This window comes from Lytechinus pictus, chromosome 9 (assembly GCF_037042905.1).
Source record: "Lytechinus pictus isolate F3 Inbred chromosome 9, Lp3.0, whole genome shotgun sequence".
Classification (NCBI taxonomy): Eukaryota; Metazoa; Echinodermata; class Echinoidea; order Temnopleuroida; family Toxopneustidae; genus Lytechinus; species Lytechinus pictus.
Window position 1 is genome coordinate 7,232,302 of NC_087253.1, and position 144,179 is coordinate 7,376,480.

Below are 144,179 nucleotides of genomic sequence, written 5' to 3' on the forward strand. Positions count from 1 at the left end.
TCTAAGTCCTTACTTATGGTTTACAGGGCAATTATCAGATCAATTTTCGATTATGGTTGTCAAGCTTATGATAGTGCTCCAGTAACTACAAAAAAGTTGTTAAACTCGGTGCAATATCAAGCACTCAGAATATGTGCTGGTGGGCTACCATTGACATCGCTAGTTTCACTGCAGGTGGAAATGGGAGAACCCCCTTTAGATTTAAGAAGGCAAATGTTATCAAGCAAGTATAGACAAAATATAGAAAGACATAGTAATCACCCATTAATAACACATATCAAACCATGCTGGCAGTTCGATTATCTTAAAGGTAAGAACGTTAGTAAACCGTTTGGTTATAGGCTTCAATCCAAGATAGGAAAATAAATTAGTATTGAAAATATTATTTCTTCAGCCTTTCCCCCTTGGTTATTTTGTCCACCAGTTATATCTACTGAATTAAGTTCACAAATTAAGAAATCGTACCATCCGATACAATTGCAACAACTGAGTTTGGAATTGATACATACAAAATGGTCACACCAACTCCATATATACACTGATGGATCCAAAGCTCCTGAAAAGGGGATTAGTTCAGCCGCTTTCTATGTACCTTATTTTTCTTTTTACCAAGGAAAAAGGTTATCTAATTTTACCTCCTCCTATAGGGCGGAATTAATTGCGATTATTCTTGCACTGAAATGGATAGAATATTTAGATATATATACAGGTGTTGTTATTTTCAGTGACTCATTAAGTGCACTTTTATCTTTACAGAATCGGAAAGACGATCCTATTATCACAGAAATTCTGACTATTACTACAAGACTCAAATACAAAGGTTTAGATATATACCTAGAGTGGATCCCTGGTCACTGTGGAATAATAGGAAATGAAATAGCAGACTCCTGCGCAAAAAAAGCTTTATCAAACAAAATTGAAATTCATAATCAAATAACATTATCAGAAATTATGCAACTTATTTCAAAAAGTTGTAAGATAGTTTGGCAAGAAAGATGGAATAAAACTAACTCAGCACTGAAAGAATTGCAACCATCAGTGTTATCCACATATAAATGTAATCTAGGGAGACAGGAAACTGTACTCCATCGTCTCCGTTTTGGAGTCGCTGGTCCAAGATCTACTAAGATTAGGGATCCATCAAACAGGTTTTTGTGATAGATGTCCTGAGGTAGAAACTGTCAGACATTATCTTTTACATTGTCCAAAATATATAATTGAAAGATCAATGCTCCTTGTAGAATTGAATGAATCACAGCCAGGACAAATAATGGAGTATTTAAAAAAAGATGACCCAGGGATACAGAAAGCATTTTTACGTTTCGTTTCAAGAACGAAACGTTTTAGTAAGGAGTGATGACCTACTATTCTTATATTGTATTGTCTATAAGAAATATGAAAGGATATGCTTGTACAAGTCTAATGTGAAAAGAAAAAAAAATATATATAATGTATGATATAATATACAAAATGATATGTTCTGCACATATAACTAACAAAGCCCACAAGTGTTTTCGCCTTGTTGTTGTTGTTGTTTAAAAAAAAAGAAACAAATTATTTTAATGTTTAACCCATCTGTAAGCACAGGTACACTAGCGCCCCCTCGTCTATGCATGGGTGACCTAGGCATTTATGTCCGAAAAATCGGCACAATGTCCGTGCTGACCGGTATGATTGCATCTTTGAAAGGGCAGGGCAAGCGCAACTAGTTGGAACTGAGCTGAAGATAGCGGTTTGTTTTTGGTGAAGATTTGTTTATATGCCATTTTGACAAGAGTTACGACAAACTTTTGTACATACCATAATTATCCTTTTTCATATTAGAAGGATACACAAGAATAATATTTCATATATGTATATAGTCACGTATTGTATTACCGGACACTATTGTGATTCCGGACGCGCATGTAAATGCGTTCGAAAACAATTTCGTACCGTAAGACTTCCGCAATTCATTTTCACAGAAGTATAGAACAAGATTGCAAAAACATGTAAGGCGAAAAAATCAAACTTTTACCTTATTTATCTCTAAAATGACAGAAAATGCTTAAAATATCATATAACATATTTTTGCATTAACAATTTATATATTTTCTAACGGAAATATGGGCCTGATTTGCCGAATTTCAATCTCGTCGGCTCCTTCGATCGAATGATGAGGTGCGGTGTATTGTGGGTGATCGTCGACGGCTAGTTCTCAAGGTACCGTGCGCGAGGTTTACCGTGAGTAGAGCCGTCGACGATATCGCGATCGGCAGCGCATCGATGAGCGTCACGATACGAATGAGCACTGGAAAGTGACATGAAACATGCAGCTAACCAAAAAATATAAAATAAATTAAGTTATCAAACACGAATTTATCACCAACATCTGCTCAGATTCGATATAAAAAAAAGCAAGCAAAAAGTTAAAATTTATTTATGATATGATATAAGAAGAAAAAATCACAGAAACTTGTTCTTACATCATTATAATCAAGGATATCTTTACCCGTCCGGCGCGCGTCCGGAATTATGATGTAATTTGTCGCGCACGAAAATAATTGTTTTTCGTGGAGGGGTATGCGGCAAGTGTGATGCAAAGAAAATGGTTGGTAAAAATAAAATAATTTTATCATATTAATTATTTTCATAATATTTGGAATAGCAAGTGCGATTTTTTCTTGATTGTATTTCCTCTAGTTGTCATTTTTAAAGCACTGAAATAAAGGTGTCCGGCAATAGGATACACTGCCATACATCATATTGGTAATAATATCATTATGTGAGAAGTGAGATTTTTTATTAATAGAGTCAATGGCGACAATAGTCAAATATGACTAATCGCCACTCAAACGGTACCCACTCAAACCAACATAAGAAGAAGAAGAAGTACATGCATGCGATATCGTATGCAACATTAACATAGCATGTTAACATGGTTAACAACAGTCACTGGTGCCGGTAAATCAACGCTCGTTGTAAGTTGAATGTGGTAGTCTAACTTTGTTATAGGCTTTGTTCCAATATTTAAGTTAAATTCTAGGCCATTCTAAGCTGTAAATTATACGGTTAGGTAAAGGTACCAACCGGTACCGCAGGTAGAACCGTATTTCAAAAACACTGACTGAAAGTAACTGAAAATGAAACTGTGTGAATGGTCCCATGTGCTTATGTTCATGTCGTTCTCTGTTGGCGTCAATGTCCCACTCAGACAGTCACACTTGTTACTGTTAGTATAGCCATGGACCCAGGCGCGGATCCATGGGGGGGGGGGGCCGAGGGGGCCTCCCCCCCCCTTCGGCAAAAAAAAAAAGGAGAGAGGGAAAGAAAAAGAAAAAAGAGGGGAAAGAAAAGAAGAAAGGAAGAGGGGGAAGAAGGGAAGAAAAAAGAGAGAGGAAAAGGGGTAGGACCTAGGCTAAAGGAAAGGAGAGAGGGAGAGGGGGAAAGGAAAAGGAGAAAAAAAGAGAGAGGAAGAAGGAGGAAAGAAGAGAAGAGAGAGAAAGGGGAAAAGAGAGGAAGAAGAGAAGAGAGAGGAAGAGGGGAAGGACTAGCCAGGTGGCTTCTAGAGAGTAAAAATCATTTACTAACGTAAGGTCACTCTCATACGAAGCCAGGGCTTCCGTCATATACTTTTGCGTGTACCACCAAAAAACCTGAAACTTTCGCCCCCGAAATTTCAACTTTCTTTCTAAAAGATCTAGGCCTAGCCCTAAATCATGTACATGAGATAAACTTCATTTCCAACAATAACATTTCTACGCTCTCGTTGTTATTTTTGAACAAGAATTCATCAAAAAAATGAGAGAAATATTGTGTAAAGACGGAAGAGACTTGCCCAATGTTTACGCCGCCATCTTGTTTCCTATTGTTCTTCGCCAACGTTACAGACGCGTGCGTCGGGTAACGTTGGGGAAGAACAATAGAAAACAAGATGGCGGCGTAAACATCGGGCGAGTCTCTTCCGTCTTTACACAATATTTCTCTCATTTTTTTGATGAATTCTTGTTAAAAAATAACAACGAGAGCGTAGAAATGTCGGAAATGAAGTTTTATCCCATGTACATGATTTAGGGCTAGATCTTTTAGAAAGAAAGTAGAAATCTCGGGGGTGAAAGTTTCAGGTTTTGGCTTCCATTGTGTGGGTCTATGGGATAGAAGGCCTGGCTTCATGAGAGTGACCTTACGTTAGTAAATGATTTTTACTCTTTAGAAGCCGCCTGGCTAGGAAGGACATGAAGGACAAGAAGAAAAAAAGAGGAAGAGGAGGAAAGAAAATGATGTTCGAACCAAAAGGGCGCCGAAATGATGTTCGAAGGAATGTCAAAATGATGTTCGAACTGGGGGCCAAATTGATGTTCGAACAGGGGGGGGGGGGGGGTGAATTGATATTCGACGTAGGGGCGCCAAATTGATGTTCGAACTAGGGGGCGCCAAATTGATGTTGGACCTATAGCCTAGGCCTAGGGGGGGCGAATCGATGTTCGAGCTAGGGGTGCGCCAAACTGATACTCAAACTAGGGGGACGCCGAATTGATGTTTGAACTAGGGGGCGCCGAATTGATATTCGAACTAGGGGCGCCAATTTGATGTTCCAACTGGGGGCGCCAAATTGATGTTCGACCTAGGGAGGCCAAATAGATGTTCGACGTAGGGGGGGGGGGGTGGTTGCGCCGAATTGATGTTCGACGTAGGGGCGCAAAATTTATGTTCGACATCGGGGGGCGCCGATTGAATGTTCGAACTAGGGGGCGTCGAATTGCTATTTGAACTTGGGGCGCCAAATTGATGTTCGAACTATGGGGCGCCGAATTGATGTTTGAACAAGGCGAATTAATTTTCGAACTAGATGGGGGTGCCAAATTGATGTTTGAACTGGGAGGGGCGCCAAATTGATGTTCGAACTAGGGGAGCGCTAATTTGATGTTTGACCATAAGGCGACGAATACATCTTTCAGAAGGGGAGGGCAAAGTGATATTTCACATGGCGCCAAATTCATGTTCAACCGAGGGCGCCAAACTGACCTTGAACTTAGGGGGCTCCATGCAAATTCATGTTCGACCGGGGGCGCAACATTGCTCGTATTCCCGGGGGGGCCACTTACATTGACGAGTGGATACCATGCGCGACCAAAAAAACACGTAAAAAGGATGTCCTTTTCACGATAGGGCACGTTACGTACGTAACGTGATAAGGGTGTCAAAAACACAAAAATAATGAAAAAAGGGTGTCTATTTCGCCAGGAAAATTACGTGTTTAGGGTCGAATTTGCGGGAATGATAAAACAAAATATAAAATATTTTATAAAGGATGTCCATTTTGCCCCAACACTTCGTGTTTAGAGTCCGATTTGCGCGAGGTGTAGAAGGTGGGGTCGTACTAAACCAAATAAGGTAAAGCCGACGACCGAAGGACCCGTAACAATAAAACATTCCTGTACTTGTTTAGGGGTTCATTTCAGGGAATATTTGCCAAGAGTGTCGTTTTGTTTCCAATACTTGTTAAGGGTAGGGTTTCACACGCCAATACTTGTTAAGGGGTGCATTTTCAGAATATGGAAATTACGTGTTTAGGGTGCTTTTCGAGACCCCATGGTCGCGCATGGTATCCATTCGTGAAAGGGAGTGGCCCCCCCGGGCTCGTATTGCCTGTTTATAGTGAAATTTATTTCCTGCCCAAAAAGGTTAAATTAATGCGGCTGAATTAAAATATCCCGTTTTTACGATAATAGACAAAAATCAATGTGCTCGAGTTTGAAGTTTGTTTGGCGAGATAGGTATCCTGTTCAGGGTCAGAAAAGGGGTTAATATCAAATTCAGCTGGCGCTACGCGCTCACAATATTTGATTAGTGAGGTGTGTATCCTCTCCATCGATCACACGTACATAAGTCCTTAAAATGTTAGTGTTTTTCAAGTCAATATACATAGGCCGATCCAGGGGGCAAAGTTTTTGCCCCCCCCCCCATGGTGGGAAAAAAAAGGAAAGAAAAAAAAAAAAACGAAGATAAAAAGGAAAAACTTTTAGAATAGGAATTATACCTTAAAAGAGTCCTTCTTAAGTCAGTATGTAAAAAAAATTGAGCTCGCGCTTCGCGTTCACATCACTGTTAAGTTATATACGCATCCCGACCTCACAGTTTTTTTATGCGAACGAGAAGCACAAGCTGAAAATATTTTATATTCTAATCTAACAACTGAAAAAGTCCTTTTCATTTCTTCATTAAAAAAGTTTTCAGCTAGCGCTTCGCACTCGCTTCATTTCTTAAAGGACAAGTCCACCCCCCCAAAAAATGTTGATTTGAATAAATAGAGAAAAATCAAACAAGCATTATGCTGAAAATTTCATCAAAATCGGATGTAAAATAAGAAAATTATGACATTTTAAGAATTTGCTTATTTTTCACAAAACAGTGATATGCACAACTCGGTGACATGCAAATGAGATAGTCGATGATCTCCCTCACTCACTAATTTCTTTGTTTTTCATTGTTAGAATTATACAATATTTCATTTTTACAGTTTTAACAATATGGACCAACTTGATTGAACCATTTAGTATTAAACAATGCTAATTGCTCATGTTCAGGGAGGAATTAATCGTTGTTTCACACGACAACGGAGAAAAATTGAATATTTCATATTTCATAAACTAAAAAAAAAAAAAAAAAAAACGGGGAAAAGGAAAAAAAGAGGGAGAAAGGAAGAGAAATGTAATGGGGAAAGAAGAAATTATTGTTTATTATAATGTTATATTATATCATAATTATGTTACATAAGAAGCATTTCTTTTCATGACTTTATGAAACAGTTTGCCCAGGGCCTATGTCTTCATTGTTCCTGGTGCTCGCATAGACTGTTTAACAAGATGTATAATCATGTTGTACTAAAACATCCCGTTTTCAAATCAATATACACCAAATATATTTCCTCGCAATTCGAGTTATTATTGTTTTATGTAGTGACATTTGCTTCTTTTTCATGACTACTTAAAGTGATTGCCCAATTCTAAGGTCTTAATATAAAACATTTCCTGTCCGTGCTAACGTGCTTCATATGTTTAGATGTAATTCTAAAAAAATCTTAATGGAACCTAAAATATAGTCCTTAAAATGTTCCTGTTTGGGGTCAATATATACAAAAATTTCAGCTCGCGCTTCGCGCTCGCATTGTTTGTTTAGCCAGACAGGTACGTATCACGATTACAAAAAATTTGCTTATAATGTCCCTTTTAGGTCTGAATATCAAAAATTTTCAGCTCGCGCTTCGCGCTCGCATTATTTAATCAGTGAGATACTTATCTGTTTAATGGCATTGCATGTCCTTAAAATTTCTCTATTAGGTCAGTATACCTGGCAACTGAGCGCGCTCCCTAAGTGACACCAAATTTGTGGTGGTGCCCCCCCCCCCCAATGCCGTGACCCGCGGTACGCCACTGTACCTATATATTCTATAACAAACTACTTGAATTCCCCACATTTAAAAATTTCGGATCGCGATTTGCGCTCGCATTATTTGCTATAAATTTATCAACCCATGAATCCTGTTTATGATTACAAAAAATATAAAATATCCAGTTTTTCAGGCATCATTCACTGTCAACAAATTTCACGCACTCATTAGGTTTATTAGATTAATAAATATGAAATTAATTTTTTTATGAATTCATAACTAAATTGTCCCTTTTTCAGAAAAAAAATATCGACAAGTTTTAGGAAGAGGAATAGAAGATAGACATCATTTTATATGACAAAATGTCCTTAGGCCTAAAATGTCTCGATCCTAGTTTAAAATAATAAAATATCAGCTCGCGCATCGCGCTCGCATCATTTATTAAGTGCTTTCCACATCCACTTCACAATTCCCCTATATACACAGTTAAACAGATATATATTATAAGAAAGATAGATAAACAGATGGATAGATAGATCGATATAGAGATATATAAACAGATAAATAGGGTATTCATGGTATTTAGTAACCCATGATTAGTAACCATCTGGAATAAAATTATTGGAAATGGTTTTTTGACTGATTTGAGTAGGTATGGGTGTCAACATTTACCAAAAAAAAGTAAGGAGGAATATGGGTCGGGGAAAGTGTTTGTTTTCAAGGTCAAAGGTCAATGACCTTTTTAGATACTGTATCATGGTATCTCCCAGATGAAATATTACAGGTTGGTGATCATGGTGTAAAAATGCACAGATTCTTACAAGAAGATCAAATAAAATCAAATCAAGTACCGATGAAATTAAAGGTCAAAGCCTTTCAAAGGTCAATGACCTTTGTTTACATTATATACCATACGGTATAATGGTGTCTCTGAGATGAAAAGGCGCAGGTTGGTGATCTTGGTGTTAAAATGCAAAGGTTCTTTAAGGAAGATCAATTAAAATAAAATTCAGTACCCAGAATGCACATTAAACAATAACATTCAAAGTCAAAGCCTTCCAAAGCTCAATGACCTTTTTTTCATTATGTATCATACTGTAATACTGAATATAATAATAGTATCTCTGAGATGAACCGGCACTGGTTGGTGATCGTTGTGTCAAAATACACAGATTCTTACAGGAAGGTCAAATAAGATAGATTTAATCACCTAGAAATGCATATTAATCCATAAAGTTCAATGTCATAGGTCAATGACCTTTTTACATAGGCTATTTATCTTATAATGGTATATCTGAGATAAAACGCTGCATGATCTGATTTGAGTGTCAAAAAGCAATTTTTGCAAGAAGATAAAAAGGCACAAAATAATCATAAAGAATAATCTTTCACCTTTGATATCAAAAGTCAAAGGTCAAAAGTTAATAAATATTTATCTATCCCTGCATGATTCCCCCCCAAAAAAAATTAATCCATCATATTTACATTTTATTTGTGAATAATAGAAAGATAAACTAAATAATGAAAACTTGATTGTTTAATAATTTCACTCTGAAATAAGGATTAATAATGGCCATGAAAAAATATATTTAGGGGTTAGAGGTCAATCAACTATGTCAATAACGTCAGGGATTTAAGTAAATAGGTCGATAACCTGATTGAGGCATGTAGGTATAGTGATTCTGATGGGATAAAGACTGGCCTGTGTGGAAAATGAACACAAATGTAATAGTTGAATCCTTGACCAATGATGATGTCAAAATACAAGTTCGAGGTGAAATTGAGATCAAATACCACTTTTTATAATATTGTATTGCTTTGCCAAAAGTGTAAAAAACTCATGTATGATATAATTTGAAAGTAGCAGCATTTAGATATGCATTTTATAAATCTACCGGTAAATGAAGGTACTAATATCTCTGTAGCAATAGGTCACTAACCTCAAATGCTACAATCAATACTATAAACTATAACTTAATCTGTAAATGGAAAGGATAGGCCTAACTCTCATGGCAAGCATCATCCAAGAACATTTTCATACAGCTTGGGACAATGATGAAGAATTAAAGTAAGGCAATCATTAGAGCTGCAGCTTTTGTCATAGTAAATGAAGTTTTAAGTGTCTCAACTTCAGCAAAGAGTAATTAAACTCTTGAAAACCTTTTGACATTTTTAGGACATTGATCTGTCCCATTCAATGAAAGCCTAACGTATGAAACTAGCATGAATCCCATGAAGCCTTTCGATTTTGAGGTCAAAGGTCAAGGTCACACTGACATGTTTTCATCTTACCCTTCTGAAGTCCTTGTAAACGCGATAACTTCCGTTTAACCTAACCTAGGCTCATATAAGTTTGTGTAGTATGATACTAGCATGGATCCCATGAAGCCTATTGATTTTGAGGTAGAAAAGGTCAAGGTTACAGACTGACATGTTTTCATCTTACCCTTCTGAAGTCCTTTTAAATGCGATAACTATACTTTAACTCGCATACATTCGTAATTCCGAAGCTTCGTTATTCCGAAGGTTCCGATATTCCGAAGGTTCGTTATTCCGAAGGTTCGTATTTCCGAAGGTTCGTAATTCCGAAGGTTCGTTAGTCCGAAAACGAAATGAGGTTCGTAATTCTGAAAGTTCGTTAGTCCGAAAACGAAGTGAGGTTCGTAATTCCGAAGATTCGTTAATCCGAAAACGAAATGAGGTTTGTAATTGCGAAGGTTCGTTAGTCCGAAAACTAATGATTAACGAACCTTATTTCATTTTCGGACCCACGAACCTTCGGAACAACGAACCTTCGGAATTACGAAGTGTAACCCTTTAACTTAACCTAGGCTCATATAATTTGGTGTATATAATACTAGCATAGATCCCAGCAATTCTATTGATTTTGAGGTTAGGAGGTCAAAGGTGAAGTCGCCACCTTCCACTTTTCTTGTTTGACCAATAACTCCCATTTTCTGCATTACAGGTGGGCGTATTATGTGCTCGCCTGATCGACACTCTTGTTAAAATAAGTTGAAATTTTAAAATCATGGGGAAAATTGTGTACGTTCTCTATCCATGGGGACAAAATTTCCCATCTATGTAACATGTCAATTTCTTTGATTTTGGTCTGTAATAAGAGGGTTTTAAAACTTGTCTGTGATACTTGAGTCTTTTGTTGTGACTTATATCACACTGAGTTACAAGTTGTCAAATGAAATACTTTCAGAGAATTCTCAACTTTTTTTCTGCGTCCCATATGTAACAGCACACGTTTTCTCTCTAAAAGTCAAGGTCGGTCATATGTTAGAATTTTTTACATGATTATTCTTTGAGATATCAACCGGTGTCATGACAGTACTATATCTAATCCAAGTCCCTAAATACCATTTTTCAGGTCATTACAACCTCTGGAATTTCCCATATGTAGAATGTGTGAGCTCTTGGACTTGCCCTTAAGCAGAAATAGCAAAAGACATTTAACTAGTGAGAGATTAAATAGTTACGGCTATACATACATGTATAAGTAAGTAATAAGCATTATACCAAGATGGGACAAAACAAGTACTTAGACCTATAGATGCAAATCAGGAATCAAATACAATATAAAATTAGTGAATCTGAGGTTTTATGATACATCATTTTTCTACCAGATTTGTCGAGTATATTCAGAGTTAAATCAGCAGTGTTTTTTTGTTTTCATTTTTGTGAGATACATTGTACAGTCTCAAGAAACAGTCCTGCATGTACCAGGGTTGATATTAGGCCTGGTGCCAACCTCCTTTCCAACAATCATATTTGTTGCAAAAAAATGTTTGACCATCGATACTATTTTTCCCTTTTTTCCTAGACAGCCACTCATTGTAGCAGGACTGAAGAGGGCAGGAGATGCATCCTTGACCTTGAAAGAAGAGTTTTTGAAGATGGGATAGATATCCTCAGCGGATCCACTAAAAGCAAGATGAAAGAATCTTTAGTGTCCGAAAAGTCAGGCCAGAATGGAACACAGCTTCTTCAATGTTTTTTCTGCGATGCCTCTTTTTATGAAGAGCAAGACCTCAGCAAACATCTCCAACATCATCTACAAGGAAACGGCGTCGAAGAACTTGGCCTGATTCATTTCCATCGTGAGAAGCTGTCCAATCCTGAGGAAGTGAAACAGGATAGGAGCGCATGTGAGACGCCTTCCATGTGCCAAGATTCTGATGGTACGAGAGTATATCCTTCCCACGTTGATCATGAAGGCCACAGAAGTAACTGTACAGTGGAGACCATTGGGATACAGAACGATGGAATTGATATTTCTTTGGCATCCCAGCCACAGAAAGAACAGGTTGTACAGATGGCAACATCTGAAGATCAAGGAGAAACTCATTACCTTGTCCAGTTAGGGGAAATGGAGAATATTCAAACTGGTAAATTCAGAGATCAAGCTGATTTTTCTTGTCATCCTCAGGTAGATAAAGAACAAAGAGAGACCTTCAATCAAGTAGATGTTTCATGTCATCCCTTGTCAGAGAAAAGTGGGAGCGCTGAAACAGGAGAAACCTTCCATCAAACAAATATTTCTTGCCAATCCCGATCCGTCCAAGTACGAAATTCTGTAAGACACCATTTCCAGTGCGAGAACTGTGAGGAAGCTTTTGAAACACAGGCGAAACTAATCTTCCATGTTACGCAAATGTCGGCTGAAAAGTCCTATTCATGCTCCAAGTGTGGTAGCGAATTTTCATGGAAATGCCTGCTGCTAGTTCACAGTGCATCACACTGTGAATTGAAACCAGACAAGTGCAATCCTCTGCGGGATCGGTCTAAGTCAATAAGTAAGAAGGAGGAACACATGGATGGGCAAGAATGGTGCTGCAAAAGTGAATCAGAGCAGCCCAGACAGATCTGTGGAAAATCACTCGGGTATTCCCAGTCCACACTGAAATCTGAGACTTCTCATACTGGAACAAAACCTCAGGGCTCAGAGTCTGGAAAGGGAGTTGTCACCGAAGGTAATTTGAAAAAGCACACGGCGAAGAAAAATATACGAACACGCGAGAAGACCAAGAGAATTCAGGCACATACAGGATTCCATCAGTGCTCGTATTGTTCAAAGGAATTCAAAAGGAAATGTCACTTAGCTGAGCACATTTTGATCCATACAGGGGAAAGGCCTTTTGTGTGTTCACTATGTGGGAAGGGGTCCAGGACTAAAAGCAATCTCAACAGGCATGTGAAGATAATGCACCCTGCCAGTTCAATCTCTAATGAGTGCCCATCCTGTTTCAAGATATTTCCTTCTGGGGCTCAATTACAACGTCATCTTTATCTGAAACATAACGAGGAAAAACCATTTCAGTGTTCTGAGTGTGGAAGAGGCTTCATTAAGAAAGGTTTTTTGGATAAGCATACATGCATGAAAAGTAATACAAAATCTTCTGGTTGGTCTCAAAATTGTTCATATTGTTCCAAGAAATTCCATTGTAAATCCCGTTTTGATGACCATGTTATGAATCATACAGGGGAAAGGCGCTTCCAGTGTGCAAATTGTGGGAAGGCTTTCATCAAAAAGGCTAAATTTGAAAAGCATACATGCAGAAATACACAAGTAGGAAACAAGGATCAGAAACTTCACGAATGCTCTTACTGTTCCAAGAAATTCCTTAGGAAGTGTCATTTAAGTAGGCATGTTGAGATACATTTAGAGAATAGCCCTTTCCATTGTTTGAAATGCGGATTAAAGTTTGTTACTGAGATTGATCTTGATTTCCATCAATGTGGGATTGCTGTGAAACCACCTCTAGTTCATGAGAAAGTCCATGAATGCTCATATTGTCACAAGAAATTCTTTCGTAAAGCTCACTTACAGGAGCACGTAAAGACACACACAGGAGAAAGGCCTTTCAAGTGTGCACATTGTGGGAAAGGTTTTATTACCAAGTGTAATTTTAAAACGCATACATGCAGGAATCCAGAAAAGGGACAGATTTCTCAAAAGTATAATAAATGCTCTTATTGTCCCAAGAAATTCTCCCGTAAAGCTCATTTACAGGAGCATGTCATGATACACACGGGAGAAAGGCCTTTCAAGTGTGCACATTGTGGGAAAGGTTTTATTACCAAGTGTAATTTTAAAACGCATTCATGCAGGAATCCAGTAAAGGGACATATTCCTCAAAGATATTACAGGTGTGAAGGCTCGTTTAAGAAATACGTTCAGAAGCCTGTCTCTATACCTTCAGAGAATAGTGCTTGCCAGTGTTTGAAATGCGGGTTGGAGTTCCTTACCAACAATGATCTTGATAAACATCCATGCAGTACATCTGGGAAATCAATACCTCCAGTTCGTGAGAAAGTCCATGAGTGCTCTTATTGTCACAAGAAATTCTTTCGTAAGGCTCACTTACAGGAGCATGTCATGATACACACGGGAGAAAGGCTCTATCTTTGTGACAAATGTGGGAAGGGTTTTAGTACCAGGGGTAATTTTAGAAGGCATACATGCAGGATTCCAGAAAAAAAACAGATTCCTCAAAGATATTACAGGTATGAAGACTCGTTTAAAAAATTACTTAAGAAGCCTGTCTCTATACATTCAGAGAATAGTGCTTTCCAGTGTTTGAAATGCGGGTTGGAGTTCCTTACCAATAATGATCTGGATAAACATTCATGCAGTACATCTGGGAAATCAATACCTCCAGTTCGTGAGAGGGTCCATGAGTGCTCTTATTGTCACAAGAAATTCTTTTGTAAGGCTCACGTACAGGAGCACATCATGATACACACGGGAGAACGGCCTTTCAAGTGCGCATATTGTGGGAAAGGTTTTATTACCAAGTGTAATTTTAAAAGGCATACATGCAAGAATCCAGAAACGGGACAGATTTCTCAAATGTATTATAAATGCTCTTCTTGTCCCATGAAATTCTCCCGTAAAGCTCATTTACAGGAGCATGTCATGATGCACACAGGAAATAGGCTCTATCTTTGTGACAAATGTGGGAAGGGTTTTAGTACCAAGTGTAATTTTAAAAAGCATATATGCAGGATTCCAGAAAAAGAACAGATTTCTCAAAGATATTACATATATGAAGGCTCGTTTAAGAAATTTCTTAAGAAGCATGTCTCTGCACATTCAGAGAATAGCGTTTTCCAGTGTTTGAAATGCGGGTTGGAGTTCCATACCAACAATGATCTTGATAAACATTCATGCAGTACATCTGGGAAATCGATACCTCCAGTTCTTGAGAAAGTCCATGAGTGCTCTTATTGTCACAAGAAATTCTATCGTAAAGCTCACCTACAAGAGCACGTCATGACACACACGGGAGAAAGGCCTTTCAAGTGTGCACATTGTGGGAAAGGTTTCATTACCAAGAGTAACTTTAAAAAGCATACATGCAGGGGTCCTGAGGAAGAACAAATTTCTCCAAACAAGGGAGGGTTCCAGGACATTTGCTTTGGCGACGATTGCTGCTTTCGAAATTCCACACACTAATTAACCAACTTCACCCAGGGTTTAACACTATACCCTACCCTAATCCAAACATAAACCATAATGGTTAGTTGCGGTCATGGTCGCTCATATGGTTTACGTAGCAGGCGATGCAGCCTGCCAGTTTCGCAGACCGTATTGCAAATCAAAATCGATTCCGGACTCGATACTAAATATTTACCCTCTCAAAATGTAGCTATATTATAAATATCAGTAGACAAAGGTGTATGGTACAAGAACATTGTTACTTTCAACATCAAATGTGTTGGTTAATTTTGTTTGGATTGTATTAATTAACCCTAATTCTCCCGGGGGGGGGCCATAATGGCCCCCCCCCTCGACAATTTTCGTGATATATCTGCTGCGCAAAATTTTTTGACCTCGCCGCTTACCGACTTTTTACTTTCAAGTCTCGCGCAAATTTTGAGACCAAATTTGTGACACCCGGGTACACGGTTACGACATTACGCAACATTATGTAAGTGCATGTCAGACCCAAAATTGCTCATAAACGTGATTTCATGTACAAATCCAATGCAAATTGTGTATTTAGCCAAAATTCATAAATGTATCATTATTTCTACTTTTACTGATTAAACTTAATTAATTTTGCCTTGTTTATGGTCAGAATTAAGTCTGGAACGATTTCCATTGAAAAAACAATAAAAGACAAAAAGTAAAAAAACAAAGAAATACATAAGAAATTCATAAAACAATAAAATACATAAGAAATTGATTTCCAAACCGAAGTTTTTTTCATTGCGATTGTTAAGAATGCTACAAAGAATATTTTTACCAAAAATTAGCATTCTAGGAGCTTTATTTAGTGAATTAGAGCAAAAAGTATGATTTATGCATAAATTAGCATAATTAATTCATATAAAATAAAATCTCATTATTTTGGAAAATTTTACCATACAGCCTTGTAGATTACATCGCAAACTACCAGCGTGCAAATTTTTGCGTCGCTCGCTCGATCGGCGGCCGAGATCTTAGGGGGGGCCATAATGGCCCCCCCCCCGGGAATGACAAGAATCAAAATACCCCGGGAGAGTGAGGGTTAAATGAAAATAGTCTAGGAACGGAACTATCACACGTTAGTCATGCGATGTTGTACACATAAATATGCCATGTTCTGCCTGCTCGATCTCAAAGTTTGGGAGAAAAATGAGATGTAACCATTATACCAGTCATGAAGTATTAATACGTCAACATGTAGGTAATCTATTTAGCATTGAGATGATGATCAATCTCGACCTTTTTACCCTCAGGGATATTTCAGTGGGAAAACAAAGATGCCAGTGTCTCGGATATATGGGTGATTTCGGACAGTTTGCCATAGCAAGAGTTGTGAACATGGACAATTTCAAATGAACAACGAGACGTAGATAGTGAATTAATTGTAATAAAATGTTCACACTATTATCAATCTGGTGTGAGATTATTAATAGTTATAAAGATATACCCGGATTTTTACAATATTACGCTCGTGAAAACGACTTCCCTGTGTTGAAGCTGTGTGTGTGGACTTCAAATGCATGCGACTAACCATTATGCCTATTTTACAACTCCCAAGAATGTTCTGTATTCTGTTTGGTCCAAATCTGATCACATGGTATTCAGTGAATTGCACTATGGCATCCAAAATGCACTATCCTGCACTCTGACGTCAGAGTGCATCCAGAATTTAGAGCAATTATAGCATTCCGGGTAACTCGGTAATAGCAAGGGGGGGGGGGGGTGTATAAAACAAACAATCCACGCTTTCTTGTGCATAGAGGACCTAAATGATTAACTATTTGCTCAACTCACCAAATGGATATACCGCACTCGGCCCTGTTGACCTTGGTGTGGTATATCCATTGGCTCTTCTTGCACATCGTTCATTATTTGGACCTGCATGCACGCGCTTACGTGCATTATTTGTATATTGCGTCCCTAACCTTACATCTTGGATAAATTAAGCCCAGGGCAATTGTCGCAGGAGCAAATGTCGTGCCACCCCAGGGACGATTATCATTTCAAGATTTTTTTAAAGATTTGACTGCCAGATTTGAAAATAAAGTTATCTAATTCTAGACATGGATGACTTATTTGGCTCCCCATAGTTAAACCACATTTTTAAACCAGGGGTCCGTTGCAGAAAGAGTTGCGTTTAAACGCAAGTCAAAAAATCAATCGCAAGTCCCAAATGCGCGCTGTTGATTGGTTGAAAATCAAGTTGCGCATGATTTTTAGAGTTGCGATTGATTGCAACTCTTTCTGCATCGGGCCCCAGGTGAATTAAAGCTGACTTTGGAATACGGCCCACTTGCCAATGTGGGCCCTGTTCATGGCAGCTTCAAAATTCATGCTTGATGCCACCTGTATGAAAAGCGAAGCTGGGCGAAAAATATATGCGCTAATTGGGAGAATATATGCAGACGCATTCAGGGGCCGCGGAAGCGTGGGGGGGGGGGGCCGCCCCACTTTTTTTCAAAACCGTGTACAAAAACGTTAAAATGACTATAAGATTGTGATTTTTTGCATGGTCAGCCCCCCACTTTGAAAACCGTTCCGCGTCCCCTGGCATTGAATTTGCAAGTATAGCAGAGCATTCATCGGTGTGAACTATTTATTGTCCATCTTAGCTTTCCATAGAGATGGTGTCCAGCTGTATCATACATTCATGAAACGGTTTCCTGATAATAGCCATCATCGCGAACTAGAACAGGTCATGATAAATAAACATTGTGATAAACACAACACAGGTATGAGATATTTTCTCTGTCCTTTAATACTGCGTGAGGGTTTTATTTTCTACGAGTAATCTAACCAGTGGTTGTGAAAAGTGGGCCCAGATAAGAAACTGCATTCATATCTATGTTCACATTGGCTTTAGAAATCTCATATAAAATCTAAATTGGATCAGTAAATCAGTATGTTGATATCTACTTGAGACAGAAAAGGGATTCTCAAGACAGACTCTTTAACTCATTTGCTGTGGCACAATTAATGCAGGATGATAACTTTCCTCTGTGCAAAATAGACCCCCTTCCCCAAAGAAGAAAAATCTCATTGCATACATAAGACAGTAGCGTAGGCAGGGGGGGAGGTGACAGGGGTTCAACTGTGATCACCTCCCCCTCAATCTTTTTTGAAAACATTTGTTTTGCTTGTCATTTTTTGGGTACGAGTTGACCTAAACTTTTTGATGAACACTTTTCTCTCTTTTTGCTTGTCAATTTTTCTTGGTACGAAACGACCTCAACTGTTTAGTGAATTCTTTTTTTTCTTCTTTTTTATTTATTTTTTATAGCTTATCAGCTTTTCATTCACCTCGAGTACCCCCCCCCCCTTTCAAAAATCCTGCATATACGCTACTGGCACAATAGATGGGGAAATCTCAAATAAAAAGCTGTTGAAAGGACACAGTATCTCACAGTGTATCGATAGTGCCTTGGCACACAACGTATATTATCAAACATCTTCTCACTTACTCGCACTGTATGCGCCCTCCCCCCTTTTTCGTACCGACAATTGGGGTGCCCCCCTTCCACCCTACTGGATGCACCTACGATTCAGCAGATCGAGTTATCAAATTTGTAACCTCTTGATGGATAACTAAATAATGTATGTAACAAGCCATTATTTCATTATGAGTAATAAAATGGATGACGCAAGAAGAAAATGAGAAGCCTGTATATTCACTTTTTATTTTTGTATGTTTTAGATGTATTGTGTCTGTGTGTGGATAGTTCACAATTGAGTGCTTTTCAGGCGAAATTGTGAACTGTGGCTCGAAGTTGCATTTATAAGTAAGGTGCTTTAACCCTATAAAAGAGCCGAGTTATTTAGACCCATCTCACAGCCGGGGGGAGGGGAAATCCCCCCCCCCCCCTGAGATCTCGGCCTTCGATCGCGCGAGCGCCGCAAAAATGTGCACAGTGGTAGTGTGCGATATAATCTACATGGCTTTATGTTTTTTTTTTAATAATACAATTTTCCACTTAATTGATTATGCTAATTTATTCATGAAATAAAACATTTTCTCTAATCAACTACAGTATATCATACTGCCCCAAAACTGCTCATGTTTATTCACAGACTCTTTCCAGGATCCCGATCATATGTAATTCAAAAGAAAATTTGGTATTGCAATTTTTTTCTGAAGTACATTAATTTTTTTATAATTCTTATGTATTTCTTTGTTTTCGACTTTGGTTTTATTTATTTTTTCGTTGGAAATCAGTGTTGCAGACTTAATTCTAATCATAAACAAGACAAAATCAATTAAGTTTAATCAGTAAAAGTAGAAATAATCATACATTTATGAATTTTGGCTAAATACACAATTTGCATTGGATTTGTAGGATACATGAATTCATGTTTTTGAGCAGTTTTGAGTCACTGTGACATGCACTTACATAATGTTGCGTAATTTCGTAAATGCGTACCCGGGCATCGCAAATTTGGTCTCAAAAGTTGCGTGAGATCAGCGAGTGGCGTGGTTAAAATAAATCGATCGGCGGATTTATCATGAAAAATATAGAGGGGGGGGGGGGGTGGAATCCGCCCTGTGCCTTTTAGGGTTAATACTGCTGGAAGCAATGTGAGCATGTTTTAAATTCCCGACATTATGTTTACATGTGGGACCAGACCAGTATCTCCACAGCAAAAAAAATTATCCTGAATTTGAATGTGATATATAGAATGGTTTTCAGCTATTTTTTTCAGTTCAATTCATTTTTGCAATATAAAAACAAAGTACAATATGTAAGAATGAAAATGACATGTATTAAAGAAAAAAACAAAACATGGAAACTACTGAAAAGCTAACAACTTGTAAGTTGTAACTCCCATTTAATCAAGGTAAAATAAATAACAAAAGATGCATATACGCGCTGCATCGTTCAGCAATCCCTACATATAATTCAAGGGGGGGGGGGCGATAAACTGAAGTAATATAGGATTTGGTATCAGCAAAAATACTTTGACTTTTCACTTTTTACACATTTTTTTTTCTTCCGAGAACAAAAAAAGGGGGGAAATGGATTGACAACTGATTGTATTTTCATTCCTACATCTTATTTCATTAAAAGGGAGACAATGACACAATTTCATTGTAATATCGTAACTTCGTAAGACAAAGCCAAAGGAAATGGGAAATGTGACATCAGCCCACTCAAATTTTTTGGCTCATTACGGCACAGGGCCCTATACGTCATTATTTTTGTGTATAGAAGAGAAGTATAACATCTTAACTCTTAAGGGACACTGGACAACTTCTGTAAAATTTCGATATATTTTGTATAATTCTAGGAAGTTTCATATTGAAAAGTGAATTGAAGCACCGCTAACGGCCCTCTACGTTCACTATTGAACCAATCATGTTATCGACATTGCAATTGGGATTGATTTTCACATATGCTCGCCGCGCTCCGATCAGGTTCCAAGTCTTTCTCGATCGATCCCACTTTGTCTATGAATTTCAGGTAAGCTGTAGCCTAATTATGTCACAAGAACAATTTAAAACTGTTACGCTAGACAAGCACTGCATGCACTCAGACTCTAAGCTAGGCCACCGGCATGACCGGGGCATATGGCCCTGGCATTTATTTTAATTGAGCTCTTAATATAAGCCCTGCACCGGGCTGTGGACGCCGCCGCGCTCCGCGGCCCTGTTCGGCTCGGGCCTCGGCCCCTGGCTAGAGAGCTAGAGCTAATGCGGGCCTTCAGCTGGCAGCCGTCTGCAGCCGGAACTCAAATTGGTCGCACGCAGGTCAACCTGCGTGCGACCCTCGTGCAGGGTTGCCAGATCGTCGCTAGTCTTCACGGCCAAACTCAACAGATTTTGCGGCCAAATTCGGCCAAACAATTTTTTTTCACGGCCTAATTTCACGGCCAAATTTTATCTAGGCCTACTTTAGGAAAAAAATTAGGAGTACCTTTAGAATCCAATGTCATGTTATAATCGATTATGAGAGCAATTACCTACTAATTGCTGCTAGTGCTGCCGGTGTGGTGGTGCGATATCAGTTTTGTCGCCCTCTACGTTCGTGAGTGAATTAAGAGTCCCCGGCGACAAGCAGGAATCGGATCGGGAGATGGATAAAGGATGGGGGGAGGGGGCAGATGGGGGAGGGAGTACACGACTTGTCCAATGTGGTGGATGTAGTAGGAGAGAGTGAAGTAATGGCAGGTGATATAATAATCAGAGGACTTAAAAAGGGATGATATATATGAAGGGATCAAAGAGGGGGCGCGTGATCGAGGACACGTGCAATGGTATATAATTATGTTGATGATGTTGTTTAAGGAATGATATACGTTGATATCTATATATGGATACAGAATACTTGGATACTATTATATTAAAACATGTATGGATATGAATACATGGATACGTGGATACTTGGATACTATTGGATACTTGGATACTTCGATACGTGGATACGTGGATACGCGGATACGTGGATACTATTGGATACTTGGATACTTGGATACTTGGATACGTGGATACTTGGATACTGTTGGATACTTGGATACGTGGATACGTGGATACGCGGATACGCGGATACTTGGATACTTGGATACTTGGATACTTGGATACGTGGATACGCGGATACGTGGATACGTGGATACTTGGATACTATTGGATACTTGGATACTTGGATACGTGGATACGTGGATACGTGGATACGTGGATACGTGGATACGCGGATACGTGGATACGTGGATACTTGGATACTATTGGATACTTGGATACTTGGATACGTGGATACGTGGATACGTGGATACGCGGATACGTGGATACTTGGATACTGTTGGATACTTGGATACGTGGATACGCGGAAACGTGGATACGTGGATACTTGGACACTATTGGATTAAGAATATATTCCTCTACAAATCTAGAGAGTATGATGAAAATGACATGGATTTTGAATGTTAGGGAGCAAAACTACGGAACCATTTGCATTTTAGAGGGTATAGACTTCTGCACGTTTTCGGCGCATTTTAGGTGCATTTCAATATTTTCAAGCCAACTCGCAACAATTTGGACACTGATAGTTTAAAACCGAGCACATAGACCCCATATTTTTGATATTTTAATGTCTTCAGAATATATTCTTCTACAAATCTAGAGAGTATGATGAAAATGACATGGATTTTGAGTGTTTGGGAGCAAAACTACGGAACCATTCGCATTTTAGACGATATTATTAGACTTTTGCACGTTTTGGGCGCATTTTCGGCGATTTCGATGCCAACTCGCATCACTATGGACACTCATAGTTAAAAAACGAGCACATGGACCCCATATTTTTAACTTCCCTACACCTTCGATATGCATTCCTCTACAAATTAGCAGAATTTGATGAAAATGACATGGATTTTGAAAAAAGTGCAGCTTACAAAATACTTTTTAAATTTTTGAGTAGATTCACGTCTTTGAAGATTTGCTTTTTCCGAGTTTTTGCACCATTCTTGCCAAATGAGGGCGCTGCTGACTCCAGATAGATATAGTTTTACCAATTAAAAGGCTTTCTCTTACTTTGGTATACACTTTGTTATATATCTTGAAAATTTGATGAAGTTTGATGCGATATCCGCTGAGTGAAGATGATTTAAACTCATTTGGTGAATTCGTGAGGTCTAAGAGAGGCAAAATTCTCTTAAATTGCGCAAGATTGCATATCATTCACGACTTTGACTTTGAAGACCCGTAGAAAAAAAATAAGCACATGAACCTATATTATTTTTTGCATTTTCATAATGCATAAATACCAGAGTAACTCTCTGCAAAATTTGGTGAAAATGACATGGACTTCATTTTAACTGTGGAACGTCCTTAAAGGTCAAGTCTACCCAAAAAGTTATTGATTTGAATCAATAGAGAAATAAGAAACAAGCCAATTTCATCAAAAAACGTATGTAAAATAAGAAATTTATGACATTTTGAAGTTTTTCGCTTATATTTCGCAAAACAATTACAATCATGTACAACTCAGTGATAAGTAATAAGACACGAGCAACAGAGAACAACAAAATAGTTAAGTAAGGGGATAATAAGAACGATAATTTCAAGCAGTGTTTTAAACATATTACGCGAGCGCGGAGCTGATTTTTTTTTTTTTTTTTTTTTTTTTTTGGGGGGGGGGGGGGTTACAGACTTGAAGGAGGAATATTTCAAGCATTTTCTACTGATCCGAAAAGTGGACTTTTCAAGTATTTATGCAATAGTCAAGCTGGCAATGATGCGAGCAGATTATTTTGTTCTGTACTGAACATAAAAAGACGTTTCATGCAATGCTTGATTATGAACAAGCGTATTTTAATGTACTCGACTGAAAAAAAGGACCGTATAGGCAGCGCTTGACTTTACGAGTAGGACAAATATCATAACAAAATTAATAATACAGGTAAAGATTTCAAACAGAAATTCAAGTTTATATTCCTAATGCATTTTAAGCACTTTGTTTGATCGTGAATGAGATTTTATTAATAAGAAATAATAATAAATGATAGCATGTTTATAAATATCGCTTTTCTCAGAACGGCTCAAAACGATTTACAGCATATTATTATCCCATGATTCATTTCAATTCCGCATGAAAAGTGCACAATTTCCACATCTTGGGAAGCATTCCTTGCATTCATCGCAGCCTCGAAATGGCGCTTGCAAATTCAAGCATACAATAACTTTCGCATCCAACCGGGTACCCATTTAGCACCTGGGTCGAGAGTGGCAAGGTGTGCCGGCAATACGTCTTACCAAAGGACGGTATATAGACCGCGGTGGGAATCGAACACACGACTCTCCGTTTACAAGGCGGGAGTCAGAACCACTACGCCACGACTCTTAAAAAAAAAGGCCTTCCTGAAAAAGTCGTGCACAGAACATGTTTCTCATAAACATAAAATATGAGCGCGAACTTCTTTCAAACATCAAGGACGAAAAAGAAAAGACGAAAAGACCTAAGTATTTTTCGTAAAAATGAATAGCGTGCAATTCCTATTTCTTTTGTGCTGTTTGTATATCTCTTTAATACTGGGAGGGATAAGCCAGCAGCAGGGAGAGGAGGGCCGTATTAGCACGACATCCCCCCTTTGTTTTTCTTTTCCACCATATAATTTTTTAAGTTTCCCTTTCCATTTTACTTATATTTCTTCTGTTTGTACTTTTTTTAAAGGGGTAAGCAAGACCACCTCGCCCCTTGGTCTGCATGTGCCTGTCGAATGTAATTTGCATCCTAACTTCCCGTTTTCTTCCTCTTTTGTAATATATGTATTAATTTGTGGAAAAAACTATTAGAAAGTAATTAATGTTATAAAGGGAGCCTCGACTTTGCTATTAACATATGCAGTCTTTTTAAAGTTACCTTAGATCCGAGATAATTTATTGTCATGTATAAAATGCACAAAATCTGCTTTCAAAAAGTGAATACTATTACACCGACAAACACAATTGTTTTTAGCCTACATATTTCAACAATCAAATAATGTGAGCGCAAAGCGCGAGCTGAATATTTCTTACATTCCCAGCTATATACAGGGCATTCTAAGCACCTTTTAAAATCACGAACAGGATAGGGGTATGACTATACACTTGATGTGAGCGCGAAGCGCGAGCCGAAACGAAATTCGACATCTCACGTTTTGTAAATCATGAAAAGGATGGATAAGTGGATAAATGGATAACATTCCTACATTAATAATTTGATCTGAAACTGGAACAAGATTCGTATCTAAATAAATATGCGTGCGTGTGTTTAGATTCAAACCTAGAATCTGGACATTCTAATTACATTCTTTATCATAATATCAATAATAAGAGCGCGATCCGCGAGCTATAGATATTTGATTTTCCGATCCCAAAAAAAAAGTTAATTTAAGCGCAATTACGAATTGGATATGGATCGTGCTTAATAAATGATGCGAGTCAAAGCGCAAGTTGATATTTTTATCAATACATATATTTTCAGTTGCGACCGGGAAATTTTAAGGACATTTTTGTTTTTGTCGAGAGATGAAACTTGTCGATATTCCGTTCTGAAAAAAAAAACCGGACAATGATTATTAGGAAATAATGAAAATATTATTATCTTACTTATTAATCTAATAAGCCCAATGAGGTCGCGAAATTAATATCAAGGTAAAAAAACTGGATATTTGTAATCATGAAAAGGATGCATGGGTTAATATACTTTAAAGAATACTTTCAAAATAATGCGAGCGCAAATTGCAAGCTGAAAATTTTGATAAACTGTCAAGAAAGAGGAATTTAAAATAATTTGTTACAATTGATATAGGTATACATTACTCCCCAATCAAAATGCAAGTGCGCAGCTTTAGCTGATACTATTCAGAATCAGATAAGCCTAAAAAGGGATATTTTTCAAAAAAATATGGAATACACGAAGAGAATAGTTACTTGACGAATTAAATAATGCTAGTGCGCAGCGCGAGCGGAAAATGTCGTTATTTAGACCATACAATATAGTCATTTTACAGAAAACTATAAAATATATTTGTAAATCAAAAAAAAAAAAAAATTAATTGAAAACTCAGTGTCCGAGAAATATTTCATATATTTACTTCAAAACTTGATATTTTAAGCTCAATATAAGCCTATTGAGCAAGTTATGTATATCATAGATTAGGCAATGTGAGCACAAAGCGAGCGAAAATTTAAAATAGTGACATGAAATCCCCCCCCCTCATCTTATTTTATTCACTCGTCTTACTCCTCTTATTTTCCCTCTTCATTTTCTATTCTCTTTTCTCTTCTTTTTCCTCTCTTTCCATTTTTTCTTGTTTGCTCGTTCCAAAAAGTGGGGGGGGGGGGCATTTGATATCAAATTCCAAAAAGTGAGGGGAAGCGTCTCCCTGTCCCCCAGGGATTTCCACCAATGTATGCTATTTGATTTGAAATAAAAGAAAACCCTACATCGTCTTTGTAGTCGATTATTTTTTTTAATAGCGTACTTTCATGACGAATTACTTCATTCTCGCCTGCTCCTAAATCGGATTTAATAAGAAAATCAATGTTTCTTTAAAAAAAACCGCACCCCAAACCCCAAATAACACCCCTAAATTCATTAAAAAAAAATATATGAACGAGAATTTTCTTGGAGTATTCGCAATTTGTCCGAAAATTATTCTTATTGTCCTCGTCCTTAAATTTACCACTCGTGACGTTGTTCTAAATGCCTCCGGTTCTGTCCTAATACGATCTGCATGCTGTCCGCGCCGAACGCCGACAAATTGATTTAGATAATCTTGTCCCAGGAAAGTCCCAGGAATGTCCTACGACAATACGCAGACAGTCCTGGTCGTGTCCTAGGACAAGATCATTTGCATAATCTTTTACGGAATTTGGTTGCGGACAGCATGCCGAAATGACAAAAGTAGCTTCCGCAACCCTTCCTGGTCTTGTCTGCGCCCTAGTGGAAAACCGCCTTAAAAAACAAGCTGTGTGTCTCAAACAATTAAATGTGAGCGCGAAGCATGAGCTTAATTTTTTGTATATTGACATGATAAAGGAGCATTTTGACAAATTTTGGAAAGAATTTCCAAAGAGGATAGGTATCTCACAAATCAAACAATGCGAGTGCGCAGCGCGAGGTGGAAACTTTTATATAACAATTTGTGTAAATCAAACAAAATAATGAAAGCTTGAGGTGCGAGCTAAAACATTGTGTGCAAATTGATTTCAGAACTGGATATATGAAATGTCATTTAATTCTCTTGAATAGGAATCATTACAAAGGCAATGCGAGCGCGAGCCACTTCCATTCACGAGTGGATACCATGCGCGACCATGGGGTCTCGAAAAGCACCCTAAACACGTAATTTCCATATTCTGAAAATGCGCCCCTTAACAAGTATTGGCGCGTGAAACCCTACCCTTAACAAGAATTGGTAACAAAACGATACTCTTGGCAAATGTTCCCTTAAATGAACCCCTAAACAAGTACAGGAATGTTTTATTGTTACGGGTCCTTCGGTCGTCGGCTTTGAAAATCACAAGAATTTGATTTTAAAAAAAATAGGTAGGCCTGTACAATTTTTTTTTAATTAAAAAAGAAACAAAAATAGAATGGACAAGAAAGGAAGAATATAAAAGAGAAAAGAAAAATATATTTAAAAAAAAAGAAGAAAAGAAAGGAGAAAAACAACGTAAAGGAATTAAAACAAGTACAGGAATGTTTTATTGTTACGGGTCCTTCGGTCGTCGGCTTTACCTTATTTGGTTTAGTACGACCCCACCTTCTACACCTCGCGCAAATCGTGACTCTAAATACGAAGTGTTGGGGCAAAAAGGACATCCTTTATAAAACATTTTAATTTTGTTTTATCATCCCCGCGAATTCGACCCTAAACACGTAATTTTCCTAGCGAAATAGATACCCTTTTTTCATTATTTTTGTGTTTTTGACACCCTTATCACGTTACGTACATAACGTGCCCTATCGCGAAAAAGACATCCTTTTTACGTGGTTTTTTTTTTGGTCGCGCATGGTATCCACTCGTCAATGTAAGTGCCCCCCCCCCCCCCCCGCGGGGTTCAAACAAGGACAGAAAATGAGCTATGCCTATATTATACGAATCGCTTCATATTTATCCTCCTAAACATTCAGAATCCATGTCATATTCATCATAATCTCTAGATTTATAGAGAAAAAACAGCAAAAATATTGCTCTACAATTCTAAAAGAAGGGTATATACATGTATAATTATTTTAATTATACGAACCAAAAGTCCAGTTTTCTGTCTTATAATTTACTGTGAAAATCACAAGAATTTGATTTTAAAAAAATAATTTTTTTAATTAAAAAAGAAACAAAAATAGAATGGACAAGAAAGGAAGAATATAAAAGAGAAAAGAAAAATATATTTAAAAAAAAAGAAGAAAAGAAAGGAGAAAAACAACGTAAAGGAAAAGTGTTTAAACAAGGACAAAAAAATTTAGCTATATGCCTGTATTGTCTTGAAAATGATTTTTTTTAAAATAAGATGACTGAGACACGTACTGTACTGGGCCATGTTAATCCAAGAAAATAATATAAACCAACAAAATTCTACTTTTAGTTAACGACAGATCGACCGACTGAAATGTGGATGAAAATATTTTCTGATTCTCCCTTCTTTTCCCCCTTTTCGCGAAAGGTGCATGGATCCTCCCCTGTATAACATACCCCCACGACTCTCCCTCCTTCCACCCCCCCCCCCTTTTGCGAGAGCTGGATACTCCCCTGTACCCCCTCCCCCGTATCCACAAACATTATCCCAGCTGCCCGTATCCTCGTATCCACGTATCCGCGTATCCACGTATCTTCGTATCCGTGTATCCAGTTATCAGTACGGTAGTAGTATCCACGTATCCGCGTATCCACGTATCCTCGTATCCATGTATCCAGTTATCAGTACGGTAGTAGTATCCACGTATCCGCGTATCCACGTATCTTCGTATCCATGTATCCAGTTATCAGTACGGTAGTAGTATCCACGTATCCCAGTATCCACGTATCCTCGTATCCATGTGTATCCACGTATCTTAGTATCCATGTATCTCAAAAACGTAATTTCTAAAAAAGTTAACAAGTACCGGTACGTCGTATCCGTTGTTTTCTCGTTTTAAAATCTAGAGATTTTTGTAATCGATTCATGACATTGGTTTCTAAAGGTAAGCCAAAAATTAGACATACCCCTATACTCAATTAATGATGCTATGTGCTTCCCTAATAGAGCCTGCATTCTTTAAAAAAAGTTAGGCCTAGATCTCATGTAAACCGTGCGGAACGGGTGCTGAAGCGGAGAATAGTTCGCAAAGTCAGTACATTGGTGACTATCGACTCGAGGAAAACGGCCGATGAAAGCACCATGCATTTCGATCTAGTTCATCAGTAGACAGGAATAACCGTCGTTTCTGGGGATTTATTCAACAATTTCTGACATTTTACTGTAATCCCCATTTACCGACGGTAGGGTGTACGTGTGGGCTCGCATGTGTTCTCATTCCCTCCCTTTTGTCAATTCACAGTCCAAAGTTTGATGTAATTTTACACATCGAATTTACAATCTAAGGATGTATAAACAACAAACTTTTAAAACTTGATGTTTTAACATTTAAATACTTTAAACGATATAGATGAAAAAGGCATGAAAAATATACTTTACCGATGTTTAATTGGGTTGAACACGATAAAAATGGTCAAAATGGCAGCCAAACTATAAAATATTTACAAACGAACGTCAACAATCACGAATGTGATATCGATATTGCTTTCGATATTATACGATCTGCTCCATATGCGAACGAAACCGAAGATAAACGATACTAGTTATACAAGTACTAGTACTAGTTGTAATCGCGATATATCGATTCGAGACATTAAGTTAATACGATAATGACGTCATTCAAGATGGCAACTTGCAAGAAAAACCGTCAGGTCAGGTGAAAATGTCTTAGATGACAGATTTCTCAATCATCCAGAGGATTTTTTTCAATAACTCCGGCCCAAGGTATGCAATTACTTAAGTTATTTATATTTTCCTGATAATGGAAACCATGAAACTTTCAATTTTGCTTAAAAAACAGTTTTAAATCGCGATCTATAAAACGCTAGTTCACTAGTCTATACGTTGGCTGTAGGTACGGGGCCCCATCCCCTTCAGTCTATGTATGGTGAGTGGAGCCAACGTAGTTCAGCGGAACAACCAAAATACAGAGACTGAAGCTTTTGGTCTAGTTCATCAGTTACTACCCATGCAGCTATATTGGAGGAGCATTTAAAAGATTGAGCTTTTTTGTTTTGTTTTGTTTTGCCAATAATCATATGCCAAGCTTCATGGGGGATTTTCAAACTCACGACAAAAAAATTACAAGAGAGAGAGAGAAAAAAAATTAGTTGAGGAAGTATTGAGAAAGAAGAAAACAGAAAAAAAAAAGAAAACGTAATATGTAAAGGTTGGGCTGCTTTTGATTACTTTTAATCACATTATATAGCCAAACACTGTTTATTTTGCAATTACATCTTTATATGGTCATGACTAACCAAACATGTACAGCCTTCAGATAAGCTGGACCCGCCCCTGTTGGAGCTGTGATTTTCCTCATTTCTTTCTCTGTCATCCTACTTGCATACTAGTAGGCATATTTTTATCACATATTTTTAGTAAAAGCCCTGATTTTAAATTGTGAGACACACCTACTCGATTTTAAATCCTAGTAGATATCCTATAAAAAAAAGAAGAGAGAAAAAAAGACGTAGAAAAGAAAAAGAAAAAATAAAAAGGAAAAAGAACTAAATATTTGAATTTTACTTTATTCAATTACTTTTTTTAAGAAAACAAACGTTAATAATATAATATATATGATGGCGAAAATATGATGTTGGTGACTGGTTGCCAAATAAAAATAAGAATCCCCTCCATCACACGCAACTAATCGCGCGTTTTGAGAACGCATGCTGTGATTGCGGTCATGCGTAGACAGACATGCAATGCATGTATGCACTAATAAGTTAGTGTATGCCCATAGAGATGTATACTAATTACGCTATCTCTATGTATATGCCGTAGACCTGACTGCATTTGTTTATACATAGACCAATTTAAAGTGATTTTCTGATCAAATTTTCAATCTGATTATGAAAAAGGCCAGAAATGAAAACTCACGGCCAAGATTTCTGTTTTACGGCCAGAATACGGCCAAAGAAAATTTCTTTGGCCGTGAAATTTTTTTTTTTCACGGCCAAGCTACTTTTTTTACGGCCAGATTTCGGGAATCTGGCCGGAAAAAAGGCCAGTTGGCAACCCTCATGCACATACGATGTTTTGAAATTGGCAGCGAACAATACGTGTGAGGAACTCGATGCAGGACGGTTTGATCTGCGACCCTCTGCCTCACGCATGCAATGTTTTGAAATCAGTAGCGAATAAGTGTGACTGTGAGGAACTTGATGCTTTCTTATTCTACATCCGTTGTTATTGTCAGTGTTATGCTACTCATTGCAAGTTTGATTTTCCTCTATTTATCCAATCAACAATTTTCTGGGGTAGTCTTGAGATGGTTCGTTCAAGTTGGTCCATATCCCGGGGGGGGGGGGGGGGGGGCACTTCCATTGACGTGTGGTCTGGATACCATGCGCGACCATGGGATCTCGAAAAGTGCCCTAAACATGTATTTTCCATAACATTTGGCATGTGAAACCCTACCCTTAACAACAACTTTTGTAAACAAAACGATACTATTGCCTATTTATTGGCAAGTATTCCCTGAATTGAACCCTAAACAAGTACAGCGATATTTCAATTGTTATGTTACGGACGTCGGTCGTCGGTTTTACCTTTACTTACTACTATGGGTTAAAGGGGAATCCAGCCTTGGCCATTAAATGTTGTGTTGGGAAGGAGAAAATTAAATTAAACAGAATGGTGAAAGTTTGAAAGAAATCGGACAAGTAATAAGAAAGTTATAGCTGCTTTAAAATTGAGATCACCAATACTATGTAGGTTTCAAATTGGCAACTGGGTAAGTAAATGATGACAAGGGACAAGGACAACTTTCCCATAGGCCATGTACTTTATTATCAGGGATTTGTGGTTTTCTCCTAAGTACCCATTCCCCTGGGGCAGTAATCTAAATATAACCCAGGTAGTATATTGTTTTATGTCCTCATGAAAGAAAAATATAATTTTGAAATAAAACTTTTGGGAAAAATGACATTTTAGCCATAATATGTATTGGAGTACATGGAAGAGTAGTCCTTGCCTTACATCACTATGACATCCCATATGCGGCCAATTTGAAGTCTCCATGGGTATAGTGTTTACCAATATTTACAACTTTTGAAAATTCATAACTTTCTTGTTGTTTGTCCAATATTGTTCAAACTTTCACCGATCAACTTGTCTGATTTTTCTTTTCTTTATAAAATCAAGTTTTTATTTGGGTTGGATTTCCCTTTAAATACAGCCCCACCTCCTACACCTCGCGCAAATTGTACTCTAAACATGTAGTGTTGACTCTGGACTAAAGTACATCCTTTATGAAACATTTTAGTCTTAATTTTTTATACCCTCGCAAATTTGACCCTAAACACGTAGCTTTCGTAGCGAAAAAAGATACCCTTTTTCATTATTTTAGCGTTTTTGACACTGTTGTTACGTTACGTACATAACATGCCCTATCTTGAAAAAGACATCCTCTTTACGTGTTTTTTTTGTCACGCATGGTATCCACTCTTCAATCTACATGTAAGTGCCCCCCCCCCCCCGGTCCATATCACTCGTCCAAGAACGAGGTTATATAGGGTAATTATTGTCAAATCTGTAAAAAATGAAATTTTGTATTTCAAGCATATATAACAAAAGAAATAGTGAGGGACATTATCGCATGTCTCATAATTTCCATGTCACTGAGTTGTGCATATTGATCAGTACTGTTTTTCGAAAAAAATATGCGGAACTTTTAAATGTCATAACTCATTTTACATCCAATTTTGATGAATCTTTAGCGTAATGCTAATTTGATTTGTCTTTATTTATTCAAATCTTCTGGGGTGAGCTAGACCTTTAAATTTAGATCCTAAGTTTTAGCAAATAATTACATGTAGATCTACAGCCCAAAATTAATTATAACGCAATTAAAGATTTTCAGAGATGGAGAACACCATTTTTGGAAAACAGGAAATCAATGTTTTTTATTTTTTTTATTTTAAGATTGCATTCATGGAATCCAAGGATTCATCATCATCAATCCCCGGGGATTCCCTTTTGCAACCTTTGACCTCAGAAGATGCACCAATCAGGAACCCTTCTCCTCCACCGGAGGACATCCTAACGGGAGAAGATAAGACCTTACTGGAGGCCGACACCATTCAAAACACCACGTTTAGCAAGCATTGGGTGTTTTCAATCCTTATGAAATTACTGCAGGTATACTTGAGACCCATCATTCAAAACACTTTTCAATTCTTATGAAATTACTTCTGGGCCGTGTCTTACAGTTACCAATGATCCAATCAATCGTAACTCTATGGAAATCCATCAGTGTCATAATTTTTTTTCTACAGGATATTTGCACAATGTCCTTTGTCCTATGGAAATCCATCAGTGTCATAACCTTTTGTACAGGTCTACAGGATATTTGCACAATGTCCTTTGTAAACAAAGAGAAGCATAGTGAATTCAAGAAAACAATGAATGCATGAATATGCATCTTAGTTAGAAAATATTTTGAACAAACATGCGTAACAGATGTTGACCTTGCTCGCCGTCCATAGTTGCGATTGTTGGGCCCCGTCTTACAAAGAGTTACAATTTATCCAATCAATCGTAACTCTATTGAAATCCATCAGTGTCATAATTTTTTCTACAGGAAATGTGCAAAATGTCCTTTGTAAACAAAGGAGAACACACCGAACTGTCACAAAATCAATGAATTTATGGATATACATTCGTATCTAAAATAAATTTTGAGTAAACATGCATTGTATATGTTGACTTTGCTGGCCGCTTTCCATAGTCGCAATTGATCGGATCAAACGTAACTTTTTGTAAGATGGGGGCCCTGGTATACTTGAGACCTACCATTCAGAACAATTTTTTATTCTTATGAAATTACTTCAGTATACTTGAAACCCACCATTCGAAACACTTAAATTCTTATGAAATGACTTCAGGTATACATGTACTTGAGACCCACCATTCAAAACACCACGTTTAGCAAGCTTTGGCCTTTGGTTTTTTTTAATCCTTACAAAATTACTTTCAGGTGGCCATTTCATAAAGCTGTTTGTAAGTTAATTATGACTTTAAGAGTGACTGGTGATCCTTTCTTACGTGCTAACCCATCGCCAATGAACATTTTGGCGTATACTTTTTACCACAAGAAAGGATCACCAGTCGTTCTTAAAGTCGCTCTTAACTTTAATACGAACAGCTTTATGAAACGCCCACCTTGTATATTCCAGACCCAGCATTCAACACACCATACTTATTTAGCAAGCATTGGGTGTTTTTTATCCTTATGAAGTTACTACACTTGAATCCCACAGTGGCACCGTCCATGTTAAGCAAGTTTTGGGTGTTTTCAATCCTCCTTGGAGTACTTCAGGTATACTTGAGACCTGTTGAGGCTGTTCGGATTCTATTGTGCTCAGTCCTGTTACTTTGTGTGGTACAGCTTGAGTTTAGATGAATCGTGTAATGAACTCAATCTGTATTCATTATTTTCTCAGTGAATCAGATTTTTCTTACCTAGCAGAAAATTTAGACTCTCTTTGGAATATATTTTACCTTGTTTTTTTTCAGTAAAGTTGTGATTGGGCCCATTTATTAGTGCTCGTGTTACCAAAGCAAAATTATTGTTGATATGCCACTTGTTACTAATATGAAACAAGTTTTGATGGTTTTGATTATTCTCTACTGTGGCTCAGTCTCTTTTATTTCACCATTTTTCTTGTTGATTCTTTTATCCTTGTTTTTAAATTCCTGCAGCAAGTTGAGAAAGAGCAGCATTCACAGACAGAAGCTGATGCTGCCGAATTGCATGATGGGATTGATATTGACGAAGAGCTGGAGAATGAACTGTGTCGTTTGTGGGATATGACTGCGAATGTGGTATGTGACAAAGCTTTGCACACACCACATGGTGTGTCACCCGAAAGTAGATTGTATTTGCTTCTGATATGAGAATACAAACCTGTACAAATCTTAAGCCAAAATTTCTTAATTAAAGATAAATGTCAGTTGTAACGATTTCAAAATGAGTTCGTACAGAATCCAATGAAATGACCACCAAAGTGTCTGTTTGTATATTAATAAATTAAAATTTAAAATAAAAAATATGCCGAAGGATTCTGGAAGAAATTGTGTAATTGCTGAGAAATTAGCAAATAAGCACGGGATTCGGGTCAAGCGTCGGGCCGACATTCAAAGCAATAATAATACACTGTCCCACGTGCGCTTATCTGTGTTGGTGATCTTCAGTGTGAACATTTTTCAGCGTAGATTTCAAGATTTCACAAAGTTCAGTTTATGTAACTGTACCAGGTCTAGATCCTCGATGATATAATGACAATTAAGCCTGGTTTTACAGACTTTCTCGTGAAATCAGTGTTTACTGCAACTACTTTCATTTATCTTTAATATCAGTGGTTGTATGAATACCAAAATAAGAATTCCAGGGTTATTTGGAGCCTCCCCTCAGGAAAAAAAGTGAATTTAATTCCAAGTCATGATATCAATCTTGCCATGGGTTGCAATTTGAATCTGGTTTGGGTTTTATTCCCAGACGGATAAAAAAAAGCTTGCAGTAAAGCAGAATTTGGAGTTCAGTATTCCTAGCATCAAATGTGATCATTGTTCCATTTTCAATTTATCATAAACAATGCAAATGTGTCAGATTTTATAGTTTGCAGCAGACTGGAGACTTGAGTGTAGGTTTTGACATTAGGGATGTAGGATATACCAATGATAATGATTTTTTTTTTGAAAGGGTAAATTATACTTTTTAAGTCTTCTCTTTGTCTTTTCCTTCAGGAAGTGGCCAAATTCTTACAAGAGTGGAAGTCTCCAGACATTTTCCTTAGCGTCATTTCTAAGACAAACGCTCCAAGAATAACAGTAAGCTATCAAAGTAACTTGTACGATTATTTGTACTATAGAGCAGCAGGCAAAATTTTGATTATTTTTTTTTCTTGGGGCTATTTTCCACAACTTATTGCCTGCAACATTGGATAAGCTTTGATATTGGAATGAATGGGAATTTCCATAACTCTCTTCTTATTTTAGTTTACATTGCTCATTTGAGCATTTCGGGGGCTAAATTGCCCCCAGCCCCTGTGCAATTTTTTCTCTGTAGGGCAGTGGCTTAGGGCAATTCCATCAATTTTAAGTATGTTGGATGACCTGAGGGGCGCATTTGGCAGTGATATGCGCTATATAGTATGTTGGTATTATTATTCCAAAGTGATTGTTTTCTGTTTTTCTAGTGTGAAAGGTTGTGCTCTCAAATTTTACCAAGGCTTGAGCAGTTAGCATGTTGGTTATTTTACGGAATTCCTCTTTGGTCTAGTGGTTATTACTGTTGGCTTTCAATCAGAGGGACGTTGGTTTGTGTCCCAGCCATAGCGTATTTTCCCTCGGCTAGAAATTTATCCACATTCCCTGCACAGGTGTGGCAGGATTAATTCCCTAAATGCACCAAGCGACTTTCGCAGCTGGAGGAATTGCATGGGTAATTTGTGACCTGCCACCCTAAAACCAACACCAAAATGAATATTGAGATTTTTATTGAGCTTGAAAATTCATTTCCTAAGCTTTAAAATGATTTATAATATGTTAAAATTGACCAACAATAAACATTACAAGTACTTGATTGAATGCAGAGGGAATTCAGCAAGAGCTTAAAAAAATAAGGAGAAAACAAAGTTTGAAGTTTGGGGTTCAATCAAGCATGAGATGTGTATACTGTGCAATCTCAGTGAGACTTCCAAGCAATCAGAAATAAGTAGTGCCCAAGAAACTCTTGTATGTTTTCTTTTCTTCAGCTTTACGATTTCAAATTTTCACAGTATGGAGAAGAATTGCTCATTCACATAAGCTATTTTTAAAATTTTAGTTTTTGGAGATTAAATTACTATTTTGGCTAGTTACAGAGAACCTTACCTGGCGACTTATTTTTGGTTTTAGGGTGGTAGGTCACATTTAGAGTGTGCCTTTGAATAGGCAACTAGATAATTGGCGCCTCGAATCTATTGCTTAGCGGAAAATGTTGTTCTCCACCAATATTATTTAGTTTTTTGGGGGTTAAATAAAGTATGCCCAATAGAATAGTGCATGAATGAGTAATAAATGGAAGTAAGTTTGTTCCAATGTTTCAGCTTCATCTTGATTTAAAAGCATTGTGCTTACATTGTTTTGATGTAAAACTAGGGGGTGTTTAACAAAGAATTTGTTTGACTTAGAATCGCCCTTAAATTTCTAGTTGCATGCGGTATAAAAGACATTACCTCATTGGTCAGATCCTGGGCGTGGGATGCGCACTACTGCGTTTTAATCAATAAGATTGCGCATTACCAATCATGTACGCATCAGCATTTAAATGCGACTCTTTAAGTCACACTTTTCGCTTTTTTAAATACCCCTACATTAGGTCTTTGGAATTGGTCAAATACACCTCAAAACTTTTATACCATTGTTGGATATGTTATCGCTCTTTTGTAGGAGATATGCATGGGTGTCCTTGGAAACATGGCCTGCAGTTCTGAAATAAGGAGAGAATTTAGCAAGAATCAGCAACTTATGTAAGTGCACATGTATTTTGATGTTTGATATTCCACATGTTATAGAAATTTGTTACTATTATTATCAATTTTTTTTCTTCATATTATTCACAAAATGTCATTATTAAAGGTCTTGTTTAAATTTGTGAGCAGCCGATTTAAAAAATTCTCAAACCAAGATGAAACATGTGTACAAGTGCATGTATTAGAACTAATAAACCCTGAAAACAACCATTATTGAGAATGAAAAGCTAAAACTGCAAGGCAAACCCCGAGTTTGTAAATAGGCGTCTTACCCTTGTAAAAAAAAACCATGGTTTGATGTTAAGGTAAAACCATGGTTTTGCATTGGATCCATCGTACAGTAATTTCATAGTTTAACCATAGTAAGATATGGTTTAATTATGGTGAAATCATGGTGCACTAGTGTTTAACCATAGTTAAACTATAGCTTTAGCATGGGTAAACCATGGTAACCATGGTTAAATGGTGTTAAATTGGAACGCACTTACCATGACATTACTATGGCATAACCATGGTCACAACTGTGTTTTTACCATATTTTAACAATGGTTAAGAAATTATAAAACCATGGTAAAGAGAAGGTGAAACCATGGTTAGAAAAAGGTGAAACCATTGTTTTACAGCTGCCAAACCACATAATTACAACCCGAATCACGGTAAAACCATAATCAATTGTATGGTAGACCCACCTTTTGACCATAGTGCAATATTGTATGATGATGGTTAAACCATGTCAAAGTACTGTCTAGCCATGGTTTAACCATGGTTTACCACGGTTAAACTATAGGTTTAGCATGGGTAAACCATGGTAACCATGGTTAAAAGGTGTTAAATTGGAACGCACTTACCATGACATTACTATGGCATAACCATGGTCACAATTATGTTTTTACCATAGTTTAACCATGGTTAAGAAAGTATAAAACCATGGTAAAGAGAAGGTGAAACCATGGTTAGAAAAAGGTGAAACCATTGTTTTACAGCTGCCAAACCACATAATTACAACCCAAATCACGGTAAAACCATAATCAATTGTATGGTAAACCCACCTTTTAACCATAGTGCAATATTGTATGATGATGGTTGAACCATGTCAAAGTACTGTCTAGCCATGGTTTAACTATGGTGTACCACGGTTAAACTATAGGTTTAGCATGGGTAAACCATGGTAACCATGGTTAAAAGGTGTTAAATTGGAACGCACTTACCATGACATTACCATGGCATAACCATGGTCACAACTGTGTTTTTACCGTACTATAACCACGGTTAAGAAAAGGTGAAACTATGGTTAAGAAAGTATAAAACCATGGTAAAGGGTAGGTAAAACCATGGTAAAGCGAAGGTGAAACCATGGTTAGAAAACGGTGAAACCATTGTTTTACAGCAGCCAAACCACATAATTACAACCCAAATCACGGTAAAACCATGATCAATCATATGGTAAAACCACCTTTTAACCATTAGTGCAATATTGTATGATGATGGTTAAACCATGTCAAAGTACTGTCTAACCATGGTTTAACCATTGTATACCACGGTTTAACCATTATGTGCCACAGTTAATCGATGGTTTCATTGTAGATAAACCATGGCTACCATGGTTTAACCGTGGTTACAACCTTGTTTTTATTGTGGTAAATCCATCGTTTCAAAGTGTCTTTACTATGGTTAAGAAAAGGTGAAACAATGATTAAAAAACAGAAACAGCGATAACAAAAGGACCTTGGACCAGCAAATTTGACTGTTATATTGGGAATCTCTGTATATTGAGTTTCTAGTGTATCAGCGAAAGAAAAGAGTCAATTAAAATACAGTTACAATGTACACATTCGGCTACATCATCAAAGAGCCACATTGGTGATGGTATAATAAGAAATTACATTTAAAATTGTAGGTCAGTCAGACAGATAATATGACAGAGGTCATATTCCACACTACACATCGCCACTTATTGTATCAATCAGTGAGTGATCACACAATGACCTAAAAAGGGACAAAATGCAAATCAGTGTTAAGAACAACGCAATGAAAACTTTTAATAAAAATAAAGTCAAACACATCTAATACAGTACTACATGTACAGCTCTGGAAACATTACCCAAGTTAGCTGACAAAAGAGGCAAGTCTTTATACATGGCAGGTTTGAATACATATCTATAAAAGAACCCACATAAATTTTAATACATTCTTTATAAATTTTGTACTTTTCACACAAACAGTTAGCACAGATATGGCAAGCTAAACTAAGTAAGGAATGTATACATGTACTCCTGAAAACTGTTTTATTACTGCTGATTTCATATAACTGATTTGGCCAAGAAGACATGTTAGAAAGACTTTATACAAAAAACAAAAGAAAATAACTAGATGGATTCTCGACTGCACACAGTCGAAATTTATGCCTCCGCCATTGCCACTAGATCAGAAATATGTTGCACAGGTAATTTCCCATAAATCTTCAAATTTGTTCTATTCTTTTTATATTAAATAATTTATGCCTTATCCCAACATAAATAAACACTGAATGTTCAGTGCATGTTTGAGCTGCTAAGAAAAAATTTTACAGGCCGGCTCGGGTAGGAATCGAACCCACGACCTTCTGGTTATCAGACAGGCGTCATACCACTTGACCACCGAGAAGCCCGATGGCTGGTAGCTGGTTTGATTCACATAATAGCAGCAGGTACAGTACTGTGTTGATATATCACATAATAGCAGCCAATAGCCATCGGGCTTAATTCCTGGTGGTCTAGTTGTATGACGCCTGTCTAGTAACCAGGAGATCGTGAGTTCGATTCCTACCATAGCTGGCCTGAACATTTGGTGTTCACTTATATTTTGGATAAGGCAAAAATTATTCAATAAAATTAAATCTACCCAATGGAAAACCTTGATTGATATTTTCTATTATCATATTGATCACTCTCATATATGCATCCAAGAACCATTAATATTGAATCTACAAGCAATTGTGACAAGAGACATGAACTCTTAGACCTTTGAACTTCTCAAGTCAATGTCATAATGGTTGCATTGTCCATATTTGAAATTGATCTATCGAAGTCTTTGGTTTATCACAAGAACAATTTCATGCATACACTGACCTACAATCAAACTTGATATATGAAAATAATTTTTAGTATTCATAAAACACAAGAAAATTACTAAATGGATAAAAAAGTTGTAAGTATATGACCTTTATGACCTTTGAACTTGGCCCTGCAACCCCCCCAAATTACCCCCCCCTATATCAAGCATATATGTACCAAGTTTGGAGTTACTTCCTCTAACATTCCTTTAGTTACACAAGAACAAGATATATTAAGGCATACTGACCTCTGTGACCTTTGACCATGTGACCCCAAAATCCAATCAGATCATTCTCCCTCTAGTATGTATATAAAGAATGTACCAAGTTTGAAGTTATTAGCTCCAATGGTTAAGTTATCACAAGAACAGGACATTTTAAGGTATATAACGACCTCTGTGACCTTTCACCCGTGACCATAAAATCAAAACAAAGTATTATCCCCCCAGGATATACCCTCATACCAAGTTTGATGTAAAACCACTCCACGGTTCTTGAGATTTCGACAAAACAAAACGGGACGGACGTACGGACGACCCGAAAACGTAATGCCTCCGGCCACTTCGTTGGCGGAGGCATAAAAAATCATAAATATTCTAAATAAATTAAGAGTTAGCACAGATATGTCAAGCTTAATTAAGTATGGAATGCAGAATGATGTCATATACTCCTGAAAACTGTTTTTTTTTTGCTGTTGATCTTATAAGATTTGGTTTGACTGAGAAGACAAGGTAGAAAGACTATATGTATATACAAAAAAAAAATCCCTGAATAAACTAAATAAATTAATGTACTTTTCACACACAGAGGTAGCACAGATATGGCAAGATTAAAGGACAAGTCCACCCCCCCCCCCAAAAAAAAAAAAAAAAAAAAAACCTTGATTTGAATAAAAAGAGAAAAATTCAACAAGCATAACACTGAAAATTTCATCAAAATCGGATGTAAAAAAAGAAAGTTATGACATTTTAAAGTTTTGCTTCATTTCACAAAACGCTTATATGCACACCTCAGTCGGTATGCAAATGAGGGAACTGATGACATCACTCACCCACTATTTATTTTGTATTTTATTATATGAAGTATGAAATATTTTGATTTTCTCGTCATTGTCATGTGAAATGAAGTTTCATTCGTCCCTGAACACGTGGAATTCAATTATTTTAACATTTTGTGCTTCAGGCAAGGAGGTCCTAATCATCAAATTCGTAAAAATTTAAATATTGTATAATTCAAACAATAAAAAACAAAAGAAATAGTGAGTGACATCATTGGCTCACCTAGTTGTGCATATCACTGTTTTGTTGAAAATAAGCGAAACTTTAAAATTTCATGCTAGTTTGATTTTTCTCTATTTATTCAAATCAGCATTTTCCTGGGGTGGACTAGACCTTTAATTTGAAGATTAGAGACATTGAGTCAAATTTTCAAAAACAGTCAATGAAACATACACTACTCAATGCATCCTCTTCCCAGTGATACATGCTAGCAGGTTTTACATCCATATTTCATACTGTTAAGGTGACATTGCATTAACAAAGATATTACCTGAATTTCACAAATTTACTTTCGAGCTACATATTCCAAAATATATCCAGATCATCTCCTATAGTGGTACATGTTAGCACCAAGTTTCACATTTATATTTCAAATTGTTAAGGTGACAATGTGTTTAAACAAATAAATTTCACAAATTGACCTTTGACCTACATATTCCAAAATCCATTCAAATCGTCTTCCTAATGATGGTACATGTTAAACACCAAGTTTTTACATCCATACCTCAAGCTGTTTAGGTGATATTGCTTTGACAAGAAAATAACCTGAATTTTACATACAAGGACCACATATGAAGTTCACACCTTACGCAGTCTTGAATAAATTAAGTTTATGAGCAAGTTTGGATAATCCATGTGGAGTTAGAAGTTTCCAATACATTCTGTAAATCACTGTAATAGGGAAACATTGTATAAGCAACTCTATCAACGTCCGTCAGCATTCAATCAATCTCGGGATATTCAGTATATTTCAAAATCTGGTGAGAAAACTCTGCATAGATTACCTGATCCTCATCAAAGAGCCAAGGATACTTCAGTCGGTCATCAGTGATCCTTGGCCGAGGGACAGAATTTATGATCCATGCCCTTCTGTCTGCCAGTGTCTTCTGCATGCAGAACTCAACTCTCTTGAAGTCTGGCTGCCTTTTTTTCAGTGCTCATCCACTCTATGTGCCTTGCAACAGTGTCAGATTTGGAAAGAATAAAAAATTATACTTAAAAAAAGAAAAAACAAAGAATAAAAAATTATACTTAAAAAAGAAAAAACAAATAGATTTAGAATCCTCATTCATTTAGTTTCTGTCAAATCACTTTTCATCCGAGTCTTTAATAGATATTTACAGCAAATTTTACTATAATAGCAAGTTTTATGCAACGACACGCCAGTCTTGTTGCCAAAGACAAGAACAGAAAAGCTCCACTTGGTCACACTTTGCGACTATCTGTCACAAACACACTGTACCAGTTAACATTTGGTGAAAGACCATAGCAGAACCATATACATGCGAATTAGACTAAAAAATTAACTTTAGGTAAAATCTAACAGAGAAATGCATTACAAAATGTCACAACAATGTAGCCACTGTAAGATTCCTGCATCAATAGTGATACTCAAACATTAGTAAGTTATAATGCAAGAAATATTCTCATATTTTATGCATTTACTCACATTTACTTAATTCATCAACTCTTAAGGTGCCCCATACACGTTTAAAGCGTTTTTACTGGCCAAGTTCTAATCCTCTTTAATAATCCTTCTGGTTGAGTCTCATATATAACTATGTCATGTGAAAAAAGAGAAATGCCTTTAAGTTTGGCCATTATCAAGTAATATATTTATCTAGAAGGATGAATCAATTGCCAAAGAAATTAAATGGCATGCACTTGGGCAAGACTATGGCACATTGAGAGTTAATTGGGGTTTCTGTTTGGTACCAGATACTTACTCTCCACCATTCACCAGTTGCTGTGCACCGAGGACCACAGGTAGTTTGTAATTTTTACTCTCAATGGCCCTGTCACAAGTTCGTCCTCTTCCATGTCTGCAAAATCGTAGAATTTGTCTTGCCATGTCTACAGGAAAAATATCTTCTTCTTTCACTCCAAATGTTGTGCACACCACCCTAAGCAGCTCCTGTTTTGAGGTCTCCTCTGACTTGTTGGTTACCAACACCCTTCTTTGATTTTGGCCATATATCAATAAAAATTTGTACCTGGAATGAAAAGTAATTGATTTTCTTACTAAACCTGAATTTTGAATAAATAATGTATGCAAAGAGCTTTCAGGATAAATGTGTGTAATCAAAAGATATTGCATGTACATGGACACAAATATTCAGTTTTTGCCTCGATGCAAGAGGCAAACAAGACATATTCCAATGTTTGTCTGGGTTTGGTGATACATATTCCATTCATTTATCTTTTTTTCTAGTATTAGTTTCCTGTCTTCGAATATTAGTAAAATTGAAGGGATGGTCCAGGCTGGAAATATTTATATCTCAATAAATAGAAGAAAATTTACAGAGCAAAATGCTAAAAATTTAATCAAAATCGAATAACAAATAAAGTTTTTGAATTTCAAATGATATTATTCCGGTGAAACAGTTCTAGGCATGTCTTTATGAATATTCATTAGGTTGGCTGGTGATGTCATATCCCCACTTGTTCTTTTGTGTTTTATTATGTGAAATTTGGTTTAATAAAAAAAATTGCTACCAAGAACTAAAACAATTGGATTGACAACTGATTAAGTGGACTAGTTATTTATTGCCTCAACTTATTTCATCATAATGGAGACACATCATTTACACATGTATGAAAAAATGAAACATTTACGATGTCATGTAATGACATAAGAAAAAATTGAGATGTGACATCATCAGCCCACCTATTGAATATTCATGATGATGTGCATATTCCAAAAAATATTGATAAACTTTGAAAATCAATAACTTTGTTATTTGATATCCAAGTTTGATGAAATTTTCAGCATTTTACTCTGTGAATTTTACTCCATTTATATACTTTTAGATATAAATATTTTCAGCCTGGACCATCCCTTTAACTTCCCGCTACCAGGAAAGAAAATTGTATTGTAGTCTATTAAAAATTTTGATTTGAAATTAAAATACAGTACTATTACGACACAACGGTCCAGCGATGGTATTTCCATTTTTCATCACATGAAATTTCATTCATTTCATAATAACCAACCATACTTAAAATTCATACAAATTTCAGACAATTCCACTATTAGTGACACATATGGAACAACACTTCCTAAATTAATAACTTAACCCATTTGTGACGAAATTCCACATTACGTGGTTTGGCCTCGGATTTTTCATGAATAGTTGTAGGGCCTATATATGAAAATACCAAGGAGACTCGAAAGTAAACACTAGAACTATTGGCATTACTTTTCTTTTGGTAACAATCATCGCCGCTATGGCTAGGGAAATGCGCATATCTTTCAGTTGTGTACAACTGTGTAGATCTACTATCGTAATGTGTATGCATGCTGTAGAAATCGTCGAAACAAGGAGCCAGCCACGTTCCCACAACCACACTCTGAACTTACCAAAAAAAAAACAGATTTTCACATGGAAAAACATATACAGACATATGAATTGTACTCCCGCTTAAAAATAAAGGATTTATTAAAACATACTACTTTGCAGCTAGCTGATCCATTGATCAAGTTTTACTAATTAAATGAGGACTAATTAACCCGCAGTAGCAGAGTCTGTAGCCTAGGCCTAGAGACTAGACCCATCAAAAAAAAAAGAATACAGATCAGTGGACTGAATGCTGTTGCCGTTCAAAAGTATAACATTAATTAGGACCACCGACACCGTACTCTAACCGTTAACGTAAACTTTAAAAAGTTAAAGTATAGATCTAGATCTAGACCCTAGTCGATAGTCTAACGTTAATTAAGCCAGTAGGAGATCTATTACAAAATTTTTCTTCATACTCGATGGCAGCCAACAAGTTTTTTTTTCAGGTAGGCCAAGCGCTAGCCTAAGTTAGGCCTAGGCTAGGGCCGGGACTAGGCTACGAGTACGACGTGTTCCACCATAATAATAAATCTAGTCCAAAGGCAAAGTCCAAGGCAAGCTCAAGCCTATAATATATAGCCATAAATAACTTTTAGGCCCTACATCATGTAGCCAGCCCCAATGCCTGGCTTCAACTTCAAGTTGAAGTCAGAATACATTTCTAGACCCATGCAACACTCCTAATCAAAATAAATGCAGCAACATTACAGACTAAGCCTAGGCAAACACTTGAAATAATCCACTGCACTGACAGTAACACTGCCTGCTGCAGAGTGCAGTACAGTACGGTACTACTAGGGCTTGGTACGGTACGCGCACAATCCGCCGAGTGTTCAATTTCCGAGTCATGCAAGGCCAAGGAGGTGACAGGAGTGGACTAATTCACGAGAATGCCCAACAGATTACTGATTAGATAAGCTTACTTACCGTTAACTATCTCCTGACAGTTCCATAATTTGTCTGTTCTCCTATAGTTTCAGTTAAAAAATTAGTTGAATGCAGTTAATTGCCTGAATTTCATGAACTTGAAGCTTAGCTAGCCCTTGGCCTTCGAAGCATTAAGCTGATTGTATCTGCACGCGCGGCGTACGTGTGTGTGTGCATTTGTCTATGGTGTGTATAGCATACATGTGCGGGTTGTGCGTTACACATGTGGTACTCGGTGGTACTAGTACATCGACGCGCATAAAAAAAGGCGCGAAAATGAGCGGGAGGGGTGGGGGGGGGCAGGCGGGGAATGCGCGAAATTCGTGTTGAACACAATTATAAAGTAGACAGGTTCAAAATGACAAATGATATATATGTACGTATAGACAGACAATGTTTAGTGACTGGGCAGACATATTTTGAAATTATACAAAAAGATAATATAGTCCTATTAAAAAAAAAAAAAACACCAGCGGCCACCCCCGGCCCGACTACCTTCAAGATCAACAACAACGGCCCTGCTTTGCATGGGTTGGGACTCGTCAGGGGGGGCAGACTGCCCCCCTGCCCCCCCCCCCCCCCGTAGGTACGCTAGTGCGTACAACATTATGAGGTGCACGTATGCCTCATTTAGTCAGAAACCACAAATGGTGTTAGTCAAGCCTGTCTTTTTACGAAATACGAGTAATGAAAAACCTTCGTTAGTCCACAGCCCGGGGGGGCCACTTACATTGACGAGTGCATACATGCGCGACCAAAAAAACACGTAAAAAGGATGTCTTTTTCACGATAGGGCACGTTACGTACGTAACGTGATAAGGGTGTCAAAAACACAAAAATGATGAAAAAAGGGTATCTATTTCGCTAGGAAAATTACGTGTTTAGGGTCGAATTTGCGGGGATGATTAAACAAAATTAAAATGTTTTATAAAGGATGTCCTTTTTGCCCCCAACACTTCGTGTTTAGAGTCCGATTTGCGCGAGGTGTAGAAGTTGGGGTCGTACTAAACCAAATAAGGTAAAGCCGACGACCGAAGGACCCGTAACAATAAAACATTTCTGTACTTGTTTAGGGGTTCATTTCAGGGAATATTTGCCAAGAGTATCGTTTTGTTTCCAATACTTGTTAATGGTAGGGTTTCACGCGCCAATACTTGTTAAGGGGTGCATTTTCAGAATATGGAAATTACGTGTTTAGGGTGCTTTTCGAGACCCCATGGTCGCGCATGGTATCCACTTGTGAATGGAAGTGGCCCCCCCCCCGGGGTCCACAGCTGATCGAGTTAGTCGTGACAAGCTTTATAGGCCCAGACTAACAAAGTTAGTACCTTGGTAAAACGGGAATTTAATCATGGTTTTGTAACCAATGTTTTTACACTTTCATTAAACCACGGTTAAAACCATGGTTATATAACAATCATTTTCAAACTATCATAAAACCATGGTTAAAATCATGGTGTATAACCGTCGTTTTCAACCTTGGTAAAACGCAAATTTAACCATGGTTTTGTAACCACTGTTTTTACACTTTCATTAAACCACGGTTAAAACCATGGTTATATAACCATCATTTTCAAACTATCTTAAAACCATGGTTAAAATCATGGTTTATAACCGTCGTTTTCAACCTTGCTAAGACGAATGTTTAACCATGGTTTTGTAACCACTGTTTTGACACTTTCATTAAACCACGGTTAAAACCATGGTTATATAACCATAATTTTCAAACTATCATAAAACCATGGTTAAAATCATGGTGTATAACCGTCGTTTTCAACCATGGTAAAACGGAAATTTAACCATGGTATTGTAACCACTGTTTTTACACTTTCAAAAACCACGGTTAAAACCATGGTTATATAACCATAATTTTTAAACTATTATAAAACCATGGTTAAAATCATGGTGTATAACCATCGTTTTCAACCATGGTAAAACGGAAATTTAACCATGGTATTAATTGTAACCACTGTTTTTTACACTTTCATTGAACCACGGATAAAACCATGGTTATATAACAATCATTTTCAAACTATCATAAAACAATGGTTAAAATCATGGTGTATAACCATCGTTTTCAACCATGGTAAAACGGAAATTTAACCATGGTATTGTAACCACTGTTTTTACACTTTCATTAAACCATGGTTAAAACCATGGCTATATAACAATCATTTTCAAACTATCATAAAACCATGGTTAAAATCATGGTGTTTAACCGTCGTTTTCAACCTTGGTAAAACGGAAATTTAACCATGGTTTTGTAACCACTGTTTTTACACTTTCATTAAACCACGGTTAAAACCATGGTTATATAACCATCGTTTTCAAACTGTCTTAAAACCATGGTTAAAATCTTGGTTTATAACCGTTGTTTTCAACCTTGCTAAGACGAATGTTTAACCATGGTCTTGTAACCAATGTTTTTACACTTTCATTAAACCACGGTTAAAACCATGGTTATATAACAATCATTTTCAAACTATCATAAAACCATGGTTAAAATCATGGTGTATAACCGTCGTTTTCAACCTTGGTAAAACGGAAATTTAACCATGATTTTGTAACCACTGTTTTTACACTTTCATTAAACCACGGTTAAAACCATAATTATTTAACCATCATTTTCAAACTATCATAAAACCATGGTTAAAATCATGGTGTATAACCGTCGTTTTCAACCATGGTAAAACGGAAATTTAACCATGGTATTGTAACCACTGTTTTTACACTTTCATTAAACCACGGTTAAAACCATAATTATATAACCATCATTTTCAAACTATCATAAAACCATGGTTAAAATCATGGTGTATAACCGTCGTTTTCAACCATGGTAAAACGGAAATTTAACCATGGTATTGTAACCACTGTTTTTACACTTTCATTAAACCACGGTTAAAACCATGGTTATATAACCATCATTTTCAAACTATCATAAAACCATGGTTAAAATCATGGTGTATAACCGTCGTTTTCAACCATGGTAAAACAGAAATTTAACCATGGTATTGTAACCACTGTTTTTACACTTTCATTAAACCACGGTTAAAACCATGGTTATATAACCATCATTTTCAAACTATCTTAAAACCATGGTTAAAATCATGGTGTATAACCGTCGTTCTCAACCTTGGTGAAACGGAAATTTAACCATGGTTTTGTAACCACTGTTTTTACACTTTCATTAAACCACGGTTAAAACCATGGTTATATAACCATCATTTTCAAACTATCATAAAACCATGGTTAAAATCATGGTGTATAACCGTCGTTTTCAACCATGGTAAAACAGAAATTTAACCATGGTATTGTAACCACTGTTTTTACACTTTCATTAAAACCACGGTTAAAACCATGGTTATATAACCATCATTTTCAAACTATCTTAAAACCATGGTTAAAATCATGGTGTATAACCGTCGTTTTCAACCTTGGTGAAACGGAAATTTAACCATGGTTTTGTAACCACTGTTTTTACACTCTCATTAAACCACGGTTAAAACCATGGTTATATAACCATCATTTTCAAACTATCTTAAAACCATGGTTAAAATCATGGTGTATAACCGTCGTTTTCAACCTTGGTGAAACGGAAATTTAACCATGGTTTTGTAACCACTGTTTTTACACTCTCATTAAACCACGGTTAAAACCATGGTTATATAACCATCATTTTCAAACTATCTTAAAACCATGGTTAAAATCATGGTGTATAACCGTCGTTTTCAACCTTGGTAAAACGGAATTTTAACCATGGTATTATAAATACTGTTTTTATGCTATCATAAAACCATGGTTTAAATCATGGTTTTATAACATTGATTTCCAACCTTAGTAGAACGGGAGTTAAACCAAGGTTTCCTAACCATTGTTTTTATACTACTGTGAAACCATGGTTACAACCATGGTTAAATTACTATGGTTTTTTTCACCAAAGTAGAACGATGATTTTGTCATGGTTTTATAACTATTGTTTTTTAACTTTCTTAAAACTGTGGTATAATGATGGTTTTTATAACCATGGTTTTAAAATCGTCATAAAATGACATTTTTATCATGTTATTATAACTATGGTATTTTAACAATGGTATTACCACACTTCCGCCACACATTTACCTTGGTTATGAATTTAAAACCATGGACTACCATCGATCCATTGTAAAACCGCCCCTAACCATGGTTATACCATGATTACGGTTGTAAAACCATGGTTTTTTTTTATAAGGGTATAGACGCCTAAATAGTACACATAAGTGTATGGGATGAAATTAAAATGGTGTTTTCGGTCACTTTATATTTCAATTTTTGAAGCACTAAATAATTATTTTCGAACGCAATTTTTTCTGGGCTTTATTTTTGTAACATATCACAGACACAGGTGACAAGTGTGACCTTCTAGCTCAGATTTTTTAAAAGTCAAACCAATGTTAAACAATCACTTTAAGCAAATAATCACCATTGGTGAAGATGATGGGCAAACTATCACTTACGAGGAAGCTGGACGTAGCTATCGTTCTTTCTGGCATTTTCTATTGCCGCAGTGACCTTGGCTTTAGCCTGCTGAGTGGTAGCGATGCTCCCACGATGGTTGAAGCCTCTCGTCTCATCTATACATGCCTCAACGATGAGGAGAGCGCCCCCAGGTGGCTGGAAACGGTGAAGAAGGATGGGGATGTTCTCAAGAGCATCACATTTATCCTACAAAGCTCAACAAACAGTGAGTATAGTATTTTTCACATCGTTGCCGGGATCATAATTCCAAAAAAAAAAAGATAAAAAACTGAGGATGATTTAGAAAGTAGCAACCTTATTCTGCCCAGAAAGTGTTCTCTACTGTGGAGCGTTTCTTAAAAGGACTTGTCAGACGTTTTATCCGACAAAGTCTGTTCTATCCCGCAGCTACCATAGTAACAGTGTTTTCAGCCAATCAAATTCAAGGAAAGTTGTCGGATCTGGCAACTTGTTAGACAAAAATGTTGACGAAACACTCCCCAAGAATTATTCTAAAGACTGTTTTCGGAGAATGTGAGGTTGCCAGCTGTGCCTTAATTCTAGAATAAGCTTTTTATGAGCTGCTTTCATATTAAAAAAATTCTGAGATCCAAGGTCTCAACAGGCCCACGGCAGTGTACTGACTTGAAATTTATGGCCGAACTTGTGCAAGCTCGATGACTCCTTTGCATTAAAAAAAAAATGTTTACCCTAAGTTTTAGACGATGCATACTGTCTTGACCTGGTTTCCTATATGTGAGTGCCATACATGCAGGGTGCTATATAACTTTTTAGAAGCACTTGCCCAGTCAGGCAAGTAAATTTTTAAATAGTTGGAATATACTTCCCCAAAAATCAATTTCACTTGACCGAAAAAATCATTGAAAAAAGAGCTTTACCTCTTGAAAAGAAAGTTTTGCAGTTTTGTAAACTATTGAACTTTTTCTCTCTTTTGAACTGATCTACTTTGTTATTGCATTTTTTTTCCAAAGTGATGTATATCTTGCCTGCCATGACCAAAATTAGGGGCAATATATCATATCGACCCTAATTTTGGTCATTCTACTGTGAGAATTTTTGCTTGCCCGATTCGGGCAAGTCGCTTTGGTCTTTAATTAAAACACTTGCCCGACTCTTATTTTTCACTTGCCCCGGGCAATTGGGCAAGTGCTTATGTAGCACCCTGCATACATGGCATTTATCTTTAAGATTTTAACCAATCTACATACTATTTTCTATTCTGCAGGTGATTTGATCCACAATGTAGCTGATCTACTGGACCAGCTATTGGACCTTGATGATGGTCTTCTACAAGCGTGGTCTGGTCCTGTCCTCATTCAAGCCATTACCGAAGCTCTAAACCAAATCAGGTATTTATACTTTATAGCGCTCGTTGCAGAGAGATTTGCATTTAAAATCCGAACACGCTAAATCTTCATTATTATTGTTCTGTTTGTAGATGACATATTCCCTTTCTTTTTATAGTGGTGACCATGTGAACACCCTTTAATTTCTCTATCAAAACACTTCCGATACATAGCCGCCAAAGTGACACTAAATATAATCTTTTCCATTTTATAGAAATAGGATTTTTGAAACTGGTAAGTATGATGATTTTTGGTATGTTTTTTCAACATTTCTTGGCTTGGAATATGATTAACAGAAATGGAGAAAGGATTGTTTCACAATTAAAGGCCTGGTCCCACTGGCTGACGGACACGAAACGTATTCATAACGGATACAGCGGAAAAGCAAAACGGCAGAGTTGCTCCATCTGTTTTCATCCGCTCCACACTAAGGACAAAATGGGCGAACAATGAAATCACAGTGGCGGATGCTCAGTGGATATAGAGCGTATGAATCACGCATGCAAAGAGTACACAACGGACGCATAACGTTTTCCAACGGATGGCAAGATTCTTTTCCGTTTTACATCCTCCCTGCATCCGTAAGTGAAGTGGGACTAAGCCTTTAGGTTGGCAGCTCTGTTATAACCACATCTTCCTGTCTTCTTTTATTTTTAGCGGCGATCATGCGAACACCCTTTCTCTTCTTCATCATTCTCTCCAAGTTATCTCTACCACTGACTCAGGAATAAATGCACTCGGTAAGTGAAGCAACGAAGAGTACCTCATGCACTTTGAACAGCATCTTGAAAAAAATGTAATCTAAAAGGAAAGATAATTAAAGCTAGCTTGTGTAAGAATATTTTTCATTTTGACTGACTGTCATTCGTGCAGTGCCCTTATAAAGTTTGATCATTTTCTTTTGTAAACCAGTTTGTTTGAATAGCCCATTCCCAGAATGCAACATTTCGATAATTAGGTCTTGGGATATATGCCCCATAAGAATTATTGAAAATGATATGATTTGCCCCCCTCCCCCTTATGATCTCGTTGATAGCTTGAAAATTGGCACGTGTGTTGCTCATGGTTTAATCCACAAAATTGTACTCTCATTTTTTTTGAAAAATCTCATTTTTATTTAATTATGCAAATTTATGCATAACATCAAAAGTTTGCTGTAATTTACTTAATAAGGTCCCTAAAATGCTGATTTTTTGTTCACATAATCTTTATAGGATTCTTATCAAATGTACTCTAAAAAATATCAATATAATTATTTTCTAATGTATTCTATTATAATTTAGTTGATTTATGTTTTTCTGACTTTTTGTTTTTTATTGTGTTTCAATGGAAATCATCCAAGTTTAATTAGAAAATTGGAAATGTTGATATTAATGAATTTTGGCTATTTGGAAATTTGCATTGGATTTGTACACAAATTCACGTTTCTGAACAATCTTGGGTCTGTATTGATTTACGGAATGTTCCATAATTTCAGAACCATGTACCCGGGGTCGCAATTTGGTCTCAAAAGTTGTGCGAGACTTTGAAGTAATAAATCAATGAGCAACGCTGTAAAAAAAAATGGGTGGCAGATTTATCGTGAAAATTGTCAAAGAGGGGTGGGGCTAAATCAGCTCTCCCCTGTCTATAAAGTAGGGTTAATCACCTTTATCATACTTTTCGTCATGATGATGATGATGGGGATGATTGTGATAATGATGATGGTGATGATGGTGATGATGATGATGAAGATGATGATGACGAAGAAGATGATGATGATGATGAAGATGATCATCACTGTTATCATCATCATCATTCATCACCATCATTCTCACGTCTTCCATCCTAAACATCATCAGTATTGGTTCAATTGCTTTTACTTTTGCTACAACTTTCTTTTTCCTAGTGGAGTTAAGTGAGAAAGTCCATCCTTTGGTATCATCTTTCATCTCTGATGTGTTTGAGGATGGGGTCCTATCGATAAGAGGGAGAGAGAACACCCTCGCCTCCACCATCTCCGTTCTCAGCATCATGGTTCTAAGGTCGAGGAACGTTAGCAGACATCTGGTAGAAAAAGGTTGGTAATGTTTCAAATTTTTGTATTTGAAATGAAATTTATTGGTTTATCACCCAAGTCAAAAGTATTTTTTGGGGTAAGTCATGCATAATAATGTGTTTTTCTTGTACTACATTAGTCAAAATTTACATCTAGTAGAAAAAAGGTTGGTATTCGCTACACTCACTGTATTGGTTAAACTTTGCATCAGTTGATCAGACCAATTTTGCCTAGGGGGGAGGTGAGGAAGAAGGGGACAAATCCCCCCCCCCCATTTAAATTTGATGAGAATAGCCTGTTTGAAACAAGTTTGAGGGACCTTATGAATGTGAATGGTATTTGTTTTTGCTGTAAAAAGAAGATTTGATGAAATTCAAAAAAATTCAATCCAGGAAATGGCCTCTGAAAATAAAGCTGTCGTCTTAAAATTCTTTATGAACGATTGCCATTCTGTAATTTCTTTTGACATATGCATTCAGAAAGTAGAACAATCAAACAACTTGCTGATATGCTCTATGTCATCCACCGCAAAGAGGCATCGTCGTCACGGAAACCGTCCACGGAGGAGGAGCATCCGTCCCCTCCAAACAGTGAACAAAAAGTGAATGCATCAACCAATGAACTGGAACAGAAGATTAATGCCAAAACTCAAGATGAAGGAGGTGACGGTATGACGCATGGAGACGGTTGTCATGGAGATAGGAGTAACGAAGAGGATGACGATGAGGAGAGAGTTTGGTTAACGGAGCTCCTGAAAGACCAGCTCATTGATTTCTTCTGTGCCACTCTACAGGTTGCAAAGAAGGTTAGTGTATCCAAATTCAACTTCATTTTGCCCAGCTTCAAATTCTGAAATAACCAAGCATAACTGAGCATTAAGCTCAAAATGCATCTGTTAATTCCCGTTTCTCAATAAATTATTTTTTTCTGTTCATTGTTGTTTGTGTCTCTCTCCTTTTCTCTCTGTGTCTCTCACCTTTTCTCGACTCACATGCAATTCAAACCGATGTTTGCAGTTTCGTGTGATTTGAGAAAAAATTAGTACCGGGATCTCTGCGTAAGTCAACCTCCCATAAGTCGAATAAACGCCTAACTCGTAGCATTTTTTAGACCAAATTATTCAAAACTCACCTCTTCTAAGATGCTGACACAACATTTGCTCCGGGCTTTCTTTTGTCTAAGATATAGGGTTAGGTTTAGGGTACGGGTATAGGTAAATTGCCAATTCGTCTGCCAACTTGTCCACTCACCACATGGTCTACTTTCATTTAATCTAATGCCATTCCGTCCATCAACATTTTGTCTAATAATCATTTGGTCCATAACCTTTTTGGTCCAATCATCACTTTGTCTATGGCCATTTCGTCTCATAACCAGTTGGTATATTATCCATTTCATTTTCATTATTTTTGCCCAATTTAACACTTAGTCCAATTAGACCAAATGGTATATGGACTGAATGGCTATCGGACCAACTGGTTATTAGGCGGAATGGCATTTAATAGACTTAATGAAAGTACAACATGTGGTGAGTGGACGAACTTATGGTAGACTAGTTGGCAATTGGATGAATTGGAAATAAACCAGGGTATAGCGTGAAATGAAGGGATGAAGTTGGTAATTCTGTTAGTGTTTGGAATTTGCAGCGGAGCAATTGTCGCTGGAGCAAATGCCATGGGACATCTAAGGTCAAATTTCTCCTGAAAACAAACGTATTTCTGTGGTCCCAAGAGCAGGGTTGGGCTCAATTACAATTACGTAATTGAAGAAATGTTTAATTACATTTTTCAATTACAATTACCAATTACTTTTGTCAAATACAATGCAATTACTTTCTATAAGTCATAAATCAAACCAACTTATATTTTGTAAGTAGCGCCACCCATTTTGTGCACTTCTTTATAGCAATAGTGTCTCTTTCCTCCCTATCATGGGAAAGGGACAGTTTAATGCAAGAGAGCACTATAAAGGGAAAAGAGAAATAAGCAATCCAGAGTATATTGAATAATAAATTAAGTAATAAAGTAATGTAATTGAATTACTTTCCCTTTAAAAATTTCAATTACAAATTACAATTACTCTAAAAAATGTAATTAATTACGTAATTGATCAATTACTTCGTAACTTAGCCCAAATCTGCCCAAGAGAGATGACTTTGGCAGAGTTACCTGTACATGAAAAAAAAATGACAAAGTAATCCAATGGATGCTACATATTGCCTGTGTTAGGACTTTGTGCAGGGCTCGACATTAGCAGTGGCCTGGGGCAACCAAAAATGAGAGTCAGGCCACAAAAATTCTGTAAAAGCCCACACTTAGGGCCACCAAATTTGCATTGCGGGCCACCGATAATATAAAATTGATGATTTTGGTGGACCAAGTGGGCTACCAGAAAAGAAGTTAGTGTGGAGCCTTGCTTGGTGTACGGTATCAGTAGAAACCAACAAATATCAATCCAAAATGCATATTTGCATCCCAACAAAAGTAAGTAGACTGTATTGATTAATCCTGGTACCTGTGATCTTTGCCTGATTACATTGTTATCTTCTCATTCATTCTAGGACAAAGACCTCCAGGACAAACTCCGTCAGTGTGGGAGCAAAAGACTTCAGGCCGTAGAAGACTGTCTTCCTGATGACAGAAACGATCTCCTAGACCTGATGCAAGGCATTCAGGGAAAGACATGAGCCATTGCATCTGTTTCAAGCATGGTTACAAAGACTGAAAGAAAACTGTCAGGGAAATTCAACGATTCTCAACCTTCACAACTGGTGAAGATGGCCAGCATTTATTCATGTCCAATCATCCTGGTGCTAGCGGGAAATTCTTGATGCAAGACATTAATTGAAGACTAATGTTCTCTTGTGGTTGATTCGCCTTGTTGCCAGTCGAAATGACGGGGATTTAATGTAGGATCCCGGGGGGTCACTCTCCACATGGCTTGCTACGCACGCGTGTCCAGAAAAAGCGTTGAAAAGGGTCCCGTTTCAGGTACTAGGGTGGCGTTGACGTCTTTGGCAAAAAGGGTTGCATTTCAGCACCATTTGCTCGTAAATCGCCGATAAGGGTAGCCTTTTCTTTCTCTGTTTACGTCGTTTAGGGTTGCTAATTTGGTTATGAAAATTACACCATTTAGGGGTGCAAATTTGGGCAGATTTGAGGAGACCCAGGAGCAGGCATAAACACCATGAAAGGCGATTTTAAGGGATACAAAATAATCCTCCCACACGCTGGCGTGGCCAGCGCAGCACTTAGTTCTAGATAGTCTCTTACACCTGGCTCTATACTAGGCAGCACGCGTTACCCACACGCCCACAACATCAATCAATTTTTATGTTTACGCCACTTAGGGTATCAAATTAGGAGATTTCCCTGTTCACGCCACTTAGGGTGGCTTTTCTCATGGGTTACGCCGTTTAGGGTTGCAAATTTAGTTAATGTAGTTACGCCGTTTAGGGTGCATTTGTGAGGTTGTCGGACACGGGTGGAGAGTGACCCCACGGGTGTAGGATATCCAATGATAGCCATGAGCAAATTCATATGTATGAAGCATGGTAACCAAGACTTGAAGGAAAACTGTGAGGGAAAGACATGAGCCACTGCATCTGTTTCACGCATGATTACAAAGACTGAAAGAAAACTGTCAGGGAAATTCATGAGCTATTTTTCGTCTGAATCAATGCGACACAAAATGTTGAAGACATTCATACTTTATTCATGTCCACTCAGTTTGTTGTTAGTTGAAATTTCTCGATGCAAATACATACAGGAATGGTTCTCAAGCCACACAAACCTTGAAGTGTACAGTGATGTCCTCTTGTGGTCAATCGCCTTGTTGCCAGTCGAAATGGTGTTGGATGGCATGGCATTCGACTAAATGAAGGTAGACCATGTGATGAGTGAAACGAGTTGACAATAGGCGAATTGGACATTTACCACTCTATGTTGTAAAGCGCCATGTTGTATGTGAAATTGACTTGAGGGATAACTTTCAGGGAAAAACTTGAGGCAATGGATCTTCATATAGAGCAAGTCGTAAAAATAGTGTCTTCCAGTTAAGAGGAGCATTGGATCTATGTAACAGGAAGACAGTAATCCCTTTACCTCCATGAACGTCTTCCTGTAAATAGAAACAACTCCTGGATTTAATGGAAGATACTCAAGAACAAACGAGCACGAGGGATATGATTTCTGCAAACAGGTCACACAAACAACAGTTGTACTTGAATGTTTTCATTCTGGAGGTGTAATCAAGAGCTAGCTTATTGCTAAGTTACTCAAATCTTTAACGCTACTTAAAGTCTGATTGGAATATGGAATGCGAAATCGGTCTCACACTTATTTTATTGCATTTGATTGATATCAAACAGTTTGCTTGATACCTTTCATTCTGTAGAGTAAATTATAATTTTTGCCAAAATTTGAATCAAATAAAATGAAACACTTCATTGAAACATGTTAAAATCAATCTGGCATTGCATTTTCCAAAACTGTTCTTTGTTTGAATGTATAATAACATGTAATGTGACAAACCAACAAGGACATCATTTTTTTTACAGGACATCGATCCAATTTGTATAGAATATTTTTTAAATAAAATGGATAACAAAGTTATTTGGTTTCATGTCTTTTATTACTTTGATTATTCGATGATGATGATACTCTGTATTCATGAAATTATCTAAATAGTAAATACATATAATTTACATGTGCAGTTGTGCTCAAGTTTATAGTGAACCCCACCACAAAACGCACGCCTTCATGCCGAGTGTTGAATGTAGACAACAACGCTACAATATTCGGCTAGCCAAGAAAAACAAACTGTATTGAATGTAACATTTTTATCATCGGACCTCACAATTAATCTAAATTTACATGGCAGATCGTTAAAACTTTATTGAAATATGTTTATTTTTTGGTGGGGTTCACTAACTTTTGAGCACCACTGTATATAATATTTTGTCTTAAAGGGATGGTCTGGGCTGGAAATATATAGCTAAATAAATGGAGTAAAATTCACAGAGCAAAATGCTGAAAATTTCATAAAAATAGGATAACAAATAGCAAAGTAATTGAATTTTAAAGTTTATCAATATTTTGTGAAAATATGTGTATGCACATCGTCATGAATATTCATTAAGTGGGCTGATGTCACATTCCCACTTTCCTTTTTCTTACGTTACATGAAATCGTACATAAAGACATGCTTAGAACTGTTTCAACGGAATATTGCAAATCTTTAAAATTCAATAACTTTCCTATTGTTATTCGATTTTGATCAAATTTTCAGCATTTTGCTTTGTGAATTTATTTAGTCAGATATAAATATCTCCAGCCTGGACCATCCATTTAACATGAAAAACAATATTGTACAGCCAGGAAAGAAATAAAATATTCCCTGTGAACAGAGACAGAATAACGACGACAAAAAAATAAATAATGAAAGAACCTCCCTTATGCACATGTTGACAATGAGTGACTAAATGTCGTGGCTTAGTGTAGATAGGAGTATTAACTAGTGTACAGCCACTGAGCATGGCGTGGTTAACCTGCATAAGTTGACAGTGGCCGGTATTCCAAAGTCGGGTTCAACTTACACCATGGTCTAACTCTGGGCTAAAATTATGGGGAGCCAAAAGTGTCAACATTTTTATTAAGTTGTATGTTTCTTACGTTTACTGTGCTCTTTCCTGATCCATCGATGGTAAAGACGATCGTTTATTTATACTTCCTAGACAATTATGAATGATTTGAGATCCAAATGAGCTGAAATATGATATCTCTTCTGCTAGTGATTTATGTTACGTTTGGCTATCCATACTTAAACCACAACTTTAAACCCGAGTTTAAGTTATACCCGACTTCAGAATACGGACTAGTTAGTTGAATATTTGCGCAAGTCAAGGAAATATTTCAGATTATATAACTCATACAAAGATTCTAGTCGTCTGATTGGTTAAAAGCCATCCAATATTTGATCCATTGTGTGCTGCATGCAAATTTTATTTTCCAATGCATGGCGAGTAGGCGACCATGCATTTTTTAAAAATTTCCCATTGCAGGGTTGAGCCCTCTCCCTCAGTGTCTACCACTAAGCATGTGTGTGTGTGGACATTTTGTATGCGTGTTTGCGCGCATCAAAGTAAATAAAGCGCATCAGCAAGACTGACTCGACCGTGTGCATTTAGATTCATGAATCAAAGCGTGTCACAAAAAATGATAGCAATTATACTGCTTTCATACATGGGGAAAATAATCGCTTAATCAGAGAATATGAGTTGCCAGACAAAGGCCAATATATTTTAATTCCATCTTCTTTTTTTATTGTCTTCTATTTTGTCAAATAATACGATCTAGGAGAGTTGTATAAACCAAATGATGCATGTCTTCATTCGTGCATTATGGGACCTATCCACTCTCGTTGAGGCTGTGTTCAACTCATCGCACTCAGCCTAGTAATGGTTTTGTGCAATGAGTTTAACAGAGCCTCAACTCGAGCGAAGATAGATCGCAGAATGAACTCATGTTCATTCATCATTTGTATACAGAATCCAATGAAATGACCACCCAAGTGTCTGCTTGCATAAACAATGAAAAATATTTGCCAAAGGTTTCTGGAAGAAAATTTGTCATTGTTGAGAATATAAAATAGAGGATTCAAGCGAAATATCAGGTACTTTTCCTAGCATTAATAATACACTGTCCCACATGTGCTTATCTGTGTTGCCAATCTACTATGTGATCTCTTTCCAGCTTACCCGTAGACTTCATGCTTTCAAAAAGTTCAGTTTATGTAACTGTACCAGATTAAGATCCACGATGATATAGTGACAATCTTGGTTTTACAGATTTTCTCATTAGATCAGTGTGTACTGCAACTACAGTTAACTCTGCCGAAGACCAGATTGATCAAAACGCATGTTGTACCTCTTGTAAGTCGAACAAGTTTTTCTGGTCCAAAGAGATTCAACTTGGGCAGAGTTATGTGTACTTTCATTTATCTGACTCCCTACTGTAATTTGTCCCAGAGCCAACCCCCTGGTGACTTCATCAATTTTCATTGAACTGGTTGTAGAGTTTCTCTTGAGCTTGGTAAAGCTTTGTGAGTTTCTTGATCTGCTTGCCGCTTAGTGGTTTGCCCTCTGCGTCGTGAGTCGGAATGCCCTGCAGAAGAGGATAAACAGTGAAAATTGGATGTAAATGCCAGAGATGGTATCCATTTGGTCTACTTGCAGATGATCTACTACTCGGAACGTCTAACAAAACCAAGGCTAAACCCACTTGGTCTACTAGCAGATGGTATAATTCTCAGATCATCCAACACCATCATGGCTAAACCCACTTGGTCTAATAGAAGATGGTATAATTCTCAGATCGTCTAACACAAGGCTAAACCCACTTGGTCTACTAGCAGATGGTCTAATTCACAGATCTTCTAGCATCAAGGCTAAGCCCACTTTGAGTACTATGCGTTTAGTATAATTACTGTTTGGTCCAACCATCACTCGGTTGTGTTGCTTACCTGTTCATTAAATTGTGAATATTTATCAGTCTCTTTTCTGAACATCTCTTGAGGTGGTATCCTCGCTTGCGCTTCTTTGGCTGCTTGTTTTTCTTGCTCCCTCTTCTTGGCTTCCTCCTTCTTTCTCCTCTTCTCCTCAGCTTGCTACATAAGAGAGAAAACAACAATACCACAAAGTGCTATTCAATACAGCTGTTTCTCTGGGGTAGAAATATGCATGCAAACCCCAAATTTTCATGAGAAATGTTGGCATGCATGGGTGTGAGTGGTGAGCCGAAAAAAAAAGCTGAAGAGTAGTTGAAAAAAGGATGAAATTCAAAAGAGCTAAGATCAGCTAAATATTCTGAACTCTCATACCCCTGATATTGGGCAGTTCTAGATTTCAACAGGGATGTAGAGGACTGCTATAATATGTCGTATCAAGGCAATATACATGTGCTACCACACAATCATCAATTATACTGGGCATAATCATCTATAATTTTTTATCTAAAGAGCAATCAGTGCTTATGCCAATACCTTACATGATCTCATCAGTCATGAGCTTCATCGACATTGTCATTATTGCTTGTCACTGTGGCCATCATAGGTCATCATTATAATCATAATCATGAACATCATCATCACCATCATCATCGTCATCACCATTCATCATACTCATCATCATCATGACCAATCATCATCATTATCATCATCACAACCACCATCATCGTTATACCAACCCTCATTATCATCATCATCATCATCACCACCCTCATCATAATCACCCTCATCATCATCATCATTACCACCACTATAAACCCACCTGTCTGGCTAATTCTTTCTCTTTCATCAAGACATCCCTGCCGACCAGCTTCACTACCGAGTTCTCCTTCCCTATCCTCCAGCCTGACCCCAATAATCATAATAATCAACATCATCATCATTATAACTATTATCTTCATCATCATAACCCATCATCATCGTCGTCATGATCACCATCATCAGCACCATCTTTATCATCGTCACCATGATCATTACCAGCATCACCATCATCATCACCCATCATCACCATCTTCATAATCACCATCATCACAACCACCACCACAACTACCATCATCACAACCATCCTCATCATCACCAATCATCATCATCCTCATCATTATCACCATCATTATCATCATCAACATTCATCATCATTACCACCACTATAAACCCACCTGTCTGGCGAATTCTTTCTCTTTCATCAAGACATCCCTGCCGACCAGCTTCACTACCGAGTTCTCTCCTTCCCTATCCTCAAGCCTGACCCCAAGTTCTGGTAGGACATCGTCTCTCAAGGCATCACACACCTGCAGCATCTCAGTGGCTGGGGAAACAATCAAAGGATGTAAAATTGTTTTTTCTTTCATGTAGCAAGCCGAGGATAAGAGGAGAAAGAGGGAGGAAGCCAAGAAGAGCGAGCAAGAAAAACAAGCAGCCAAAGAAGCGCAAGCGAGGATACCACCTCAAGAGATGTTTAGAAAAGAGACTGATAAATATTCACAATTTAATGAATAGGTAAGCATTACAACCTTCTACCCCCCCCCTTGCATCAAGTGTTGGCAAACCAAAGTATGTTGATACCTATAAATAAAATAAAAAAAACCTTGCTTGTTTCATAAAACTAGATAATAAAGCGCAAACTAAACTTGCAAATTAACCCTGTCAAGTTTGTGCTTCGCATTTTTCTCTGAAGGGTAACAGGTAAATTTACAAATTTACCCTAACAGGCTTATGCTCAATAATACCACAAACATTAGAGGAAGACTGCTGAATACTTTTGGTGATCATTTGAAATGCTCAATTTTGTCCATGGGGAAGGGCGCCCAACAGCAGTGAGTAAGCAACCCTTCGCACATTACATTGGCACGAGGCTGTGTAAAAGCACATGGGGAAAATGGCCGAGGAAGTTAGAGAGAGAGCTTAGCAATCAGTCGTAGAACATTTCTTTTTGACTGATTGCATTGACTACAATGGACAGTTGTAAAAATTGAGCATACAATTTATCACTATTCCTTTGTGTTACGGAATCTGGTGGCAATAAAATACTCACCTTTGAGAGCCCTTGCTTTCTGTCTGATTGTCTGTCTGAATTCAGCCAACACTTTGAGGTACGGTAACACTGTTTCCTCAACCTGAATTAGAAAATAGGAACGAGTAGTTGATAATTAAACATTACAGTAATTACGTAAAGTACTTCATCTTTTGTAAGTCTGACCTACATCTGTGCTCAACTTTGGCGACAGGAAACTCTTCACTTATTCATACTAACGAGAATAATGATCAATCAAGCCTGCTCAAGTATTACATATTTTTCGGAGGAAAAAAAACGAGATACATGTGATATTGAAAATAACAAAATTCAAATGGAAAATCAAGTGTGTGGCTCCCCCAGGTGCATACCACTGATGGTGTGCATACTATTGTTTTGAGAAATAAGCACGGACGGAAAGATGTCAACACTTTCTTATTCAACATCAGATTTTTGATGTGTTCACTGATAATACTACTTTGACCCCCCCACATCTATTCAACTTAAAAGTCATGTTGGGTTGGGCTTGGAATATCCGGCAGTGAATACTTACATTACTGCTTTCTGAGGCTCCCCCGACTGGAAAACCAAGTGGATCATCTCCTTCTATTGCTCCAAATATCTGGAAAACAGAAAACAAAATTAAAGCTTGTTTGACACAGGCGGGGATCCAAGCTGGAGTTATGGACACATCATTTTATTGGCCATACTTTTACTGCATGAAGGTCAGCCTCTCAAAACTATTTCGTCTAATCCAGTGAGATACGCGTCTGGGTTGACATATTTAAATCTACTTAGGATCTGTTGTGAAATTCCAATGCTTACCATGAAAAAAATGGTGGAAACTTTGTTTCCCTTTGGTACGTTCTCCAGTGGCCCGTAACACAAAGCTTAGCAGTCATCGTAGCATATATTTTTACGATTGATTGAATTGACTGCAATGCACAATCAATCGTGAAAATCAAGCGTACGATCAATCGCTATCCTTTGTGTTACATGACCCACTTGGTGTTATAAATGGCGGTATGAAAGTCAGACACTGATTGTGATGATGCATTCCCCCCCCCCCCTCAAAAAAAAAAAAACAGTTGGATTTGAAAGCATTCACCAAGATACAGAATATATTTCTTGATTATCATAAAAACATATTTTTATAAAATAAGGGAAATACTAACTTAGGAAATAGAGTTTGATATATTAACCTGTACTTTCGCTTAGTTATTTTGTTGAAACTACATGTACACTCCGCCACTACGTGTTAATTGTTTGTGATTTGTATGGCGTTCCATACTTCATGGTTGACTCGGTCACGGTAATAAACTACCTTCACCCCTAACCTGAGATCGTCCGGGTTTTCCTTTATTTATGTAATGGCGTGGTGGCAACGTCGGGATCTGAACCTAAACCATTTGAGGCAGTGTTAATCCAGGCACCTAGGGAACTTTATCCAATCCGTGGGACCGGGCGCTCGAATGTAACTTTTTCGTGATAATGTCAGGTTAGCTCTTTCTCTTAGGTGAATCATAGTCCCACATACTTCTGAAGATGTATGGTTTTGCATCAACGCAGCGATGCGCCATTGCCGTGACCGAGTCCATAATTTTTGGTGATGCGTCGAACAGGCGGCGCGCTCCAGCCCCCCCATTTTCCTGCTGTCGTGCAGGGGCAGCAGGAGAGGGATTGCTTTGTACAAGTAGAGGTACGAAGTGGTTGTATCATTAATGTGGTGAGCAAATCAGTTGTTGACCATTGTGATATTATTATTGAATATGATGTTGATTTTGACAGTTTTGATTTTTCTAAGTCTGATGCCGATGATAACATTCCTTCGGTTGGGGGATTCCCCATTCCCAGGTCGAGTGTGATTGGCAGTAGTTCTTTTGTGCTATCTTACGAAGATTATAATCTATGGTTTGATGGTGTAGTGATTGCAGATGATGCATTTGTAGGTCTAGGTCTCAGAGGTGATATCCTCGTTGGTGCACCGTTCACGGAGCACAATGATGTGATGGTTAGGCCTTCTAAAGGTTTAATAACATTCGGTGACTTTGGTCTTGAGTTCATATACCACGATTCGAATGAACACCAGCCTACAGATCTCACACAACCACAGAATACAAACGATAGCTTAGTACAATACAAACATGAGAGAGAGCCGGATAGTCCAACAGTTTGTCTTCATGACAAGACTGAGAACAAGATTGAACGTGCAATTGTTGATACATGTACATCCAATGCATGCCTGGTGAGCGAAGAGTTCTCCCATTGTGACATGACAGTGAGTGAACATGAGTGTGGTGCACCCCTCAGTATCAGTAACCATGGTTACTATGATTCTGGATATGAGAGTGAAGGAAACACCTGTCATGAGTGTGAAGGTGACATGATGAGTGATACTGATACTGATAACATTTCACACGAAAATGAAGGTGACACGATGGGTGATGATAACATCTTACACAAGAATGAAGATGACACAATGAGTGATGATAGCATCTTACACGAGAATGAAGGTGACACAATGAATGATGATAACATCTTACGTGAGAGTGAAGGTGACACAGTGAATGATGATAACATCTTACATGAGTTTGGAGGTGACACAATGAATGATGATAACAATTTACATGAGTTTGGAGGTGACACAATGAATGATGATAACATCTTATGTGAGAGCGAAGGTGACACAGTGAATGACGACATCTTACATGAGTCTGAAGGTTACGCGATGAGTGATGATATCATCTTCTATGAGAATGAAGGTGACACAATGAATGATAACATCTTACATGAGAATGAAGGTGACACAGTGAATGATGACATCTTACTTGAGTCTGAAGGTTACGCGATGAGTGATGATATCATCTTATATGAGAATGAAGGTGACACAATGAGAATGAAGGTGACACAATGAATGATGATAACATCTTACATGAGTTTGGAGGTGACACAATGAATGATGATAACATCTTATGTGAGAGTGAAGGTGACACAGTGAATGACGACATCTTACATGAGTCTGAAGGTTACGCGATGAGTGATGATATCATCTTATATGAGAATGAAGGTGACACAATGAATGATGATAACATCTTACATGAGAATGAAGGTGACACAATGAATGATGATAACATCTAATATGAGAATGAAGGTGACACAATGAATGATGAGAACATCTTATATGTTAATGAAGGTGACATGAGTGAAAGTGACATGATATGTCATAACATCTTACTTGAGAGTGCTGGTGAAATGATAAGTGACAACATCTCACATGAAACCATGAATGTAGATGAAAGTGAGGTTGATTCATCAGTTGATCTCAATAACATGTCTATACATGGGTACAACAATGCCAAAATCTTACAAGGTATAACTAATGACATCATGCCTAACACTGAACACGATCTGTCAGACACTTATCATGAGATCAATTGCAAACCAAATTGTGTTGCAAGTACACTCCATGTCTATGCACTCCCTGATACAGTTATAGATGTTTACAGCATTCCTGTTGCTATTGGTTTCTTGGCTGTGTATTGTCGGTTTGCTTGCAGGTTCCAAGAGGAACATGTAAATGTTCCAGGTCCTCCGGTCTTTATTACTGAGCATAGCTCTGTGCCTGTTAGTTCGTCATATGACGATGGTGTTGAGCACTCTGATGTTGTGTATTTCCCTGACGGTTACTCGCAAGTGAATCTTAGAACAGATCATTGCACGCCTAAGTGTTCTGATACTACATACGATATCGATAGGACCATAGCCGATTCGAATCGCGACAGTCGTACCAAACACGCTACGGGTTCCGATTCGTCTCGCAGTGCGACATCATATCGCAGCTTCTACATGTATGCTCGTTGCAAACGAGCATTCGAGTCGTACTGTCGTAACCATGTTGTTGATCGTACACGAACAACAGGTTTCTTCGCGGTCAACACACCGGTCGTTGAATCGTATCATGGCAGCTCGAACGGATGTAAACTCTCTGACAACTCCGTAGCCGCTTTGAGTACTTACAAAGAGTACTCCAGCATTGACTGTTCGTATGGGACATCTCCAGGGATGCATAGCCGACGTGCCCCCGTCACTACTAGGTCCGTGTCGATGTCCATAGATCGCGACTTGCACGCCTCTCGTGTCTTTGAGACCGTGTGCTCAGTTCCCGGCATTCGTTACCATGACAACTATGCCACGCTTAAGCCGACATATCCTCCTGATGCCAATGTTCCTGCTTCAACTACTGACCCCATTCGTGGTAGCTATCTTGATCCATTTGGTCCATGTTCGGGAGATGCAGATCTTCACTGTACTAGACAGCCTTTAGTCAAGTACAATGGCAAGTCCGATCTTGTGATGGGCGTTCATTCGTTGCCTTCTCCGGTGACTAGCCACATGGTCACTCTTAATGACAGAATCTATGATGGTCATCGACAGGCCTCTTTCACTGGTCATTCTGTGCTAGACCTTGGCCTGTCTTCCTTGCCTGGTCCTACCTGCTGTGACGCCTACCTTACCTGGAGTCTTACCCCTTGGAACCGTGGACCACGACCGCCCTCACTAGAAGCCGGATTGGATCCTTTGTCCGAGTGAACTCTGGCTGCCCGTCCCCAGGTCCAGATCATCTTGTACCCAGTAGACATTCAGGAATTTTCAATTATGATCATTGGCCTCACCTTGTTGAAGAGCCCCTCCCACACATTCTACTGGACTTTGACCCCACTTGATTGATGCCTCCACAGGACGGCCTAAAGGACTGCTACTTTTGTCATCTGGACTTTGATGATTCGAACCTTGTTTTCCACAAGTTTTAACTTTGAATTTTAACCTTGAACCTTTGTTTCCCGGTTATTTCGCTTTTCTATGTCTCACTACATATTCATTTTATTTTCAGATTTATGGTTTATGTCTGATTGTTAATCTGTTATGATTTGTGACCTTTGATGATGGTTGTTTGTTACATTTTGTGTTGATTCATGTTGATTTGCATTAGCTTGGTTGCAAGGTTGGTGCGTTTGTTGATAATTGGTAGGAATGAAAGATTGTGCAATGCTTGTTTAATGGATGCACTTGTATGTTGATTTTTATAGTTTGTATTTTTGATAACTGTGATAACATTATCCTTTTTATCATGTCTCTTTGACTGAGAATATTGATATGGTTCCTACATAAATTGTATCTGCCTTTATGACACTGCCTATGTGACACTGCCTATGTAATGCACTTACATTTATGACATGACTTTCATGATGTTATATGTTGTTGGTGTTGACGGTACCTGTTATTTCCACTTTGTTCTTTTCAGATACAGTCTTTTACATGTTTTATAGCATGGTGCCCTCTATGCAGAGTGTAGTGATTAATTTTGTTTAAGCACAGTTAGTATCATAATAGTGATTTCTTTTTCCAGTCAATTCACTGAAATCTGCGCAGTTATTTTCTTACTGGTTAATTATGTTTATTTGCTATTTTACTTTGTGTCTCCTTTTTGACATGCGTATGTTTGTCTCCGATTTTTCCTTTTTATTGTTTTAAGTAAATATATATTTGATCACATAGAAATTGATTATCAAATGTTTGTAGGTCTTGCTGCGGGCTTTTTCTTTTATTCATGTATTTTTTAAATAACTTGTCTAAAGTGTACGGATTTTTTCTTTTGGCGATGGTAGAGAGAAAGGTGACTTGTGTATTTTGATTGTTTAGTAGCTCATACATGTATTTATATTTTGTTTGACATCTAGGCTTGTATGTATTTTGTTTAACTAATGATATGCTTCTTGATATTGTTTGTGTACCATTTCTGGGCATTAATAATTGACTGTAATCTTATACCAACTTGGCGGATTGGTTTATGTAATAGGTTAGGCATAGTAAATTTGTGAACTAGAATCAGTTTAAGTTGTATATTCTATAAATTAAGTATAAGTTTAAGCCAGATATAGAGTTTAGGTGTGTTACCAAATATTGCCTATTAATGTGCATCTTAGGTTGTTATTTGAAACCCATTTATTTATGTCAAGAAGCTATTTGATTAGCAGTTGTCTTAGTTTACTTTTCAAAGATGGTAGTACAGTTCGTACTTGCAGAAGGAAAAGTAAGGTTGAAGTGGTTGCTCAGTTTGATTCAGTTAATGAGTAGATGTATATATTGCCATGTAGGCGTAGAGTTGTATTAAGTTTTAGTTCAATAGTTGGCTGTCAGTTTTTGGGTTGTATAAGTTTCTGGATTTGTGTATATAAAACGTATGTCCTCAAATAATCACGGGAAGGAGAAAAAGTGGTCACGCCACTATGTGTTAATTGTTTGTGATTCGTATGGCGTTCCATACTTCATGGTTGACTCGGTCACGGTAATAAACTACATTCACCCCTAACCTGAGATGGTCCGGGTTTTCCTTTATTTATGTAATGGCGCTCAGCATTACATAATTTACACAAGTATATAGGTGTTGCTACCACTAGATTTACTTACAAATTCATCCAAATATTAGACCCACCAGAAAACTATTACTATAACTTGTATCACCAAAAAGAAGTACTGAAGAACACCTATCAAATTATCAACCTAGCAAAATACTTGTCAGCTGAATTGGAGTAATAAATTTACTAAAGCTTGAGCTCTTGAACCATTTTAAGCAAAAACCATAACATATTAAATTGAAAGACGAATTCCCATTCCCCGATCAAAATATCTAAAAAAAATTATTACATATGATTTAACAAGTGTATGAAATATGTATAATTCCCAGTGACTTTCACTGAAAACTGCTAAAAGTAAATGAAATCCTTACATCTGATTGGCTCAGAGCGAGGTTCTCAGAGAATATCACCAAGTTATACACTTCATGAAACCAGCCTCCATTCCTGATAGACTTACCTTGAACATCTTGGTGATGTACTTCGCAACGGATCCGAGCAAGAAAGCGTTGGGGCTCTCCTTCGCTGCTCTTCGTTCTTGTACATAGACATTGCACTGAGTGACAACAGTACGCATTGCATCCAGCGCCGACTTGGTATCTATCGAGTCACAGAGGGCACAGTGCACTTTCTCTTGGCACTCCAGGTATCTGATTATAAGAATCCATTCATTTTATTTAGGCAAACAAATATGAAACTACTCTTCATTACTGTAACAACATCAAAGATCAAAGTTATGAGTATTGGTAGCTAAAAGATAATTGGCATTAAAAAAAAATAATAATTTATGTCATTAAAACTGCTCTTATATTGTCTAAAAGTCTCAAATTGTGACTTGGAATCTACAGGGTCGCAGAGGGTGTGGAGTACTTTCTCTCAGAACTCAATATATCTAGGCATTACATCCATTCATTTATTATAAAAAAAACAACAACAAAGAAATCATCACATGTATCCATACAGAAATGATAATCTCCTTCAGAGGTAAAAGTTCAATTAATAATCAGGCAGGTACAAATTTCTAACAATGAATAATCTGCCACTGAAATCATTCAATAAAGATTACAAAAGTTTTCTCAATCGTTGAAGCAAAGGGAAAGAACACAGTAGACAAAGAAAAACACACAATGTAAACACCATTTTGACATTTTGGCTTCCCATAATTTTAGCACAAAGTTAGGTAATGGCCAAATCTAAACTGTAATTCAGATTACAGGCCGTTCTCACTAATTCATTGCTCACTGCCATCAATTCGGTAAATTAAAAATACGGTGCCCCATCTATCGGTAGCAGCGGACAGGCCGAAATTCGCAATGCATCATAGGAAAAAATTCAACATATGTTGCGAGTGCTAGTACTAAAGTAAATGCGTGTATGCGATTATTCAGCGCTGGCTGATGCGGCTGACCGGATGTGCTGTCTACTAGGGTCCATGCAGAAGACAGGAGAGAAATTTGCCCAAATATTTCTTTGTGATATTTAGACTGGTTTGGGTGAATTCTCGGCATATGGTTTTCATTTTTGAAGCACTAGCACTGTGCACTGCCAGCGCGCGATGTCGACTCCAAAGTTAGAAATTTGGCCTGTTCGCTGCAACCAGTAGATGGCGCACCATATTGTGAATCCACCGAATTGAATAGGGCTCTCACTATAAAGTAAACTTACTGTTGGTTGAGTGTTATTTCAGGAGTTGTCCATTTATGGAAAGCTTCACAGCCGCTCTTGGGTGAGTTGTTAATGATATCCTTCACATTTAAGAAGAATTCCTACAAGAGACAAATAAACAAAACTGAAGAAATAAATGCATATTCAACCAGTGAAACCTTTATAAAAGGACTGTCTGACAGAGACAAGAAAAGCGGCATTAACTGATGAGCAGGTGGTCCTCATTGACTGGAAAACAGTAGTTTGTCTCATGTATCAGAAAGAAAAAGTGATTATCACCTTGCTTTATATTTCTTAGTGGAGATCATCTGATCTTTGAAAGAAAAATGAACATATATTTCTTTTACAAACAATGGCATCTAAACTGAAAATTCAGGTAAAGTTAAAGAAGTTCACTGGAAATTATGCCACATTATCTAGATTTGCATTACAGGCCCTTCTTCATCAAAGAAAGAACTGGCGTCAATGAAAGAAGCTTACACTGATCATCTTCTCATACTGGAAAGCACACCGCATGGTAGCCGTTAAGTAGTCTAGGCAACGTTCTAGAATGATTTATCCAAACTTAAATGAGGCTTTAATAAATTTAATCAAGATGCGTTAAGGGATCTTACACTGATCATTTTCTCATCCTGGACAGCACATTTTATGATTGCCATTGAGTAGTAGTCTATGTGACCATTGAGGATCATTACATAAACTTTAACTCTGTGCCCACCACAGATATGATCACACATGCGCCAGATTAATTTTAGGGTGCAACCTTAAGAGGTGATTACCAAAACTTTACTAAAGCTTTCATGGATTTAACCAACATGAATTACAGGATCTTACATTGATCATCTTCTCATACTGGACTGCACATTCCATGGTAGCCGTTGAGTAGTCTAACGTGTCCTTCCACGAGTGAAGCAGGAAGACTAGCCTGATTTGCCTGGAGGAGTACGTCTCAAGGGCTTGTTTGATGGTGATGAAGTTCTTGAGTGATTTAGACATCTTGCATCCTTGGATCGTCAGGTGGCCGGAGTGAAGGAAGTACCTGACCCAGTTGTCGTTGCAATAGTGAGCCTGGAACATCGAAAGGCAATGAATTAGTTCAATCTTTCTCTTTGATCACTTTATTCTTCAAATTGGCAATGCTAAATCAAAGTTGTCATTTTTCTCTTTTTAAAGTTTATCTCTGAAAAGGAAAGTGATATATAATGCATGTTTAGGAGAGTGTGGTGGGTTTCATGGTACACCATGTATTCTTTTGTGGTGGGCATATGTCGGCGGTTCGACAAGTGTGTGCTTGTCGCCTTCAGGAGAACACACTTGTGGAAACGTTGAGCTTGGGTAGTCCCTTCAGGACCAACATATGCCCACAAAAGAATGCATGGTGTACCGAGAAACCCACTACACTTTTCTTCTTCGACAAAGAAACCTTCAGAAGATGTATAATTCGAAGTTATAAATCTGCCCCAAATTTGCACGGAAAATCTGCTGCATTGCCAAATTGAGGATTTAACACAATTTCAGTGATTTGGACATCTTTGGATCATCACTTGCCAGAGTGACGAAAGTACCTGAAGAGGTAAATAACACAATCATGTTTCTGTTTCTTCAGATCTTAAATATTGCTTTGACTTGGGCAAATGTTCGACTTTTGAACATTTGAAGGTGATTTTTTTTTTGTATGAAGTTCCAATAGGTTGCGACAATTCTTGCCAAATATCACATAATTCTAAAGTTTTCCTTTGGGAACTGTTTTGAATTAACATATTCTGTTGCTAATAATCCATAACATTCTGAATCATTCTTCCCCCAATGACTACTGCACACTTCTGTCCTTCCAATAGGCTTTTACAGGGCCCCGTCTTACAAAAAAGTATATGGAAATCCATCAATGACAAATTTTTTTATAGGAAATTTGCTCAATGTCCTTTGAAAACAAAGAGAGGAATTGTCAACAAAACAGTGAATGTATGAATACATATCATATCTAGAAATATTTTGAAGAAACATGTATTTTAGATGTTGACATTGCTGGCTTTCCATAGTTGTCATTGATTGGATCAATCATGACTCTTTGTAAGATTAGGCCCAGGTATATCATCCAAATCTAAGATTATGGTGTCTGTGTTCCTACCTCTGCCTGGGCGAGTTCGTTGTCATGGTGAGGGAATTTGAGATCAGCCCCTCCCGTGTGGATGTCCATTGACTCTCCGAGTATACTGCTAGCCATAGCAGAACATTCTATATGCCAGCCAGGTCTTCCCTTAAAGGTGAAAAGAGAAAGAAATGATAGAAAATGAAAACAGAAAAGGTGGTTTCAGAAACAAGTTAAATGTGTCGATCAAGTTGGCTGATCGTCGGCATTCATCTGAACCGATGTATAAGTCGACTTTGGTCAACATTAATTTTTGCAGAAGATTAAAGTACATGTACAAGTCTCAATCTAGGGGAAATGTATTTTTTTTTCTTAAATATGTGGGGATTTTCAAGGTGATACCATATACAATTGTGATAAAATGCCCAAACCTTATCGTAAATGTGTACTGTACTGTTAGCAGCAATCAAACAACTGCACTAGCTTTATGCAATCACACGGTCAGCCAAAGCGTCATACATATCTGCACTACACTTACTTTGTACTTGAAAGAGAGATTTAACGGTTTGGGCAATCATGTGTATTGAAGATGTGGTCAGCGTTGTTGTATACAATTATCTTTTTCAGGGAGAATCTAAACTGCTCAAACCCAAATTCCAAGCATGTAGCTTTTTGTGCTATTTTCTCACATTCTTGGTTTTGTGTAAATATCAATGACAAGAAATTTTCTTGGGCTTCCCTATTTTCTAGCAATTATCTTGTAAGGCTTGCGGCGGAAATTGCCAATCATAATACACTTTGAAGTAAATTCTTTTCTCTAAAATGCAAAATGCCTTTTATACCGCACACAAATGGAAATTTAGGTGCGACTCTTGACCCTTACGTGCTCTTGATGCCAGGGTTTAAAAAAAAGCAAAGTATACTCATTTGAATCTCTATCCACTAATAATAACCAGTCATGCACACAATACAGTCCGCACAATTCAATAGGCATAACAATGACTGTGTGACGAACTTGGTGCAAGTTTATGTGAATCTGGCATGTAAGGGTTGGTCTCAGTCCCATTTCCCCTACGATGGCCGGATGGCGAGTCGAAAACAGCTGTTTTATTCATTTTTATTCAAACCACCTAATCTATCTGGTACAAAAAAAATGTTAAAACAGCTGTTTTTGACTCACCGTACGGCTGCCATCGGGGAAATGTGCCTGAGTTACACTCAACTTGTGTTGCCGGAGCTTACCATTCCCCAAGGTAACTCCCACTCCGGTTCTCCAGGCTTGGAGTTCTTCCAGAAGGCAAAGTCATTAGTCACTGACTAATACGCAAAAGTGCGCATCCAGCATGATTTGACCGATGAAGCAATGTCCTTTGTACCAAACGCACATAAAAATTTAGGATTAAAGTCAGACTGAACCCTTTGCGAAGCAACCCCATCGAAGCTTACCATTCCCCAAGGTGACTCCCACTCTGGTTCACCAGGCTTGGAGTTCTTCCAGAGGGCAAAGTCGTTGGCGGATTGCTTCTCTTGGAGCTGATCTGGAGAGATGCTGAGGTCCCCTTCCCCCTCGGCCAAGGCAGCCTGATCCCCGTAGGCCTCGGGGACCAGCTTGGCGTAGTGGTGCTTCTCGTCGTTGTCAAACTTTGATGTGGTGAAGTACACGGATCCGTTGGATTCATAACTTGGTGAGAATTACAAGAAGAAAAAAATATATTTTCTGTAAAAGGACTGTTTAATTTTCTTTTCTCATTCGATGAAAACTCTGATAAAATATAAAAAATTGGACAGTGTAAAATTTTTCACTGAAAAAAAAAAAAAAGTACATGTATAGACAATGTTTTCTTTTTTACTCAACTTAGAAAAAAAAAATTGTACATAAAAAACAAAATGTACTAGGGATATCTTTCTCTTTATTAAAACAAGTTTTCAATCAAATAATATAGAAAGAAAAACATTCGTGGGAAAAATGTACAGGGGCTATGTTTTTTTTTTTTCGATCTAAGACAAGAAAGATAAAAAAATTTAGAAAATAACAAGCTCTAAATAGCTGTGTGTTTTCACTTCAGAAACAGAAAGCCTCTAGATGAGACAATTACAGAGATTAAAAAACATCAACAATGTCACCCCCCCCCCCCCACAGGAGGGTAAAGACTGTGTTCTGACTCTCCAACAGTCCACTAATAAACCTCATACTTACCCAAATCCATTATCAATGATTTTCTGGACATAATCGATGACCTCTGGGACATATTCACTTACTCTGGTCAAGACATCAGCAGGCAAGACCTGAATATAAGACAATATGGAGGATTGATAAATTGTAATAAGCCACAAGCAAACATAAAGTACCCCCACCCCCCTTGTGCTGCAAAGTATGAACAAGTGGAATGCCTCTGGCTGTCTCACCTGCATCACGCGATTCAATATAGCAGAGGTGCTGACTTTGAAAACTACTATAAAATAATTATTCACAAAATACACCATTAATATAATGATACGATACTACGTTCATTGACATTTGACCTTGATCATGTGACCTAAAACTTGTCAGCAATACTTGATCACCCCTATATCCACATTTTATACACTATATCTATAAACTTTGAAAGTTATGACAGCAATCTAATAATTACCTCTAAAATGGCCAAAGTTCAATGACCTTGACTTAGGTCATGTGACCTGAAACTCGCATGAGATGTTCAGTAATACTTGATGACTCTTATGTCCAAGTTTTATGAACTAGACCAATATACTTACAGAGTTATGATGGTAATTCAACAAATACCCCCAACATGGCCAAAGTCCATTGACCTTGGTCATGTGACCTGAAACTCGCACAAGATGTTCAGTGATACTTGGTTACTCTTATGTCTACGTTTTATGAACTAGACCTATACACTTACAGAGATATGATGATAATTCAACAAATACCCCCAACATGGCCAAAGTTCATAACCTGAAATGACCTTTGACCTTGGTCATTTGACCTGAAACTCAGACGGGATGTTCAAAGACACTTGATTACTCTTATGGCCAAGTTTCATGAATCAGATCCATAAACTTTCAAAGTTATGATGGCAATTCAACAAATACCCCATTATGGCCAAAGTTCATTGACCTTTTACGTTGGTCATGTGACCTGAAATTCGCACAGGATGTTCAGTGATACTTGATTACTCTTATGTCCAAGTTTAATAAACTAGAACAATAAACTTTCAAAGTTATGATGGTAATTCAACCAATACCCCCAATTTGACCAAAGTTCATTGACCCTAAATGACCTTTGACCTTAATCATGTGACCTGAAACGTGCACAGGATGTTCAGTAATACTTGATTACTATTATCTCCAAGTTTCATGAATCAGATCCACAAACTTTCAAAGTTATGATGGTAATTCAACAAATACCCCCAGTTTGGCCAAAGTTCATTGACTCTAAATGACCTTTGACCTTGGTCATGTGACGTGAAACTCAACCAGGATGTTCAGTAATACTTGATTAACCTTATGTCCAAGTTTCATGAACTAGGTCCATATATTTTCTAAGTTATGATGACATTTCAAAAACTTAACCTTAGGTTAAGATTTTGATGTTGATTCCCCCAACATGGTCTAAGTTCATTGACCCTAAATGACCTTTGACCTTGGTCATGTGACATGAATCTCAGGCAGGATGTTCAGTAATACTTGATTAACCTTTTGGCCAAGTTTTATGAACTAGGTCCATATACTTTCTAAGTTATGCTGTCATTTCAAAAACTTTACCTTAGGTTAAGATTTGGTGTTGACGCCACTGCCGCCGTCGTCGGAAAAGCGGCGCCTATAGTCTCACTCTGCTATGCAGGTGAGACAAAAAAAAAATTAATGACCTACATTTTGGAACCAACCCCTATTTTGTGCTTTTTTATTTTTCAGGACCAAAATTACTTTCATTTTTAGAGACCTTTTTTTTCCTCTTGTCAATTTTTTTTTCTGTACTAAAATTACCTTCATTTCGTAGTAAACGCTTTTGTTTTGTTTGCCAAATTTCTTGGTATCAAAATGACCTCCATTTAGTAATGAAACCCTTTTCATTTTTTTTTAATTGTCAAATTTCTCAGTCAAATCCCCTCCAAAGAAAAAAGCTAGATCTGACCCTGAAGTCCATTTGCCACTGAGAGCTCAGCAAAATTCATGCACCCCATCCCCCACCCCCTTCTCTTGAATAAGGCACTAGGCGACTTCAAGTTCAGTGTTGACCTTTCAGTGTTGGTGCTAGGCCAATTTCTACAGGAGTAAAATACCAAACAAAAATTGAAGATGGTCCTGAAAAGTCACTCACTACGTGTTGAGCTGTCAATATTGTGATCTGGATTGTTTGTGGAAACTTAAAATTAGTTTCGGACCTAAGTGTGCTAAGTGTGCTGCACTCAACCCAGGTGAGGTAAATGGGTACCGGTAGGAAGTAATTCCTTAAAAAGCTGTGTGCGCTATGAACGCCTAGCTTAGCCGGGTAATATAGGAGCGCCTTGAGCACCTAACAAGGTGGATATGTGCGCAATATAAATACCCTATATTATTAAGAAACGTAATCCAAATTGCACTTCAAACACCAACATCAAACTTGAAATCACTCACTGAATAAAACTGGCCAAAATCCATAATAATGAAAGGCATTTATATAGCGCCATCTATCTAGAAATATTCTATTCCGAGGCGCGTTGTGGTTATTATTATTATTATTACTCTTCATGACGAAGCTGGAACAGCAGATGTTAGATTCAGCCCCCTGTCGCCCATGGATTTGGTGGCGTTACATAGACGACATTTTCTTCATCTGGACCAGGGATGAAGACAGCCTCCATACATTCATTGACCACATCAATTCCTTCCACAGGACCATCAAATTCACTTCTGATTTCTCCCAACAGGAAACCCACTTCCTTGATGTTACAGTCCAGAAAAAGTCTAATGGTATCACCACTACCCTATACTCTAAACCCACAGATACCCACCAGTACCTCCACTCATCCAGCTGCCACCCCCGTCACTGCAAAACCGGCATCGCTTACAGTCAAGCCCTCAGACTTTGCCGTATCTGCTCCGAGGACCCTGATTTTTCCTTCCATGCCAGGAATTTGCATAAACAATCTGTGCCAGGGGCCACGGGGCCAGGGCAGTCCAACTGGCAATTAACAAAGTTCGTTCTCTCCCCAGATCTGAAGTTCTCAAACCAAAAAGTGACAAGGAGACCACCGACAGAATACCGCTTGTGACCACCTTCCATCCCAATCTACCCCCTCTCCGCAAAATCCTGTTTGATAACCACCACATTTTACACACTTCTGATCGTCTCCAACAGGCCGTTTCCGATACTCCCCTTCTAGCATACCGACGCCCACCGAATCTCAGGGACCTCATTGTTCGTGCTGAAGTGCCCTCCCTCACTAACCATTCTTCTCCCATACAGCATGGCACCTTCAAATGCACCAGCAACAGGTGCATCATATGTGAAATACACCTTCACGAGGGCGATACTTTCACCAGCAACTCTACCAGCCTGTCTCACCAAATCAAGGGCAACATCACATGCACTACCACTAATGTTGTATATCTCATCACTTGCAGAGTTTGTAGGGTACAATACATAGGGGAAACCAAGACCACACTCAAGAAACGATTCTACGGGCACAGATCCACCGTCAACACAGCAAAGCTGGACACTCCAGTTGGCCGCCATTTTAACCTCCCCAACCACTCCATCACTGACATGATGCTACAGGGCATCGAATCTTTAGGTACCCGTCCTGACTCAGTCCGTACTAGCAGGGAGAAGCTCTGGATGAGACGACTTCGCACCACCCAACCTCATGGCCTGAACATCCAAGAGGGGAACGACTGATTTTTCTTTCCTATCCACTTTCAATTTATATATACATATAATTTTTCCCCTCAGCTCTTTTGAATAGTTACATTATAGTTTCTTACTCTACTTTCCTCTCATATCTCATACAAGCTCAGCTCCAATTTTTCCTTCCTTATTCAGGCGATATAATAATTATTATATATATATATATATATTTGTTGTTTCTCCACTCACCTCTTTTAGATTTACCACATTTGCTTATTTACATGTATACTATGGTTTCTTCATAATACACCCCCTCTCTTCTATATTTGCTTTTACCTTTTTAGGCAATTTGCTTCCTCTTTTTCACACATACAGGTTTTTTTAAATTTATTTATTTTATTTATTTTTTTTTTTCCCCCTACTATATAGTCTTATGTTTTTTTCCCGTCACACCTAGCGGATTACAATATCAGTTACACCATATGTGTATTTAGATATTTTTTCATATACATTTCTTTTTTGGATATATTTATATACAATTCACTTATAGATACATATTTACACTTACCTTCTTCTCTTAGTTTGTTTAATGCTTTATCATATATACTTATATGTCTTTTGCACATTATCAGTTGTTCCCCATTCTTTTTCTTTTTTCCCCCCACTCTTATGCACCAGTTTATTAAGCCTTTCTTTGTAACCTGTTTGACCCACCTCTCACTAATTCTCTTGTTTTTCATCCCATTATCACTGTTTTGTTCCAGATCCTGTTTGATGTTGCCTGCCTCATTATTTTAATCCCTCTTGGCTCGAGGTCTTTTACTGGCCTTACTTACACTAACTTCCCTTTGTGTCTGCCTACTCCTTTTCTTTCATCCCCTTCACTAACCTGATTGGTCTTCTCTACTCACTAATGCCCCTTTTGTCTCCTTGTTTCTAGTGTTGCTGTAGCTTGTTTGTGGTCTACATTATGGTTGTTCCACTTTATATGTTTGTCATTTTGCCTCCGACGAAGATTCTGCTAGGATCGAAAGCTTAGGCCCCTTTTTGACTTTCTAATTATTATTATTACCCGGCTTTAGCTCGAGCTGCCTTTCAGTGCTCGTGCATTCAAGGAATTAATCCTGCTACGTACCGATTCACCTCACCTGGGTGGAGTGCGGCACAATGTGGATAAATTTCTTGCCGAAGGAAATTACGCCATGGCTGGGATTCGAACCCACGACCCTCTGTTTCAAAGTCAGAAGACTAATCCACTGTAGTCTGCAGGCACAGACCCTGATTGGAACTTTGATTAACAAGTGTGTCTCCATGCAAATACTAGCACATATAAAACTTGTTGTTCCAATACCTGAGCGAGAGGGTCTTCAGTACACAAGGCATGAGCAGGCTGCACATTCAGACCCTTAACTCGAGTAAGGGTTTGCCCAGCAGACTATCCACTGGGCCACAACGCTCCATATTAATACTGGAAGCAAAAAAAATAAATAGATGTTTACTTACATTTAAGGCATTCATATCGTTGTGGAACTCGGCTTCCCAATGTTGGGGCAAGGCAGAGAAGATGGATTTATCGGAAATATCTCGGCCTTTTTGGGCATCGAGCATCTCGGCTAACGGGTCCTTGGCATCTTGTAATAGAATCTGATACAACAACAGAAGAGTGAAACACTGTTTACAAATGGTGCAAGAAAACTAGTAGGCAACTTTAAGTAGTACAAAGCGTTCTGGGCCCCGTCTTACAAAGAGTTGAGATTGTTCCGATCAATTGCAAGTATGGAAAGCCAGCAAAACATCAACATCTAAAATTACATGTTTGTTCAAAATATTTTTTTTAAATGATGTATATTCATACATTCACTGTTTTCTTCACGATTCATTATGTTTTTCTTTGTTTTCATAGGACATAAAGAAAATTTCCTAAATAAAAATTATGACATTGATGGATTTCCATATACTTGAGATTGATCGGATCAATCGTAACTCTTTGTAAGACAAGGCCCAGAAAAAAAAATGATTGTTGCTTAAATTCTGTAAATAAATGTGCATTACATGCTTCAAATCTGAAAAGATTATCCAAAGTCATTTGGTCAAATTCATCATAATGTAACAATTTCATAAGCCCCCCCCCCCCCCTTCCTCCAATGCCATGGGCTATCCCAGACTCCGTAACACAAAGATTAGCCATCAATCGCTAAATAGACTGACCAATCAAGGTCATATGTTACATGCGCATTTGGTTTAAAATACTGACCAGGAACCAATCGAAAGTTTTCTTTCATATTTGCTATTGATCGCTAGCTTTGTGTTTCAGGGCCCGATCTTGAATTACAGGGGAATCCAACCCAAATAAAAACTTGTTTTTAGAGGAAAAAGACAAATCAGATAAGCTGATAGGAAAAAGTTTGAACAATATCGGTCAAACAATAAGAAAGTTATGATTTTTTAAAAGTTGTAAATACTGGTAATCACTATACCCATGGAGACTTTAAATTGGCCGCATGTATGATGGCATAGTGATGTAAGGCAAGGACTACTCTTCCATGTACTCCAATACATTAAATGGCTAAAATGTCATTATTTTCAAAAGATTTACTTCAAACTGAATTTTCTTTCATGAGGACATAAAACAAAATGCTACCTGTGCTATATTTAGATTACTACCCCAGGGGAAAGGGTACTTAGGAGAAAACCACAAATCCCTGATAATTAAGTACATGGCCTATGAGAAGGTTGTCCTTGCCCCTTGTCATAATTTTCTAACTCAGTTGCCAATTTGGAATCTACAAATTATTAGGGATCTTGATTTTAAAACAGCCATAACTTTCTTATTGCTTATCCGATTTCTTTAAAGCTTTCACCATTCTTTTTTATTTATTTTTCTTCTTTCCAACACAACATTTTATGACCAAGGCTGGATTCCCCTTTAAGAATTCAAAGGGGCAAGGCCGTTTTTTGATAGGGCACTTCCAGGAAAGGGAAGGTGGTGCTCACTTGAGGGGCATCAAAGGTCATAAAAAAAGGGCCTGGATAGTAATAATGTGCTTCTCTATGGTACATAGGCTCTGGATTACCACAAGGCACCGAGGCAAAAAAGGGCATTTATTTTAGCCTCGAGTCTACAAATATTTGGAAGGGCATCAAGGCCGTAGCCTACTTAGGTCCTTGGGTTCTTCAAAGCCCTGGCAATCTATATCTAAATGTCAGCAGTTTCTCTGAATGAGTCCTTTTAACATTTTCCGAATCTATTATCATATAGTTGAGTAGTACAATGGCATACAGACTAGTCCTTTCCCAGACACACAATTCACTTTCAGTTAATTTCTTTCTAGAATTCCACAACACAATTAGTTCCAATACCAAACTTTATCCGTATAATTTATTATGTAATTATCTGTGTTACTGTTTGATTTTTGTGTGTGTCATATTATTTCCTCGTAAATCCATCACAATTCGGCCTTAGCCGCGATGATGTCTTGATTATTATTAATAGCCCATTTATCTATCTTTAATACCTGTTTAAGTTCTTCGCTCTTTGCCGTCTCACACTTTGCAAGAGAATCTCTCACTTTGTTGATTATCTTCATCAGCATATCTTTCTTCTCAGCATTGGTTTCCTTGTTCATCTTGGCTTGGTATGGCTGGCCAGAAAACATTACAAGAAAAAAATACAATCTTTGTATTCAATACATCTTCACATTTACAAAGATATGGCTGGGCAGAAAACATTACAAGAAAAAAAATAAAATACACACTACTAAAATACAAATTACAAAGTACAAAATAACAAAATACAAACTACAAAATACAAACTACCAGGTACTAAAATACAAAAACACAAAATACAAACTACAAAATACAAACTACTAAAATACTAACTACTATTTTTTCCTTATCTTGATCAATTGGAAGGCACAAGACAAGCTCCACCCATTGCACATTTCATAACACCCAATAAAAGATATATCAATGTAAAACATATAGAATAGGCATGTGTAGATATTTTTTTTCATCAATCTTGACTATTATTATTCCCCCCCCCCTCCTGCCACACACACTTTCCACGCATCGTGGTCTAGTGGTTCTGACTCTGGATTTTTAAACAGAGGGTCGTGGGTTCGAATCCTAGCCATGGCGTGTTTTCCTTCAGCAAGAAATTTATCCACACTGTGCTGCACTCGACCCAGGTGAGGTAAATGGGTACTGGCAGGAAGTAATTCCTCAAAAAGCTGTGCGCACCAGAATCAGTAGACTAGCTTAGCCGGGGTAATATAGGAGCGCCTTGAGCACCTGGCAAGGTGGATACGTGTGCTATACAAATACTATATTATTATTTATTTTCATTTTCCCCTATCATGTATTTTGTACAATATCTAGGGGCCTCCATCAGAATCAACTGATCAAAAGCACAAAGTTGTGGCCTCCATTCCCCTAAAATCCAAATCAAACTTATTGTAATAATAAACAATGTAGAAATTAAAAAAAAGACATATTGAAAATTCAATTCCATGTTTTATTGTTCGAAATGAATGTAAAAGATGAAATACTCTGAAAATTGGTGTTGCGCAATACTTCTTCTCTACTATGAAAACTTACCTCCAGAGCAAGTCTGACATCAGCTATTACTTGATCAACATCGCTTGTCTCATTCACATACTGATCATAGAGGTAGTTGGTCCGGGCACGCTTGATGATCTTATCATCCACGTCTGTGATATTCATGACATATGTCACATCATAGTTGAAATATTTGGTCATCACTCGTCGTAAGATGTCAAAAGATATGTATGATCTAAATGAGTGTGGAGGAAAAAAAGGAACATCCTAGAATTGTATGATTGCAATAATATGAATTGTTGATATTATTAACACATTCTGTTGACGACTGTTATGAATGTACATGTTTCATTTTGTTTGTAGGCCTACACTACAGTGCGTATCAAAAAAACAAAAAAAAGTTTACACTTAGAAAAAATCCTGTAAAATTATACATTTGTAATATCCCAAAGATTTTTCCACATTTTAACATAGGTACAGATCCATTTAAGCAAATGACGATATAACTGTCATAAAATATTTCCACTTGAGTGAGCACCACTTACTTTTGAAGAGTTAGTGAAAAAGGATTTGCGCAGAACTTTGAAATAGTTAATGCGAATAAAAGTAGACCTTAATCATGAAGAACACATAGAATTTAGCTAGTAAAATTGATTTGAAGACATCTTATATTTTTTTAAATTTGTTTCCTTCCCCAAAACACTTCGAAGAGTGCATTGTGCCCCACCCCACTCCCCCACACACCGAGGCCATCGTGATGATATTTGCTTTGCACTGAGCTGTGATTTACATCAAATGGCTTAGGCTTGATTTTCATTTTGTTAATCATTGTCAAGCTTGGAAAAAGTGTGGAGAAACAACTCAAACAAGTATTAAATGAAAAATGAAATGTAAACCCACTTTAAATGATAAAAACTTAGTGGAAAAAATGCTGGAGATGTCTGATATAAACTTTTGTTCAGATTCAGTTATGGGCAAGTCCAAGAATTCGCACGCGTTACGTATGGGACATTTCAGAGGCTTTAATGACCTGAAAAATAGTGTTAAATGACTTTGATTAGATTGAATACCCTCATGATGGTAGACATCTAGGAGAAGAATAATCATGAAAAAAATGGTGACACATGACCTTGACCATGACCTTTTAGAGAGAAAAGATGTGCCATTACGTATGGGACGCAGAAAAAAGACAATTGTTAAAACATTTTTTTCAAGTTGAGAATTCTCTGAAAGTATTTAATTTGACAACTTGCAACTTAGTGTGATAGAAGTCACAATACTCTAGTATATCTAAGGTTAGTCTCATGCCATAAGCCAAATCCCTCTAATTACAGACTCTAATTAAATAAATTAATGGCATGTTACGTATGGGACAGTTATGTATGGAACATTTTGTCCCCATAGAGAACGTACACAATTTTCCCCATATTTCAAAAAATTGAAATAATTTAAAATATGGAAGTAACAAAAGAGTTTCTTTCTTTTAAGATGTTCTATTGAGACATATTTGATATGACTGAAAAGGAAATAAGCCATTTCAACATTTTTTTTCCTTATTTTTCATGGTTTTATAAATTTCTTAATGTATTTCTTTTGTTTTTTATTTTTTTCATATTTTTCCATTTTCACAGTATTTTTGCTTTGATTGTTTTCATTAATCAGTATTCATAACAAATCAGTCATTACAAACTAAAGAAAAAGTAAATAATCACTTTTTAGAGCACTCTTGAAATTTGTTTTTCTCTATTCACTTTGTACACAATCTCCCTATTGACATTGTGTGTAAATGTCCCATACGTAACAATATTTTAATTAACTTTTAATTAAAAGGTAAACTCTATTTTTGAAACTTTTTGTGGTATAACATTTCCATACTTAATAAATTAGAACTTCCCAGAGATGCAACAATACAAGTATTATATTATGAGAAATAACTTAAAAAAAACATCCTCAAAATGTTACGTATGGGACATTCCATCCTTGGACAAGACCTAATTTGCATAATTTATTAGATGACACCACTATTTTCCCCCAAAAGTAATAAGATGTTAGGGGGTCCATGTCCCACCTATGACTAAATCTCACAAGTTTTGTTTCTATTTTCTATGAGTTTTTATAATTGTCCCATACCTGACGCCCATTTTACCAATTATGCAAATTAGGTGCCCCAAATTAGCATAAATATGCATATTATCAATTTTTTCTTAATGAAATTTTAAAATTCAACATGTGGACTTTCTAACCCCACCAAAGATAACTTCTTAGATTAAATATGAAATTTTGCCTTCTAGGGTGACCTTTTCTTGTACTTGCTCTTACGTCCTCACATCCAGCTGGCACAAAAAGGGTAATGATTATGCTTACTACGTGTTGAAATTTCAATTCAATTTCAAGGTTGTACAAAATTCAATAAAATGACAGGATAACTATTTCGTTTTTCTGATTTCCTATCAACTCGCAGTGCCTGTAGCTGTTAGTAATCCAGCCACCCTCATGCACCCCCCTCCCCTCCCCTATAAAACACAATGCTATCAAATCACTTGCAATAAAAAAGCTACAATTAACTTACGAAAGTCCACAAACAACATTTTGGTGACCCAATCATGATTGACATTTTTGGGGGAAACAAGTTCTGTGTGTAGGGGCTAGCAAACGTAATTACCTAGCTAGCTGAATTTTGTCCGTTAGGACTTTTAAATTCTTTTTAAAGTTTTTTTTTTATTATTTCTCTTTAGGGAAACAAGACATAGTAATATGGAACACTGACGAACAGAGACTGGAGCTTTCGGCCTAAACCCCCGGGGGGGCCACTTCCATTGACGAGTGGATACCATGCGCGACCACGGGGTCTTGAAAAGCACCCTAAACACGTATTTTCCATATTCTGAAAATGCACCCCTTAACAAGTATTGGCATGTGAAACCCTACCCTTAACAAGTATTGGAAACAAATACTATTGGCAAGTATTCCCAGAACTGAGCCCCTAAACAAGTACAGCGATGTATTTACCATATTCTGAAAATGCACCCCTTAACAAGTATTGGAAACAAAACGATACTCTTAGCAAGTATTCCCTGAAATGAACCCCTAAACAAGTACAGAGGTATTTTGTTATGTCACGCGTCCGTCGGTTTTACCTTTAGACACCATTATTTTGGTTTAGTACGGCCCCACCTTCCACACCTCGCGCAAATTGGACTCTAAACACGTAGTGTTGGGGCAAAAAGGACATCCTTTATAAAACATTTTGACTTTGTTTTATCATCCCCACATATTTGACCCTAAACACGTTTATTTTTCCGAGCGAAATAGATACCCTTTTTTCAATATTTTTGTGTTTTTGAGACCCTTATCACGTTACGTACGTAACGTGCCCTATCTTGAAAAAGACATCCTTTTTACGTGTTTTTTTGGTCGCGCATGGTATCCACTCGTCAATGTAAGTGGCCCCCCTGGGCCTAAACCTATACTGAGACCAAAAGCTTCAGAATCTGTTCTGTTACAATGGCTGTTCTGCTGAACTCCATTGGCTCCATTCACCAATAAACACACAAAAAAGTACAAACAAAATGTTTAAAACTCCGCCAAAAAGACGGCTGCCAGTTGTCTAGACCTTACCTTGCATGTCCCATATGGGCTGCATCGTAGACCGTCGGACCGCAGCTGTACCATGAAACACGCTTGCTTTCTTGAGGAACAAACGGTTCTTTCTGTCGCGTGAGACTGTTGAAGAGATGAAGCTGAGCCGTCTGTGTTCCGTTCGGTCTCTCCCATTCTGGCTGACAGCGCTTTTTTCCTGGTAAAGTTATCATATAAAATCAATTCAGAACTGTGATTGACTTTTTCAGTTTTAGTCAGACCTTCAATATTCATTTCACAGCATCATGAACTTGGGGTTGCCTAAAAGAAATGAGGCCAAAGCTTTTGTAAAGAACGGTAAAACTCAGAAAATAGACCGAGATCTGTTACATGTAGATCTAGTGGGAGAAGGGGATCCGATGACTAGAATAAATTAGTAGGCCTAAACTAAAGCTATGCACTTTGTTTACAGTCAAGTGATACAAACTATTACAATTCAAATATTTGAACAGATTGTCTTGCTCAAAATGAATGATATGCCTAAAAATACTAGTATTCGAAAGATCATTATCTACACGGTCTTATCAATACTAAAAATAGACAATTTATTTCACATCCCATCATGAAAAGAAAACATAGAATCTACCGGTTACTAAATGAGTCATCTTCAGGAACCATTATTAAAAATGAAATTAATGCACTTTATGAATTATATCACATCATAACATTAACAACATTGCCTTGGACTTGGTGATGCTGGCTTGGGACCACTGCTCGTCATGCTCGTTTATGAAATAAACATGCTGTCTAGACTCTAGTCTCTAGATAGTAGTAGGACTAGACTTAGTCTTAGCGGAATGCTAGTCATAAAATTCTAATAACTTTTTTAATCTTTAGAAATTAATGGATTTTCCTCAACAAACAATACCAATAATAAATATTTAGAATTTAGATAACCTCGTTCGTAGGATGAGTGGATCTGGACTCTGGAGGATTATCATTTTTTAAATTATTTTTCTGCTATTTTTACAACTTTTCTTCAAATATTCAGTCAGGTGAACTTCCCCAAACGTTAGGCCGCTATTCAAACATAATAAAACATATTTCTTACCGTCTGTAGACATATTTACTTTGATATTTTCTTCACTGGTAATTCATAGGTTGAGCAAAGAGGACAGATTTCCCAAGTCTACTGATCTGACCGAGTTGACCAAATATTGCCACACCAATATCAATTGGTGGTGACACACGTTTAAAGTTGGGCACAGCTGTTTCAGTCACACAAGAGGAGGTACATACATACATGTGTATTGTACACGTAAAACTTCGCATATTTTGGATGATGAAATATCAGGGCAAGCCCCCAAGACGGTTCATTTTCAATATGGGGGTGTTTTTTCTTTCTTCCACGCGATCGATTTCTCATGTAATAGTAAAATGATAGATATTAGTCATTGAGCATTGTTTTGCAATGTAACAATAATATGAAGATAAAACCTAATGAAAATGTGAGTTTTCAATAGATTCATGTGTATTTCAAGATACGCAAACAGAGAAATCATTCCCTGTCCGCACGGCGTTGCCCTTGTAGTTTCAATCGAGTCAACCATTTAGACTTAGTCTTTAAAATAGTCGCATACAGGAAAGTTTATGAAATTAAATTGTTATTTAACTGAGGGACAAGCTTTCAATATCACCTTTTTAAGACCATAGCATGCGTTGTATTTTTTCATATCATAAAGCGAAAAAAAGAAAGCTGAATATTATCTAAAATATGCTAAAATAGCTCTTGTGGGATCAATACCTTTTTTTCTTGTTCACTTGAGACAGTGCTCGAGAATAACAAAACACCGCGGGAAAAAAGGGCGCGCCAATTCCAATTGTAAATAAAGAGATATCCCGCCGTACAATGTAAACACAGAAACAGACGGGGAGAAGAGATCAACCCAACACCTTATTTCTTGGCGTAAACACATGATTGCACTTTCGAAGGGTAAGTCAAGAGTATTTTTATGCTTGTCTAGATGATGAACATATATAACGGTATGGATGTATTTGTTTCTTCATGAATTGTCAGATTGCGTGCCAAACGCAGTTGCTTTTGACTTTTTGTCTCTGAGTCTGACGTTCTGCTGAGGCTGAGCTCTGTGACTGTCTCACTCTGACTCTGCATGTGATTGAATGATCTGTCATTCTGTGTCTGACTGAGCTGTAAAAAAGTGTAAACTGACTGAGGCTGCTCTGCCGAATAGTAAATGGTGTCGTGTGTGATAAGACAGAGACTTAATCAGTCTTAGTTAGACTAGAGCCTTAGAGGCTAGGCTCAAGCTGTCTGTCGGGTGCCTCATCCAAAACCAGATACACACGTAGCCGAGGGCGGTACATGTCGTAAGTTCACCTTGGAGACGGTGGTGAAAGATTATATTGATTTTCATTATTTTTCTTGTAGAAGTTGTAGAAAAAAAAAAAAAATGCCATCTTAATTGCAAAGGGCCAAGGCCATGGGCTTTTTGAATCGGCCTTTTTTTCATCAGTCACATCACATCAACTGGTACGGAAAGGTCTGCTCCTGGGCTGGAGGTTTTCCGGTCGGTCTTTACTTTACATAAGTTCTGGTAAAGCTAAAACGTTAGACAGTTAAAAATATTGATTTGAAACTGTCAAAAATTTGACTCCTATTCAGGTTCCAACTTCCGTCTTCTCAAATTTTAAAAGTATGATGCATTACCATTGCCATCCATGTATGGCATTGCTAGTCACTGTCGATGATCACATCACATCAGGTCCGGAAATGAAGGACTTCTCCTGTGGTGGCCAGGTTTTCCGGCCTTTACCTCTAGTAATTGACAATTATCTAGACAGTCTTAACTTGTGAAATTTTCTATTTGAAACTGTCAAAAATTGGTCATCCACTGCACCTTACTTTCAAAATTTGAGAAGACGGAAGTTGGAACCTGAAGGCTGGAATGGTAGATTCATTGAACATGCCAAAAAGGTTGAGAGAGTACAGAGCCTCAGAGGCGAGCAACAAAACTTGTGAAGGATAATTTGAGAAACTTCCAGTATGAGGAGACTCAGAGTCAGGGAAATAATGTGTACTCGCTTTATACAGGAGGAGGAGAGGAGGTATGATAATGGTCCACCAGATTATGCATGGATTGGTCAACATTTCTCCAGACCATTTCTTCTCCAACACTGATAGTACTACACACTGTAGTAGATCTACAAGAGGTCACTCCATGAAAATATTGAAATCCTATATTCCTATAGCAAACTGGATGTGAAAAATAAGTCTTTTAATTAGTAGAAGAGAAATCAATGATAGTCTTCCTGATGCCAACAACGGACAAATAAAAAATAAAAAAACGTATTAATATATTTTGGCAAAGTAGTATTTTTCAGCAATGTTAATCCTACAAGAAGCGACCGGGAGTTACAGGCTCGCGCCTTCATCCAATACAAGTAGAGAGACCGCAAGATTTTTCTATCTCATCAACCACTTTATTAAACTGTCTGATTTTTTTCAGATCTTGATGAAAATAGTGAAAAATAGAAATCTACCAAATTTCATAGTAATCCATGAATCGGTTTTTGAGAAATAACCAAATGAATTTCGAATGAAATTCCACCAAATGCTCCCAATAGGCTCTGTACTAGTATAATTTGTCACAACACACACACAGCTGAAACACACGACCACACACAGAGTGCAGATATTTTGTGTGCAGTTTTGCATTGGGCTTTCTGGAGTAGTGGGGGAAGGGTATTTTGAAATCAATTCTGACACTTGATCCTAAAGAAACGGTGAAAAATTATTATTTCCATTGGATTTGCCATTATCAATACTACGAAAACCCGCTAGTTTACAAAAATGTGGTATATTTATTCATGAGATACGAGACTTTGAACTTCCTTTTTTAATGCCACATCAAAATTATTGTAGAAGCCAAATGTAAACTGGGTATGTTATATGGAGCATTTTCTTCTCTTTAATTTGATACCAAAATCATATGTCAGAAATGCGTTGAACTTTGATTTTTTGCCTCAAAACCATGACCAATTTTGGCGGTGTAAATGCAGTACAAAGGGCGATTTTTTTTGCTCTGTGTGCAGTCACCCTAATACAAGATGATGATGATGATATGACTTTGATAATAAGCCCAGCTTACACAATATCAATCACTGCAAGTTTTTGCAATGTAATTCTCCCCATGCCATGGCCATGTAGCATGCTACAGCCATACATAATGTAGATCTAGAGTCTAATCCTTTCTCCCCCCCCCCTTCTTCCCCATTTTAACTGCATATTTGACAGGAACCGAACCAATCCAAAGGTATAATGTCAGAGATTAAAGTTCCTCTCCAACCTATGGACACCAATCTGGTTTCGACCAAAGAGAAGGGCATCATGGCCTCAACGGAGAAGATGGACTGTGAGGGAGCAATGCCACCCCCTCAGAGACATGACGAAGAACAGTACCTGGACCTTATCAGGCACATCATGGTCCATGGACAGGTCAAAGGTGATAGGACCGGTACGGGAACCAAGTCCATTTTTGGCGCACAGTCAAGATACAATCTCAGAGGTAATTAGTATAATCTTTATTATGTTGAATGACGTTCTTTGAGCAGGGTGATAGTTTTTACTATTGCCCTGCTCGAAAAAGTAATTGGTCTAGAAAACATATATATCGGCTGCTCTTTTATTGGAGCAATTGTAAAAAAAAAAAAAATCCCTTTAATGATCTTCATAATTAGTCTACGTACCATTTTCGCTTTAAAACTTTTGTTCGTAGGGGGGAAAACTATAGTCTTGATCTCTTCATGGCAATAATTCTTATTATTCCTTATATGAGCAGTGCTTGTTCTGAACAATTTTTACTACCACTCAGTACCCACTTCTGTTTTACTTAAAGGAGAATGAAACCCTTGAAACCAGCTGAATCCATATCAAAGAGAAAAATCAAAGAAACATATTGTTGAAAGTTTGAGGAAGATTGAATGAATAATAAGAAAGTTATGAGCATTTGAATATTGAGATCACTAATGCCATGTAGATCTTCCCATTGGCAATGCGACCAAGATCTGTGATGTCACACACGTACAACTCCCTCATTACTTTAGTACTTATTTCACTTATATTCTCACTTTTATAGAGTCTATGCAAGGTGAGGTGTTCTCTTTATATGAGAGGACAAGTACAGAGGTTTCACAACATTATATCATTGATGAATCGTTTGTCATATGATTAGAATGAGCAAAAAGAGATGTTTTGGGGTATATTTTCAGTGTCCAAAAGGGGAGAGTTGTTCATCTGTGACATCATAGATCTTGGTCGCATTGCCAATGGGAGGATCTCCATAGCATTAGTGATCTCGACATTCAAATGCTCATAACTCTTCTATTGCTAGTCCTATTTTACTCAAACTTTTGTTGATCTTATTCTTTGATTTTTCTGCTTTCACAAAAGCTAACTTGCTCCGAGAGTTTCATTCTCCTTTAAGTTTTAATATTTGTGACCTTCCACCGCAAAACCACCAATAAGTCGCCAGGTACGGTTCTCTGTAAATAGCCAAAATAGTTAATTGGTCTTAAAAAACCAAAAATTATAAAAATAGCTTTAATATCTGAAAGAGCAATTCTTCTTCTTCATACTTTGAAAACTTGAAGTCATGAAGTTGAATAAAAGAAAAGATACAAGAGTTTCTTGGACACTAGTTTTTCGGACTGCTTGGAAGTTTCACTGAGATTACACACTTACACAGTATGCACATCTCATGCTTGAGTGAACCTCCGACTTTTAACCTTGTTTTCTCCTTATTTTTTTTAATTGGATGTAAAATAAGAAAGTTATAACATTTTAAAGCTTCGCTCAATTTCACAAAATAGTTATATGCACATCCTGGCTGGTATGCAAATGAGGAGACTGATGACGTCATCTACTCACTATTTTTTTTGTATTTTATTATGTGAAATAAGAAATATTCTAATTTTCTCATCATTGTCAAGTGAAACTACAATTAATTCATCCCTGAACATGTGGAATTAGCATTGATTAATAATATATGATTCAGTCAAGTTGGTTCTTATTGTGATATCTGTAAAAGATTAAATAATGTATAATTCAAACAGTAAACAAATAGTGAGTGAAGTACATCATCGACTGTCTGATTTGCATGTCACTGAGTTGTGCATATAACTGTTTTGTGAAAAATAAGAGAAACTTTGAAATGTCATAACTTTGTTATTTTACATCAGATTTTGATGAAATTTTCACCGTTATGCTACTTTGATTACATTTTCTGGAGTGGACTTGACCTTTGATTTCCACAAAATTTCCTCTCAATACCTTGTCATTTACTTTATTATTTATTACACCCCACTTATTTAATTTCTTTTTCCCATTATCTTTAAAGCTAAAAAAGGATAAGGTATTCTGAAACTTCTCTGAAAAAAAATTTAAACCAAAAATAATTCAAAATCAATTTAATAGAATGAATGCTTTTATTGATATTAGTCAACTAGTTGAATGTGCAATAAAAGTTGGGTTGTGTATAGAAAACTTTAGTTTAAAAGAAGTGGAAATATTCTGTTCTTAAAAATTGAGAATGAAAATATTTGCCATTGAAAACTGATGATAGGTAAAACTCCAATCTGTAGATTGGAAAAAGTCTAGGCAAATGCCAAAGTAAACATGTAATTGTGTAAGCATGCATTTAGGAGCTCAAACAACACTGTTTTGTCATGAAGGCCAAATAAACTTGAACTGAGGAAGGTGTGAAGATTTCTAAAGCTTTGCCAGTTCCCAAGGAAAAACATGTTCCATTCTTTGTGAAGTACTCAATTTCTATTTGAGGGAGCTTATATCCTTCATATGCTTTATATCCTTCATATGCTTCAATTCTTTTGCTACAATAAAACCTTAACCCTATCTAGGCCGGGGAGGGGGGGTGGGCCTCAGAGGCCCCCCCCCCTTAACGAGTCGCGCGATATTTTAGCCGCGCAAATTTTTTTGACCGCGCTGCTCGCTGACTTTTTACTTTCAAGTCTTGGGCAACTTTTGAGACCAATTTTGCGTCACCCGGGTACGCGGTTCCAAAATTACGCAACGTTATAGTGCATGTCAGACCAAAAATTGCTCAAAAACATGATTTCCTGTACAAAGTCAATGTAAATTGTGTTTTCAACCAAAAATCATAAATGTATGATTATTTTTTGTTTTGCCGGTCTAAATGTATATATTTTATGCTGTTTATGATTTTAGAAGAGTCCCCAACGAATTTCATTGAAAAAACAATGAAAAACAAAGGGTCCCAAAAACAATATAAAACATAAGAAATTGATCTGATATCACATTTTTTTCATGTAAACTTGCTAAGAACACCACAAAGAGTTTCTATGCCAAAAAATAGAACATTTGGAGCTTTATTTAGGGAGTTAGAGGAAAAAGTATGATTTTGCATACTAATTATGCATAAATTAGCATAATTACTTAATAACGATTCGCATGAAATAAATAACTACCGGTATACAATTTTGTAGATTATATCCCAGACAATTTGCGTGCCAATCTTCGGCACGATCGCGCGGTCGACGGCCAAGATCTCAAGGGGGGTCCTGGGAGCCCCCCCCCCCGCCATATGAACTCCCAAAATACCCCGGCCTAGATAGGGTTAAAGGTCAAGTCTACTCCAGAAAAACGTTGATAGAAAAACATAACAATCAAAGAAGCATAACACTGAAAATTTCATCAAAATCGGATGTAAAATAAGAAAATTATCACATTTTAAAGTTTCGCTTATTTTTCACAAAACAGTTATGCACATCTCAGTGACATGCAAATGAGACAGTCGATAATGTCCATCACTCACTATTTCTTGTGTATTTTATTGTTTGAATTATACAATATTTTTACAGATTTGACAATAAGGATCAACATGACTGAACCATATAGTAATAAAACAATATTAATTCCACATGTTCAGGGAGAAATTAAGTTGGTTTCACTTGACAATGAGGAGAAAATTAGAATATTTCATATTTTGTATAACGAAAAGCAAAAGAAATAGTGAGAGGATGACGTCATCAGTCTCCTCATTTGCATACCGACCAGGATGTGCATATAACTGTTTTGTGAAATTATAAAGCGAACCTTTAAAATGTCATAACTTTCTTATTTTACATCAGATTTTGATGAAATTTTCAGTGTTATGCTTGTTGGATTTTTCTCTTTTTATTTAAATCAACATTTCTTTCGGGTGGACGTGTCCTTTAATAGATTGCATGAAAAGGCCTTGCAACCACTGCCTTTTGCTGAATGTTGCAGATTTATTATGTTTGGCGATATGAGACGCCTTTAAAATTATTTTGCAAACCGATTGTATTTCATTCACCCATCATCATGAATGCCATATAAAAAAAACGGATTGATAAGTGAGCTAGATGATTATATTAGGATATTCCAAAAAATTACACACGGTGCTTTTTGTGATTTACCATAATAAATGACCGACTCAAAAGACAATTCTTAGTCCTAGGATTCTGTAATGTTGATCGGCTTATGTATAGGGGCCACCAAGTAACAATCAAGAAGTTATTATTGATCAGAATTCAGATTTGCTCAATGTTTCCATGTTTTTTTTTTCCATTTCATTAGTTATCCTTCTTTAAGCCTCTCCGTTTTTCTCTTTTGTAATCACTAGTTCATATTGATCCCCTTTATCTTGACATTCCCTTGTTTTGTCTTCATTTTGTTCTTTTACCAAATTCATACAGGAATTTCACTTTTTGGGTGATCTCCATGTTTCAACATCTTAGCTGTAGTTAACATTTTTTTTTTAACATTTAAAGTGGTTTTATTTACTTTTATGTTTTTTCTATTATTCGAGGTGGAATTTCTGTGTTCTTAAAGCGTTCATAACAGCTTTCCTTTTTTTACCCAATATATTGTTCCCCTCTTGCAGACCAGTTCCCTCTCCTGACGACAAAGCGAGTGTTTTGGCGAGGAGTGGCTGAGGAGCTTCTGTGGTTTGTGAAAGGTTGTACCAACGCTACAGAACTCAAGGATAAGAACATCCACATCTGGGATGCTAACGGCTCTAAGGATTTCCTGGAGAAGAGGGGGCTAGGGCATTATGAAGAAGGTGATTATACATTGTAAATGTAATCTGATCGTGGAAAATACTTTATTCATGCCTTGTTTAGAATTTGGTGGAGCTCCATTAAATGTACTCCACCTTTTTTCGAGGAGCAGTTAAAGGAGAAAGGAGAATTTGTTTTTGAATGCACGGTCACGGTTCAATGGAAAATAAAATTTGCATGCAGCACGAAATGGATCAAATATTGAATGCCTTTCAACCAATCAAATGATGAGTCTTCGTGTGAGTTGTATCATCTGTAAAGTGCACAGAGATCATGAATACACTATATACTATAAGTACCATATCTTCATCATTATTGACTTTATTATTAATAATTTATTGAATAATTTTAGGTGATCTTGGTCCAGTGTATGGATTCCAGTGGCGCCACTTTGGTGCCGAGTACAAGGATCGATTCACTGATTACTCGGGTCAAGGTGTCGATCAGCTTGCCAATGTTATCAAGACCATCAGAGAGAATCCAGATGACAGGAGGATTATCATGTCTGCATGGAACCCGCCAGGTAATTCATGCTTTTCTATTTTTGTTTCCTCAGTGAAGGATTAACCCTTAAAGGAGAATGAAACTCTTGGAGCAAGTTAGCTTTTGTGAAAGCAGAAAAATCAAAGAATAAGATCAACAAAACTTTGAGTAAAATAGGACTAGCAATAAAAGAGTTATGAGCATTTGAATGTCGAGATCACTAATGCTATGGAGATCCTTCCATTGGCAATGCGACCAAGATCTGTGATGTCACACACGTACAACTCTCCCATTTGGACACTGAAAATATACCCCAAAACATATCTTTTTGCTCATTCTAATCATATGACAAACGATTCATCAATGATATAATGTTGTGAAACCTCTGTACTTGTCATCTCATAAAGAGAACACCTCACCTTGTGATAGACTCTATAAAAGTGAGAATATACGTGAAATAAGTACTAAAGTAATGAGGGAGTTGTACGTGTGTGATATCACAGATCTTGGTCGCATTGCCGATGGGAGGATCTACATGGCACTAGTGATCTCAATATTCAAATGCTCATAACTTTTTTATCATTCATTCAATCTTCCTCAAACTTTCAACAATATGTTTCTTTGATTTTTCTCTTTGATATGGATTCAGCTGGTTTCAAGGGTTTCATTCTCCTTTAACGTGCCATGAACCCATATCTGTGCATCCACTGGAGTGCCACGAACACATTTTCGTGCAATGATCATACAGCTATTTTTATGCCTATTTCATTTTGAGGAGTGCATCAATTGCATGCGTGAGTGATTCCATTGTTTAGTTCAGCTTATGGTCAACATTATCGACTCGGGAGTGATTCCCTTTTTTATAAATAAAACAATTAAATATAGACTCTGAAAAAAAAAGGCGCTCGCTGATTACAGTGAATGGCTCATTAAGAGCTAAAGGCTTGTTGAAATGTTCCATGACATTTGCTCCGGCAACAATTTTTCCGCTCTCAATTCCACACCCTAATCAAATGACCAACTTCAACCCTGGTTTTGACACTATACCCTACCGTAAACCGAACATAAAACTCTATTGCAACCCTAACCCTAGCCCTACATCCTAAATGAAATTAAGCCGGGAGTATTGTCTCAGGAGCAAATGTCATGCCACCTGTGGGTGGGTTGAAGAATGTGCTTCTCTGTGATTCATTGAGTTGTATTTGAAGAGTTTAGTTGCAAAAGGGGTTAGGTCCAGTTTGGACCATTCCGAGAACAAACACGTTTTTTATTCTCACTTATTGCAATACTCTTATGAGAAACTAAATTGTCATGATGTACTTCCCTATCATGTGAACATATAATTAGGTATAAAAGAAATCTACCTGTCTTTAATTTTTTTCTATATATTGTTTATAAAATTATCATCGTAGACCTAACCCCTTTTGCAACTAAACTGAAATGAATCCAATCTCTTTTGATTAAAACTTACATTCACGTTTTCATTTGAGTTTCAAATTTTCTTTGGTATCATCAGAGTGACAAAAAAATTAGAGGTTTAGAGACAGAAAACAATAAAATTTATGAACATTGGACCTAATCCCCTTTGACCAATGAGTTCTTCAGAAGAGTTTAGTTGCAAAAGGGGTTAAGTCCACTCCAAGAAAATCATTTTTCTAATTCTCCCATATTGCAATATTCTTATGCGAAACTGAATTTTCATGATACCCTACCATGAGAACATAAAATTGGGTATAAAAGATATTTACCTGTCTTCATATTTTTTAAGATATTCTTTTCCAAAAAAATTCTGTGAGGACCTTACCCCTTTTGCAACTAAACTGAAATGGACCTAACCCCTTTTGAAAAAAAAGGTGATTTTTCTTTGCCATTTTAGTTCACTTTTTAATAGGAATTTCAACTTTTCTTTGGTATCATCTTGTAGAGCTACTAAAAATCTATACATTGAGACATAAAAATCAAATTTGATGAAAAATGGACCTAACCCCTTTTGCAAGTGAGCTCTTCATTTCTTGATGATGAAAATAATAGTAATACATAAGCAACAATATAACATCAAAAACAACAAGACCTCTGTCAAGTACATCAACACTAATAATAATGATGATAACAATATTAGTGATAAGACAAACAAATACAAGAACAAGAATGATAATAATAATAGTATTAATAATGATAATGATGATAATAGTAATATTAAATAGCAATGTGATAATTTTGACGATTATGAATAGTTATAATCATGATGAATTATCATACATGTAATAGTGATGATGCTTTTGCTACTCCTATTAATGACAATAAAATATTGCAAATACCTGTTGGATTTCTTGATATTGTAATCATTCCATATTTGAGCTACTTATCAGGTATATACGACCATGGGAATAGTAATTGTAACAAAGAGTTACTTATTAAATGCATTTTACTTTTTTTCTTTTCTGCTTTAACAGATCTACCCAAGATGGCGCTACCACCGTGCCATGCTTTTGTACAGTTTTACGTCTGTAACGGAGAGCTTTCCTGTCAACTGTACCAGAGATCCGGTGACATGGTGAGTACTAGATGGTGGTCTGTGTTGTGTGAATATGGACAGCCCATTGCGACATAAATCTCTAACAGTAAATATTCAATGAATCAGCTCATTTGAGTATGTAATCATTCTTAATCGTCTGGGAAGAATACATTAAATACGATAGTACTATTAAAAATTGGGAAAGAGTAGCATGATTCTTTAATAGAAACGTACAATGTAAACAAAATTTTCACATTAAGGCAGTGCATTATTATTGCTTAGACAAAGGATGTCGACATCCTGGCTGAAATATCATGGCTATTTTGGTAAATTCTCAACAACTACCGCCTACCGGTATACAATTTCTTCAAAAATTCTATGACATTTTTGTTTTGTTCATCTATGCACACACTTTTATTGGATTCTGTATGAACTGTTTGAAATCACTATAGGCATTTATCTTTCATGTCCTATGTTAAAAGAAAAAAAATGTTTCTCTTTTATCTCCAGGGTCTTGGAGTGCCCTTCAACATTGCCAGCTATTCCCTCCTCACATATATGATAGCACACGTGACTAACCTCAAACCAGGAGATTTTGTGCACACACTGGGAGATGCTCACGTGTATCTGAATCACATCGAACCACTAGAAGAACAGGTAAGAGACTGGGATGCACAACTAGCTATTTTCTCACATACTTGGTAGCACCTGTTTCCTTCGCTGCATTTCCTGACTCGTTTTCAGTCAAGACTTGCAATTTTGAGACCGATTTGCAATGAGTGGTTATTGGTTTGTAAAGTTGGGAAACGCTGATGTAGTAGGTGGTCAAAACATTAGTACATTGGCAAATTGTCTTTCTAGCCAAAATTCATAACGTATCATCTTTAAATCTGCTGATTGAAATCAATTACTAGGTATTGGATTTTGTTTATGATTGGAAAGGTATCACCAATAATTGCCAGTGAAAAAAAATTAAAAACTTTAAATACATAGGAAAACCTTTTGATACCAATTTTCTTTTTCCCTTTTGACTTTCTAATTTTCTTTTTTATGTGCATTTGATCAGAATCCCCCAAAACGTTCTCTAAGGTCGGGCCATATTGCCCTCTTCCCCCTGGAAAGGCAGTACCCCATGACTGTTGGTGTTAATGTACTGATTATAGGCCCTATGTAGATACCATATTTTTCTATTGATTCTATCTACACAGTTGAAGCGAACCCCGCGTCCTTTCCCCAAGCTGAACATCAAGCGGAAGGTCACCGACATCGATGACTTCAAGTTTGAAGACTTTGAGATTGAAGGATACAAGCCCTACCCGAAGATCACCATGCAGATGGCTGTGTGAAGGTCACTGACAATGTCGTCTTGAAGGTCATGCTCAATGACAGTCAAAGTCATGGACTATGAAAAGCATGCACCAGGTACCGTCTAGATTATGCATAAGGCTATCAATTGTAGAAATTTACGATGGAATGCATCTAAATTTAATCCACTTCCTTTTGGAAACAATATGATGCCTGTAACCCATTTACCTACTGAAACCAGCAGATCCGTGTGCAAACGCTATGGAATTTACGGAATTCAAGGGGTTTATTCTTTTTTGGGGGGGAATGAAGTATTGGGAGGCCACACCAAGGGCAACCTGTCCCCTTAACTCTTTGCCCACCGCCGACAGAATCGCTCCTATGTCACATTGATTTCAAGGTGCAACCGTACGAGGGGATTTGCGTGGACTATTTTAATTCAGCTCCCGATTGCTTTTGATTGGTTTATTGTAAAGAAAGGTTTGGTGTGTACACTGTACTATGCAATCAATACATCACTATTGTGTATGTGGAGCGTTGTGGCCCACTGGATTAGTCTTCTGACTTTGAAACAGAGGGTCATGGGTTCGAATCCCAGCCATGGCGTAATTTCCTTCAGCAAGAAATTTATCCACATTGTGCCGCACTCAACCCAGGTGAGGTGAATGGGTACCCGGCAGGATTAATTCGTTGAATGCACTGAGTGCTGAAAGGCAGCTCGAGCTAAAGCTGGGGTAATAATAATATTAATAATAAACAATGCGGCTCAGAATATAATATTTCTAGATAGATGGGGCTATACAAATGCCTATTATTATTATTATTATGTGTGTATGAACAATATGTTTTGTGTATTATGAATAGAATGTGACTTGAATTAAACTTGACAGTCTGCTATGTGTGACTCTTGTCAAACAAAGCGGGCAAAGAGTAGCGACAGTGATTTTGCGTTTCAAAAAATGGTCTTTTCCGTTTCAACTTGATCTGAAAACGGAAATTCTGTTTTGTCACTGAAAATGTACACAGCAAAAACCTGAATTCCGTTTTGCAAAGGTGAATTCCATGAATTTTTACATGAAAAGTATAAGAACCAAATGGAATTTGCGTTTTATTTACCGGTAAAACGGAAAATCACTGAAGAGTCAAAGAAAATCCTCACAGACTGACAAGCTGTGGAACCTAGGTTCATTATTTTCTTTATTGATTCAAAGATTGTTATCATTGTGGTTGAGAACAAATTTCCAAAGTGGAAAAAAAAAACAACTTTGCACTGCCCAGTAACACAAAACATTGTGATCGATCATACGGTAGATTTGTATGATTAATTACAAGTAATGGTCAATGCCATTAGTTGTTGAAGTCAGCCCTATAATCAGTCACTATGTGTTGTGTAACACGACCCAGACTTCTACCAGATCTTCTGAAGATATTTATTATGTATATAGAGCTTTTGTTGTAAACTTTCTATAAATACAATGGAAGAGGGCTGTGAAATATTTGTGACTGTTGTCTATTTTTGTTTGATTCATTTTATTTTGTTTTGTTTTGTTATTTCGTTTCCATGACAGCAGTTTTCAAACTGTGTGATACAGTGTGTTGCATAGATTTTGTTTTAAAAGGTCAAGTTCACCCTAGAAAAATTTTGATTTAAGTCAAAAGATAAAAATTGAAACGAACATTAAGCTGACAATTTCATCAAGATTGGATGTAAAATAAGAAAGTTATGACATTTTAATATTTCGCTTATTTTATAAAAAATAAGGTTATATGCACAACTCAGTGGTATTCCGATGAGAGAGTTGAGGATGTCCCTCACTATTTCCTTTGTTTTTTATTGTTTTTTATACAATATTTCAATTTTTGCAGATATGACGATGACAACTTGACTGAATCACACACACACAAAAAAAAAAAATCCACATGTTCAGGGAGGAATACATCTTTCTTTCACATTACAATGAGGATACAATTAAAATGTTTCATGTAAAAATACAAAAAGAAATAGTGAGTGATGTCATCAGTCCCCTCATTTGCATACCGGCCAGGATGTGCACATAACTGTTGTGAAATTAAGAGGAAATTCTGAAATTATATAACTTTCTTAATTTACATCTAATTTTGTTAATTTCTCAGTGATATACTTGTTTCAATTTTACCCCTTTTTGGGGAAAACAAAAAACAGAGGAAAAGGCAAATACAATCGGGGCTCTCACTTATCTTCCTTTTTCTTGGGTTGTCAGTCGGGCAACATATCGTGTATACTACTAGTATATTATAGGTTTGCCCAGCTGGCAACCAAAGAGAAAACTTGTTTTTTCTTTGCCAGCTGGGCAATCTATAATATTCTACTAGTGTATTACAGCTTGCCCGGCTGCCAACCAGGAAAAGTTAAGTGAAAGCCCTAAATGATTTTGTTTTGTCGAAGATAGTTCTTGCTATAAAGCTCACAAATTTGGTCCCATTATGAATGTGAACATTTGTCTATGCATTACTTACATCATTAATTGTTGGAATGTACTATGAATTTATTATCAATGAGTGCCTACATTTATTTTACATAGAGCTTTTGATACAAACATGAATGGATATTAAATCATTAAAATAGCAAATAACACATGTAGTTTCAATCTTTATTTTTTTCTGTAAGTTTGAATTAAAAGGGAAAAAAATGCCATGTTTTTATGTTATTTTATCTACCACTTCCACTTTATTAAATTAATTTTTTGCTTTCATATTTAGGTGGAGGTCAAGTCCATCCCAGCAAACAAAGTTTTTTTTTGTAAATAAAGAAAATCAAGCATGACACTGAAAACTTATTGAAATCGGATGAAAGATGAAAGTTATATTTTGAAATGTTTGTTTATTTTTTTTTTGCAGAAACGGTGATAAGCAAATGAGAGGGTTGATGTCACTGACAATCTCTTTTGTATTATATTGTATGAGTTTTACATTTATTCCTCCTACTTTTGAAAATTAGACAATAAGAACCCTCTTGATTGAACCACAAATGTTATGAGCCAATGTCAATTTTTATGTTCAAATATTCAGGGAGGAATAAAATATTACTTCACATTGCAGTGAGGAGAAAATTTTAGAAGTTCATATTTCATATAATAGTAAATAAAATACAAAAGAATAGTGAGGTGAGTGATGTCATCAGTTTTCTCATTTGAATAGCGATCAGAATGTGTACATTTGTGTTTTCTAAAATCAAGCAAAATTTGTATGAATTTTCAATATTCAGCTTGTGTTATTTTCATATTTTTGTTAAAATTAACTATCACTAGGGGGTAGACTTCTAGTAAAGATTTACAAGGTCAGATCAAGACCTCCCCCCTTTTTTAAGTAGGATAACACAACCCCATAAAACAATTAAATTCAGAGAAGCAGAACAAATGAACCAAATTTTACGAACACTTTCACGGCTATGAATTTTTAGAAGTCAAATGCAGCAATCACTTAACATATGCAGATTTATGCATTTGTGTAGCCTACTGTCATTTTGATGCAGTGAAAAGATAACTTCAATTGTTTCATTACACTAAATGACAAAAAAATGTTTTTCCCCCCCCAAAAAAAAGTTTATTCAGAATATATTATTTCGTGACCCAAGGACAAAACTGTATCTTCCTTTCGACATATTAGACTCTAAATATCTTTCCACTTGTCAAAATATAATACTCAAGGTGCCTTATACTCCTTTCATCATTTTAGATCGTACATTCATAATGTTCTTATCGCTTGTCCGATTTAGTTAAAACTTTTCTCCATTATTTTTTGCTCAAGTTCTCCCCCTTCCACATAATTATGTTGTTCATTACCAAGTTCACTCCGTCCGACGTTACGCCAATTTTAGTGCATGCTCCAAAACATTTTTCATGTTCAGATCAAATTCAAATTCTGCATGTATCCAAGTTTCATAACTTATAGGTCAAGTCCACCCAAGAAAATTGTTGATTTGAATCGATAGAGAAAAATTCAAACAAACATAACGCTGCAAATTTCATCGAAATCGGATGTAAAATAAGTTGACATTTTTAAAGTTTCGCTTATTTTTCACAAAACAATTAAATGCACAACTCAGCGATATGCAAATGAGAGAGTCGATGATGTTCATCACTCACTATTTCTTTTGTTTTTTATTGTTTGAATAATACAATTTTTCAATTTTTACAGATTTGACAATAAGCGTTAAAATAATAGTAATTGCACATGTTCAAGGAAAAATAAAACTTTGTTTCACTTGAAAGGGAGGAGAAAATTAGAATATTTCATATTTCATATAATAAGATACAAAAGAAATAGTGAGTGGGTGATGTCATCAGTCTGCCAATTTGCATACCGATCAGGATGTGCATATAACTGTTTTGTGAAATTAAGCGAAACTTTAAAATGTCATAACTTTCTTATTTTACATCCGATTTTTATGAAATTTTCAGTGTTTTGCTTGTTGGATTTTTCTCCTCTTTTTCAAATCAACTTTTTGTTGAGGTGGACTTGTCCTAAATAAGGTACTTGACACGTGGTAGATTTTAACCAATCATTCGATTATGATCTATATTATTTAATTTTGATAAATTATTCAGTAATATAAACCAATTAGTCGCAAGATGATTGATAAAACAATTAGTCACAAACATCACAGTCAACCAAACTTTTTTAAGCTATGTAATAAAATTCGTAAATTGCTGTGAAATGAACAAAATAGGCACGGAATTCCATATTTTTGAAACAATATTAAATACACTAGCACACATATGCTTTTATTTGTTAGCCGACATCACAATTATCGATGTTGGGCTTTATATTTCACAATTTGACAAAGATATGTTTTCAATAATATAGCAGATCTAGAAGTGTGATAGCTTTTTGACAACCATTATTTAAAAGAGTCTCTCATGAAATAATTGTTTGCTGCAACTACTGTTTTTCACCTTTACGAAAGAATTATATATGCCATTTCACAAGCCCCAATATAACCTTCGCAAAACGTGAAAAATAAGTCATGGATGGGAAGGAAATTGGTCATTTTTGCTGAATAAAATGATTTTTAACAATCTTTACAAATATATTCAGATGGGTTCCATTTTGAGAAATTTTAACTAAAAGTTAATTCACATTTGAAATAGGTATATTGTTATGCCGGTAACGGCATTGATTTGATAATATCAATTTATATACTTGAAGATTCTATAAAGTGTTATAACTTGATAGCCAATTAGTCACACACTAATGAAATTACACTCGATATGATTTTGTGTGCAATTTCGTGCTCTGTTGTACTAAACCTATTAATGTACGTTTTTTCGAATATTTTACACTTATCAGGACTATTTACAATGATGAGGGTGTTAATTATGCCATCAACTTTTCAGTCATTTAACCTTTTCATTGAAATAAACTGCAACATATTTTTCTACTGAAATGTATTTCTCGAAGGCCACCAAATGACCATTCGAAAAGCCCCCAAATAACCAACTAGATGAAATTGATGTATTTATATAAATTCCAGGAGGCAGCCAAAATTAAATAATTTGACCAAAAGTTTGAGTTCCTAATAGCTTATTTGAATAATTCAGAGTTCCTGAGTCGAACATTTCTCTATATGAGGACTCATTCGATAGAGTTCACATTTTGATCATATGAGTTGCACTTTGCATTAAAAAAAAAGGTATTTTTGGTTTTCATACAATTTGTAGATTCAAATAATTATAAAGACCTTTGATACTATTTGAAAGAGATTAAAAAATGTATTTTTGATTTTCATACAAATATTTATATTTTATATTCAAATGCAAAGACCTCTAATATCTCTTTCAATATATATTTCTATCTCACTGTTCTTTCCTCTACATTGCATTTCTTTAAAGTATTAAACGACCATACTACATGTGTGTAAGTTCCAAACTATCGATCCAAATAGGGGGGGGGGGGGACTCAGTCATTAGAAATAATATAAGATAGCCACAGCAGTCAAAGAATTTAGTGTACTGCGAACATTTTATAGATCAGTTGAATCATGTCACTTAAGTTTCAAAGTGAGATATTTATCAAGGGGTATTCATTTGCGTTCTCAATAGCACATTTCCAGAATGGCCACAAAAAACAAATTTTTAACGTTTTCATTCCAGATTTGTTATACAAATCAATCTCTGTTTACTTCTTTTTCTCAGGAAAGTATCGTATGACTTGTTTCGTGACATACACTGTATGATTTAAAAAACCTTGACACCTCACAAATCCCCAATTTAAAGGAAAACTTATGTCATGAATGCATAATTATTATTATATAAACAGTATATGGCCAGGGAGAGTATGTTCTCTCAAATAATTTGATACCATATTTATGTGGCATATATGTGTTAACGCTTGGATGACCAGGAGGTATTCTTTGCAGTGATGTAAATTTTGAATCGCGCCAAAGTAAGGCATGACTGCAATGAATGAATCCAGATGTCAATAATGTCACAATCCTACAACGGTTGCATCAACATCCATTTCAAAGCAACTTTTCAATTATCTACATTACAATTGTTGAATGAACAACATTTTTTGTCATCAATCCTCAAGTTAGGTTAATTGAAAAGGGATTTGCAAATATGTTTACTATTAAAATCATATAGGATTATGACATAATTGGCATCTGGATTCATTCATTGTGATCATGCATTACTTTGGCGCAAGTCAAAATTACATCATTGCAAAGATACCTACTGATTATCTAAGTGTGACGATATACCACATAACTATGGAATCAGATTATTTGGGAGAACATACTCTTTCCAGCAACACATAATGATTATGCATTCATGAGTGGCATTATTTTTGCTTAAAATTGAGATTTGTGAGGTGTAATTTTTTAAAATTATATTTGACTTGCAGGGTATTACATACCATACGATTATAATATCAACATAATGTGTTCTGTTATGCTTTTCTTATCACTATTACACACAAAAATCTATGCAAGCCAAAGCCCCGGGGGGGGGGGGCACTTACATTGAAGAGTGGATACCATGCGCGACCAAAAAAACACGTAAAAAGGATGTCTTTTTCAAGATAGGGCACGTTACGTACGTAACATGATAAGGCTGTCAAAAACACAAAAAATAATGGAAAAGGGTATCTATTTTGCTAGGAAAGTTACGTGCTTAGGGTCAGATTTGTGGGGATGATAAAACAAAATTAAAATGTTTTATAAAGGATGTCCTTTTTGCCCCAACACTACGTGCTTAGAGTCCGATTTGTGCGAGGTGTGGAAGGTGGGGTCGTACTAAACCAAATGATGTGTAAAGAAAGGTAAATCCGACGTCCGAAGGGCCCGTGAAATAACAATAACATATGGCATGTACTTGTTTAGGGGTTCATTTCAGGGAATACTTGCCAAGAGTATCGTTTTGTTTCCAATACTCGTTAAGGGTAGGGTTTTGCACGCCAATACTTGTTAAGGGGTGCATTTTCAGTATAAATTGAAAATACGTGTTTAGGGTGCTTTTCGAGACCCATGCATGGTCGCGCATGGTATCCACTCGTGAATGGAAGTGGCCCCTCCGGGGCCAAAGCCCTGGTGGTTGAATATGGTTTCTAGAGTGTCATTGAGTATCACCATTAGTACTTCTAATTTCTTTCTTTACATCGTTCTCTAAGATAGCTTCGATAAGTGTTCCTGAAAGTTGGTAACGGCATTCTACACACCCATGTATTTTGACACAATGGCACATTAGGTAACACATAGTAGACCGGCCAAAACGATTTTTTATACTTTGGACGGCAAAATTTGTTAATGCTTGCTAATGCTTGGCATCCCAGCTAATACTCTTGCAAAAATACCCAGGAATAGCGTACGGCCGGATGCCAAGCGCAATTTTGCGTGAAAGTGTCATTTTTAGCGTAAATTCTGAAAGAATGTCGAAAATCACGCATTTTTATATTTTGACGGACTATTTTAATATTTTTTATTATCTTTGATACGCAATTATTTTTATTCAGAGTTTCAAATTATAAGTCTCATAAATATGCATTTCAAATTTGAATATTACACACACACATATGGCACAGGGAAACATAAAACCGCGATTTCCTCAAAATTAAAGTTTGTGAAAACTATCAATAGTTTAAAGTTTTTTACGCAACTTAAATTAATCGATTTAAATGCGTTTCTCAATCGAATGTATAGTAAATTTCCTAATGCCACAAATATTAAAAGAATTTTCAAGCAAGATGGAATATATCTCATTTTATGTTATCCGAAAAGAGACAATGTGCATTTTACCAGGTGCGCATTTTGAAAGAAAAATTGAAAATACCGTACATTATGTACATAATTACATGTATAAGTACATACTAAATTAAAGCGAGTTTTTAATTACATGTATAAGTACACACTCGAGCGAGTTTTTAATTGAATAGCACAATTTTTCAATTCTTTGCATCCCAGCTCAAATTCTTGAGAAATACTGAGGAATAACGTACGGGCGGATGCCAAGTGCACTTTTGCGTGAAAGTATCATTTTTAGCGTGAAACCTGAAAGACTGTCAAAAATCACGCATTTTGATATTTTGACGGATTATCATCATATTTTTTATTATCTTTGATATGGAATTATTTTTATTCAGAGTTTCAAATTATAAGTCTACTAAATATGCATTTCAATTTGGAATATTACACACACATATATGGCAATATGACATAAAAAAATCGTGATTTACTCAAAATAGAAGTTTGTGAACACTTATCAATAATTCTAAGTTTTTTTACAACTTAAATTCTTCGATTTAAATTGGTTCATCTATTGAATATCGATCGTTTCTAATGTCACAAATATTAAAAGAATTTTCAAGATGGAAGAAATATTTTCCGAAAGGGGGCATGCAAAATTTAGCGGGGAGGGGGGGGGGGGCATTTTGAATGCAAAATTGAAGATACTGTAAATTATTAACATAATTACATGAATAAGGACATAGTTAAAACGAGTTACAAAATTTCTGGCCGTAACTGCCTCTTTCCCCCCCCCCCGCTGCCTAAGTGTCCGAAAGGATTACATGGAGCTGAAAGTATCCCGTTTTCAAGATAATATACCACTAGCGTAAAGGGGGGGGGGGGCAGACTGCCCCCCGCCCCGACGAGTCACAACTCATGCAGGGGACGTACCCCTGCCCCCCCCTGATGATTTTTTTTTTGGTACTAAATCCTTTATTTGTGGTTGAAAACCTTTTTTTTAGCTTGTAATTTTTTTTCGCGGACGAAATATCCTCCAAAAAAATTGCCCCCCCCCCCTTTGGAAAATCCTGGGTACGCCGCTGTTATATACCCAAAGTATTCTGCTCGAGATTCGAGTGTATATTTTATTGTGGTTTAGCGAGATAGGCACCCTACACGGGATTTCAAAAAGATGGAAAATAAATTTTCGATTCGAGCTTCGCGCTGACATTAATATATGAGATAAACAACTTGCTATCTGTTAAAAAAAAACCTTGCTTGAAGTGTCAACTTCTCAGAATCCAGTCGCATCCAGTCCATTATTAAATAAATGTGAATACTGTATGTCCAATCTTTAGCTCTTATAGTCTCTCCCAATTTTAGCTCGCGCTTTTGCGCTAACGTTTTTGTTAAGTAAGATATTCATCTTTTTCTACATTAAAAACATGTTTAAAATTCTTCGTTTAATTTTCGACAATTTCAGTTCACGCTTCGCGCTCGCATCAAATGCTATTATCAAATACTGCATTGTTCATGATTGGACGATTTTTGTTTTACCTCATTTGCTAAGAAAGCGTGAATGCTTCTAAGCAAGCAACCAGATGACCGATGGCTTAAGGTACTCTCCGAGGGACCTATAGGATTAAAATGCCTTACTACCATTTAAATGCCTTACTTGGCACTAGCGGGCCAAGTGGGAATCGAACCCAGGCCATCGAAATCCGAAACCCCCTCACTACCGATTGAGCTATCGCGCCTTAGAATGTTTCGTTTCTAATTAAAAAAAAAGCCAGCTCGGCTTGTGCTGGATTTTTTTAAAAACAGATACATAACATTCTTTATTTCAAAACGTCATCAAAATGTCCAGTTTACGGATTGGAATATAAAAATTAGATTGCGTTTCGCGCTCGCATCAATAGCCTATATATCATTTTCTTAAATTATGTATTAAATTTTGGTCATTTTGCCTCCGACGAAGATTCTGCTAGGATCGAAAGCTTAGGCCCCTTTTTGACTTTCTAATTTACTCCATTGGCTCTCTTTTATTAGATAAGCAGTTTTCAGCAGCTTCTTTTTGCCATATGTATTAAATGCTCCGTTTTCACGTCAGAATATTAAAAATTTCTGAAATTTTTTACACTAGAATAATGTTCATGATTACACTTACGAATTGTGTAACTTTCTAACTTTCAGCTCTAAATTTCATGGCATATTATAAGAATGCTTGCGCTTCGCGCTCGCATTATTCAAATGGGCCTCGTCAGATAAGCTAATATGTACTTAATAATAAATACTTGATGAATCAATCTATTTTGGTACCCCCTGCAAAATACCAAGCCCCGCCCCCGTGCTCCTCTGCTGACAAAATCCTAGCTACGCTGCTGGTGAGTGAGCTGACTTACCAAGTCTTTTAAGCAAAAGCCTTAATTTAGGGAAGAATTTTTGTTTATTAATAAAAATAAGTATGTATAAATATATAAATAAAAGAATAAATAAATAAATAAATGACCCCCTCCCCAACAAGCTTTCTATTACTTTGCTTCTGTTGTTTTATGCCTTTTCTTTCCCCTCCCCCTAACTTCCATGCATCTTCTATCAAAAGGCTATATGTCAGTGTCCGTAGCTCATTTTCCCAATTTTAGAACGTAGCTAGAAGGCGTTGTTTCATGCAACTGCGGTCTCTTTGATCAGTTAAATGAACAGATCATTAGACCAGAAATTAAAATAGATCGGTCAATAACCATTTGCATGAGCTAAGAGTTTTAATCTGTGGAGAATGATGTTTGAAATACTAAAAGAGTAGGTTCTTTAAGTTCACATTTTAATTCTTAAAGCTCATTTCATCACATGTATTGCCATGTTGGGAAATACAGTCGCACGACCATTATGACAAACACATCTAAAGGCTAATGACCAGCGTCCAGCGCAGATATTGTAATATATACGATTGCATTTCTCAAATTGGCATTGGCAATACATACATGTATGTCCAGGGCTGCCCAGGGTCGGGCTGTCCGGCCCCCGTCTTAGCTACGATATATAACAGCATGGACCTATGATAATAGCAAACGCCAAAACTGTAATGAAGCAAAATGAATTGAATGAAAATTATAACTTGCAATGCAAAAGACCAAATAACATTTATTATTCATATTTTCACATAATAATTATAGCAGCAGAACATTGGAAACAACTGAAACTAATAATTATTCACAAAAGCGCCATTCATGTGATAATAAAATGATAAGCTCATCGAACCTAAATGACGTATAACCTTGATCATGTGAACTGAAATTTGTGCAAAATGATCCATGATACTTTAATACCCTTATATTCAAGTTTAATCATGAACTGGATAAATAAAATTCAAAGTTATGATGACATTAAATACCCCCATATGGCCAAAGTTCATTGACTCTAAATGACCTTTGACCTTAATCGTGTGATCTAAAACTTGTGCAAGACGATCAGTAATACCTGAATACTGTTATAAGTGTCATTATTTTTTTCTATACGTTCAAAGTTATAACGAAATTTCGAAAACGTAACCTTGGTTAAGATTTCAAGGTTGATATGACGCTGTTATATCAAAACTACCGTCGCCTCCGCCGGAAAAGTGGCTCCTTTAGTCCTGCTCTGCTATGCATGCAGGCGAGACAAAAAATAGGTATTGCCGTGGCAACGGCCATATTTTTTTAGACTTTGATAATCCAATAATTGAAGTAAAATGTAGATTGACAGAGTAGTTTAAAAATGCTAATTCGATCGTTTTATTCATACATGTATATTTTCTATGCACTAGCGTACCTAGGGGGGGGGGGGGGGGCAGAGGGGGCAGTCTGCCCCCCTGACGAGTCCCAACCCATGCAAAAGACGTATATCCATGCCCCCCCCCCCGACGAGCTTGAAGACCTTTTTTGCCCCCCCCCCCCTGACGTGCTTGAAGACCTTTTTTTTTACTTGTCAAATTTTTTGGCCGACGGTTTTGCCCCCCTCCCTGTGGAAAATCCTAGGTACGCTACTGTTTCTATGATTTTGGATATAGATATTCCTACAAAATTAATGTTACCATGGTAACGGCAAATTAAATATCTGACCTATTTATGATTATCGCCACAGGTAGATTTACGTTCAGCACCAATTAATTCGCGGAAATAGCAAGAAGATCGAACTCTACAAAAGTAAACATAATCCTATATAATATCATGACGAGTATCGCACTGATTAATATTAGTATGTGCAATATAGGTGTAATTTTGTGCGCTGTTTGTATTTTATCAGAAATGCGCATCCGATAAATGTACATTGTTTTTTTTTTTTTTTTTTTTTTTTTTTTTTTTTTTTATAATTCTGTTTTTATTATACAAATTGAAATAAATCACAAAATTTACAAATGATTAATAGGTGATTGCAAATCACATAAACACCATTTAGTTACACAAAAAAATAACAACCATAATAATAATTAAAAAAAAAAACCTACCCACTTATCCTCCCCCACCCCCCCCCCAAAAAAAAGGGAATGTGGCAATGTGTTTGGTAAATAAAGTAGACAAAGCAAAATATACAAGCTATGATTATATGAAGTGGTTTCCAAACAACTATTCATAGGATAAAAAAGCACAACTGGTTATCCAAGACGACATAATTATAGAGGTTTTTAAACGAATACTAGTAAGTATATCAAGGTGATTGAGATACAAGTTGCATGGGATCTGATGGCTACAACCATATAACCAATACAGTGCAGTATTATTAAAAAATGGGACACTAAACCTGTTATACAAAATATACAGTGTTAGTTATTGTGTAACCTGCTGACATTTTTGACAACCAAATTATAAGGTAAATCGCCACTTCTTAAAGTGAGCGGGCAACTTATTTTTTTTCTTAGCTATCAAATATTCCAAGTCTTGTTGTTTTTTAACAAATGTTTTAAAAAGAGCAAAACTTGGAGGATTATTCTTAAATTTACATGTATGAATAGAATACTTCAAAAGTAAAAAAAGGTATGAAATGAACTTATCAGTTGAGAGTCCGAACATTTTTTCAAAATTAGAACCATTTATTTGAACATTATTTTGGGAAATTTTCGTTAAAAGGGATTGCCAAATAGGAATTACCCTTTCACATTCGCAAAACAGGTGGATAATTGTTTCCTCACTTTTATCACAGAAAACACAATTGGGTGAATCCTTAGATTTAATCTTATACAAAAAATCATTTAATGCTATGGCTTTATGAAAAATCTTAAAATAGAATGATCTTAATTTAGTATCAATGGTACAAAAAAAATTTGTGTAGTGTACCTTTTCCCAATCGATAGATACTGGTATTGGTAAACGTTCATCCCAATAAGTGTATCTTTTGTCAGGTGTGTGTGATCCCCTAAATAAAATGTATGAATGTCTAGGGACTTTTTTATAACTCAACAATTTATGTACAATTGTTTCATGAACACCAATAATATCAGGGTCAAAACTCACTAACCATTCTTCCGGGATGCACTTAATTAAAAAATTATATTTCCTTCTGTCTGTTTGGGGGATTCCAAAATCTAACACAAGCTCTTCAAAGAGTTTGTGACCTAAAAGAGGAGGATTAAATAAGTCAGATAACATTAATACATTTCTCTCATGCCACATTGAATAATTAAGATACTGTTTAGATTTTGAACGAATTAATTTGTTATACCACAGGAGTTGACAACCACTCAAATCTGAAAATTTGTTACCATAAAATTCGACAGCAGCTTCCTCCCTAAATTAATACCACATTCTCAATGCTTCAGCTAAATGTATATTACCAAGACTGTTTAAAATGCTCTCAGGAGCATGAGATTTCCACAAAATATGAATATCATGATTAAATTTTTCTAAAAAGGCTACTTCAATCTTTTTCCATGGAGCATCAAAATTCTCATCCAATAGGTGTTTTACCCAGACCATTTTTTGAGCACATGCAAAAGAAAAAGGGTCAATCATTTTAAATCCAGCCTGAGTATAATCATTACACATTATCTTACGTTGAACTCTATCCTTGCCTCCATTCCAAATAAATTTAAAAAATAATTTATTTAATTCTTTAAAAAAGGCTCTGGGTAATTTAACAGAAAGAACAGAAAAAAGATAGATTAACTGTGGCAAAATAAGAGTTTTGACAACACAGATTCTACCAATTAGAGAAAGGTTTCTAGTTCGCCAGCAGTTTAAAGTTTGCTCCATTCTTTTTAGTTTCTCTTTATAATTTAACTCATAAATTTGTGCAACATTGAGAGATAAAACTACCCCTAAACATTTAAATTGTGAAGCCTTCCAAGAAACACCACAGTTTATGTAAGGGAAATGTTGATTACCCTTCTTAGAACCTATCCATATTGCTTCAGTTTTGCTAAAATTAATTTTGCAACCAGAAAAACGACCAAATTTCTGCAAGGTTTCAAAAAGCTCAAAAAAAGAATTATCAGAACCATTTAAAAAGCATACCGAATCATCAGCAAAAAGAGATATTTTTACATCTTCATTTTCAAGTGGGATACCTCTAATAGCATTGTTTTGTCGGACTGATATTGCCATTATCTCTATCACAAGTAAAAACAAATATGGAGAAATCGGACAACCTTGAAAAATACCTCGTTCCATAAGGACACGTTCAGTTAGAAAACCATTGTTCAAAACATAGGCATGGCGAGATGCATATAAAGTTTTAACTGCCTCAATAAAAAAATTGCTGAAATTAAACTTTTCCAATGTAAGAAATAAAAAGTTGTGAGATACACTATCAAATGCTTTCTCAATATCTAACAGTACTATAGACCCCGGAATATCTTTCATGTCAGTGTATTCAATTATGTCAAGAATCAAGCGAATATTGTAACCAATAGTCCTACCTTTCATAAAACCGGATTGATCAGTACTGATAAGATCATCTAAACATCGTTTGGGACGATTAGCTAAGCATTTAGCAATAATTTTATAATCAACTGTCAATAATGTAATTGGACGATAATTTTTTATAAGGAGAGGATCTTTGTCTTTCTTTGGAAGAAGTGTGATTATGCCATTTCTTTGTGATGGAGACAAAGTGCCATTTTGTAGTGAGAAATTCAAAGAATTAATTAACATTTCATTTATATCTGGCCAAAAAACAACATAAAATTCTGCAGGTATCCCATCAAAACCAGGTGTTTTATTTGATTTCATGGATTTAATGACATTAAAAATTTCTTGTTTTGATAGTCCAGCATCCAAAAGTTGTTTTTGATCATCAGGTAGTTGTGGAATATTGAGGTTATCAAACATATTTTCATTTATATCTTTTTCATTTATGTTCCCCCGAGCATCATCCTGGATGGAGTATAATTTACTATAAAAACTTTGAATTTCTCTTTTAATTCCAACCGGGTCAGTAATGAAATTACCATGATGATCTTTTAGCCTTGAAATATTTTTCTTATGCCAACCCCTATTCTCTAAATTACAGAAATATTTTGTACTTTTCTCTCCTTCTTCAATCCATTTTACCCTGGAACGTGTAATCAATCCCTTTGTTTCAAAATCATAAATTTTATTCAATTTTTCTTCCATTTCTTCTAATTTAATCAACAAAGTATTGTCTGAAGATGTTGGGATAACATTTGAAATTTGTAGTCTTATTTTTTCAGTTTCGAGCAGCAATTTTTGTTTTTCTTTATTTCTTTCTTTTTTCTTTCTGGATGAATATTCAACACTAACACCTGCAATTACACACTTAAGGGAGTCCCATAATATATTGGGGTTACAATCCGAGTTTTGATGATTTAATTTAAAATTTTGTATTGTATCTTTAATTAAATTTATAAAGTCTGAATCATGATGAAGATAATAACAATTCATTTTCCAAAAGCCTCTTCCCCTTTTTGGCTGGTTATCATTAAAAGAAATTTGTACAACAGAATGGTCAGATTGAATTCCAGGTAATATCTTTGAACTTGAACAGTTATCTATAAAGTTGCTAGACACTAAAATGAAATCAAGCCTGGATAGGGCCCTCGGGGACTTTTGATGACGAGTATATTGTCTTAAGTTTGGGTGAAAATGTCTCCATACATCTAATAGTCCGATTTCATCCATTAAAATAGAAAGCACTTCACTAGATTGCTTATTAGAATGCTGTGGTCTTGAACCTTGGTAGTCGAGTGGGCCAATAACGGAATTAAAATCACCGCCCACAATCAAAATTGAGCTACTTAATTTTTCTACTTCAGCGAAAACCTTGAGAAAAAAGTCAGGATCGTCCTTATTGGGGGCATAAATATTAACAAGTGTACAATGTAAGTCATTTAATATTGCCTTTATGATTATAAATCTACCTTCTGGGTCACTAAAAACAGAAAGGGTTTGAAAAGAAACAGATTTTCTGATAAGGATGGCTACCCCCCTACTTGCAGAGTTAAAACTGGAAAAAAAGGCTTGTTCACCCCACTGAGTCTTCCAAAACAACTCATCTGTCTTGTCTGAGTGAGTTTCTTGCAAAAAAGTAATATCAGTATTTAAATTTTTCATATAATGAAATATCTTCTTTCTTTTGTGGAAGTCTTGTAATCCACGGCAATTAAAAGTATGAAGCTTTATATCCATATTGGAAAAATATATAAATTGTCTTTTAAATACCACACTATAAATACTGTTTGTTGTGTTACATCAAAATACTCAATACGCACTGAAAAAACAACCATGCATTTACCGGTAATTTTCAAACAAATAATCACTTTGCCACATAAAAAAAAGAAAAACAAAAAGGAAAATAAAAAGTATAAAGATACAGAAAAAAAAAATAATGAAAAAAGAACATTAGATACAACCAAAAGAAGAGAATCACAAAAGCGCGAGATGAAAAAGAGGGCTTCAAATCAAGGTCAGCCCTCCAAAAGCGCGCTAACCGTGGCATGGTGCAACAATCACAAAACAGACCGAAATCCAGAAAGAAAATAACTTTAAAGAGTCTAAGTTCCATTAAATCAGAAAAAAGAAAAAAATTGTCATTCTATCTTTTGGTTTTGGTCAGTGGACAAAAATCAAATATGAAACTAAATGAATGTAACAACATGGAGCTGAACTCACAAAATATATAAATACATGATCCTTGTTTCTCAATTAGGAAAAAAAGAACCCCTGCATGTAAGTCAAGATTATCAACCTCGCAAAAGTAGGCCTATTGAAACAATACAAGGATGCTTGCAATAAGACAAGCAAGATATGGCCATAAAAAGTCAACATTTTACAATATACAAAAACATAAAAAATAGGCAAAAAAAGATCAACTTCAAAAGCAAAAGGTAGAGTAGAGGTAAGTCCTTTCTACAAATGGGCATTATCAAAACCTTGACCTTGGTAGATAGAAACAGGAAAAAGGTTAATACAGTCATCTCAAACAATGTGCAGCTTTCCTGAGACATCCCTATAGGCTAGTTTTGCTGGAAACAAGAAGAATGGCTTCTTCCCCTGCTTCTTCAATTCTCGGAGGGCATCCATCTTGCATTTACGGCTTTCTAGAACCTTTTTAGAAAAGTCGTCCGACACAAACACATTCCTATCCTTGTATTTAGATGACTTAAACTTGCTAATGCAGGCCTGTCGCACCTTTTCCTTCGTAAGGAAGGAAGAAAATGCAATATGGACCATCCTTGGACGGCTCATCAGATCCTCAGCACTGGCTGTTGTCGTTGTTGGGGTCCGGTGACACCGTTCGAAGCAGAGATCACTGGCAGGCAATCCAACAAACTCTTCTAGGACCTCTCTCATGACAGCGGAAGTGGAGGCATTAGCTTTCTCCGGGACCCCGTAGAACACTAGATTGTTGCGACGTGCCCGATTTTCAAGGTCATCTAATTTCCAACTAAGTTTTTCCTTCTCAATTTTTAGTTTCTCTACACTCTCCATCAAGTCAGATACGAGTAAGTTACATGAGCTTACTTTCTCATCCTGGACGTCAATTCTTGCAGAAAGTTCGGCGACGTGAGTGGAAACAAGGGCTTCGATGCGAGTGTCCATACGTTTCTCAAAACAGGCCATGTAGCTGGTGAACCAACGCGGGGCTGGCTCGGCAGAAGCACCCGCGGGCTGGGCCCCGGAGGAGGATGGAGCTTGTTCTGCGGCCAACGATGGATTACCGAGATCGTCTTCAGAATCAACTTTATCAAGCTTAGGTTTCTTGGATTTGGAGCTAGAGTTCACTTTCTCTGGTGAATGAGGATGCTTGTCCTTGCCCATGGTGATAAGGGGGTAGTCCACTATCAACAAAATTGCTTAAAATCTGAATTTTAACACCTTTCCAGGCTCCGGTCGATTTTGGCTGAACTTCACAGCATGGCGGTCACGTGATCCTCCATAAATGTACATTGTTATCTTTCGCATATATAACATAAAATGATATATCTTGTATCTTATTTCAACATTTGTTTTCACTATATGTGCCATGACAACAATTATTATGTATTTATTCGGTTAGCGCTAAAATTGACGAAATTGAGATGCGGAACACAAATATTATACTATTGATAGTTTTCACAAACTATTAGTAAATCACGATTTTATATTTCATATTGCCATATATGTGTGTGTAATATTCCAAATTGAAATGCATATTTACTAGACTTATAATTTAAAACTCTGAATAAAATAATTCCATATCAAAGATTACAAAAAATATGATGATAATCCGTCAATATATATAAATGCGTGATTTTCAACAGTCTTTCAAATTTTACGCAAAGATGATACTTTCACGCAAAAATGCACTTGGCATCCGCCCGTACGTTATTCTTCAGGATTTCCGCAAGACTTTTAGCTGGGATGCAAAGAATTGACAAATTGTGCTATCCAATTAAAAACTCGCTTTAGAATCACTTATACATGTAATTAAAAACTCGCTTTAGTATGTACTTATACATGTAATTATGTACATAATGTACGGTATTTTCAATTTTTCTTTTAAAATGCGTACCTGGTAAAATGCACATTGTCTCTTTTCGGATAACATAAAGTGAGATATCTTCCATCTTACTTGATAATTCTTTTAATATTTGTGACATTAGGACATTTACTATACATTTGATGGATAAACGCAGTTAAATCGAAGAATTTAAGCTGCGTAAAAAACTTCAAACTATTGATAGTTTTCACAAACTTTTATTTTGAGGAAATCACGGTTCTATGTTTCCCTGTGCCATATGTGTGTGTGTAATATTCAAATTTGAAATGCATACTTATGAGACTTATAATTTGATACTCTGAATAAAAATAATTTATATCAAAAATAATAAAAATATGATGATAATCCGTCAAAATATCAAAATGCGTGATTTTCGACATTCTTTCAGTTTTTACGCTAAAAATGACACTTTCACGCAAAATTGCGCTTGGCATCCGGCCTTACGCAATTCCTGGGTATTTTTGCAAGACTTTTAGCTGGGATGCCAAGCATTAACAAATTTTGCCGTCGAATCCTTACCTAGAGCACTTTTTGACTTTTGGCCGGTCTACTATTAAGTCCAGTTCAGTTCAGGGATTGCAGGTGGCGAAATATACTGCCATACGGCGTGATGCAAACTATGGTCCAGGGCAGTGGCGTACCGTGAGTCACGGGAGGGAGGGGGGGGGGGGCACCAGCAAAATTTTTGAGTCCTTTAGTGAGCGCGCGAAGCGCGCTAAGTTGCCAGATATACTGACCTTATAGGGACATTTTAAGAACAGTTCCATTAAACGGATATGTATCTCACTGATCAAATAATGCGAGCGCGAATTAGTGCCCCTTACAAAAAATTCCTGCAGTACTTTAGTGGTACTCTGTTGTACCTGTATGATACTTCTGTTGTACATGACGGTACCACAGAATGACGACAGGCGTTCTGTGGTATCACTCTGTGATAGTTCTGTCATACTTATGTGGTACATGAAAATTTGAAAATTTCCTGCAGTACCTTAATGGTATACTCTGTTGTATCTGTGTGATACTTCTGTTGTACATGACGGTACCACAGAATGACGATAGATGTTCTGTGGTATCACTCTGTGATAGTTCTGTCATATTTCTGTGGTACATGAAAGTTTCAAACATTCCTGCAGTACTTTAATGGTACTCTGTTGTTCCTGTGTGATTGTACATAACGGTATAAAGAATAACGACAGACGTTCGGTGGTATCACTCTGTGATAGTTCTGTCATACTTCTGTCGTACATGAAAATTCCAAAATATCCTGCAGTAATTCTATGGAAACCCTGAAATACTTCTGTGATACATAAAATTTTTAAAATTTCCTGCAGTACTCCTTGAAGGCACTACTAAAATTCTATGGCAACCCTGCTGTACTTTCAAAATTTTCCTACGGTACTTATCAGGCAGCCACCCCAGAAATATGACTGAAACTGTATCACAGACGTTCTGTAGTATTTTCTGTGGTACATGAAAAATTTAGTTTCCTTCAGTACTTGTATGGAAGCCCTGTTGTCATGGTTTAACCACAGATTAAAAAAAAATTATTTTCAGTGAGGGATTTATCCTTTTTTCAGTTTCGCGAGAGGTCAGTAGCGTAATGAGTCTTATTTTTTTTATGAGGCCATGGCTTAAAGGGCACCATTCATTTTGAAAAGTACAATTTTTAAATATAAAAATTTAATTTTGTGATAGCTAGATTTTGACATGTTTGAAAATTATATGTTTCACCCTGTTTTTTTCTTTTCCCTATTTTCTCCTTTCTTTGTTTGGGGTCCATGGCCCCCAACGGTAAGTCCCATTGTGTAGGCCTGCAGCGAGGGGGGGGGGGTGGTTGTATCCTAAGACTCAGAAGTTTTAAGTTTGATAGGTTCTATTTCTACAAGAAAGAGTATTACGTACTAGATCAAAACTAGGAGCAAAGCGTGAACTGAAAATAAATTGACCCCAAAATGAGCAACTTTTGAGGACTCTTGTCCGTTTTCAGGGTTATTTCTCTTTCATGCACTCTTTTAAATTTCAATTATCATTGGTTATGTGTTTGTTCGCCATTTATTTTTCATAAAAAATCAGGATAAAGAATAAAAAGTGACATTTAAAAGGGTACGTGTTAAAATAAACAGGACACACCTAACACCCTTAGAGCTTGGTTGCGAGGAGGCCGGGTTACATTTCAAAAAGATATTGGAATGAAAAAAAAAAACATAAACATGAACGTATTATTCTACTTCATCTCTTTCTAACGATACAATTAGAAAATAATTGAAGGGAGGGTCATCCAGGCTAGAGATATTTAAATCTCAATAAATAGAGTAAAATTCACAAAGCAAAATGCTGAAAATTTGATCAAAATCGGATGACAAATAACGAAGTTAAGTTGAATTTTAAAGATTTGCAATATTCCGACGAAACAGTTCTATTTAGGCATGTCTTCATGAATATTCATTAGGTTGGCTGATGATGTCATATCCCCATTTTCTTTTGTATATTATATGAAATTAGGTTTATTCAACATATTTCTACCAAGAACTTAAACAATTGGATTGAAAACTGATAGTGCATTAGTTATTTAATGCAGCAACTTATTCAATCTTAATGGAGACACACTATATGGTAATTTCAAATGGCTATCCCTACGTGTACATGTATCTCAGTTAAAATGCCATCTGGGATTTTTGTTTTACATGTTTGATAACCAAGTTTTAATGCGATACCAGCCCCTTGAAGTTTTTGTTGCGATAAAATACATTTTTCCATTTTCTATATATTAAAAAAACGTTTAAAGAAGTATAACATCTAAATGTCAATTGGACTTTCTCTTTCACTTGGTACTTGGTATGATGTTCCTCCGAAATACTCCAAGAAGAGTTTTATCAATCCAAGGAATATACCTATACATTCATGTTAAACCATTCGTACAATCCTCTATGATTTTGGCTACCAAGCTTGCATTGTATAATGTTGTCATTTAAGTTGGTCTGTTAAACGCGGGAGGGGGGAGGGGCACATACCATCGTATTCCTTTTAAATATGGTGATTCAACTTATTTATCCGGGTTAATGATTTTGATAATGGAAAAATTTCGTTTGAAATTAACTTTAAAGCCAGTATGCAAGAACAGATTTACACGACGCAATCTCTAGACCTAAAGCTCTCTTTTTACAACGCTTCAACGTTCACTGGTTGCATAATTTTGATACGTAAAAGGGTATTTTATTATAATAAATAAGGATTAATTTCCTTCCAAGTGTTTGCAGCCTTGATGCAACAAAAGGGCCTTCCTCCAGCTATTCCGGTTTTTTTTTTTTTTAAATAACTATCATATTCTTTAAATTACAAATTTTTCAATGAAAGTGTATTATGCAAGATCGTAAGTATCAACACGATGTAAAAGTCTTTCGCCTGGAGGAAATATACTGAGATTTTTTTCGGCGTTCCTTAATAATTGTACAGGATAAATGAAATACGGTTAAAGTCATAAATAATATGACGATACTAATAATCTAAAAATATTGGACAACATGACAATACCGTAAATAATAAAGATTTCATAACACATACCTGCTTTTTGACAGAAAACTACTCTTATAAAGATCCAGACTGAGATAGTTCGATACAAAACGTCGGCCATTATTATTTGTTTCATGCTCGACTTTGAATATGACTTTGGCAGAAACTGTGTAATTGTGTAAGATTCCTTAGTTTTAGAAATAATCATCCATCCTTTCATATTGGTAGTAAACGTACTTTATAACACGGAATAACGTATTAGGTTACATTTTTATCTTCCTTGAATGACAGTTTCAAGTTCAACGTTTCATAAAAGCGTTCGTGTTTGTATTGTTTTCCTTGCATGAAAGCTTCTAAAACGCACATTCGGCTATTCGTTTTTAATTCTTCTTCAATGACGGTTTTCAGACGCCAAGATTAGTTTTAGTATCATACATAAGAAAAGAAGAACGCCATTTACACATAACTCTCATTGTACAACGCCTACTTAGCTTGTTGTACGCGATCAAATGGGAGGCTGAATGTCAAACATTCGTACCGTTGCACAAAAGACGTACCATCCAAAATGTACCGTTGCACGGTGCTAATTTAGCACTTACAGTGCTTGCTAATGACTGCACTTCGAGTGCTGATTTTCTAGTGTAAATTTGAACTAGAAAATCAGCACTGGTAGTGCAGTCACTATACAAGCACTGGAAGTGCTAAATTAGCACTTCATTTTACAGTGTAGGAGGTGACGTCACAATACGATTTAATTCATTGCGCTCAGTAAAAATGAAGGTGCAATGCGCGTATAAGCCTACTGGCTAAATGCGCAATGCTGCTGGCCCAAGGTCATGTGCTCTTGTGGGATTTTGCTTTCCGCTTTCAGTATTTTTGCTCCCTTTTCATAGATTACTATAGGGATAAACTTTTTTTTGCTCATATTTTCGCTAAGTTCCGAGGCGTTGTACAACACAAATAGCGAATATTCTTATTCGTGCAATGGTGCGAGATTTCGCATGAGGTGAAAGAAAGGTGCTCTATTCAACGAGGCGTTAGCCGAGTTGAATAGAGCGTTTCTTTCTTTCACACTCATGCCAATTCGCTATTTGTATATTATCCTGAAAACCCCCTTCTTTTTAATATTTTGATACCACTTGTATGTGTTATATTTTTAGGCTTGGATAATTGGGAGACATTCTTTAACGTGGTGTGAAATTCGAATTTTGTCGAGATTGGGCGTGGTTGTTTATGCATCCATGAAGCCATAACAGTATAATTGTAGTAACTTCACATCAAAATGCCCTTTTTCCAACTTAATAGAAATTAAAATTAATGCTAAAATGTGTGTATTATGTTAATTTTTACATTACAATATATCTATGAAAAGAACATTAACAATCTATTTATGGTGATAATAATAATAATAGCGTTTTTCCTGAGGATACAAAGCGCTGCTATTATTACCCCGGCTTTAGCGCGAGCTACTATCACCGCCACTCAGTGCATTCAAGGAATGAATCTTGCCGGGTGCCCATTCACCTCACCTTGGTCGAGTGCAGCACAGTGTGGAAAATTTCCTTCCTGAAGGAGAACACGCCATGGTTGGATTCGAACCTACAATCCTCTCTTTGGAAGGCAAGAGTCAGAACCACTAGACCACGACGCGCCCACTATTCACTAATTCACTCGGTAGTAGAGTAGCACCATACATTCACCCTTTCACTGGTTCACTTTTTCTCGTAAATTAATTCCCTCATCACTAATTCTTGTGCTCAAGTTTCAAGTCAATTTAGTTGTCTTTCTAATATTACAGAGAACAACAACAACAACAACAAAAGTGAAAAAGCATTAAAAACGGACATACCGAAGTTTTTTGACATGTACTTATCGAAGTAAAATCGCATGAATGACTAAAACGCTAGAGTGAAACAATATCAATGATAGAACCGAAAGAGACGATGGACGCTAAACAGTGAGCTGTTTATGTACTCTGATGAGTGCATGTTGAAAAGCTTAGGTATGTCCGTTTTTAAGGCTATTTTACGATTAAGCGGTACAAAACACTTATACAAAACAGTAGTATACAGCGAGTTTATTAAAGAAGTGATACACACTGCATACAAAATGAGTATGTATTATATAAAATAGAAAAAAGACATGAAGCCTTATTGAAGCAGGGCTTGTACGGGAATTAAGAGCCATTTATTTCATTGACATACATTCCCCTTTTAATGAATAAATATTTTGTCGACAAAGTCTCAACGATCAATATCAAATTATTTGGTGACAAGGTATCGTAATCATTCTATCAATAGTGCATATTTCATCACATATCCCCCCCCCAAAAAAAAAAAAAAAAAAAAAAAAAAAAAAAAAAACGTCTTAATCTTTGAAATCAGATAAACATCCAATCACGTAATCAACTTCAAATGTTAAAGATAATCATGAAAAATTAGATAGGCAAGGAAAGCATACAGTCAATATGTTGTTAGATGCGTTTTTATTAAAAGAAAAAGTATTCTCGAAAGGGAATCAGTTCAAATAGAAAAAAAAAATGACTGCCCATATTCTTCTAAATAAGGTACATCTTTTAATTAACACCACTACAATACATGTATGTCTAAATAGGGACAGAGCTTTAGAAAATACACTAATTTACGCCTTATAACCCCTACTAATAGACAAACCAGATAAATTTTATGTCTATCTCATCGGTGGCGTGATGAGCCAAAAGTAATTGGAGGTGGCCAGACGGTAAATTGCCAAATTCATCCACTCACTACTTTCATTTAGTCTAATGCCATTCCGTCCATCAACTTTTCGTCTAACAACCATTTGGTCCAATAACCATTGGCAATTAGACCATGTGGATATTGGACAAACTGATGGTAAACCAAATGGTAGTAGACGAGTTGGCAATTGGACGAATTAAAATCGGACCAAATGGAAAAAAAAACGGCCAGACATGGCGTATGGGCAATATTTCAAAATAACTGAGAACAAGCGAAGCGAGCGATTTTTTCAATTTTTATTTAGAAAAGAATCTTTTTTTGTTGTTCAAAGATTGTATGTTTAATGTTATGTTTCATCCTCCTTTTTTATTCCCTTTGTGTCGTGATTTTATATCTATTCATTTATTTATTAATCATTATTATCTTTATTGTTATTATTATTATTATATATATAATTTTTTTTTTTTTTTTTTTTTTTTTTTGGGGGGGGGGGGCGTTGCCCATGCGGCCCATATTCCAAACTATGCGCCAGTGTATCCCATACACATTACTGTTGGTATATTTTCCTGGTTCATGTCATGCGACCAAGAAATCTGACCAAGAAATATGTGTTACAATACAAGGAGGAAAAAAAAGGAATAATGCCAATAATCATCAAAAAGGTGTTTATCGTCGTTCCTGAAAAAAAAAATTGGCATTTTATTATATTTTTAACTTATATTTTTATTTATTTATGCTAATCGTTTTAAGAAGACAGTTTGTCCCAGAACCAATGAAACTGAAACAAAAAAAAATTGAAACTCATCGATGTTCTATCATGACTTGGTCACGAATTTTAAGCTAATATGGGGGATATTTTTCAATTATGTAGGAGAGTCACCAACTAAAAGGAACAGTTATAATAATAGTCTCCTTCTGACGCTTTCGAAGTAACCCGACTGGTAAATTGTCAATTTCTTCTATTGCCAACTCGTCCACTCGCTACATGGTCTACCTTTTATTTAGTCTGATGCCATTCCGTCCATCAACATTTCGTCTAAAAACCATTTGGTCCAATCATCGCTTCGTCTAATCATAAGTTCGTCTATGAAAATTTCGTCTCATAACCAGTTTGCCTAATATTCATTTTTATTTTCATTAATTTCGCCAAATGAACAATAGTCCAATTAGATCAAATGGTATATGAACTAAATGGCTAGTGAACCAACAGGTCATAAGACGAAATGATGTATAGACGAAGTAACAATTAGACGATGTGGATAGTGGACCAATTGATGGTAGACCAAATGGTAGTATGAGAGTTGGTAATTGGAGGAATTGGCACATTTTCCCGGACCACACAATGCTTCTCCCATGTTGATGTTGATGTGAATGTGCTGGGAAACATCGAAAGAAGTAGGGTGCGGGCAGCCATTTTTGAAAAATCTAGTCCTAGGAGAATCTCAGTTTATCCAATATACGATTCCTGACATACGCTTCAAGGGCTGCCTCTCATTGAACAGGGTTCGTAAAACGTGACCTGTAAAAACCCTTTCCCAGTAAAAACTCTTCCTTCTCAATACTGTCTCCAAGTCCTCGATCATAGGCCTTAAAACACATTGAAGTCGAACTAGTTAAAATTCCGGCGATGAGCTTCCAAAACATAGGAAAAATTGACTAGTTAGCGTTGACATTTTGTAATCTGGCACTCAACCTTCCCTCAACCAGACCATGAATACAAGACATTACAATATATATTGAATGTCTACGGCCGTAAGGAAGCACGACTCGTCATGTGGATGGCTTTGAAATTTGAATCCAAGCACTCGAATCTTCTCTCAACATAAACGCGGCACTTCCATCTTCTGAATGTCTACGACCCACTTAGGAACCAACTGCCATCTGAATGACATCGACATTTGTATCCTGGCATTCAAAACCTTCTGCCAACAAAGACCAAGGAGACGGGACGCTACAATATTTAGATCAATACACTGTGTGTATGTCATTAAAGGGGAATCCAACCCAAGTAAAAACTTGCTTTTATAAGGAAAATACAAATCAGACAAGTTGATAGGTGAAAGTTTGAACAATATTGGACAAACAACAAGATAGTTATGAATTTTTAAAAGTTATAAATATTGGTAATCACTATACCCATGGAGACTTCAAATTGGCCGCATATGGGAAGTCATAGTGATGTAAGGCAAGGACTACTCCTCCATGTACCTCAATACATATTATGGCTAAAATGTCATTTTCCCCAAAAGTTTTATTTCAAATTATATTTTTATTTCATGAGGACATAAAACAATATACTACCTGGGTTATATTTAGATTACTGCCCCAGGGGAATGGGTACTTAGTAGAAAACCACAAATCCCTGATAATAAAGTACTATATAATACTAGTAAAGGCCTATGGAAAAGCTGTCCTTGCCCCTTGTCATAATTTACTTACTCAGTTGCCAATTTGAATCTACATAGTATTAGTGATCTCAATTTTAAAGCAGCTATAACTTTCTTATTGCTTGTCCGATTTCTTTCAAACTTTCACCATTCTGTTTAATTTATTTTTCTCCTTCCCAACACAACAGTTTATAGCCAAGGCTGGATTCCCCTTTAAAGTTAATTTGGGTTAAATCGTTGATGAAGGCTGCAGTGGATAGCCGAGAACTTTCAAATGAAATTTGCCACATTTTTGATAACATAAGATAAATGTATGAATGTTTGCAATTATGTCTTAATCAATTTAAATGCGATATCTTGATTATACCCTGTAGTGTTTAACCTAATAAAATACACTCATTTGAACAATATATATAACATTTACAGTTTTTGGAGTTAATAGTAACATAATGATAACGATAATGATAAGATTGATAATCTATAAATACAACAATAATAATGATTCCACTACTGCTACATCTATTACTCTACTACTATTACTACTGATATTACGAGTAGTAGTAATGATAGCAATAGTATAGTTACTAATAATAGTATGTTAGAATCATAACATACGGTTCTTCTACAATGTACAATGTACACCATGCACAGTTCAACGTCTTTATGCCCTTGCAAAAGGATTGTGGGTATTTTCATTGTAATCAATTGCAGAGCATGACTATCTTGTTTTTAATTGCTGTTCCAACCTATTGTTTATTATATTATGATGGGTCTCCATATCTCACCAGCAATATCCAATTTATGTGGGGTTATTTTGAGGGAGGAAATATACGACAAACCTCCAAATTGTATAAAAATCATATGTTGATTAAAATAAAATCCAGGTTGGATAGGTTCGGTTAAGACGAAATTATCAAGCTATATTTCAGATGACTTGCTATTATCACTATTAATCCCAGAAGACTGTACCACACTTCGCTCGCTTTTTGATTCTAATAATTTGACTTTTTTCTCGTTCATCACTGTCTTCTTCTTCGCCTTCTTTTCATCGATGTACACAATGAAGGTATATAAGAAAGGGTTGATTGATGAATTGATAGGGACGATGAGAATCACTGTCCAGGCATAGAGAGAAGGGTGGAGGGTGACTGCACCGGTCTGAGAAAGGATACCCATGATGATGACTGGCATCCAACAGACGAGGTCTGTAGCAACGATCATCGCCATACGAACAGCCAATTTGGTCTCTTGCTTATTGGAGCTGTTCTTTCGAACTTTGGCCGAAGAACGACGAGCCGTGATAAAGATCATAATGTAACATATCAAGATCAAAGTGAAAGACACCAGATTAAAGCCAATGAAAATAATGATGGAAAGCAACCATGGAGGCCTGGAACCCCTTTCATTAATCTTGAAATTAACCTGATACTCAAAGTAGAAATGTCCAGTGATTTCCAGAACTCCAGTATCTTTCGCCTCTACATGAAGCGGCAAACCAAGGCAGACGTCGGAAAGTCCGTACACGTCAGGTCTGTATGACGTAACAATCACCAATCCGATACTCAACAGTATAGTCAACGACCAAGCTGCACCAATAAGAATCTTAGACCCCTTGTGACCAATCCTTAAATTTGGGCGGAACGGGAACATGATCCATATGAACCTATCTATGGTGATCAAGGTCAGGGTTAGAACCGATGCTTCACTGGATAAGAATCCTAGAAATCCAGCAAATCTACAAATGTTGGAATCCCGCCACTGAGGGGCGCTCAGGTAGAAGGTATTGCCATACTTAAGATCGGCAGACGTAATGATAATCATGTAAACCCCCATCAATATATCAGCCATAGCTAAACTACTTATCATGGTATTCTGGACCTTATCTTTCGGTTTCTTCCTGTCTTTCGGCTTCTTTTTATCCCATAGCCGAAGGAAGAGAACGGTGCCATTGCCAGCAATGGCCAACAGACCCATGACCCACCCTGCAATCCTCAATGCCAAATTTGGATATAACCTGCTACAGGTGTCCAAGGCACTGGTCTGGGATGTCCTGGCACAAGTGGTATTTTCCGATAGTAAACAGCACAGTCTATTGTCAGAAGTTGACCTGAATGCAAGAATAAAACCATTTTGTTTGTCATTTAGATGAAAGCAAAGGCCTACATGTATGTCAACTGAGCATTTTCCCCATTATAGGGGTTGTGAACCCCGAAAGAATGTCGTAATTTAATATATCCAATACATCTAACTTGTCGAGCAATTCAGAGAAACCTATAATTGGTCAAAGAGTAATGAGTAACGATAAGAGGAAATTATATTTACATCTTTACATTTTTATATCTCCTAAACTTATACAGAATAAACACATAGGGGACACAAATCTAATGTTGAAAAATTGAAATCTAATCAATTGAATACTATCTTGGTTTTAAGTCTTTCGTCATCGAAATTCTCACCCACGGTTAACTCGAAATAGGTAACCTTATGAGGCGACGGGGGGAATTATATTCAAAACGGAATCTTCCATATTTTTCGTTGTCTGGAAATTTCTAATGCTTCCGAAATTTATGAGACATTGGACCTTCGGCGCCACTCGTAATAAAGATTATACAGAATCAAGAGAAGAATAAAGACCTGGGCCCCGTAACACAAAAGCTAGCGATTGTTGCGAAATAGCATATCAAGATCATCGATGCATGCGCATTTTGGTCAGTAGACTGACTATAGGAAGCAATCAGAAGCTATTTTTTCACACTAGGGAATAAACGCCAACACTTGTGTTTCGGCCCTGATTGTTACTCATCGTGCACCTCCAAGAAATGTGATCTACGGAAAATTCTTTTTGGAAAATTCGTACTGATACGCAACTTCTTCATCAATTACGAATGACCACGAAACTCATGCAAGTTGGATGTAACTGTGGATAATGTCTCAGTTCTGTGCGTGAAACGAAAGACTTTATTTTTATTTTGCGTTTTTTGTTTTAATTCACTGCAGAGAGTAAATGTTCTTGTATTATTATTATTTTTTAGACAGGAGACTGAGCAGAGGTTCTTGACAGAACATGGCCAGGGTTTGGCATGCGGTTGGTTCAGCTACGATATGTGCGTCTATGGTTACAAAACGGGCTTTCATTTTTCACCATGCTTCCTAGGATTGGAAAGTAGGTGTACTTTCTTTGCACCGTACATTTCTTTGTTTCCATTTATTATACAGAATAAAACTAAATCGAAGTGAGAGTACATTTGTTTTGATAGTGGTGAATCTCTGCATGAACGAAAAAGTTAACTTACATTTTCTGCAAGGATGCAAGTCCGGTAAGTGCATTCGAATCTACATCTCTCAGTTCAGTATCAAGAAAGAACCTGGTAAGAGTTAAGGTTATACAGAATAACATATTCTAGTCCACACTATACATGTATTATATCTGTATAATGTTTATCTAACACTGTACGTCTATTACCAACACTTTCACCATTGTTACTGCCTGTTGATCCACTACTACCACCCGAACCACCATCAATATTAGCTATGCTACCTTTTTACTACTTGCCTCCTTTAAAACAAAACATTAGCAATATTACATCCAATTCCCTTTCATAATTCATTAATTTACTTTTCTATTTTCGCTACTAGTGTTAATACAAAGAAAACATCAGCAAATACTACTACTTCTACCACCTCTACTATAATGGCACTGTCACATGTGGGCATACATAATGTTGATGCTAACTGTTATGCCGCCCTGGGGAGGGGTTGGGGCTTTCCTCGAACACGATACCAAAGTATAACTCCTTCAACGGCAATTTGCGAAATTACGGTGAAAATTTAACTCCTGGAGTGGATGCCCTAGATGCATCATTTCCGTCCCAAACAAAAATAGGATGATATTTCTTTTTGATAATTTGTGGCAAAAAGACTCGATAGAGAGCCTTACCCTTTCAATGTCATTTTAATTATCTCGAATTTCAAGGAACCTACCGTGTATTTGTAATGTACATTGACACCCTTGTTAGAAGTCCCAGCTTGGTTCCTTGTTTATTATGGGATTCCGTGGATAGAAACATTACATCTCCTTTAAAATGTAACTAATTAGTGTTGCACGAAGAGGTTGATGCAACAAATTGAAACGCCCTCTCGTGTCTGTGGCAGAAGTACAGACGAAAAATGCCCACCCTGGTTTAATAAGTGAATCAGGTTAACATAAAACAATCATTGAAATTACTTACAGATACTGGAGATTTGCCAGTGAGTCAAATGCATGCCCTTCGATGGTATGGATGTGGTTGTTGGTTAAAAATCTGAGGCAGGATTAAAACAATAAAATGTTATTGGATATGTAAAAAGAAAAAAAAAATCATAAAGATAGCAGAGAACCATTCCAGGGTGGTGTTTCATGAAGCTGTTCGTAACTTTACGCACAACTTTACGAAAGACTGGAAGATGTTCTTATACATAAGTCAGTTACATAGACATGATAGTGATATGTCATACAGCACAAGAAAGGGTAAAGTTATTCGTAATGACGGTGTTCAGAAACACCGTTTTCAGTGCATTTGCTGTGTTATTAAATTCGTTCTGTGCCGCGTTGTGAAATCTGTGCTTCCTTTTTTTTCTTCAGGTTATTTATATTTTGTGAAAGTGAATGCAATCACTTACTTTAATGAATTGCAAAATATAAAACGAATTTCAAGCGTAATTCAACTTACAGATATTGAAGAGATTGTAGTCCTGCGAACACTCCACTGCTTAAAATATTTATAGAATTCGATGCCAAATTTCTGGGAAATAAAACAAAAATCCTCCATTACAAATTTGTTTACGTCTTGGATCGACCACTAACATCACAAAACCAGAAAGACAAGACAAGGGCTCGGACCTCAAATCCTCTATATCTGAATCAAATTTGTAACGTCCAACGGAATGTATTTGGTTACAGGCGCACCCCGCAACGTCCAGTTAAGCAATGTTTAAAATGAACTCTTTTTAAATTCTAAACGTCGAAAATGCCCTCTCTCCCTCCCCCTCTATCTCTCTCTCTCTCTTTCTCTTTCTCTCTCTCTCTCTATACCAAAATGATAAACTTTTACGATAAAAAGAATATAACATAATTTTAAAAAATATGTAAATGTCCACAGTTGATTTAAAATTATATGAATAACAGATCTTCACAATATGATTAACGTAATACATGTAAAACCTTGGTTTTCCCTGTTTGTATCCATTGTCTGTAAGAGCGGATAATAGAACGGATTTTGCAGAAATCAGCAAGTTGTTTCTTTTTCAATTTGGAAAGTATAATATTTATGCAAATAAGGTGGTCAGAACAGGTGTAATGAGACTCAACACATTCGAATTTTATTAATAGACCAGTTCCCAACTTGTACTACCTAATGCCTCTAGAAATTCATGCCTCTTCTTTTTTTTTCAAATGATAAATGAAAGACTACAATTTAAATAGAGAGAGGGGAAAGGACAACGATGGAACTTACAAAATTTCAAGTTTTCCCAGATGAGAAAGTGCTCCAACTTGTATGTCTTTAATTTCATTTGATTGCAGATACCTGAAAGCAATGGGGAAAATATGTATGATCTAAAATTGGATAATATTGATAATAATAATATTAATTTCCTAGTCACCAGAGTTGTAAAACTCTGCTCCACCAGCTGCCACTGCTTTACCTGATAACCTAACCCTTCTCGAATCTGATTGCTGGACGCCAATCTAGAAGCAGAAGGGTGCATGTTTTAAAAGCCTTCGGGATAACCGAACCAGAGATCGAACCCACGACTGTCCTTTCATACGACAGGCGCTCAATCACTGAACCAATTTTGTTATTGTGCTAACCATTTATTATTATTATTATTATTATATTATTATTTATTATTATTATTATTATTTTTTTTTTTGGGGGGGGGGGGGGGCTAATAGAACTGTCCTGTTTTCTTGGCCTGTGCACAGTGTGGTAGTCCTGTGATTTTCCTATAATATCATCATGTGGTACTGTCTCCAGAACTGGCCTGTGATGCTGTGTAGTACTGTACTGTGGAATTTATGTATTTACTGTCTTCCAGAACTATTTACTGTCTATACTATTAAGTATTTACTGTCTTCCAGAACTATTTACTGTCTATACTATTTACTGTCTTCCAGAACTATTTACTGTCTATACTATTAAGTATTTACTGTCTTCCAGAACTATTTACTGTCTATACTATTAAGTATTTACTGTATTCCAGAACTATTTACTGTCTATACTATTAACTGTCCTGTTTTCATGGCCTGTGCACAGTGTGGTAGTCCTGTGATTTTCCTATAATATAGTCCAGGATAGAAGAGGCATAACCTTGTTTTTTTATATATACAATATTTTTTTATGAATTCTTGTCAATTCGAGGGTGCTGATTACGAATCTGAATGATGCCACTCGTGTAACCTTGAGCATTTTCCGCAAATTGGCAAAATCCAATATGGCCGCCAAAATATGCAAATTACCCATGAAAATCCTAAAATTGTCTGCACATTGGCTATGAAAAAGCATGAAATTGTGTGGCAGGAGTGAAATACTCTCTGAAAAAATAATTTTTGACAAAATATTTATTTTTCTGATATTCAAAATGGCCGCCACAGGCCCTTGTATACTCTTTTATGTACAACATGAATAGGGAAAACTAATTTTCACAAAAATGAGCACTAAACTGCAAAAAAATCGCGATGTATGAACGAAGTAATATATGCAAATCATCATTACTCACGAGATATATCATTTATTATGTCATATATGGGAACATTGCTGTATTTTGATATCTAAAATAGCCGCCACTGGCCCAAACAGTATTGCGTATACAATGGCAATGGGGGCCAAAAAATTCACAAGAGTGATCACTTAAATGCATATTATTAAGATAAACGAGTGGAATACTGACTAAAAACATAATTGTTAACGAAATATATTATTAATATGCCATGTATGTGATGAACGTTGTATTTTGATATTCAAAATGGCTGCCAAAGGCCCTAAAAGTACTATGCACAATGAGAAAAAGGAGCAAAGAAATCACAAGAGTGAGCACTAAAATGCATATATAATGTAATAAATTAATGGGATACTGTCTAAAAACGTAATTTTCTAACGAAATATATAATTTAGGTTTCAAGTTTATGTTAAATACTGTATTTTGACTTTCAAAATGGCCGCCATAGACATTAACTGTATTATGTACAATGCAAAGTGGGAAACCAATATTCACAGGAGTGAGCACCATAAATGCACGTAATAGTGATCTATGAGTAAAATATTGTCTGAAAGCATAATTTCTATTTAGATATATCATGTATTCTGCCAGTTAGGTGATAAATACTGTTATTGGAAAGTCAAAATGGCCGCTACAGGCCCTTACGGTATTATGCACAATCTGAATGGGAACAAATTATTTCAACAGATTTTGGCTTTGCTTGGCTAAATGGTGATGTATGAGTGAAATATTGTCTGAAAACATGATTTATAACAAAATATATCATATCTTATGTAATTTAGGTGATGAATACTGTATTTCAACATTCAAAATGGCTGCCATATGCCCTTTATGTGAACATTATTTGTCTCCACTCAAATTGTATATTATACGATAAGGGCCTATGGTGGCCATTTTCAATTTAAAAATGCAGCATTTATCACCTTAATTACACAACATTATGATATATCTCGTTAGAAACCATGGGTTTAGACAATATTTCACCCTTACATCACAATTCACAATTATATGCAATATTTAGAGTCAAGCAAAGCCAAATTCTGTCAAAAGTATATGTTCCATGTTACAATGTACACAATACTTTTAGGACCTATGGCAGCCATTTTGGATTTCAAAGTACAGCATTTATTACTTCCATGACCAATATGTGATATATTTACAGTTAGAAATCATGTTTAAGACAATATTTTTACTCGTACATTACAGTTATATTCATCTTATGACTCTCACTCATGTGAGAATTAGTTTCCCTATTCGCATGTTACATAGTTTAGTAAGGGCTTGTAGAGGTTATTTTGAATGTCAAAATATATCACCTATATGGCAGAAGAAATGCTATAATTAAAACAAAAGTTTTCAAATAACATTTTACTCATACAAAAGGATTATATGGATGTCATAGTCAAGCAAATCCAAATTCTTACAAAATAATATGTCCCCATTTGTATTGTAGATAATACTGTTAGGACCTATATAGGGTCCATTTTGAATTTTATAATACAGCATTCATCTCATGCATGACAAAAGAAATGATATGTCTTGCTATAAAACATGTTGTCAGACAATATTTTACTCGTAGATCACAATTACATGCATTTTATGTTTCTTACTCGTGTGAAAATTTGTTTCTCCATTCGCATTGTACATGATAAATATAGGGCCTATGGCGGCCATTTTGAATTTCAAAATACAGCATTTATCACATGAATGGCATATTATTTTTAGTCAGTATTCCACTCGTTAATTTTATCTTAATATATGCATTTTAGTGCTCACTCTTGTCATTTTTTTGGCCCCGGCCATTGCCATTGTACATACTCTTTGGGCCAGTGGCGGCTATTTTAGATATCAAATACAGCAATGTTCCCATATTATGACATAATACATGATATATATCTCGTTAGTAATGATGATTTGCATACATTACTTCGTTCATACATCGGGATTTTTTGCGGTTCAGTGCTCATTTTTGTGAAAATTAGTTTTCCCTATTCATATTGTATAATAGAGTATACAAGGGCCTATGGCGGCCATTTTGAATATCAGGAAAATAAATATTTTGTCAAAAATTATTTTTTCAGAGAGTATTTCACTCCTGCCACACGATTTCATGCATTTCATAGCCAATGTGCGGACAATTTTAGGATTTTCATGGGTATTATTAATATTTTGGCGGCCATATTGGATTTTGCCAATTTGCGGGAAATGCTCAAGGTTACACGAGTGGCATCATCCAGATTCGTAATCAGCACCCTCGAATTGACAAGAAACCATAAAAAAATATTGTATATATAAAAAAACAAGGTTTGGTCAAGTTTCTATGGGGCCTATCCTGGACTAATATCATAATGTGGTACTGTCTTCCAGAACTGGCCTGTGATGCTGTGTAGTACTGTCCTGTGGTATTTCTGTATTTAACACTGTCCTGTTGTATTGTCCTATACTTCTGTGTGTGGTACTATCCTGTGGTTTTCTTCTAGTACTATTCTGTAGTAGGTATGCGTAGTACTGCAGTGTAGTATTCCTGTAGAAGTGTCCTGTGCTATTCCTATATTGCTGCCATGTGGTACTGTGTGATACTATCCTGTGGTATTTCTGTAGTGTTGTCCTGTGGTACCGTCTTATTTTATGGGTCTGTAATACTCCCCAGTTGGTTGCCCTGTGGTAATGTGTGTGGTACTGCCGTAGTGTGTGTGTTCATATATGTGGCAGCGTAGTATGAGTAGTGGTAAAGGTGTCGTATCGTGTGGCAGGCCTACTCCATGCAGTACCTTCTGCAGTTATTACCACGATAAATATAGGGCGCGAACCTGTTGTACTCATGTTGTACAGTGTCGTGGCAACGTCCAACATTACTCGCGTGTTATGGCTCTTGGTACTTCCTGTAATGAACCCCGTAGTACTTACAGTATTACATGATTTTTACGTAAGGGGATGCATCCCATTTAGCTAGGCTTACCTTTTATTTCTTTTTTTAAGAAAAAGGGACTCATGGCATACATTTTCGTGGCGGCTATTGCCCTGTGCACAATTTTAATCGTGGATGAAAAAAATGGTCAATAATCTCTGTATTGGGGTACTTAGCATTTTCGATAGCGAGATTCCCCTCCCTTACCATGCGTTATGAGTTAACATGGAAGTGACCCTCACGTAATGAAAGGCCTGATATCACATGATCAGGCCCTACCTATTCTTCGAATCGGTAATGTCGAATGGCCCTGCCTTTATTTTTGACGGGAAGGGGTATGGGATACAAACCTGCTCTAAATTTTCCCACTTTAAAATCATAATCGGAACTAAGTTCCCCTCATTCTAAGTTTTCTCAATGTTACTTACAAAAAACGTAATTCCTGCAGGTCGTCAAAAACTCCTTTATCGATTCCTCGAATCCTGTTTTCGTAAAGACTCCTGTTGTCCAGAAAAAAAAATCAGGGTGAGTAAACGGATCATGTAAGTAAGACAGTATAACTGCTAACAAAAATATAGAGACTCAAAGTCGAGTTGTATGATTGTCGCATTAATCCTCTTGGCGAGGTGAATCCTTAAAAAGCATTCCTTCTTACCCAGGAAGCGGGGGGGGGGGGGGGCCTTCAGCCCCCACTTTTTTCAAAAACCGTGTACAAAAACGTCAAATGACCATATGATTGTGATTTTTTGCATGGTCAGCCCCCCACTTTTGGCTCAGTCCCCCCCCCCCCACTTTGAAAACAGTTCCGCGGCCCCTGTTACCCAATCCCCAATTTAAGGATAACATGTCATAAGCACGGGATCATTATATATGGCAGGAAATAATATCTTCTTTCATATATTTTGAAACCATATTCATGTGGTATGTCTTTACGCTTTGACAATCAGTAGGTATTCTTTGCAGCGATGTAGCTTTTGATTTGTGCAAAAGTAAGGCATGATTGCAAGTTATGAATCCAGATGTCAAGGATGTCATAATCCTACAAAGTTGCCGTTGATATCCATTGCTAAACATTTGTTTCAATAATTAATCTCTTAATTATTTAATGAAAACTTTTTGCTATTAATTCCGAAGTCTAACCAATTGAAAGGTAATCAAAAAATATGAATAGTAACTCATGTAGGATTATGGCATCTTTGGCATCTGGATTCATTGATTGCAATCATGTCTGTCTTTGCCGCAAATCGAACTTTACCTCGCGTAAAAATACCTCCTGATTATCCAAGCGTTTACACATACCACAAAAATGTGAAATCAAATTATTTGGTAGAATACACTCATAAATAAATTCATTTGCATCAAATAGCCATTTGATATCTGTGTCCCTTTTCTATAATTTTAGAGGCGCTCTTTCCACAACCCTAATTGCTCCATTGTCAATTTTTTAAACAGATATAGCATGAAACGATGAGCGTGATTGAACATTTCCGGACATTAATGGACGAGATCATAATGATTATTTCGTTATGATTAATGGCTCGGAGTCTGAACTAGGGTTTACTTTAAACTCGGGCCCAAAATCGTGGTATAACTATGGAAAGCCAACTGCGCCATTAATTGCAAACAGTAAAGGTTCGGTTTGTGAGCACATGTGGTGTCCAATACATGCATAATAATCTGATAATTATGACGGAAGCAGTTAGTTTCAACGTTATAACAAGGGGACAGGAAGTTGTACAAATGATAAATTTACAATGGAAACTAATTTAGGGCATTGCCAACTTACCTATAACTATGGAAAACCAATTAAACCACTAATCACAAACAGAGGAGTTTAGGACTATCAGAACATGTATATAATGATAATAATAATAAAATGTAACGACGATGATGGCGATGATTACAATAACAATAATAATAATGATTAAAACGAATTCTGCAAAACTCTCTACACCGTTTAAAAAAAACTAATTTTACAGAAAAAAGGAGAAGATTTTGCAGGAAGCAATAACAGAATCATTCTGTAAATTAATAAAACATGAAATTTTCTGCAATTTAACGAAACAGGTCTAATAAAAAGGGGAAAAGGGTCTTTTATTCAAAGAAATCTGTAAGATTCCATGCACCAAATACCAATTTCCTGTAAGATTACGCAATCTGGTAAGATTACAGGTGTTCTCGAGACTCTGCTGCAAGAACTTCTTTTATTTTAAGGATAAATTTTCTAACAGTGTACAAAGAGTTCCTGTATGGTGTCTAATACTCACAGTTGTCGAAGGTTGGTCAATCCAGAAAATACACCCGGTTGTAGGTAATCTAAGGCGTTACCGAATAGATCCCTTGAAAGTTGAATACAAGAAAATTAATTTTCGTTTCTTTATTGTTTTAATCATTCTATAATACTAATAATAATACAAATAAGAAACATGTACGATAATCATAGTTTTACCATTTAATTGTGGTAACGTCCATCGCAAAGGGCTAAATCCATAAATCTTAGCTATGGGAACTCTTAATGAAGGCGAAATTTTATGGCAAAAATAGTAAGATAATCGTCGGTTGGTAAAAAAGACCACCACCGCGAAAAAACCCCATAAATATAGGAAATTATTACTCGATCGGGCATTCGATTTTTTATTTCAATACATTGTTAAACTACTTTTCACCATAAAAATTAATTACAGTCTTTTAATACCAGATTCATGAGGAATTGAGGTTTGGAAACCCTGAACCCGTACTTGGGATCATTCTTGCATATGGCACTTGGATAAACACTCTAAGAACGAAGTGCTAGTTTACAACTTACAACGCTTGTACTGTGACTGCACCTCGAAGTGCTTATATTTCTAGTTCTAATTTGAACTATATAAAAAATGACCACTCCGAAGTGCAGTCGCTATACAAGCGTCTTAGGTGCCAAATTAGCACTTTATTTTTTAGAAATGAAATAATAAATTTTAGTAATTAGGGATGGTTAATTATTTTTTATTATACCATGTCTTGAGGTTATATTATTATTCAGACTTATCAAACGAATTTAATTGGAGTGAAATATTTAAATTCAAATTTCAGCAAATTAATGACAATCAAATAAAATAATTTAATTTTAAACTTTTCCATAAGAATATTGCCCAGTAAAGACAATTAAGGCAAATGGGGAATTTCGAATGATAATTTTTGTCATACGTGCAATTGCAAGGAATCTATATGTCATTTTTTATTGACATGCAAAAAAGTCAGGATATTTTGGAAAATAGTTTCGTGTCTTATTCGGAATATTTTTGACCTTGATATTGACATTAATGAAAAAACGATTATTATAGAATATGATATAGACAACCGAAAAACAAAACTCGTCAATTTCATCCTTAATTATGCCCAATATACTGTATATAAGAATTATGTTAAAGAATGTAATGATAAAAAGAAACATGTGTTACATGGAAATTATCTATTGAAAGATTTGAAAGCAGAAATAAGATTTTACGTAAGTTTGAAGTATAATCAGAAAAGATTTAACGCAACTGAGTTGCAGAAGATGCGTTTTTGCTTTGAGTGAATACACTTCCAGTCACGATTTTTGGTCCGCTGTTGGCTGGCCTGTTGGAGCCGGAGAACAATGGATTCAGTCCACTAAATCTATATTGTTCTCTGGTTCTCGACGGGTGACGGCGGGTCGAGGAATTGTGACTGGTAGTGTAAGTAACATATTTTATTGTATTTTTTGTAAAATATTGTTGTGTGATATGAAATGAATTTTGTTGATGTAAAAACTTTTATCTTTTGATATTTTAATGGACAATAAAGCACCTCAATTAAGGATAAATAGAAAAAAAAGTATTATTCAAATAAATTCTCACTTGTGATTTCTCTGGCGACCCTGAAATGTGATTACAAAAAGTTTCGAACTTAGATGCCGTTATTCATGAAGACCTACCGTGCAAAATTGCGTGTGTTAATTGAACACCAGCGCAGTATCTATATCGGTAAACACAAGAGAAGCGTTGAAACAACTCCAGCTTAGAATCAAACCGATGCTGTTTTAACACTAATTGGTATTGCCTTAAAGCTCGTGGATAGTGTTGGTAAAGGATACAAAAATTCCAGTTGAATGGATCTTTCCTATTGAATAACGATTGCTGATGATGATTCAATGCGAAATTGACAGAATTTCTTCTTGGAAATATTAAATTTTAAATAAACTCCGAGAAATAAAATCATTCTCCTCGGCTGAATTTCAAAGACAGTTCGCTGAATTTATGCGCACTTATATAGCGCCCACTTTCGTCCACGACTGATTTTTCCCCCTGTTAGTTGATCACTAGCCGTTCCACTTTTAGCAAACCGAAATATCCCTGCGAGCGTAGTCTGCTAATTCCGTGTACCCGCTCGTCGATCATTGTTCTTAGTTTTAGCATGGCCTCCGTCGAGTTTCTCCCCCAGCGAGTTCGGCGAGGAGCACAGGAAACCGTTGAATTTTTGTTAGATGGGTTAGATAATTATTTTAAAAAATGTGGACTAACTTACCCCTTATGCTGTCCCTCCAACCTGTAGTTCACATGTTACAGTAGTTTATTTTGACGTTCATGAAAACGTATTAGAGATGAGTCTGTCAAAATTTTGGCTACAAATTTCCACGTGCGACAAGATTGGTTCATGGTTCTTGAAACTGCGAGATACATTATACTGCATGCTGCATGCGATGCGATGCGATGGACATTGGTCACGCTCGCTCAGCTCGGCGCTTCGGCCTGACATTCTCTCACGCTTTATCCAACTCTATGCATTCTGTTCATACACAGTTTTGCGTGTACGATGTCCCTTATAAAAAAAATTGAATGGTATACCATTGAAATACCATACACCATACACCATTGAAACACCATTGATATACCATTGGAATACCATTCGCACAGCACCCATCATACACCAATGGTATACCATTCAAGCCCCAATGGTATACCATTCAAACTAATTTAAATAATTGGGACGTTACTATTACCATATTCATGAGCACCATTTACCATTCATATACCATTGATCAAACACCATTCACCATTGATCTACCATGGCCACTATAGACAGGTTTACCATTGACCACCATTCAGCCACCATTCACTGGCCTACCATTTACCATTCAGCCACCGTTCACTGGACACCATTGGTCTACCATTCACCTTACACCATTCACCATACACCATTCACCTACCATTCACCATACACCGTTGACCCATTCACCGTACGTGTACACCATTCACCATACACCATTCGCCTACCATTCACCATACACCTACCATTCACCGTACACCATTCGCGTACCATTCACCATAAACCATTCGCCTACCATTCACCATACACCGTACACCTACCATTCACCGTACACCATTCGCGTACCATTCACCATACACCGTTCACCATTGCCCTACCATTCACCATACACCATTGACCTACCATACATTGTACACCATTGGCCTACCATACACCGCACACCATTGACCTACCATTTACAGTTCACCGTTGGCCTACCATACACCATACACCATTGACCTACCAATCACCGTACACCATTGGCTTACCATACACCGTTGACCTACCATTTACCGTACACCATTGGCCTACCGTTCACTGTACACCATTGTCATACCATACACTCTATACCATTGGTCAACCATTCAATTTACACCATAGGCCATACATTATAGACCACAAGTGTACTGTGAATGGTAGACCAATGGTTTACACTGAATGATAGACAGTAGACCAAAGGTGTACAATGTATAGTAGGCCAATAAAGTACAGTGAATGGTAGACCAATGGTGAACAGCATATATAGCTCGGGTTAATGGTAGGTTTGATAATGGATTAAGTATGCACAAGAAAAAAATGATGAAAACAGTTATTTCAA

At 36.6% G+C, this 144,179-nt stretch overlaps 5 protein-coding genes and 1 long non-coding RNA gene across 9 annotated transcripts; 3 read left to right on the forward strand and 3 right to left on the reverse strand.

Annotated features, from left to right (window-relative positions):
* Positions 1-2,698: 2,698 nt before the first annotated feature.
* Positions 2,699-18,510, forward strand: LOC135155485 (zinc finger protein 585A-like). The gene is made up of 2 exons (XM_064104581.1): positions 2,699-2,960; positions 11,202-18,510. The coding sequence occupies exons 1-2, from the start codon at positions 2,910-2,912 to the stop codon at positions 14,835-14,837; spliced, it is 3,687 nt and encodes a 1,228-aa protein (XP_063960651.1). The 5' UTR covers positions 2,699-2,909; the 3' UTR covers positions 14,838-18,510.
* Positions 18,511-32,547: 14,037 nt separating this feature from the next.
* Positions 32,548-58,287, forward strand: LOC129268379 (protein saal1-like). The gene is made up of 10 exons (XM_054905935.2): positions 32,548-32,763; positions 34,327-34,449; positions 35,371-35,454; positions 37,057-37,136; positions 50,320-50,495; positions 51,516-51,639; positions 52,294-52,376; positions 53,525-53,695; positions 54,154-54,479; positions 56,235-58,287. The coding sequence occupies exons 1-10, from the start codon at positions 32,557-32,559 to the stop codon at positions 56,358-56,360; spliced, it is 1,500 nt and encodes a 499-aa protein (XP_054761910.2). The 5' UTR covers positions 32,548-32,556; the 3' UTR covers positions 56,361-58,287.
* Positions 40,921-45,960, reverse strand: LOC129276290 (uncharacterized). Its single transcript, XR_010294635.1, has 3 exons — positions 45,776-45,960; positions 43,235-43,501; positions 40,921-42,462 (listed from the first exon to the last, which is right to left on the reverse strand). It is a non-coding gene; the product is annotated as an uncharacterized LOC129276290 (long non-coding RNA).
* LOC129268378 (cysteine--tRNA ligase, cytoplasmic-like) lies at positions 58,285-89,010 on the reverse strand. 2 transcript variants are annotated; one of them, XM_064104583.1, is made up of 16 exons: positions 88,493-89,010; positions 87,421-87,598; positions 83,842-84,037; positions 82,761-82,886; positions 80,749-80,889; positions 75,613-75,701; positions 74,862-75,096; positions 73,455-73,583; positions 72,161-72,394; positions 71,327-71,427; positions 70,122-70,311; positions 63,802-63,870; positions 63,270-63,351; positions 62,395-62,543; positions 61,196-61,339; positions 58,285-60,837 (listed from the first exon to the last, which is right to left on the reverse strand). In XM_064104583.1, exons 1-16 carry the CDS (start codon positions 88,503-88,505, stop codon positions 60,724-60,726), a joined length of 2,190 nt encoding a protein of 729 aa, XP_063960653.1. In that variant the 5' UTR covers positions 88,506-89,010; the 3' UTR covers positions 58,285-60,723. The 2 variants fall into 2 exon arrangements, with proteins under 2 accessions (XP_063960653.1, XP_063960652.1); XM_064104582.1 differs by lacking the exon at positions 88,493-89,010 and having other exon boundaries at positions 87,421-87,629.
* Positions 88,994-103,439, forward strand: LOC129268377 (thymidylate synthase-like). Of its 3 annotated transcripts, XR_010294634.1 has the most exons (8): positions 89,012-89,374; positions 91,697-91,967; positions 96,345-96,524; positions 96,875-97,045; positions 99,459-99,559; positions 100,031-100,177; positions 100,729-103,064; positions 103,152-103,439. XR_010294634.1 is itself a non-coding variant. In XM_054905932.2 (7 exons), the coding sequence occupies exons 2-7, from the start codon at positions 91,721-91,723 to the stop codon at positions 100,864-100,866; spliced, it is 984 nt and encodes a 327-aa protein (XP_054761907.2). In that variant the 5' UTR covers positions 88,994-89,374; positions 91,697-91,720; the 3' UTR covers positions 100,867-103,439. The 3 variants fall into 3 exon arrangements, 2 of the variants coding, with proteins under 2 accessions (XP_054761907.2, XP_063960654.1); XM_054905932.2 differs by having other exon boundaries at positions 88,994-89,374; positions 100,729-103,439; XM_064104584.1 differs by lacking the exon at positions 89,012-89,374 and adding an exon at positions 89,394-89,769 and having other exon boundaries at positions 100,729-103,439.
* Positions 103,440-126,712: 23,273 nt separating this feature from the next.
* LOC129267827 (G-protein coupled receptor GRL101-like) lies at positions 126,713-143,585 on the reverse strand. Its single transcript, XM_064105043.1, has 8 exons — positions 143,569-143,585; positions 140,542-140,613; positions 138,703-138,774; positions 134,103-134,174; positions 133,320-133,391; positions 132,840-132,911; positions 131,904-131,975; positions 126,713-130,717 (listed from the first exon to the last, which is right to left on the reverse strand). Exons 1-8 carry the CDS (start codon positions 143,583-143,585, stop codon positions 129,529-129,531), a joined length of 1,638 nt encoding a protein of 545 aa, XP_063961113.1. The 3' UTR covers positions 126,713-129,528.
* Between the last annotated feature and the right edge of the window lie 594 nt (positions 143,586-144,179).

Bases quoted from the DNA above. Each gene is read 5' to 3' on its own strand.
- LOC129268378 (XM_064104582.1), bottom strand. From the start codon at position 87,614: ATGATAACTTTACCAGGAAAAAAGCGCTGTCAGCCAGAATGGGAGAGA. The intron at 71,428-72,160 runs GTAAGATCCTGT...TGTCTCTTGTAG, and splicing joins AGTATGAGAAGATGATCAAT to GAATTCTTCTTAAATGTGAA. The intron at 70,312-71,326 runs GTAAGTTTACTT...TCTTATAATCAG, and splicing joins GAAATAACACTCAACCAACA to ATACCTGGAGTGCCAAGAGA.
- LOC129268379 (XM_054905935.2), top strand. From the start codon at position 32,557: ATGGAATCCAAGGATTCATCATCATCAATCCCCGGGGATTCCCTTTTG. The intron at 35,455-37,056 runs GTAAGCTATCAA...GCTCTTTTGTAG, and splicing joins CAAACGCTCCAAGAATAACA to GAGATATGCATGGGTGTCCT. The intron at 52,377-53,524 runs GTAAGTGAAGCA...TCTTTTTCCTAG, and splicing joins CTCAGGAATAAATGCACTCG to TGGAGTTAAGTGAGAAAGTC.
- LOC135155485 (XM_064104581.1), top strand. From the start codon at position 2,910: ATGTTAACATGGTTAACAACAGTCACTGGTGCCGGTAAATCAACGCTC. The intron at 2,961-11,201 runs GTAAGTTGAATG...CTTTTTTCCTAG, and splicing joins CCGGTAAATCAACGCTCGTT to ACAGCCACTCATTGTAGCAG.
- LOC129268377 (XM_054905932.2), top strand. From the start codon at position 91,721: ATGTCAGAGATTAAAGTTCCTCTCCAACCTATGGACACCAATCTGGTT. The intron at 91,968-96,344 runs GTAATTAGTATA...CCCCTCTTGCAG, and splicing joins GTCAAGATACAATCTCAGAG to ACCAGTTCCCTCTCCTGACG. The intron at 99,560-100,030 runs GTGAGTACTAGA...TTTTATCTCCAG, and splicing joins ACCAGAGATCCGGTGACATG to GGTCTTGGAGTGCCCTTCAA.
- LOC129267827 (XM_064105043.1), bottom strand. The intron at 138,775-140,541 runs GTGAGTATTAGA...TCTGGACAACAG, and splicing joins TTGACCAACCTTCGACAACT to GAGTCTTTACGAAAACAGGA. The intron at 134,175-138,702 runs GTAAGTAACATT...CATTGCTTTCAG, and splicing joins CTGCAGGAATTACGTTTTTT to GTATCTGCAATCAAATGAAA.